At 44.5% G+C, this 142,138-nt stretch overlaps 1 protein-coding gene across 1 annotated transcript; it reads left to right on the forward strand.

Moving 5' to 3' along the window:
* The first annotated feature begins 11,404 nt into the window (after positions 1-11,404).
* On the forward strand, positions 11,405-81,076 carry LOC123764058 (uncharacterized). The gene is given in 7 exon segments (XM_069339069.1): positions 11,405-11,539; positions 27,338-27,412; positions 33,547-33,637; positions 45,820-46,500; positions 71,757-71,897; positions 79,822-80,014; positions 80,203-81,076. Coding segments are annotated over 6 exon segments (1,671 nt in total). The 5' UTR covers positions 11,405-11,539; positions 27,338-27,365; the 3' UTR covers positions 80,721-81,076.
* The last annotated feature ends 61,062 nt before the right edge of the window (positions 81,077-142,138 follow it).

The following is a 142,138-nucleotide window of genomic DNA, read 5'->3' on the forward strand; positions in this document are numbered from 1 at the left end:
AATTCAATTTTTTCTACTACACAACACGGAGGATCGACTTTATTATAAACAAACACTAGCTGGAGAGTTCCATCAAGGAGTCCCTCGTGTTAACTATATATGTGTGTTCTCTGCTTGACACTTGTAGTAAATATGTCTTCTATGATATCTGAATTAGTTTTTTAATAGCAAGATATTATACCAGTTGTTATTAAGGAAATAAATACTGGTGAGCATGAAACATGAGAGAAGGTCATGAGCCTGATGGGAGCATTTACTACCACCAAATGCTTCTGTTCACCTAGCAATAAGTATATTTTGGTAGCAGTCCTTCTTGTAAACATGTGTTGTTGAATATGACCGAAAAAGTAAGATTAATAATTCTAACACGAATTTGGTCAATATTTCTTATGTTTTTTTTCCACTGTCGGTGGTAATAAAAATGTCAATTCTCCAAAATTCATTTTTATTAATGGTCTGTCGCCTAGAAGCGTTTCGCAAGGGCTTCTTACATTGTCAAAGACGTCTTTACACTTAACACTACACTTATGAACTACACTTATGATACACTTCATACACTGTGCATGAAACATTTGACATAACACTTGCTTTTTATTAGTTTGGGTGAGGTGGGTACATGAGAATGGAAGTAACTGCAGACGGCCTATTGCCCCATACGGTACCTTGAAGTGGGTAGAATATAGTTGTACATTAATTGGCTGTTGATTGCTGGTGTTGACTTCTTAATGTGTAGTGCCTCGTTGACGAGGGAATGAGGGTTAACAACACTAAACAAAACCATTACCTTCAACATAGTTTATGACCCGCCTCCCCAACTCAAACATTCACCTGGGCTCTAGGATACTCGAACCGTGTGTCAGGCCGAAGCCTCACATAGTGATAATGAAGAAGTGGAACTGGACGTGGATGTCCGCCTCGGACCGCACACGCCACATCCCAGATGGTTCACCTGTAAGAAGATTAGAGATCTGATGACAGGTGATGTGCTGACCGATGGGGAAAAAGACGCTGTAATAATGCACTATAAACAGTATCGGGATATACTTGCTTTTATAAAACTGCAGACTGATAACGGAAGAACAAAGAACAGTGAGGTCCACTCAATATCATAATAACAAGTACAGTGTCATCAAGATACTCAGTTGGAATATTGCTTCTCTTAGAAAACGATATTCAGACCTCCATCATAAGGTTATGACTGAAGACATAGATATTGTCTGCCTCCAGGAAACCCTAACTCCCGCAGGTAAAACCCCGCAGAATCTGCACAATGTATATATACAGATGAAAGAGTACAGCACTTCCTCCACCCTGGCAGATAGTACCTTTTGACCTCCTGACCCCTGCATACCCCACCAAGAAACTAATCACAAACAACCCTCATGCTCAGCTTGCTGCTAAATTAAGCACCATAGAACACATTCACAATATTCAAACTAAAAGCAATATTACACAGACCATATACACTGACGAATCACTCAGTTCAGCTACGGCAGGAAGTGCTGTTATTGCTCATCAACCCGATGGCAGCACAATTCAAAAGAATATAGGCATTAGTAACTGGGCGTCCACAATGCAGGCCGAGTTGGTAGCGATACTGGTAGCACTCGAAATTATTGACAACACTGAAGTAGACAGCTTAATTATTTCTGACTCCCTTTCCTCACTACGAGCAATAAACAGTTTGCAATCAAGTAATAACGTGCTTGTCTTGGAAGCTAGATGTAGATATATAAGAATACTTAGCAAGAGGGTAAATATAAAAATGTTGTGGATTTCTTCTCACATTGGCCTGCAGGAACATGATAAAGTTGACGCCCTTGCTAAATTTGCCGTAAATAAAGACAGTATTGAACGGAATCTTGAGTTATCAAATAGGTCCCTTAAAAGTGTCATTAGACGAGAACTCCTGGATGAATTTGAAGAAAGTAGAACAGTGCAAACTGGAACTAGCAGGTCCATTGTTCATCACAATGAAATGTGTGAAGTAAAACATGTGTATGGGGCAAGTAACAAAGTCAGTAGACTAACAGATGTTGTCACAGCTCGTATAAGACCTGGCTACAAGTATCTCTGGCAGTTCAGCTTGTATAGGGATCTAGATGAAGTAAAGTGTAGAGTGTGTGGACAAAGACAGGGACACACACACTCGAACACTATATCTTGGATTGTAATAAATTTGAGCAATTTAGAGATAAATCTAAACTCACGCTGTATATGACAACCTAACTTATTATTAAGTATAAAATATCTGAAATCCTTGCACTGTATCCATATTTTGCTTCCAGTAGATAAACGACATATAAGATTCAGAAACAAGTAGTTTATTATAAAGACTAATAATAAATAGCAGCTTCCCCTATGACTCTGTAATATCTCCATTGGTCAAACTATTATGTATTAACGACAAGACCTACCATTAATGTATAATGACTTACTGTAAATATATAGCTCTTGAAATAGCACTTACTCTGTAACTAACTGACATTGTAACTATAAGGTGTGAAGGATAGATGAAATTGTTTATGTAATAATCTAAGATGAGGTCTGATAAAGACCTTTTGTGCCCTCTGTAATGCCTTTGCGCTACCTGCTCGCAGGATGGGTATGGGGTGCACAATAAACTAACTGCCTCCGGCGGCAATAATTCAAAATTCCAAACGACCTAACTCCTCCATCGACCTCCTGGCTCATGTGTACCCAGCCTCCTGCACTCTACTCCCCCCCCCCCCCCCCTCTGGGAGGAAGAGACCTAGTTAACTCCGGTTTATGGTATTTAACATCTTGGGTGATCCAAAGCCACTACTGGTGTGAACTACCATCCAGCTGAGGGCTGCCAATCTCCGTGGGTGCGCTGAGAGACGGGATGTTGTCACTACAAATCCGATACCTTGCCACCATCGCTTAGTCTGGTCATGACGCATAAATGTGGCGCAGCTGGGTCAAGTCCCGCCACTTTATCTCATCCTGAAACTTCTCTCTTCTGTCCCCACCGGTATATTTCTTATATTTGATTTGTTCAGAGTTGTCGAAGCGATAGTACTGTTCCACTGAGGACAGTCAAGGGAGACTACCGTATGTACACGCCATTATAAAGTAGGAGGAATAATTTCTATTTATTTTATCTACTTTTGAAGTAGATTTTAAAAATAATCACAAGGTAACCTTAAGGTAATTGGAGACACTATGCGACAGAAAGAAGTATTATATAAACTTTTTTGCATTCTTTACGTATAGGTAAGTTTTATGTTATATATTTTATTTTTCTGCGTTTTTTAACAATTTATCAAACTGTCCAAACAAAAGTTACATTAAAATTTTCTTTGTAGAGTACTATTTTTGTATTTAATTTAAAAAGTAATTAACTGAAAAAAGTTAAACGATAAATATTTCTTAAAGTATATAAAAAAAATTTAGTCTCAAAGACATTATTATACATATCATATATAGTCGAGCTTCAGCTCCAGGTCCTGACTTTCCACCAGTCTAATATGTAATACAATGACTGTTCCTACATGTAGCTTACCCTATTGTTTTATAAAGCTCAGTATAAACTTTGTGTTTTGCTTTAAATCCATTTTCTTTGACGTCGACTTATGGATAGACTTAACTGTCTTCATTATTAACTTTTCCTACGGTGGCTCGAAGGTATTTTACAATTTATTTTTTATTTATCTATTTATATATACAAGAGTTCTTACATTCTTGTACAGCCACTAGTGTTTCGGGCAAGTCCCTAATCCCATTTTCCCTGGAATACGACCCCCACGAAAAATCGTTTAACAACCAAGTTATACCCATTTTACTGTTGAGTTAAGCAGAGGCTACAGTTAAGGCTTTACGCCCAGTAAATCCTCCCCGGCCAGGATACGAACTCGGGACAAAGTGCTCGCGAAACGTCAGGCGAGCGTCTTAACCAATACACCACGGAAACTGCAATAATACGCTACATAATCTTCCCAGCCTGGCGCCTTCTTCTGATAATTTCTTACTTACGTACAATAACACAAATTTATTAACACAGTTATATTTCAACTAAATAAAGTGTACATCAAGTTATATTTTCAATAAATAAAGTTTACATAATATAAATAATCAATCAAGTTCAAGCAGGGTCCCTATAGTTCAGTTGGCTGCGTTTCGCGGATAATATCTCACTCGTGGGTACTGGACCAAACCTTATGTGTTGTCAGCTTGATGTGTCATGATTGCAAGTCCAGCAAGCAGTCGAACAACGTCCAGACCAAAAGTGAACTCTCAATTTATATACACACCGACAAGTTGGTTAAACTTAATGGTGTGTATATATATATATATATATATATATATATATATATATATATATATATATATATATATATATATATATATATATATATATGTATGTAACTGAAAACTCACATATTGTCCTGGGGACCATTCAGGCTTGTTCGCATATGTATGTATATATATATATATATATATATATATATATATATATATATATATATATATATATATATATATATATATATATATATATATATATATATATATATATATATATATATGTATGTATATATATATATATATATATATATATATATATATATATTATATATATATATATATATATATATATATATATATATATATATATATATATATATATATATATATATATATATATATATATATATATATTTATATATCCCTGGTGACCTTAAGGATTTCGTGAATTCTGTGTTTATCTCTTCCAAAACGTCGCTTGAAATTAATGACTTCTTATTAAATATGTTAATATGTAAATAACATTACATGTTATGTAATGAGATCCTCTGTATCTGTTATAAATCAAGTGTTAATGAACAAATCCACAAGGGCCGTGACGAGGATTCGAACCTACGTCCGAGATCATCCCAGACGCTGCCTTAATCGACTGAGCTACGACATGGTCAAAAGAGTTGGAACCAGAAGTTGTACCTGACTTACTTGGATCCTGCAGCCTCTCCGAGACACAAACCTGTGTGTAATGAAGTAAGGGCGAAGAGGTAGAACGGCCTGTTGACATAGTTGAAGAAGACACAATTGAACACAGGGCAAGAACACAATTGAAGACTCAACTTCAGCACCCACATACAACAAATAACTAAGAAAGTCTCTAAAACAGTTGGTATACTCTCCAAAATCAGATATTATGTACCTAACTCTGCTCTCATCTCTCTATATTATGCACTAATCTATCCCTATCTCAATTATGGTATCTGTGCATGGGGTTCAACCACTGCAAACTACCTCAAGTCCATTATCACCCAGCAAAAATCTGCTATCAGAATAATAACAAATTCTGCTTTCAGATAACACTCAGCCCCCTTGTTTAACTCCCTAAACATGCTAAACATAATCTCACTCCACAAATTCTCTTGTGTCAACTACATTTACAAAACCCTGTTCTTAAATGCAAATCCTGCTCTGAAACTCTCCCTAGACAGATGTAATAGGACCCATTATCACCACACCAGAAATAAATATCTCTTTGATATCCCCAGAGTCAAACTTAATCTGTGTAAACACTCTATGCAAATAAAGGGACCCAGCCTATGGTACTCACTCCCTATTGAATTGAAAAGCTGTCCAACTTTTGCGTCATTCAAAAACAATACTAAAATGTACCTAATTTCATCTTCATAGTTTTTTACCTTTTGCTTTAAAATTGCACTGTATCTATTGCTACCCAATCTCCCAATCTTTATGTACCCAATCTGAACATCTTTATCATTGTGATCATTGCTGTCTTCTTATATGTGCTGTCAATCTGCTGTATGGTGTCTATTAATCTTGTTTAAATTACCAATCAAGTTGTCAATGTAATCATTCAGAGCTTTAATATACCAATGTGCTTTAATATACTAATCTCTCTCATCTCATTTTTTTTCTTGCAATGTATTTGTTATCATTTTATTAATTCTGCTAGAAATTACCTACTTAAAATTATCTGTTAGATTAAGGACCTGCCCAAAACGCTGCGCATACTAGTGGCTTTACAAGAGTGTAATTACTGTACTATGCTATGTTTTCTCACAAACCCAATGTACCTTCTTGTATATAAATAAATAAATAAAATAAATAAATAAAGCTGGAGTGCATGGTGGAGTTGTGTAAAACCCTGGTTTGTGTCTCGGAGAGGCTGCAGGATCCAGTAAGTTAGGTACAACTTCTGGTTCCAACTCTTTTGACCATGTCGTAGCTCAGTCCATTAAGGCAGTGTCTGGGATGATCTCGGACGTAGGTTCGAATCCTCGTCACGGCCCTTGTGGATTTGTTCATTTGATACATCACGCTATTGTGATTTCTGTGTGTAATCAAGTGTTAATGTTAATAATGATATTTTCGAGACAGAAGGAGTCCAGCATGAGGGAAGACAACACGGAAGCTCCCCCGGGACTGTTCCATCAGTGACTGGTACAAAGGTGACCCAAGTGGGGGAGGGAGGAAGTGGCACACACCAAGGTTGTGGAGACGAGCTATTTTATGGATAAGAAATATTGCCAGAGCTTAATCCAGCTGGTGGCAGCTTGGTCACAGTTCCCAGCTTGGTGTCACATGATAAGTGAACTTAACTGGTGATCTCATTATATTCACTGGCAACCCAACTCACTTCCACACCTTAAACATGAGATCTTCCAGACCTTTGTGTTTTGTACAATGTTAAAACCGCAGTGAAGTTAATGTTAAAAATATAAATAGTAAAACGGAGAACATTTTTTGTATTAACAAGCACAGGAATAAACAACAATGTGCTGCTATCCTATTCTACATGAAGACTTACAAACTGTAAATATATAACTAACTATCAGCTCATCTAATACCCCCATCACACAGGATGGTTAGTAATCCATAGAGTCATCAGAGAACATGAGATGCCAGGCTGATCTATTACCCTGAATAATATAATATAGCTGAGACCGTTCATAAGCTGAAATTTAAATTTCTTTCTTTATTATGCACCCCATACCCATCCCGTGGGCGGTGGTGGAAAGGCACATAATGGGTTCAGGAACTGAACTCCAGAGTTCGTTTAGCTAAGCAAGTGACAATCTTTTGAAGCTAGTTACACAATTAATATATATATGTACATATATACAATAATTTACACAAATACATATACACATCGATAATCGTTTTATATCATAAATGACTCAGCAAGAGGCTCACAACAGTTACTATACAAGGCACTTTACATCTATGGTGAGTCGCACAGTTACTAGTCTTGCTCCACACCCACCCAACTGGGCGGCAGCTTTACAGTCATGTGCTCCACACCCACCCAACTGGGCGGCAGCTTTACAGTCATGTGCTCCACACCCACCCAACTGGGCGGCAGCTTTACAGTCATGTGCTCCACACCCACCCAACTGGGCGGCAGCTTTACAGTCATGTGCTCCACACCCACCCAACTGGGCGGCAGCTTTACAGTCATGTGCTCCACACCCACCCAACTGGGCGGCAGCTTTACAGTCATGTGCTCCACACCCACCCAACTGGGCGGCAGCTTTACAGTCATGTGCTCCACACCCACCCAACTGGGCGGCAGCTTTACAGTCATGTGCTCCACACCCACCCAACTGGGCGGCAGCTTTACAATCATGTGCATGCATTACCTACAGTAAGCAAATTTTGGATACTTCGCTAAGATTTCGGGCAGCACATCATTATAAAAAAAAAAAAATTTTATTTTTTTTTTTGAGTCATGCTTCTTACCACAATACCGACATCTGGGATTAAACTGGCATTTCCAAGTCATATGTCCTCCAACGAGAACACTTCATGCATAGTGTGGGGCGCCTCAATATATTTTGTCAATTTCCAGTATCTAAGTTCTTGTACAAAATGTCTTTCCGGAGCCTCAACCTTCAACAAGGCAACAATCTGACTGTTTTTCACCACGTACAAAGTTCCTGTTAGCCCACACAATACTTTCATACACTACACTACTTTCATACCTTCAAACGCATGCACTATCATCCCAGACGTAGGTTCGAACCCTCATCACGGCCCTTGTGCAAGTGTTCATTGGTACACTTTCATTGTTGAGATGAAATTCAGGATCCAAGTATGTCGGATTCTTAAAGACAATAACCTTAGTGTAAATTATTCCCGCTTCAGGAGTTACCAAAACAATATTCTTTAATCCGTCAGTTGTTAGGTGTTACACTGCCTTCCGTCGCCTCGCCTCACAATGTTCCTGCAAACTTGTATCAGTTTTGCTAGAATTTACCTACTTAAAATTATCTAATTAGATTAAAGACCTGCCCGAAACGCTGTGTGTGTTAGTGGCTTTACAAGAATGTAAAAACATCATTGCTGTGTACTCTCATAAACCCCAATGTACCTTCTTGCATATAAATAAATAAATAAATAAATAAATAAATAAATAAATAAATAAATAAATAAATAAATAAATAAATAAATTGTAGACTACAGTTAGGTCAGTCCGTAAGAGCATGAAGCAAAGAAAATGGATTAAAAGGGGAAGCTAAACAAAACTCAACACTCAGTTGCCAAAAACAACAAAACATGGAATACGTTATACCTGGGAAGATTAAATGCATTAACCATGAAACTGTTGTAAAGCTGCGAGCTTGGAGATGAGACTCGATCTAGCAATCACCATCTAGATGAGTTTTTCCACTGCAACAAAAATCGTCCATACGATGACGTGTACAGGAACATTTTCTCGTCCAAGGTCACCAGAGGGTCAATGTTGGGTAAGGACCCCCATGGTTCCATCCTCAGACCTCACTAAGGTCACAACCAAAAGGTCATCTACCTCTTTCATGGCCTTATGTTGCCGCAGTCATTTCAGCCCTAAATATGAAAATTCAAATTTCATTCGGCAAAATAAAAATAATTAATACAAATAATATAATATATATATAAATGTTTATAAAGTTTTAAATTAAATGTATAATATTTATTAACATTGACAACAATTATGTACAATTAGTAAGATTTAATAAAATTTTACATAAAAATTTTCTTAACATATTTACAGAAAATAAAATTTGACTTGAACCTGCTTTCAACATGGTGTAGTAAATATACCTCTGTTTACCTAGCAGTTATTTTTAGACGTCAGCTATATAGATGGCTGATGACAATATCTTTCACATCTTTTAAAACTTTCATCCCCGACGTCAGCGGGAGACCGAGATCATTTATGCTGTATGGTTAAACTGGTTGTCTGTACCCCGACACAATAAATTAAATTATTCAATTCGTTTCTGCCCGAAACGCTGCGCGTACTAGTGGCTTTACAACATTGTAAATACTATGCTATGTATTCTCACAAACCCAATGAACCTTCTTGTATATAAACAAATAAAATTAAAAAAAAAATAGATAAATTTTATGATGGTTGTTTGAGGTCTGGGGCTCGGTACTGGAGTGACGTTGCCATCATTTATAGATTTCTGGAGGAATTTCCCAAGTGGACATAAGCCCTGAGGGGAAGTGTGGAGCCCTGCTGACAGGGCATTACATTTTTTATGTGTCTTGGGAGCCATGAAAGAAATGTCTCAAGTGTTGCGCGTTTTGAGCAAATTGGTTCCTGGTTCCTGGTTTAATAATAATAATATTTTATTTAGGATAAGTACATACATAGATGCAGTTACAAACATTCTAATTGATTTATAGATAGAGCTAGTACATACAATACCTAAAGCCTAGCGTTTCGGGCAAGTGTACGAAAGTGTAAAAGTGACTAGGCACGGTTAATGTCCTACGACTTTTTCCCTTAGTTGCATCTTTGCAGTACTGGCATTCTACTCAGTCATGTTACACGACATCTTTTATTGTGGTACAGCAGTTGCTCTGTAAACATTACTTAATAAATTAAGGTCCCCCACTCCTGGCTTGTTTTTTCTCCACGATCAGAAAAAGGTGATCTTTGTCTACGTCAGATTTATTTTTGTCAGAAGTGCCACTCTGGGGATATTAATTACCCTTGGGATATTAATTACCCACCAACTAATTGATAGTATCGCGTACAAAATACACAGAGGAATAGACAGGACAGTCAAGAACAGACTCTTTAGCAAGGGTGGTACACGAATGAGGTGGATACAGATGGAAACTATTAAGTACTCCAAATGAGTCATTGAGACATTAAATATAATTTGTCAGTGTAGTGGAGAATTGGCCAATGCGCTGTGAAATAGTGGAGGCAGATATCATACACAGAGCCCAAATAGGCTCTGAAACCTATATACACCAGTCGATTGAGAGTTGAGAGATGGGGACCAAGAGCCGTGGATCATCCCTCGTATATATATACAACTAGGTGAGTACTTACTCACTCACTCACCCCAGTATAGGGATGGCGTAGCTGGCGCTGAAACCTATATCTATGGGCAGCACAAAACGTCCACCAGACTGTGCGACACAGTGGTTGCCAGGATCAGGTTGGGTTACCGTTACCTGTGGCAGGTGGCTATAGGTGATGGATCTCCGAATCCTGAGCACTCCAGGTGCAAACTCTGTGAGCAGGAACTGCGGCATGATCTCCCACACTACATCACCGAATGCCCAGTTATTAGACCTTTCAAACCAGTCGGCATGAGGTACCTTGAGCTTTGCAATTACTTCATTCACTCTCCTGTTCTTGAACATATCCTCATATTACACCCAAAATATTGCCAGTGCAGGTTACTGAACGTGTGGCCCTGTATGACTAACCATCCTGCGAGATGGGGACTTTTAATATCACTGCTGCCTTAATCCCTCTTGTGTTGATGATATCCTCATAATGCATCCGGAGTCTGTCAGTGCAGACAACTTAATCACATGCCTCTGTATGACTAACCGTCCTGTGTGATAGGAATTTTTTTAGCATCACATAGTTAGCTTTTTGACACACTATACTCCCCTTCATATAGTCTAGGGTAGCTGCACAATGTAAATGTACCTAATGTGTTAATAAAAAAAGGTGGTGTTAACAAGGTGCTGAGGTCACATACCCTACTCACTCATTGACCTTCAAGCTGGTTCATTATTGTTAATCTCACGTCTGGCGCTGCAGAAACGTATCATTTAGTTACATAAATATGCAATACTATAACCCCTCGCAACTTCCTGTGCTTAAATAGATAAATATTTAACAATTAACTTGTTGTTGTGTTGATTTAGGGGCGATAACAATTATCTTGTGTCACTCTCGTCTGGGCCTTTACCTGAGTCCGTTTCGTTATGTTCTGAAGATTCGGGATCAGGTAACGTTAGTTAGCGTTAGCACATGGCATAACCATAGTCGTTACTACTGTCAACCGGCGTAATATGTCAAGCAATAGTTTGGAGGAAAAGGAATAATTGTTTTTGGCATTGAAAGAAGAAGAGGAAGTCGAGGCCGAACAGAGCATCCGGACAGCGTCGTCTGAGGTAAACATTTGGTGAGGATTTTGACGGCGCTGTTTTATGGACAGTTTTAGACAGGTTTTGGGGACATTTGTCCCGTTGACTGTTGACTGTCATACACCACAACCACCACCCTGCGCACCAGAAGGTTAGTAACTGTCCATGTAGCGTTTAATGAGCAATATTACAACGGTTTTAGTCCGTTCTTATGTTTTCAGCACCAGAGCAGACGACTGTAGGAAATTTTCTTACCGTAGACCTACTTGTCTGCTGGTTGCGCTGTCAGGAATACATTTTACAGGATACATTAGGCACACTGTTTTAGCGGGCACAGGGATTGACGAGATGTCGGCACAGGGATTGACGAGATGTCGGCACAGGGATTGACGAGATGTCGGCACAGGGATTGACGAGATGTCGGCACAGGGATTGACGAGATGTCGGCACAGGGATTGACGAGATGTCGGCACAGGGATTGACGAGATGTCGGCACAGGGATTGACGAGATGTCCACATATTTTTTGACAAGCTGTCAGCTTCCTGTCCTCGTCGAAGCCACTAGGGTTAGTGGCCCTCTAGTAACTCTGATATATATCTCGGGCTCATCACTGCAAATGGAGGGGGAGGGAGGGAGGGGGGGGGGGGGGCTAATGACAAGCTGCCGACTTCCTGTCCTTGTAGAAGCCGCTAAAGAGGTAGTGGCCCTCGGGTAAAATTTTGAAAAAAATTGGGAATTTTGGTAAAAAGTGGGTTTCCCCTGCAAATGAAGACTGGCCAATGTATATTTTTTTAATGAAACCACAAAAGTTAGGTATTATACCCGTACCCAAAGATATGTTGTTTTTACACTCAATTTTTAATTGTAGTGTGATGAATGAATGTGTTGATTTATGTCCTGTGGGCAACAGGGTGTGGTCGAGTCATCCTGCAGGCAGCAGGGTGTGGTCGAGTCATCCTGCAGGCAGCAGGGTGTGGTCGAGTCATCCTGCAGGCAGCAGGGTGTGGTCGAGTCATCCTGCAGGCAGCAGGGTGTGGTCAAGTCATCCTGCAGGCAGCAGGGTGTGGTCAAGTCATCCTGCAGGCAGCAGGGTGTGGTCAAGGCATCCTGCAGGCAGCAGGGTGTGATCAAGTCATCCTGCAGGTAGCAGGGTGTGATCAAGTCATCCTGCAGGCAGCAGTGTGTGGTCAAGTCATCCTGCAGGCAGCAGGGTGTGGTCAAGTCATCCTGCAGGCAGCAGGGTGTGGTCAAGGCATCCTGCAGGCAGCAGGGTGCGATCAAGTCATCCTGCAGGTAGCAGGGTGTGGTCAAGTCATCCTGCAGGCAGCAGTGTGTGGTCAAATCATCCAGTGAACAGCAGGGCGTGGTCAAGTTATCCTGTAGGCAGCAGGGTGTAATCAAGTCACCCTGTAGGCAGCAGGGTGTGGTCAAGGCATCCTGTAGGCAGCAGGGTGTGGTCAAGGCATCCTGTGGGCAGCAGGGTGTGGTCAAGGCATCCTGTAGGCAGCAGGGTGTGGTCAAGGCATCCTGTAGGCAGCAGGGTGTGGTCAAGGCATCCTGTAGGCAGCAGTAATCGCCAGTAATCGCGTACGTCGTGTGGCTCGAGAGGCATTCAAAGCAGCGCCTCTGTATTGTGTGTCTATTGTGTGATATAAATATATCACACAACACACTTTTGAATAATATTACTGTAAAAAAAAAAATTAGAAAAAAATCAGACATTGAAATAATTAGGTAATAATATCTCTATGGCAACTCACGCCTAACAGCTCGAGTGGAGCAGACAGCCCCCGACGATTGCTTTGTCAACGCCAAATGTGTGAATTTACTGACACAAATTACATGATCACACATACACTTATAAGCAATACAGGAAAATGAACATAAGGATAATAAATTTGGAGATCGTCAGCAACTCTTCTTTCACGACCTCCAACCACTCCTTCAACTGGGCAGATTAGACAGGAGTCACACACACACTCACAGATGGGCCTCTTCGCCACGTCTGCACCTCTTATTCCACTGTCCTGCCGTCCACACCTTACCTTGAGGCTACCTTGAGGTGCTTCCGGGGCTTAGCGTCCCCGCGGCCCGGTCGTCGAGCAGGCCTCCTGGTTGCCGGACTGATCAACCAGGCTGTTGGACGCGGCTGCTCGCAGCCTGACGTATGAGTCACAGCCTGGTTGATCAGGTATCCTTTGGAGGTGCTTATCCAGTTCTCTCTTGAACACTGTGAGGGGTCGGCCAGTTATGCCCCTTATGTGTAGTGGAAGCGTGTTGAACAGTCTCGGGCCTCTGATGTTGATAGAGTTCTCTCTCAGAGTACCAGTTGCACCTCTGTTTTTCAACGGGGGTATTCTGCACATCCTGCCATGTCTTCTGGTCTCATGTGATGTTATTTCTGTGTGCAGGTTTGGGACCAGCCCCTCTAATATTTTCCACGTGTAAATTATTATGTACCTCTCCCGCCTGCGCTCAAGGGAGTACAGTTTTAGGCTCTTTAGTCGGTCCCAATAGTTTAGATGTTTTACTGAGTGGATTCTAGCAGTAAAGGATCTCTGCACGCTCTCCAGGTCAGCAATTTCTCCAGCTTTGAAAGGTGCTGTCATTGTGCAGCAGTACTCTACTCTAGAGAGCACAAGCGTTTTGAAAAGTATCATCATCGGTATAGCATCTCTAGTGTGAAAAGTTCTTGTTATCCAACCTGTCATTTTTCTTGCAGTTGTGACGGCTACTTTATTGTGTTCTTTAAAGGTAAGGTCTTCCGACATGAGTACACCCAGATCCTTTACATTGCCTTTTTTCTATGTTATGATTTGCCTGAGTTTTGTACGTGGTTTCCGTTTTTATATTTTAATTTTTTCCATAGCGCATGAGCTGGAACTTATCTTCGTTAAACACCATATTATTTTCTGTAGCCCATAGAAAGACCTGATCTACATCTGACTGGAGGTTCGCCGTGTCCTCTATGTTGCCTACTCTCATGAAGATCCTAGTGTCATCTGCAAAGGATGATACAGTGCTATAGGTTGTGTTCTTGTCTATGTCCGACTGGACACACACTGTCCTCTCCAACAGTCCTGGACGCAAGCTGCCCTGCAGCCTATCCTATTACTAAAGTATTAATGCTATCCTGCAACATACAAATGCAAATATCGTGGCCTAACTAGCCTACTCACACAAGGGGTAATGGGAGGTAAATTTGATCTACCTTACAGTCCTGGCTCACGACGCCTGTCCCTCGATGGTGTGAGGTCCCCACGCTTCCTGAGTCGATCCTTGACGATCCAGGAACGTTCCACAAGTCCTCAGGTGTCGTGCAGCCTTTGCGTCATCTCCAATTCAATCCCAGAGATTCAGCTATCCCAATCCTGGTTCACCAGTGGGCACTGAGCTAATCACTATATGCACACACTCGTCCCTGCCTCAAGGCGTTGCTCCTTGTTCTAGGAACGGTGTCGTCCCTTCAAACCCCTCAGTGAATGTGACCCAGTGACAGCTAAGCCTGCCCGCCACACCTTTCCAGATCCTCAGCGTCGAGCGGTGCACCCAGCGTCGTCGCCGACCAATTTTCCAAGTTTGGCACTCCTCCGCTCAATGAACTTGGCTTCTTTCTTGCTTCCCAGAAGCGCAGGGGTATCCAATAACGATGATGGGCTGCGATGGCTATCTTCCTGGTTATCTTGAGATGATTTCGGGGCTTTTTAGTGTCCCCGCGGCCCGGTCCTCGACCAGGCCTCCACCCCCAGGAAGCAGCCCGTGACAGCTGACTAACACCCAGGTACCTATTTTACTGCTAGGTAACAGGGGCATAGGGTGAAAGAAACTCAGCCCAATGTTTCTCGCTGGCGCCTGGGATCGAAACCAGGACCACAGGATCACAAGTCCAGCGTGCTGTCCGCTCGGCCGACCGGCTCCCTGGCTAGTTTAATCCACTGAATAAGGCTTGTAGAGCCTCAAATCCTTGAGAGCTGACCGAGGCACGTCCTCTCACCTCCACAGTCAGGTTAACTCTGACGTTGGCGCTGCCCGGGGCACTCGGTGACGTCACGGCGGGCTCTGATTGGTCGCCCGTGACCCACGCCACCCAATCCGCACACGGCTAGCGTTTTCTACAAAAAGACGGATCTGCAGGTAGGGGGTACTCTTTCATTTATATCTGGGCGCCACTTTCCCTTTTAACCTACAAACTTATGATGTAAATTTCTCCCTTATCTGGCAGCCGGTCTGGTCGCTACATATACCAACAGACTCCCTGTATCTCGGAGAATCAGTAGAGAGCCGATATGACACTTAAAGCAGGCAAACGAAAGAAATAGGTTAGGGCACCATAACAGGTGTTACTGTTTGGAAGGGGAGTACCCTTCCATTATAACACAGGCAGTGAGGACTTCACTGGTGTGCACACACTGGCACGTTTTGCCTGCATACCACTAAGACTTGCTTGTCTTACTAAGAATCTGTCTAAAGACATTTGTTTTTCCCTACATTTTAACACTTGTCTGTAGTAAGACATCACATTGTCATTTAAAAGGTCAATGCAACGGCCTGCTACAGCTTTATCTGGATGAGTTTTTTCAACAAAACTTTGCAAGTCTTCCCATACTTCACACATTTTCTTATCACTTTAGCGTTATCACGGCGCTCGAGAGCATTACCACTTTTTGTGTTGACGTCGCAAAGCCGACTTGCTCACGAGTCACAAGAAAAAATATTTCTATAAACTCTATTTGTTATGCGATCGACTTATAGCCGCATAGCCTATTTGAGAGAACGGCATAGCATTGCTCCATTGAGGTAAGACCATTGTATTTTTGAGACGACAAGTGTAATCGACGTAGTTTTTTATTTGGTGCCGGTCTAACGCATCTTGAGGTTATCTTGAGATGATTTCGGGGATTTTTAGTGTCCCCGCAGCCCGGTCCTCGACCAGGCCTCCACCCCCAGGAAGCAACCCGTGACAGCTGACTAACACCTAGGTATCTATTTACTGCTAGGTAACAGGGGCATAGGGTGAAAGAAACTCTGCCCATTGTTTCTCGCCGGCGCCTGGGATCGAACCCAGGACCAGAGGATCACAAGTCCAGCGTGCTGTCCGCTCGGCCGACCGGCTCCCCCTTGTGTGTGTGCTCTCGCATCCTTGTGTGATATTTTCTACTTATGTTCTTCTAGAACATTCTATTGCGAATACATTGGTACAAAAATGAATTATGTACATCGAAAATTAATGTCAGGACAGTGAAAAGAGTATACACTTTTCAGTGTTGCTGCTCAGTCGCCCGAAACGCCGCACTATTTTCTTAGGTTGAACCTTACCACTGGCTTTCTTGGGACTCATGGCGAGATATATAATAACAACTTTTATGGTCAAATGACCAAAAATCCAACAAAACACTGAAAATCCGGGTGAAGAATTGACGTGGGATAGTCACTGGGCGGGAGGCACTGGTAAACTGAGGGGTGAGGGGCGACGATCGCCGTACCACTATGCGCTAGGTCGGCCTGTACGCGTATCAACAAACTCGCCTTCCGAGGTAACCCTCGACTTCAGGGACACTCGTATTCCGAGGTACCACTGTATGATAAAAATAACAAATAAAACCGCATTGGAAATACATAGAACAAATAATTGAAAATATATTTGTGGCAACACCCAGTGCTTGAATGGCCTGCACGACCGTGTCTGGGCGTGTCACGCATGGACGACCAGCCCCTGATGACGTCACAGCGCACCTTGTCCACTTCCCCACAACCAAAGTAAGTGGAATTTGGTATTTATTTTTACATAGACATGTTCAGGGAAGGGAATTTATCATTTTATGAAGTTAAAAGATTTTTTTTTGGAACACGTGATTTCATGCGCACAGGGGGAATTTCACAATAAACTCGGCGCATCACAGTGGTTAAACTAAGTAAACACAAAAGCCGAAGAAATATAAGAAAATTCACTTTCGCAAACAGAGTGGTAGACAGTTGGAACAAGTTAGGTGAGATGGTAGTGGAGGCCAAGACCGTCAGTACTGTAGTTTTAAAACATTATATGACAAAGAGTGCTGGGAAGATGGGACACCATGAGCATAGCTCTCATCTTGTAACTACATTTAGGTAATTACTCACACAACACCCATCTGGTGGCGTCGCTCCCGGGCATGCTAGTCTTGCTCCAGGCTATCAGTCATCTGTGGTGGCCTACCACCTGTTATCTCTACATTTACTGAGGCTGTTATCTGGTAAAATCCCACACTTGTTACTGGGTATGCTGTCATCCACATCTGCAGAAGCTGTGCCTGTTGATGCCCACACCTGTTCATGAAACCAAGTTGTTGGCCTACAATTTATGAGCTGTTTGCCCACACCTGTTCTTGAACCAGCAGTTCCCACACCTATTCCTGAACCAGCGGTGCCCACACCTGTTCCTGAACCAGTTCTGTCTACACCTGTTACAGCTGTCTGCCACCACCTGCTTCTGAACCAGTTCTGCCTTACATAATGCACTTCTTTTTCTGCTAGGGGGCTCCTTCAATGGCTTATAATTTGCAAGCTGACCTAATAGCTCCCCACATCATATAACACCATACTCCTGGCAGGCAGTAGAAGCCTACTGAGGATTAAAGACCAAAAACTGGACCCTTTAATGAAGGGGCGATGAGCAGAAGATACCCTGTGATTCGTACCAAGAACCCCTCTTCCCACGACCCAGAAAGGCAGAGTGAAACAAAATAGACAACAGCAAGACAAAGCTCAGTAATCTCAGCACGGTGAGCTAAGGGCTCAGCCATTGCAATTCCTCCAGTCATTTACTTGATACTACAGTCGTGTTAGGGTTGTTTCTGCTACTTGAGTCGCAGTTTGCCCTTTCAGTCACCGGGTATTCCAGATAGGCAGAGACCGTCCATTGGACGCTTGCCTGAAGGGACCAATTTCCTGGTGTATTTGGCCCACATGGAATATTGTCCCTCGTGTAATATTGTCCCTCGTGTAATATTGTCCTTCGTGTCATATTGTCCCCCGTGTCATATTGTCCCCCGTGTCATATTGTCCCTCGTGTCATATTGTCCCTCGTGTCATATTGTCCCTCGTGTCATATTGTCCCTCGTGTCATATTGTCCCTCGTGTCATATTGTCCCTCGTGTCATATTGTCCCTCGTGTCATATTGTCCCTCGTGTAATATTGTCCCTCTCGTGTAATATTGTCCCTCTCGTGTAATATTGTTCCTTACGTGTAATATTGTCCCTCGTGTAATATTGTCCCTCGTGTAATATTGTCCCTCGTGTAATATTGTCCCTCGTGTAATATTGTCCCTCGTGTCATATTGTCCCCCGTGTCATATTGTCCCCCGTGTCATATTGTTCCTCGTGTCATATTGTCCCTCGTGTCATATTGTCCCTCGTGTAATATTGTCCCTCATGTAATATTGTCCCTCTCGTGTAATATTGTCCCTCTCGTGTAATATTGTCCCACTCGTATAATATTGTCCCTCGTGTAATATTGTCCCTCGTGTAATATTGTCCCTCGTGTAATATTGTCCTCTCGTGTAATATTGTCCCTCGTGTAATATTGTCCTTTGTGTAATATTGTCCCTCGTGTAATATTGTCCCTCGTGTAATATTGTCTCTCATGTAATATTGTCCCTCGTGTAATATTGTCCCTCGTGTAATATTGTCCCTCGTGTAATATTGTCCCTCGTGTAATATTGTCCCTCATGTAATATTGTCCCTCGTGTAATATTGTCTCTCGTGTAATATTGTCCCTCGTGTAATATTGTCCCTCGTGTAATATTGTCCCTCGTGTAATATTGTCCCTCGTGTAATATTGTCCCTCGTGTAATATTGTCCCTCGTGTAATATTGTCTCTCGTGTAATATTATCCCTCGTGTAATATTGTCCCTCGTGTAATATTGTCCCACGTGTAATATTGTCCCTCGTGTAATATTGTCTCTCGTGTAATGTTGTCCCTCATTAACCTTTCAATTGCGCATCGCATCATGTGATGCTTTGGAGTACTACGCAAGATTTAAACGGCCCGCGGATACACGGGGTTCACCACACCTTCATCAGGGCTCTTGTAAACAGCCGCTATTTTTTTTTAAAAATCGTGGGCCAAACTCCCGGGTGTTAGGGGCCTCAGCATTGAGTGAGCTACCAAGCCTGACGCACGCAGCATGAACTCACAGCACTGCTGTTCAGCTTGTGACCACAGCATCGCCTAAAAATGCCATAATATTCTTGTTCATGCTGTTATGTAATTACAGAAGACCCCTGACTGATAAAACTGACCAGGGTTCTGATAATAGCAGGATTGTGGTGATATTTAGCACTGTGCTCCATGGAGGGAGGAGTAATGCTGTGGGAGGGAGGGTGGTGGCAATGTCTTCTGACTGTGTGTGGCCACCTTTTATTGACTGCACTTGCCATACCAGCTTAGTGGTTCGCTATGGTGAACACAAATGTAGATACTTATATATAACGTGTGTATAGAGGTATAAACAGCAAGAGGAGAAGGTTGGGAGCCGCCATTTTGGTGAGGGAGGAGCGTCGTCTGCAGGACTTACCATGTTGTTTACTGATGACCACGATGGTCTTTGGGCACCATACCAGTTTACTTGTACAAGTATGGTGAATAAAACAGGTAGATACTTATATATAATGTGTGTATGTAGCGTAATAGCACCACAAACAGTATTGTTGTAGGAGAAATATTAGTGCGTCTGGCCTTGAGGGCGGCAGCCATCAGCTGACTGTGTGAGGTCCTACGTCTTTGTGCCTTTACTCACCATACAAGCTTAGATGTACAGTTATGGTGAACAAAACATGCAAATACTTATATATAACCTGTGTATATAGTGTAATAACCGACAAAGTATTTGTTCACTGTTTGATGAACATAATTGAATCAACAATATGCACACCATATTTTTGAGTACAGCGATGATTCACTCATTTTATTATATAAATATATCACACTACACACTATTGAATAATATTACAGCAAAAAAACTACGAAAAATCAATCGGAGACCATTTCACAGTCTCCGTGGTGTAGTGGTAAGACACTCGCCTGGCGTTCCGCGAGCGCTATGTCATGGGTTCGTATCCTGGCTGGGGAGGATTTACTGGGCGCAATTCCTTAACTGTAGCCTCTGTTTAACGCAACAGTAAAATGTGTACTTGGATGAAAAAACGATTCTTCGCGGCAGGGGATCGTATTCCAGAGACCTGCCCGAAACGCTACGCGTACTAGTGGCTGTACAAGAATGTAACAACTCTTGTATATATCTCAAAAAGAAAAAAAAAAAAAAAAGAGACATTGAAATAATTAGGTAATTACTGTATCTCTTTGTGGCTACTCCGGCCTGACAGCTGGAGATCAACAGACCGCCTGGGACGCATGCTGAGTCAGCACCTATTTTTTTGCCAGACTTCCCTGCCCTATAGCGGGCAATATATGCCACTTACAATTTTTTTATTATTTTTCCCGTGATCAGTGAACACAAATTAACAGGTTAGGAAGAAAAATAATTTTTTTTTTTTTTTGCTATGCGCCTGTGGATGTCAAATGGTATATAGCTATGCACCATTTAAGGGTTAATATTGTCCCTCGTGTAATATTGTCCCTCGTGTAATGTTGTCCCTCGTGTAATGTTGTCCCTCGTGTAATATTGTCCCTCGTGTAATATTGTCCCTCGTGTAATATTGTCCCTCGTGTAATATTGTCCCTCGTGTAATATTGTCCCTCGTGTAATATTGTCCCTCGTGTAATAGTTGTCCCTCGTGTAATATTGTCCCTCGTGTAATATTGTCCCTCGTGTAATATTGTCCCTCGTGTAATGTTGTCCCTCGTGTAATATTGTCCCTCATTAATATTGTCCCTCGTGTAATATTGTCCCTCGTGTAATATTGTCCCTCGTGTAATATTGTCCCTCGTGTAATATTGTCCCTCGTGTAATATTGTCCCTCATGTAATAGTTGTCCCTCGTGTAATATTGTCCCTCGTGTAATATTGTCCCTCGTGTAATATTGTCTCTCGTGTAATATTGTCCCTCATGTAGTATTGTCCCTCCTGTAATATTGTCTCTCGTGTAATATTGTCTCTCGTGTAATATTGTCCCTCATGTAATGTTGTCCCTCATGTAGTATTGTCCCTCATGTAGTATTGTCCCTCATGTAATATTGTGAACAATGGAAATCTATTTTTTCCGTGATCAGGGAAAAAAATGAACACTTCTATAAGACGAAAGAATTTTTTTCAATTTTTTTTTATTGCGCCTGTGGGTGTTAAATCCATATGGGCCCCTAGCAGTTTGAGGGTTAATGCCTCTCAAGGACCTAGTGTGTGTCAAGATTGGGTAGAGCTAATCCAGGGCCAGGATTGAAGAAACATTTATGCATCTACTTGCGAACCTGTACATCTTTTCTCAATCTTCAGGATTCAAGAAGCATTTATGCATCTAATAGCAAACTTGTACAGTGGCCCCTCCGTTTACGAATTTAATCCATTCCCAGAGACGGTTCATAAGCCGAAAATTTGTAACCCAAAATTTTTTTTCCCATAAGAAATAATGTAAATTGAATTTATCCGTTCCACACTCCTTAAAATATTAATTTCAAAATAGATTTCATACCTAATTCACACAAATATTTAGTACTAAAGTATGTACAAGTTATAGCTAATCTTTACTGATGACTCTTGTTGGAGTATGGAAGACTGTGAGGAGGGGGGGGGGGGAAGAAAAGGTGTTAGTGTTTGGAAAGGGAGTCCTCTTTCATTATAACATCAGGCAGTGATGACTTATGGGGTACTCTCTCTCCTACATTTTGCTTGCATACCACTAGGACCTGGTTGTGGCTCACTGCTTATTTTTTCTCCCTAAAAACCTTTCCCTAGAAACGTGTTTTTTCCCTACGTTGTAACGCTTGTCTGTAGTGAGGCATCACAGTGTCATTAAAAGGTTAAGGCAACCGCCTACTACAGCTTGCTCTGGGTGAGTCGTTTCATCAAATGTTTGCATTTCTTCACATAGTCTACACCACTTTTTAATTGTTGAGGAAGGGACATTCTGTACTCCTTCCTTAAAGAAATTTCCTCAGCTGTCTCTTGTTGTTGCTGCTTGTGTGAAGGGCTAAGAGTTCTTCGGTGGTCAGTTCTTCGCTGTGTTCCCTCACCAACTGACAACACACAACACTGTGAATGCCACTTCTTTTACTAGATTTTTCAAACCATCCCCTGCTCGTCATAACCCTTTCGTATCTGCATTACTTGTTCCAGGTTTTCTTTAAAGGGTCTTCATGCAATACCTTGCATTTTCACAAATGATGGCCTCTGAAATGCTATCACCCGCTAACTCTTTGTTGTGTATCCAAATTAATAACAACTTTTTAACATCCTTAATCTTTAAACTGCGGAGCACATCATATGAAGGGTTGAGTAACTTGCAATAAATTGTGCATCACATCATATAACACGACACATGACGCGATGAAGTACCGCGCAAGATTTGAATGGCCGACGGGGTAGAGGGGGCCCCCATACGCTGCCCAGGAACTATAGTAAACAGCCCCCCATTTTGTAAAAAAATCCAGCTCACACCACCAATGCGTGGGAGACCCCAGTTTACCAGCAGTCACCATGTCGAGTGCACGGCCGAATGCCTCCCGGGCACACACCACACAATCACTTACCCAAGAGCAAATAACGAGTGAATTATTTTCTGATGGTGAGGAAAGTGATTTTGATGACTCTGACATTGATAAGGACTACTCACAATTGACCGATGATAGTAGCACAGACAGTGAAAATGAGATACAGCCTCCTCCCATGGCGAGGCCTACACGCTCACCCATGCCTCCTCGCCCAGTGTCTACTCCAATTCACCCACGACCACACAGTTCCTGTGCTTATTTAGCGTATGAGGATATTTTGGGTGACGAGTCAGAGGAAGACGACTCATTTTCTGGTTTTAGTGAAGTGGATTCAGAACATAGTGTTACCGAGCCTGTTGCTAGTACCAATGGTGTTACCGGGCGAGAATTTGTCGCGTCGGCAGGGTCTCGCCCAGCCAAGCGCCACCGCCTGGCACCACAAGAGGAACCAAGACCTTCATGTTCATGTGCTTTCACCTCACGTGCACGTAGCGGCCGTACTTTGCATAGACGGGCTTCAGCTCCTGGTCCACAGTGTGCATCCTGCCTCACCGTCGTGCCCCTGTTGCGTCTCGCAGGACACCAGGTGTACTTGTTTGGAGTGATGGTGACGATTTTATTCCTCTTAATTCATGCCTTTGACAATAAAGACGTTGGGATTACAGACCTTTTCCCTGATACTGGTGAGGACATGTGTGAAATGGAATATTTTACAGCATTCTATGATGAGCCGCTCATGGAATATATATTGTACACCAAACGAACCTTCATGCAGCTCATCTCATTGGAAAAGAGATCACAGAATATTCACGATTGCAGCGTTGGAAAAACACAACTGTAAGTGAAATGTATGGATTTTTAGCAACATGTATGTTGATGAAGCATTGTGTCAAACATGCTATCACTGATTATTGGAGTAAAGACCAGACTATTCCAACACCTTTCTTCGGGAAATATATGTTCCGAGACAGGTTTCAGATACTCCTTAGGTGTCTACATTTTGCATGTAATGAGGACTGGACAGAAGATGATAGACTTCGGCGAGTCAGGCACTATATGAATGAAGTGATTGGAAAGTTCAGAGATTAACACGTACCAGCACAGAAGCTAGTGATTGACAAATCCCTTGTGCTTTTCAAAGGACGTGTTGCATTCAAGCAGTATATTCCCTCCAAATGCAACAGATTTGGATTGAAATTCTTTGTTCTGTGTGACTGTGAAACAGGTTACGTATTACACGTGATTCTGTATTCTGCTAGCGATGTTGACATTCCCGGGAACGACCAACATGGTTTCTCAGGTAGTGTGGTGAAGTCACTGATGGCAACATGGATGAACAAGGGCCACATTTTGTACACGGATAATTACTATACAAGTCCCTTGCTAGCTAGGTTTTTGATTGAAAATAGAACTGGATTGGTTGGCACAGTAAAGCCAAGAAGAAGGGAAATGCCATTGTTTGAAAATAAACTTGAAGTTGGTGACTGCGAGCTAAGAAAATGTGATCAAATACTCTCAGTTAGGTGGAAAGACAAGGGAGAAGTGAACTTGCTGACAACCGTTCATGATGGTACAATGGTGAACAGTGGCAATTAAGGTGAACCAAGTAACACAAGATATAATATATAAGCCAGATTGTGTTCGTGACTATAACATCAACATGCGTTTGGTTGATAAATCTGACATGATGGTGGACACTGTCGAGTGTGTGCAGAAAACATTGAAGTGGACGAAAAAAGTGTTTTTTCATTTTGTTGACATGAGCATGTTGAACTGCTACAGTATGTATCTGGTGAAAACTGGACGTAAACCAAGTTTCCGTTCGTTTGCTTTTACACTTGGGACAGTTATTAGCAAAGTTTGGCAAAGGTGTTCCTGGCATACAAAGACCCATCATGAACCCAGTGTTGCAGCATGCTGCTACACCCAGGCTCGCTCACATTGAGGGCTTTCAAGCACACAGACTAAAACATTTGCCACCATCTGGAAAGTGTGCAATAGGCCAACGTGATTACCACTCTCTCCAAGACTTCTAAATGTGCAATATTAGTGCAAAAACCTGTAAATAGTGTGTGCATGTGTGTAAATATAATAATAAACAATGTGAATACATATTATATTGGCATAATGGAAAACATTTGTGTACGCATGTGTATTCTCAACGTATGCAACATTTATTGCCATTAACCATGATGTAACATTATATGCAACATAATTAGTGAATAATATTAGCGATAAAATATGCCTAGACACTGTAAATAATGCGGCGAAAATAAATTCGTGGCAATCCTGGCTGCTTGAAGACCGTGCACAACATCTTGCATGAGCGATCGTACAGGGTGTGCCGTCATCGCCCATATTGTCGGCTCAGTTATGTCACCGGTAAGTACAATTAATTTTTTTTTATTTTTCTCGTGGTCAGGGAACACAACAGGTTAGGAAGAATTTTTTTTTCGGGTGGGGGGGGTATGCGCCTGTGGGTGACAAAGGATAATTAGCCCTGAGCAACACAAGGGTTAAGTGTTTGTGTTCTTTGTCTCATGATTATTGATATGCCTTTTGCCATTGTACTGCCTGGTTAGTTCAACAACCCGTATACCATTTCATGTTTATGAATGATCTCTTGTTTTTGTTCTATGGTCATCCTCACATGTGTTTTCTTAGGTTGAACCTTACCACTGACTTTCTTGGGACCCATGGCGTGACATATAATAATTACTTTTATGTTCAGAACCCCAAAAAGCAGAAAAACAATGAAATTCTTTACAAAGAATTCAAATGCGATCGTCAATAAGCGGGAGGCACTGGTAAACTGAAGCGAAGGCGACTGTGCCACCAGGAACCACACGCTAGGTCGCCCATACGCGTATCAACAAACTACGTTATTCGAGGCAAAGCTCGTAAGCCAATTCATATTTTACGAAGAAATTGGGCTCGTAACCCGAAAGGTTCCTATATAGGGGCATTCGTAAGCAGTGGTGTCACTGTATATCTTTTCTCAATCTTCAGGATCCAAGAGGCATTTATGCGTCTACTTGCGAACCTGTACATCTATTCTCAACCTTCAGGATAAAAATTTATATGTCTACTTGAGAGAAGATGTACAGGTTCGTAAGTAGGCATGTAAATGCTTTTCTCAATCTTTGGTTCAATCATTGTTTACATTTTTAAACAGAGTACTAGCATCAGAACTTCATAATCACATATTATTGTTGTAAACAGCCACCTATGCTTTGGAGTTATAAACTGTTTGATAAAAATATAAAGAAAGCGGCTGAAGATTTGGACAATATTTACAGGTTCGTAAGTACTTGTGTAACTGCTTGATGCAGCTGGCCCCCCTGGTAGCTGGCAACAGGGAGGTTACCTTGAGATGCTTTTGGGGCTTAGCGTCCCTGCACCCCGGTCCTCGACCAGGCCTCCCTGCAGCCCGGTCCTCGACCAGGCCTCCCTGCACCCCGGTCCTCGACCAGGCCTCCCTGCAGCCCGGTCCTCGACCAGGCCTCCCTGCACCCCGGTCCTCGACCAGGCCTCCCTGTGGTCCGTTCCTTGACCTGGCCACCAAGAAAGGCACATTTCATTACATTCATTTTTTTTTAACATAGCTTCAGGTGAAAATGACTTTTGACTCATATTAGCAGGCTTAGAGCTGTCTTATGTTAGCAGGATATAGAGCTTTTTCTCATGTTAGCAAGTGTTGAGCTGACTCATGTTAGCAGGCTTAGAGCTGTCTTATGTTAACAGGATGTAGAGCTTTCTCATGTTAGCAGGTGTTGAGCTGACTCATGTTAGCAGGTGTTGAGCTGACTCATGTTAGCAGGCTTAGAGCTGTCTTATGTTAACAGGATGTAGAGCTTTCTCATGTTAGCAGGTGTTGAGCTGACTCATGTTAGCAGGCTTAGAGCTGTCTTATGTTAACAGGATATAGAGCTTTCTCATGTTAGCAGGTGTTGAGCTGATTCATGTTAGCAAGCTTAGAGCTGTCCCCTTCCTTTAGCTCATTTTTTAGTCCTTACTTTATAGTTTTCCCTGGGGACACTTCTTGCAATTTGTTTTATAATTGGGTCCCCAATTACTCATTTAGTCAACATTGGCTAACTGGTGAGGGTTGGTGCCCAGTCGACCCTCCCTGTCCAGAGCCAGAACCTAGATGAAATCGCTGGTGAGGCTTGGTGCATGCCTTCTACCACTTCATTATATATGATCTACTATTATTGTTCAGGTCAGTACTGTTTTTGAGCTAAAAAGAGTTGAAAATTTAATCTTTGAAGTCCTTTGAGTGCATCCCAATTTTTGTTTCCCCCATAGGCCTATAAGCTTAACTTCAGCCTGCACAATGACTTCGAGAAGGTCACTCCAGAAGAAACGGGCACAATATCAGAGGTGAGTATGATTTGGAGATGTTCGTATGATATTCGTTTTTGACATACGCACTGTGTCTCTTTGAGCTCAAATTTTTGGCTTGCTTACTTTGGATGGTATTACACCTTTGTTTAGATCGGAATTTTGTTTATTTGTATATATTTTCAGACATGTCAATAAAGCAGCATGCATAATTCTGCATCACTGTGATTTTTTTTGTCCCCTACTTGTATAAAAAATATTTGTTCTACTTGGTAAACATTTTTTGTTCTACTTTGTATATAAATTGTTTATTTCTCTTTCTGGGAGAGCTCTTATAGCGGGTCCCTGGTGATTGCTACTTGGAAAGCTACATCCAATTCAATCCACACTAGGCCCTTGCAAGTCATTGTAAGTCCAACAAGGACCAGAGTCCAAAACCTGGCCACCTCTGTGGGGGTGCAAGGAGCAAGGAATCCTAGATTGCCCTAATCAAGAAAAGCCCACCAGAATGGTGGCCAAACTAAAACGTACAAACAGTAAAGTAAACAATTCATAGAAAATAAGGCAGCGCAGCCCTGAGAAGAATGAATTGCTCTGCCATGCAGCAGTTGTCACGACTTTTTGCTGCGAACCACCAGGGGAATGCACACCTTCCTCCTTAATTCCACTGTCTTGAGCCTTGGTCATTTTACCTAGCATGGAGGTTTATAATGTTCACTGTTATGCTCCTCTTCTTGCATAGGTTCAGGGAATGGGGACAATTTGCCACTTCAGCAGGGAGGGCATCCTGAAAGTCAGTGAGGCAAAACAAATCACTGCCGAGTTCATAAAGAGAGCGAAACCTCACAATCCACCTAATGAACTCCTGCTCTTACCTTAAACTAGTTTGATGATTGCTCATTGTCTGTGCCATGGGACGACAATCACTCGCTCTGCCTCCGCCATGCTGCCTGTTGAGTTGGTGACACCTTTGACCTAGAGTCCTGTGAGGTTTGTTCTCCCTGTGTGGTTCTTCGTTCTGATCCTCCTGATGAGGTTAGGTAGCTTCCACTTTAATGGTTCACTTTAGTTGTTTACAGCAGTCTAGGTTATGTGCCTGGTTGGATGCACTGGAGCTACCCAGACTGGTGTTTAAGGACCTGGAATTGGAGGTGCTGGTGATTTGCACCATGGTTCTGTCTTCACCTCCTCTTCCTTCCCCTTCCGAATCCTGCAAGGAGGCAGTTGAGCCGGCTAGTCCCAGCGAGGTTTCATGGTTTTCCTTCCAGCCAGTCACCCGTCCCCTCTTTTGAAGCCTCTTCCTGGGACTCCACTTTTCTATGCCAGGTGTTGGGCGTGGACACCAGTTCTGCCCTGAGGCCCTTGCATGTGGCTTCCTGAGGCTAGGGGTGGAGGGGAGGGAGTCTGTTATGGGCCTCTGTGTCCTTTTAACTCTAGGTGGTTCCCAGTTCCATTTGAGGAGGGGTCTCCTATTGCAGGGGGAGTTTTTTTTTTTTGCATTTTGCATCCTCCCTTCCTGTATGAATGTGGCCCCTTCCAGGGTTTGGTTTCATGTGCCTTTGGGCCCATTGGGATCATTCTTCTGGAGGTTTCCTTCCGAGAATCTCAGGTCCCTCCTTCATTGGCTCGGGAGGCTCTCTTCACTTCCCCCCCCCCCATGAGACCCAGATTCTGCCTCTGATGGAGCCTTCCTCTTTTAAGTTTTGGTGTTCCTCTCTTTATTACATGCATTATGAAACAAGGAGAGGTAGTCTCCATTCCTCTCCTCTCCACTAGCCAGGAAGAGGCTAGTGGAGAGGAGTCCACTAGCCCATATAATAATAAAAGTCCTTGTTGACCAGACCACACACTAGAAATTGAAGGGACGACGACGTTTCGGTCCGTCCTGGACCATTCTCAAGTCGATTGTGACAATCGACTTGAGAATGGTCCAGGACGGACCGAAACGTCGTCGTCCCTTCAATTTCTAGTGTGTGGTCTGGTCAACATACTTCAGCCACGTTATTGTGACTCATCGCCTGCAATAAAAGTCCTTATTCCAGAGTCTTCCTGGCTAGTGGATAATTGTTTGTTCCTGCTTGGGGCTTAGCACAAGCAAGAACTTTGAGCAAATGGCACCTCATGCGGGCACAACTTTAGTTGTGCCCACATGAGGTGTCGACCATGTTGCATGTGTTTCTGTAGGGCCTTTCTTACGTGCCTCTCAATGACTATTTTCTCCCACTCGAGATGTGGGCCTCGTACTGTTCCATGCCCCAGGTGCCTTTGTTGTTGATGGTGCTTGTGGTACTTGACCTATTTGTATTTGGGTTCCATCAGTGGGTTTTGGGGCTTCCTTGAGCTCCCTACTGATTGGCTCCAGAAGGATGTTGAGGTACTCGGTTTGGGGCCTGATTCGGGTTTTTTTGGCCTCTGTTGTAGCTGCCTTTGCTGTTCTTTCCAGGCTGTATGCTCCTGTGCTCCAGGGGGCAGGGGCCATGTTCCTTGTTGCTTGCCTCGCTTGTTAGTACAGTAGGCTGTGTTGGCCCAGTCCTTGGATTTGGCATGAGGCTCTGGCACTCTTTGTTTTCCTCTCCCTCTTCACTCCTCTCCTCTTTCCTGAGGAGGTTATTTAGCAGTTTCTTTCCTCTGTGGCTGCTGCTTGTAGACCTATCTTGGACCTCATTTGTTCTTGGATTTCGTTCTCTTCCTTGAAAGCAGCTAGGTAGAGTTGGTGCATCACTGGCTGCGGGTTGGGGTTGGCTTTCTGTGGAGCCAGGTTCCGGGTTGCAAGTGCTTTCCCAAGGTTCGCCTCGTATTAGAGGGGGGACTCCTGGTTGATATCCCTGGACCTCTGGGATGCATATTGGCTTTTCCTTATCCACTGTGCTGCACAGGCCGAGAAAACTTGTTTGCCCGAAGATGCGCCACCTGACATATGATGGTGTTAGTATATCATATAAATCGAAACATCCCATGCATACAAGGGGGCACATCAACTTCTTCAGGGCTCTTGTAAACAGACACCATTTTTTGTTAAAATCATGGGCAACATTCCCAGGTGCGAGAGCCTCAGTACTGAGTGAGCCACCAAGGCTGGTGCATGCAGCATGAGCTCACAGCACTGCTGTTCAGCTTGTGACAACAGCATCTCCTAAAAATATAAAAAATATATGTAACTGGTAGTATTTAGAGATATTAGTATTACAGAAGACCCCTGACTGTGATAAAAATAACCAGTAGCCAGATTCACGAAGCAGTTACGCAAGTACTTACGAACGTGTACATCTTTCCTCAATCTTTGATGTCTTTGGGTACATTTATTATACAGTTTAAAAGTATGAACACTTCCCAATCAACTGTTGTTATTGTTATAAACAGCCTCCTGGTGTTTCCGAGCTCATTAACTGTTTAAAAATTGTAAACAAAGCCGCCAAAGGTTGAGAAAAGATGTACAGGTTCATATGTGCTTGCGTAACTGCTTCTTGAATCTGGCCCCAGGAGTCTGACAATAGCAGGATTGTTGTGATAATTTGCGCTGTGCTGTGGGAGGAGTAATGTTGAGGATGGGAGGGCTGTAGCGTCGCCTACCGAATCTGTATGGCCTCCTGTTACTGTCTGCACTCACCATATTAGTGGTGGGTTCGCTATGTGGTTCGCTTAGTTCACTTAGTGGTTCGCCATGGTGAACACAAATGTAGATACCTGTTCTTGCATATAAAGTGTATATATATATATATAGTGTAATAACAGCAAAAGGAGTGTTGGGAGAAGCCATTTTGGTGAGGGAGGTGGCATCATCTGCATGACTTGTCATGCTGTGTAAGGGTGGCCACTATGCTCTTTGTGCACTATACCACCTTAGTTTAACAGTTATGCTGAACAAAACATGTAGATACTTATGTATAATGTGTGTATAAAGTGTAATAACACCACAAACAGTATACTTGAAGGAGGAATGTTAGTGCGTCTGGCCTTGAAGGAAAGAGTGAGGGAACATCACCTGTGTGTGGCCACCTGTTACAGTCTGCACTCACCATACCAGCTTAGTGGTTCACTATGGTGAACACAAATGTAGATACTTACATATAACCTGCGTATATAGTGTAATAACAACAAAACTATTTGTTTATTGTTTCATGAACATAATTGAATCACTTATATGATTACAATACTTTTGAGTATAGCAATGATTCACACATTTTATTATATAAATATATCACACTACACACTACTGAATAATATAACTGCAAAAAACTTTGACAAATTCAATCAGACATATTGAAATAATTAGGTAATAATATCTTTGTGGCAACTCCCGCCTGACAGCTCGGGCAGGGCTGACCGCCTCTGGTCCTTGCTCTGTTAACTCTAATTTTTTGCCAGACTTCCCTGTGACGCCCGTGACGTAGACTCCCGGAGGCAGTTGTGCGAAAGCTTCAACATGCGCGAGTTGTCACAAATATTTTTGTGTTCATTTCCAAATACATTTGATTTTGTTTTTTCTTGCCAGTCCTATGTATAATGAACACGTACACAATATTACGGCAGTAGGACATCCGTACTGTCCCAAGACACTGTTATATGTGTCTCAAATGTGTGTACATATATTGCTCATATATCTAATGTTTCATGTTCATTTATGTGTGTATATCACGAAAATAAACACGTGATTAAAAATGTGACAATGTCAGACCACGGAGGAAAAATGAAACAAGAATTTCCTTAAGTACTTTCGTATATTAATACATCTTCAGAAGGAGTACTTCTGAAGATGTATTAATATACGAAAGTACTTAAGGAAATTCCTGTTTCATTTTTCCTCCGTGGTCTGACATTGTCACATGTTCATTTATGTATATTTGCAACATATTTACACCCTATACACTGTCACACTATATATATACTCCATTAACACAACACACTCAGAACTCCGCGAGTGTGAGCTGCCACACCCAGCTAGTTCTCCCTCACTCCTCCAGCACCTAGCTTACTCCTTACACCTTACTCGCCAACATTGCTCCTACCTCCATACTGTTATTGTTTTTATTACACTACACACAATATGTATATGTATCTACATGTTTTATTCACCATAACTATGCAACTAAGCTGGTATTGTGTCCAAACAGCACAGTGGTCACCATACAGTGAATGAGAAATCACACAGTAGCCAGCAGACGACGCTACGAATACGACGTCACCTCCCTCACCAAAATGGCTCCTCCCAACATACTCCTGTTGCTGTTATTACACTACATACACACATTATATATACCCATGTACATATGTGCTTACCACAGCGAACCACTAAGCTATGGTAAACAAAACGCTATGGTGAGCAAAACAAGAGTGGCTGCCACACACAGTGACGCTCTCTCGATACCCTCCCTCCCTCACTGAACTCCTCCCACAATACTACACACAGCACTAATCATCACCACAATCCTGCTATTATTACAATCCTGGTCACTAAATCCTGTAAATAAATAATTGACCACAAGTTTATTTTGTAAAGGAACATAAGTCGTTTGAAGATTCCTAAATGGACGAAATAATGCTGTGGTGCTGTGGCTAGCGCTGTGAACATCTTGAACAGCATTGATTCACTGATATTTGAACATTGTATACAGTCATTATCACACTCAGGCTCTTCTGTAACACTATCATGGCAAAATAACACCAGTTATTTACATATTTTGACATTATTAGGCAATGCTGTGGTCACAAGCTGAACAGCAGTGCAGTAAGCTCATGCTGCATGCACCAGCCTTGGCTGCTCACTCAGTACTGAGGCTCTCACACCCGGGAATGTTGTTCACTATTTTTTTTTTAAATGGTGTCTGTTTACAAGAGCCCCGAGGAAGCTGATGTGAACCCCACGTAGCCGCGGGAGTTTTGAATCATACGCTATACCCATATGATTCTGGAGGCTCGTTGCGCACCCCCCTTCCTGCAGGTGTGTTGTGCAGTTCAGTGGTTAAACAAAAAAAAATTTTGTTTTTTAGTAAATAATTTCACTAACACAGACCTTGGCTGTGAACCTGCGGGGCCTGTCAAAATGTTCAAAATTAGGTTGCCTGCATCCTAATGCTGGCCCTGCTCCAGGAGTGCATTCTTGTACAAAACTGTATCTTTATTTATATTTAAATCTTTATTTACTTTAGTTTATATAATTTTTTTTATAATTTCAGCAATCTTCGTTCAAAAGGCAACATGTCATCCAGCCACGCTACTCGATCAACAACGACAAGCACAGATGCTGCCCTCAACGCACTGATGATGGTGAGGACAATTATCCAGTTGTATTGATATGATTTATCTTGGAGGAACAAATCGCTGATGACTGAATCTTCTACGTTCCATGTTTGTGCATCGGGATCATAAGCTTATTTCCCGTGATAAAATGCTGTACTTTGGGCGGAGATCTAAGGAGATAAAATATCACAAGGAAATCTTGACTTTCATGGGTTTTCACTTCTTGATCTTGCAATCTGAACCACTGCACTATGCACCTGGTTTTGGCAAAAACTAAATAGTGCAATTGTAAAGGACATATTTTTGTTGTTGTAACACGGGGGGGGGGGGGTATCGACTCTCCCTTTGACTCTACCTTCACCCTTACCCGCCCGTATTCTATTTACTTCACTTAATACCAAGGGACCCCAGAGTTACTCTAGCCGAATCCTGTGCCACGTGGTCTTAGCTGCTCGATCGGCTAAGATTCTACAACCCCCGTGACATGGTACTACACTGCTAGCAAACTCAAGGAGCTCCTTCTGCTGCCACCACCAGATCATTAACCAAAATGAGAATTAATCGGGGTCTGGACCGATTAATCAATCATTAAAGCCTTGGGGCTTGATCCCCAAATTACTTTGTAAGGAGGGATGAATCTACGTTAAGTGTGGGAATTATAGTAAACAAAGGGATAGATGATCTCTTAAACTTTGCTAGGCTTGCGGCCCAACTAAAACACATTTCATGGAAATAATAAAATACAAAGAACAAGCCTATTATTTATTTATGCAAAATCTAAACAATAGCTAAATGAAATCACTCCCTAATTTAACATTTCCTATTGAGGCATGAAAACTAACTATTTACCTATACAAAACCGTAACAACTATACAGTACCTTGAAAATGCGACCAGTTGATGTTATACTGATCTATTTGGAGAAGTGAGGGTGGATGACCTCTCCAGTTGTTGACCGAGACCACACTGACTCTACCTCGCTCTCCTCACCACTGAGGCTAGAGGGGTATTCCTATGCCAGGTTACTAGTTTACTAAGCAGGGTTTAAATTGAACAACTAATCTCTGTTGTACTGAACAACCCAGATGGTTGAACTCTTATAAACTGTTGGTAATCGTACAGACATCTTAGGGAAAGGTTATTTCCAATTACAATATGGCTATTTGAGCTTTGAGAATTACTAAATATGGAAGGCTTTGGTGACCTTTGACCCAGGGTCGTCAAGATCCATCCGCGTCAGAGGCTAGTCCTCTGCTAGTGACGTCACTGACAGTGACTTACTCATTATTCCGACAATTAAGAATACTCTTGATACTTGAGCAGGTATATTATTGAATACAATTTGAATGAAGACTTGAATTTCTCTAAATTATTGAATTTCGTTAAATAATTCATTATACGTTGCTTTAAGACAAAGGTGACGGCCACTTTGTAATCTTAACCGCTAATCCCAGGAGGGCTGACCTTTCTCTGCTTGAGTCAGATCAAGTACCATCTGACTCCTAACTTTCAAAACCCCCCATAGTCTATGAGAATCTATACTGAATAATTCCCTACGACAAACCTAGTTTGTTACATTGTTTTTATAAATGTTCAGGTAAAGTTAATGTCAAAATATTTCCAAACTCAACTATTTCCATTTCAAAACACAAAGAGTGAGGAAAACATTAAAAAACATTAAAATATAGCTGGGGGCCGACAGCTGAGTGGACAGCACTTCGGATTCGTAGTCCTGAGGTTCCGGGTTCGATCCCCGGTGGAGGTGGAGCCAAATGGGCAAAATGTTTCTTTCACCCTTATGCCCCTGTTACCTAGCAGTAAATAGGTAACTGGGAGTTAGACAGCTGTTACGGACTGCTTCCTGGGGGTGTGTAACAAAAAGGAGGCCTGGTCGAGGACCGGGCTGCGGGGACGCTAAGCCTCGAAACCGTCTCAAGATACCCTCAAGATAACCTCAAGATATAGCCTAATTAAAAAAAAATACCACAACTCTCAGAGCGACTAAAGGAACTTTGCGCAGTGCATTGCTGCATCTTTCTTTGGTAAAGAAAGTAGTGTAAAGGGAGTAAACTCCCTTACTCCCTTACTCCATTGTACCCCTGTAAGCCCCTTTTGAGTTTGCTTTGTTCTGTATTGTGTACATCTTTTTTCCCTATTTTATAGCTTATTTCTACCTTGTTATTTGCCTTTCTTCCCTTGTTTTTCCTGCAATCAGCTTTTTTATGCAGACAAGTATAGACCCATGAACTTAACCTCTTATCCACTATCTATGACAATTAATCACTTTAATGATCTAAATTGCAGATATTTTGCAGCACATGATGTAAACAATGTATTAACTCATAATCACAATATCTCTGTAATCAATTTGAACGTTAGATCCCTAGGTAAACACTTCGATGATGTTAGTGCCTTGATTGAAGCTATTGACAACAAATTCTCTTTTATTATACTTACTGAAACATGGTTGAAAGAGGATACTACTCAGCTCTTTAACATGCCTAACTACTCAGCAATTCACAACTGTCGTCAACTTCAGAGAGGTGGTGGCACTGCTCTTTACTACCACCAAGAACTAACATGCTTAAAAGAAATTAGAACCAGAGACTGCTATGGGGAGTATATCTTCGCCAGCTTCAGAGTCAAGGGTGCCGAGTCTGTCCTGACTGTGGGTGCAGTTTATAGAATTCCTAACACTGATGTGTCCGAATTCAACTCAAACCTTAGAAATCTAATACTTGATAACAGACTGAACAAAAACCACCTAATTATCGCAGGGGACTTTAATATTGACCTCTGCGAGCCTGAACACCCCACTGCTGTTAGCTTCCTCAACTGTATGAATTCCTGCTTCCTCATACCCTTAATCACTAGACCTACTAGAATCACTGATAGCACTGCCACGACGCTCGATCACATCTGGACAAACATAACCTCTCCGCTTACTTCAGGTATAATCACCGATAGCACTACAGACCACTACCCCACATTTCTCTTAACTAACATTAGCAAACCACCTCTTGAGTCAAGAGTGATACGTTTTAGACTGCACAATGAAACTACTATAGACAATTTTATAACTGCTGCTGATAATGTCAACTGGGAGTCCGAGTTAGGTAACATAGTGGACATCAACCTTGCAGTACAATCTTTTCTTCAAAAAACTCTTAGCCTTTATAATACCCACTGTCCTATGCTTACAAAACAAGTCACAACCAAAAGGCTTAACAATCCCTGGCTTACAAAGGGAATACTTAAATCTATTAATAAAAAACATGACCTTGAGAAGAAGTATAGGTTAGGAATTGTCTCCAAAGAATTCTCAAAGAATTACTCATTATTGCTGTCTAAGATAATTAGACGAGCCAAAACTAAATACTACGAAGATAAATTTACCCAAATAAAGAGCAACATTAAACAAACTTGGAGAACAATTTCTCAAATATTGGGATCAAAGAAGTCTTTAAATAACAAACCGACTCTCCTGTCTAATAACGATGGTCAGCTTTCAGCCTCTGATTCTGCTACTGAGTTCAATAGGTTCTTCTCTTCCATTGGTTCATCCCTTGCAAATGATATTCCATCTTCCAGTACAGACATTAATGACTATCTTTCAGGTAACTATCCACAGTCTCTGTACCTAAAGCCTATTAATTCCACTGACGTCAATGAGATAATCCTTTCCCTTAAAACCAAGTCTGGTGCCCTTGAGGAGATACCAACTTTAATTTACAAAAAAGCCTCCAGATCTTTAGCCCCTGCTATTGCTTTGCTCTTCAACAAGTCACTTGAACTCCAAACCTTCCCAGATATTCTAAAAAAGCGAGAGTAACGCCTGTCCACAAATGTGGTAATCTCACAGATGTTAACAACTACAGACCTATATCTATCCTGCCAAACTTGTCAAAAATTTTGAAAAACTAATCTATAAGCAGCTTTACTCATATCTAGCCAAACTCAATATACTTAGCCCTTGCCAATATGGCTTCAGACCCAAAAAAAGCACTAACGATGCACTTATTAGTATGCTTAACTCGATTCATACAGCTCTTTATAAAAATGAGTTCTCTGTTGGGTTGTTGTGGACCTGCGTAAAGCTTTTGACACTGTCAACCACCAAAACCTTCTTCTTAAATTACATCATTATGGAGTCAGAGGACACTCCCTACAATACCTCAAATCCTACCTTACTGACAGGCTCCAATATGTTTCTGTGAATAATACAATTTCTCCCACCCTACCCATCAACATTGGTGTTCCCCAGGGCAGCATACTTGGCCCTCTCCTCTTTCTCATCTACATTAATGACCTTCCAAATGCCTCCCAACACCTCAAACCAATTCTATTTGCTGACGACACAACCTTCATTTACTCCAGTCCTGATCCCCTTGCTCTAAATGCCACAGTAAATACTGAGCTAAATAAAGTCCATCTGTGGCTAACTGCCAACAAACTCACCCTTAACATTGACAAAACCTTTTATATTCTGTTTGGCAATAAATCCTCTAATCAAATAAATCTCAAAATAAACAATACCCAAATTTGTAACAAATTAGATGGCAAATTCCTTGGCATTCTCATTGACCACAAGCTTAATTTCCAGGGACACATTCTAAACATATCAAAAAAAGTTTCAAAAACTGTGGGCATTCTTTCTAAGATCAGATATTATGTACCACGCCCTGCCCTGGTGACTCTCTATTACTCCCTTATCTATCCATATCTCAACTATGGTATTTGTGCTTGGGGCTCTACTACCCAAAATCACTTACGTCCTCTAATTACTCAACACAAAGCTGCTATTAGGACAATATCCAATTCTGGCCCCAGACATCACTCGGTACCCCTACTTAAATCTCTGAATATGTTAGACATTAAGTCACTGCACATTCTCTCATGTGTATTATACATATATAAAACGCTAAACTATAATGCCAATCCTGATCCTCAAAAGCTTCATAGAAGGTTGTATCAGAACCCATGAGCATCACACCAGAAATAAATACAGTTTTGATATTCCTAGAGTACGACTTAATCAAACTAGAAATGCTCTACAAATCAAGGGGCCCAGAATGTGGAATGACCTTCCCAACCATGTTAAAGACTGTACCTCTCTCAACCAGTTTAAGTTAAAAGCGAAGCTATACCTAATAAATTCCCTGTAACCTACCTTACCCTTCTATTGTCAACCCATGTCTGTTTTTTTCTTTAAAGAGCGCTGTTTGTCGACATAATTGTATTTGTGCTGCTTTTTCATCTATGTTTTCATTTCTTGTTTTCATTCTACTCATTATGCTCAATTAGTATTAAGCTTGTCATTTAAGTTTATCATGCCCGAAACGCTTTGCGTAATAGTGGCTTTAGGCATTGTATGTACTAGCTCTATCCTATAAGTTCAAACAATCCTTGTAAATATTTATTGTATGTATGTACCTTACCTAAGTAAAATTGTATTGTATTGTATTGTATTGTTGTAGTGCATCTTTTCTTTGGTAAAGTTAAGGAAAATATAAAAAAGTTGGTTAAAAAGTGTTACAAAAAAGTAAAAAGAACATATTTTCTGTCATGCTGTCTGTTGGGTCGGTGACACCTATGACCCTGAGTCTTGCGGGATTATTTCTCTACTTGTCATTCTGCTACCCATTCCTTGTCAGAGACTGTGAGGGGTCAGGCAGCGGCTTCGTTGCATGCTCGGTTTTCTTTGTTGCAACGAGTCAGGTTGGTTGCCTGGTTGGAAGCCCCAGAGCTGCCCCGCTGGGGTTTAGGGACCAGGTTTTAGGAGCATTGATTATTTCAACCATGGTTTAGCCTGCACCTTTGCTCCCTTCCCAGGTGGGTGTGGTTCGCCCTGCTCCTCTTCCCCTACTTCTCACTCCCAAACATCTGAGAGTTTAGGGGTCAGGGCAGGGTTTTTCATTTGGGATGAGGCTTGGGTAGCTTCGTGGATTACCCCTTCCGATTCGGGGACGGAGGTTGAGCCCGATTTCCCCACCGAGGCTTCTGAGTCGACCCCAGCAGGCTTCTTTCCTTGAAGCTTTTCAATGGGACTTTGCCTTTTCTTCAAGTGTGGTTGGTGGGGATGAGGGTTCTACCCCAGGGCCTGTGTCGGGGTTCCGGGGGCTAAGGGGGGGGAGTCCATTAGTTGCCCTAGCTTGGGTGTTTGTGACTTTTGGGTGGGCTGGGGTTGTTGCGATAGGGGTGGGGGGTTTTCGACTCCTACTTCCCCTTCTGCTTTGATTCACCATACAGGGGTACCTCGGTTTAAGAGTTTAATCCGTTCCTGGAGACGGCTTGTATTCCGAAAACTCGTATTCTGAAGCTAATTTCCCCATAAGAAATAATGGGAAATGAATTAATCCGTTCCTGACTACCCCAAAAACCCCACATCAAACTAAATTTTTATACCTAATTCATCTAAATAAACCTACAAAACTATGTTCAAGTTATTATTTACCTTGCTGTTGAATGCTGTAGGCGTATGGAAGATGGTGAGGAGGGGGGAGGAAGAGAGGAGTTACTGTTTGGAAGGGGAGTCCCCTTCTATTATCACATCAGGCAGTGAGGACCTTTCTGGTGTGCTCTCCCTGGCACGTTTTATCTGAGTGCCACTAGGTCCTGGTTGAGGCTCACTGCTCGATTTTCTCACCACAAATTTGTCCATGGAAGCTTGCTTTTCCCTTCTTTGCAAGCTGTCTCTGTAGTAAGGCATCACATTGTCATTGAAAAGATTAAGGCAACGGCCTACTACAGCTTTCTCTGGGTGAGTCTTTTCAACAATTGTTTGAATCTCTTCCCACATCTGACACACCTTCCTAATTTCTGCAGAAGGGACATTCGCTACTGCCTCAGTCCTCCTCCACTGTAGAATCATCCGCTGCGTTGTCTTGCTGTTCCTGTTGAAGGGCTTGGAGTTCTTCGGTGGTCAGTTCTTCGTTGTGTTCTTCCACCAACTCCTCCACATCATCATCATCCAATTCCAAGCCCATTTGTCGGCCCAGAGTAACAATTTTGTCAACAATAGGCACATCATTTCCAGGCTCAAACCCCTCAAAGTCTAGTTCTGTCACACATTCAGGCCACAATTTTCTCCAGCCAGAGATCAGAGTTCTTTGAGTCACTTCTTGCCAGGCTTTGTCAACGAGTTTTAAAGCACTACAAATGTTAAAATGGTGTTTCCAGAACTCTTTTAGGGTGAGGTTTGTGGCTTCAGTCACTTCAAAACATTTCCGGAAAAGTGCCCTTTCATAAAGTTTCTTAAAATTTGCTATGATTTTCTGGTCCATAGGCTGAATTAGAGGAGTGGTGTTAGGAGGAAAGAATTTAACTGTGAGGAATTTATTGTATCTGGACAACAAATCATCTTCCAAGCCTGGAGGATGAGCAGGAGCATTGTCGAGGAGAAGCACGGCTTTGAGTGGCAAATGTTTCTCCTGCAGATATTTTTCTATGGCAGGGCACACCACTTCATTCACCCACTCCGGAAAAATAAGCCTAGTCACTCATGCTTTTTTATTAGCCTTCCACATCACACACAAATGGGTTTTCTGCACTTTATACTGTTTGAAAACCCTTGGATTTTCAGAATGATACACTAGCAAGGGTTTAATTTTCAAATCGCCACTCGCATTTGAACACAGCACAAGCGTAAACCTATCTTTCATAGGCTTGTGTCCGGGCAAGGATTTTTCCTCCTTGGTAATGTATGTCCTCTTAGGCATTCTTTTCCAAAACAGTCCTGTTTCATCACAATTAAACACTTGTTGCAGTAGGTATCCCTCAGCCTCTGCAAACTCTTTAAATTCCTCAATAAATCGTCCAGTGGCTGGTTTGTCTGAGCTGGCTGCCTCCCCGTGCCTCGCAACACTATGGATACCACTTCTCCTTCTCCTAAATTTTTCAAACCAGCCCCTGCTTGCCTTAAACTGTTTCGTATCTGCATCACTCGTTGCAGGGGTTTTCTTTAGAAGGTCTTCGTGCAATACCCTGGCTTTCTCACAAATGATGGCCTCCGAAACACTATCACCCCTTAATTTCTTGTCGTGTATCCAAATTAATAACAACTTTTCCACTTCTTCAAGTATTTGTGGTCTTTGTTTCGTCATTGTTCTTACTCCTTTTACCACTTTAGCACTCATAATCTCATTTTTCTTCTTAAGTATAGTGCATATTGTTGATGTGGCTTTGTTGTACTGTCTACAAAGTTCAACAACACGTGTACCGTTCTCATGCTTCCGAATGATCTCTTGTTTCTCCTCTATTGTCGTCCTCACATGGGCTTTCTTGCCTTGATCCTTACCACTGGCTTTCTTGGGACCCATGGTGAGATATATAATAACAAATTGTATAGTCAAATCACCAAAAGTCCAACAAAACACTGAAAATCCGGGTAAAGAATTGATATGGGATAGTCACTGGGCACGAGACAATGGTAAACTGAGGGGCGGAGGGGCGACGATCACCGAACCACCACGCGCTAGGTCCCCCTGAACGCGTATCAACAAACTCGCGTTCCGAGGTAACCCTCGCCTTCCGAGACATATTTTCCGAGGAAATCCTGCTCATATTCCAAAAAACTCGCATACAGGGACACTCGTGTTCCGAGGTACCACTGTATTTGCCTGCATGAATTACGTTACTTCACGTTGGCCACATCCTTCTTTGGTTTGGATGTTTAGCAGCATTTCGTTTTGCTTAGGTAGCCATTTTGCTCAACTGCCCTTGTTCCGAACTTGGCTGCTGGTTGTGTTTACGTCTGGCAGAACGTTTGCACTCGCTGTACCTGTTTACTGTACCTATTGCACGTTTACACCTCCATTGCTTTTACTCCACCGGACGCCTTGTCCGGTGGAGTGAAAGCAAACAACACTTACCAAGAGGGATAAAAAGAAGGCCAAGAACTAAAACTTCCCAAGGAAGAGAAAAGTCATGTGTGTAACACTTGACATTGCAGGCAAGACAGCCCAAACAAAGATGGACTACTCAAGACAAGTATAACACCTAGAAAAGGACATCGGAGGGAATCGAGTACCCAGTGGAGCCACAGAGACAAGATAAAGAACTGTGGTGCATACTCTGGATTTGCTGTGGAAAAGAACTCTGGACTTGTTGTGGTATGTACTTTCCATTGCCCACACATGGTTACGCTCCAGCTGCTGCATACCATTTTGCCTTGTTTCTCTATATTCCAGGTATCCTCCCCTGAATGTTGCCATGGGGACTTTTGGGTGGTGGTCATCCCTCTGCTAGCCAGGGATCTGGTTCTTTCCCAGCTTTCTGGGTTCGAGTTCCTGTTAAATTGGCGGAAGTCCCAGATGGTTCCTTCTTAGGTTTGGACTTGGCTGGGCCTTGGGTGGGTGGGATTCGCAGATTGCATCCATCTCTCTCCCTTCTGCGGCATTGGTCAAAGTTATTTCCCTCCAGATGCTCTACGAGCCTTTTCCTCACGATCTTCTCCATCATTTTGCAAGGTATACAAGTTAGGGAAACTGGCCTGTAGTTCAGTACATCTTGCCTGTCACCCTTCTTGTATATTGGGACCACGTTAGCTGTCTTCCAATTTTCTGGTAGGTCTCCTGTTTCCAGTGACCTGTTATACACCATAGAGAGTGGCACACTTAGTGCTGCTGCACCTTCCTTTAGTATCAATGGTGAGAGTCTGTCAGGCCCAACAGCCTTTGTCACATCCAGCTCCAGCAGACACCTTTTGACCTCATCACTGGTGAGCTCAAATTCCTCCAAGGTTGCTTGGTTTGCCGCCTCCTCATTTAGTGCAGGGGCTTCTCTTTGTTCTATTGTGAAGACCTCCTGGAATCTCTTGTTGAATTCTTCACACACCTCCTTGTCATTCTCTGTGTATCTGTTCTCCCCTTTTTTCAATTTCATCACTTGTTCCTTCGCTGCTGTTTTCCTCCTGATGTGGCTGTGGAGCTGCTTTGGTTGGGTCTTGGCTTTACTCGCTGTGTCATTTTCATACTGTCTCTGCTTCCCTCCTCACTCTGAGGTACTCATTTCTGGCCCACTGGTATCTCTCCCTGCTCTTCAGTGTTCAGATATTTCTGTAGTTTCTCCATGTTCTTTTACTCAGTTGCTTCGCTACCTTGCATTCCTGGTTGAACCATGGGTTTTCTGTTGTTTATAGTTTTTCTCCATTTGGACCGGGATAGACCTGTCTGCAGCTTCCTGGCACTTCTGGGTGACAAAATCCATCATGTCCTGCACATTCTTGTCTCCAAGTTCTGTTTCCCATGGTATTCCCCTTAGGAAGTTCCTCATCTCGTCATATTTTCCTCTTCGGTAATTTAGTCTTTTCCCCTCCGATCCCATCCTTGGATAGGTTATCCCTACCTCCACCAAGTACTCTTTTTTTTTTTTTGGAGAGGAGAGAAGTTTTGGAGAGGAGTTTTGTTGTGTGTGGATACGTGTGTATTGCCACATGCATGGTGATTAGGTGGCTTCTCTGATGGTGTCCTCACCTGCGGTCTTCATCTCAGCGACAGTATGAAGTCTCCTGGCGGTCTGTCCGCCATTTCCTTTATCTTTGTAGGTGTTGTCAGTGTCTGTGGAGGTGGTTTTGTCCTTTTGACTCTTTTTGGATCTGCATCTCATGCCGAATACTGTCACTTCTTACTGTGCGGAGCTGGCAGAGCCGCTCCAATTTGCGTTCGGCGTGGATGTCCCTTCTGCCCTGTTCCACACGATCTTCCGTGCAATTCTTCACCTCCAGCCTGCTCATGTGCCACTTGAGCTGTCTTGGTCTTTGGCCCGGGTGCTCTCCTCTCAGTTTGTTGTGGCCCCTTTGGGTTAGGGATTGTTTTCTGAATGCCTTGTTTTTGTTGGCTTTGGCCTCTGGAGGTTGGGTTGGGGAGCTTTGTGCTCTTCTCCTGCACAGGGGGTTCCTGCTCCTTGGTCCTGGGGGTTGTTTTGTTCATTTGTAGCCCCCCCCTCCTTCTTTTCTGGTGAAGAATGAGTCGGCTGGCTTCCAGATGGGGTTCGTGGGTTTTTGGGTTGTTAATGCTTGGTTGGTTTGGCCGGGGGTGCATCTTGTTTTGTGTCTTGTGACAGCTTTCCATCGTTACCTGCAGGTCACTGCTTTGGTACCATGGGATGCACTCTGGGTTGTTTCGATTTCCCTGGTTCCCTGTTCCAGGGCTTGTGTCTCTCAGGTTGTCTGCAGGGTTATCAAGTCTAGCCAGGTTGCGGTCAACCCTCGTGCCGATGTTGTAAGTATGCTGCTCTGGCTGCTGTTTTTGGTACTATGTCTTGGGTCAACATTTGGGAACAAGGGTTTTGGAGGTCAAACAGCATCTTGGCCGCCGGGTTTCTTGTGACCATTCTGGGGCCCTTCTCCAGCCTAGGGTTGCTTTGGGACATCTGTTGTGGCCTGTTGTCTCTTAATGTAATGAAACTATTTTCTGGCCAAGCCCCGGATTCTCCCTGACACCCTTCCTCCCTCCAATTGGCGGTTTTTCATCCTACGAACTGGGTGGAACAGCTGGCTTGCCTCGTTGGGAGGATAGGGGGTTGGTAGCAGTGTATAATCTGTGTATAATCTCTCTGTATTTGGGGCGACCTGTTAAGAGATTACGACACTAAGTATAGCGGGCACGCTAGTTGGATGACGATTTGCTTGTTCTGTTGTTTTCTTTTAGAGAGATTCTTTGGCTCTGTTCGGACGTAGGCTGCAATTTTACCCAATGGGGGTAAACGGTTAACTGGTAAACTCCCCCCTGCTCCTTCTTCCCCCTAGCTTCCGGCTCCTAAACGTCTGAGGGTTTCAGAGTTGAGGAGGGGTTTAGCTCGGGATGAGGCTCAGGTGGCTTCGGGGGCTGCTCCTTCCAATTCGAGTGCAGAGGTGGTCGAGCCCGATTTTCCTGCCGAGGGTTCTGGGTCAACCTCAATGACTCCCCTCTCGGAAGCTTTTTCACTGGACTGTGTCTTTTCTTCAGGAGGAGGGGGGGGGGAGCTGAATGAATATTTTCTTGTCTATGTATTCAAAGGTATGTTTGAGTATTTTTTAAGTAAGTTTATCTTATTTACCAACTGCTCTAATTTCTGGAGTTTATTGGCTTAGGCTTTTTATTTGAAGTAAAGTTAAGGATGGTGTTAATTTGAATACTGCTCTATGATAGGTAATTAAATTATAGGTATAAATTTACCAACAAATCATAATGCAATGTCTTAATATATAATCTGATGCGACGTTCTGCTCAGCAGGATTACGACAAGCCAGAGGAGTGTACAGTCTGTTGTGACAATTATGACGAAGCCCTCAGACGCCCGCGCACTTTGCCTTGTGGTCATACATTCTGCTCTCAATGTATAGAGACTACGTTCAAGAATAATGAGCTTGTCTGTCCCAGCTGCCGCACCGAGCACATTGTTGCATCTATTTCACGGTTCCCAGTCAACTATGGTATGGAAGCATTTATTCGGAAACTGGGATGTAATGCCACGTCGGAAAGCAGCTCTTCAGCAAAACGTAAACAAGACGGCGCAAGAGGCATCAGCAAGAAGTTACGATCCTTGGCACAGGAGCAGAAGAGCAGCATCAGCAGCCTCATTAGTAACTGTGAAGAGGTACTCAGCCAGATGGGGGAGTATCGCGGTCAGCTGAGAGACTGGAAGACTCAACACCATCAGCTCCAGGACAAGCTTGATGATTTGGCAGAGCAGAACAAGGCGGCAATAGAACTCCTGGAGAGGGAGGATACCAGTGTGGTGGATATGGCCACACAAGTAGAAGAAGGAAAGAAACAGCTAGAAACCATGTTGGGGAACTTTGACACAGTCAACACTAAACACGTTGTCGTCACCACGGAAGAGGTGGAAGACTGGCTCCAGAAGTGCCAGGATGTCTTCCCAGATGTCAACACTGTCCACACCTCAGTCAAGGTATGTCTCTAAATGTTGTATTATGGTTGACCTGCTTTGTGTAGTGGTTCCATTATGTAACTAGTTACTCCCATCTCATGGCTGCATTTTATGCTCTAAGGGGCCAGAAATTGAAAAATATTCAAATTATGTAAAAATTAATAATACAGTACAACCTCGATTCAGTGCACTATATGGGACCCCAGTGCATTGGAGCATTGGATTTGTTGCAAGAGGTGACCTTCAGGAGGCGTTTGCATCAGTGTCTTTTTTTTTCTTGTACACAATAAAAATACATTATATTATATACTCTACCTATAATCATATTATATACTGTACCTATATATTACTACTCTACTAAAAATACTGTGTTACATTGGTTATTTACATTATTGTTGGAGTTATGTCCATCTTGAAGTCTCGTGGAGTTGTGAATGCTGTACAGTAAATACGTACTGTAGTGTATTATGCCGTTAGCACTGTGTTGATTAAGTAGTTCTTCTGTATGTCGAGTACTACAATACAGATTATGAAAACTATTGTACACTAAAATTACTGCAACTTTAATTTTAACACTGTGTACTCACTTAAATTTAACACTTGTTTAAACTGTTCACGCCACACACACTGTTTTTAGATGTTTGCATCAGCTTTGCTGGTGCTCGCTGCTGCTGTGTTGGCTTCAGCTGCTTCTGAGCTGGTGCAGGCTGCTGTTATATTGGTGCTGGGTACGGCTGTACTGGTGCTGGGTATGGCTGTGCTGGTGCTGGGTATGGCTGTGCTGGTGCTGGGTACGGCTGTGCTGGTGCTGGGTACGGCTGTGCTGGTGCTGGGTACGGCTGTGCTGGTGCTGGGTACGGCTGTGCTGGTGCTGGGTACGGCTGTGCTGGTGCTGGGTACGGCTGTGCTGGTGCTGGGTATGGCTGTGCTCGTGCTGGGTACGGCTGTGCTGGTGCTGGGTACGGCTGTGCTGGTGCTGGGTACGGCTGTGCTGGTGCTGGGTACTGGCTGTGCTCGGTGCTGGGTACAGGCTGTGCTGGTGCTGGGTACGGCTGTGCTGGTGCTGGGTACGGCTGTGCTGGGTACGGCTGTGCTGGTGCTGGGTACGGCTGTGCTGGTGCTGGGTACGGCTGTGCTGGTGCTGGGTACGGCTGTGCTGGTGCTGGGTACGGCTGTGCTGGTGCTGGGTACGGCTGTGCTGGTGCTGGGTATGGCTGTGCTGGTGCTGGGTACGGCTGTGCTGGTGCTGGGTACGGCTGTGCTGGTGCTGGGTACGGCTGTGCTGGTGCTGGGTACGGCTGTGCTGGTGCTGGGTACGGCTGTGCTGGTGCTGGGTACGGCTGTGCTGGTGCTGGGTATGGCTGTGCTGGTGCTGGGTACGGCTGTGCTGGTGCTGGGTATGGCTGTACTGGTGCTGGGTATGGCTGTGCTGGTGCTGGGTACGGCTGTGCTGGTGCTGGGTACGGCTGTGCTGGTGCTGGGTATGGCTGTGCTGGTGCTGGGTACGGCTGTGCTGGTGCTGGGTACGGCTGTGCTGGTGCTGGGTACGGCTGTGCTGGTGCTGGGTACGGCTGTGCTGGTGCTGGGTACGGCTGTGCTGGTGCTGGGTACGGCTGTGCTGGTGCTGGGTACGGCTGTGCTGGTGCTGGGTACGGCTGTGCTGGTGCTGGGTACGGCTGTGCTGGTGCTGGGTACGGCTGTGCTGGTGCTGGGTATGGCTGTGCTGGTGCTGGGTACGGCTGTGCTGGTGCTGGGTACGGCTGTGCTGGTGCTGGGTACGGCTGTGCTGGTGCTGGGTACGGCTGTGCTGGTGCTGGGTACGGCTGTGCTGGTGCTGGGTATGGCTGTGCTGGTGCTGGGTACGGCTGTGCTGGTGCTGGGTACGGCTGTGCTGGTGCTGGGTACGGCTGTGCTGGTGCTGGGTATGGCTGTGCTGGTGCTGGGTACGGCTGTGCTGGTGCTGGGTACGGCTGTGCTGGTGCTGGGTACGGCTGTGCTCGTGCTGGGTACGGCTGTGCTGGTGCTGGGTACGGCTGTGCTGGTGCTGGGTACGGCTGTGCTCGTGCTGGGTACGGCTGTGCTGGTGCTGGGTATGGCTGTGCTGGTGCTGGGTATGGCTGTGCTGGTGCTGGGTACGGCTGTGCTGGTGCTGGGTACGGCTGTGCTGGTGCTGGGTACGGCTGTGCTGGTGCTGGGTACGGCTGTGCTCGTGCTGGGTACGGCTGTGCTGGTGCTGGGTACGGCTGTGCTGGTGCTGGGTATGGCTGTGCTGGGTACGGCTGTGCTGGGTACGGCTGTGCTGGTGCTGGGTATGGCTGTGCTGGTGCTGGGTACAGCTGTGCTGGTGCTGGGTACAGCTGTGCTGGTGCTGGGTACGGCTGTGCTGGTGCTGGGTACGGCTGTGCTGGTGCTGGGTACGGCTGTGCTGGTGCTGGGTACGGCTGTGCTGGTGCTGGGTATAGCTGTGCTGGTGCTGGGTATGGCTGTGCTGGGTACGGCTGTGCTGGGTACGGCTGTGCTGGTGCTGGGTATGGCTGTGCTGGGTACGGCTGCTGGGTACAGCTGTGCTGGTGCTGGGTACAGCTGTGCTGGTGCTGGGTACAGCTGTGCTGGTGCTGGGTACAGCTGTGCTGGTGCTGGGTACAGCTGTGCTGGTGCTGGGTACGGCTGTGCTGGTGCTGGGTACAGCTGTGCTGGTGCTGGGTACAGCTGTGCTGGTGCTGGGTACAGCTGTGCTGGTGCTGGGTACGGCTGTGCTGGTGCTGGGTACGGCTGTGCTGGTGCTGGGTACGGCTGTGCTGGTGCTGGGTACGGCTGTGCTGGTGCTGGGTACGGCTGTGCTGGTGCTGGGTACGGCTGTGCTGGTGCTGGGTACAGCTGTGCTGGTGCTGGGTACAGCTGTGCTGGTGCTGGGTACGGCTGTGCTGGTGCTGGGTACAGCTGTGCTGGTGCTGGGTACAGCTGTGCTGGTGCTGGGTACGGCTGTGCTGGTGCTGGGTACGGCTGTGCTGGTGCTGGGTACAGGCTGTGCTGGTGCTGGGTACGGCTGTGCTGGTGCTGGGTACGGCTGTGCTGGTGCTGGGTACAGCTGTGCTGGTGCTGGGTACGGCTGTGCTGGTGCTGGGTACGGCTGTGCTGGTGCTGGGTACGGCTGTGCTGGTGCTGGGTACAGGCTGTGCTGGTGCTGGGTACGGCTGTGCTGGTGCTGGGTACGGCTGTGCTGGTGCTGGGTACGGCTGTGCTGGTGCTGGGTACGGCTGTGCTGGTGCTGGGTACGGCTGTGCTGGTGCTGGGTACGGCTGTGCTGGTGCTGGGTACGGCTGTGCTGGTGCTGGGTACAGCTGTGCTGGTGCTGGGTACGGCTGTGCTGGTGCTGGGTACAGCTGTGCTGGTGCTGGGTACAGCTGTGCTGGTGCTGGGTACGGCTGTGCTGGTGCTGGGTACGGCTGTGCTGGTGCTGGGTACAGCTGTGCTGGTGCTGGGTACGGCTGTGCTGGTGCTGGGTACGGCTGTGCTGGTGCTGGGTACGGCTGTGCTGGTGCTGGGTACGGCTGTGCTGGTGCTGGGTACGGCTGTGCTGGTGCTGGGTATGGCTGTGCTGGTGCTGGGTACGGCTGTGCTGGTGCTGGGTACAGCTGTGCTGGTGCTGGGTACGGCTGTGCTGGGTACGGCTGTGCTGGTGCTGGGTATGGCTGTGCTGGTGCTGGGTACGGCTGTGCTGGTGCTGGGTATGGCTGTGCTGGTGCTGGGTATGGCTGTGCTGGTGCTGGGTATGGCTGTGCTGGTGCTGGGTACGGCTGTGCTGGGTACGGCTGTGCTGGTGCTGGGTATGGCTGTGCTGGTGCTGGGTACGGCTGTGCTGGGTACGGCTGTGCTGGTGCTGGGTATGGCTGTGCTGGTGCTGGGTATGGCTGTGCTGGGTACGGCTGTGCTGGTGCTGGGTACGGCTGTGCTGGTGCTGGGTATGGCTGTGCTGGGTACGGCTGTGCTGGTGCTGGGTACGGCTGTGCTGGTGCTGGGTACGGCTGTGCTGGTGCTGGGTACGGCTGTGCTGGTGCTGGGTACGGCTGTGCTCGTGCTGGGTACGGCTGTGCTGGTGCTGGCTACGGCTGTGCTGTTGATTTTCTGCTACTAGTTCGTGGAAAAATATTGACTCATTTTCATTTGTTTCCTTCTTTTTGTCATGTCCTCGAGACAAATATCTTTCCTCATCCTTAGGTGTTGATATAAGCTGGTGGGTTATTACAATTATTCTTCCGCTGGTGGACAAGCACATCACTTGCAGACAAAGCTAACGGCACTGGGTGCCTACTGTATGAACGTAAACTAGGTCTATAAACCCTGCAGTAGGTTGGAGTTTAAGCCAGATCCAGTAACATAAATTTCTCTCAAATATTTGATTTACATCAAATTATATATTTTTGGGTTATATATTTAGTTTAGCAACATTGTTAGGATAATAAGAGATATACAAAATTTATTTTAGAACTGATTTATTAATTTTATTATTTCGAGGCCATAGGTCACTGAACTGTGGCGACAAAATCGAACAAAACACACATGGTGCTGTGTGTACAAGGATTAGACCTGTCCCCCGCGCAGGAGTTGTTCTTCCAATAACATAAATAATTTCTCAAATAGCAGATGTCTATCATATTACAGTATATTTTCGGTTTTATTTAGTTATGTTTAGTTTAATCCCTTAACTGCGTTGCCTCCAAATATGACACCCCCCAAGTGCGCAGGAAATAAATTCTCTGAATTTTTTTTTCTTCTAAAGTGTCAAAAACCCTTCCCTGAGTATGGGTATGTAAAAAAAAAATCAAAATTGTACTTACTTTGGCTGCTTTGGGGTCCGTAAGTTGGGGCGTGACGTCATCATTCCCCGTTCGCCTGTGACGTACGCCCCCGGGGCCAGTAGGGCGCCTGGAGCGGGGCGCGCGATTTGCCGCAAATATATTTTTGTTCATTTTTTGCGCACAGTTCCAAATACATTTTATTTGTTTTTACGTGCTAGTCCTATGTATAATGAACACGTGCACTATATTATGGCAGTAAAACATCCGTACTGTCCGAAGACACTGTGTTACGTGCATGACACTTGTGTACACATATGTTGCACATATTTACCATGTATCATGCTAATTTATGTATATATATACAATCTATTTACACACTATACACTGTCACACAGTATATACATTCACCATCAACACACACACAACTCCTCGAGTGTGAGCAGCCACACCCAGCCAGCCAGTCCTCCCTTATTCCTCCAACATTGTACTCACCATCACCCCTCCTCCCACCATATTGTTATTTACACCAATGTTTCAGGTTCATTTATGTATATTAACAACACATTTACACACCCTACACTGTCACACACCATAAACACCTTCAGAACTCCGCGAGTGTGAGCTGCCACACCCAGCCAGCCAGTCTTCCCTCTCTCCTCCAACATCGTACTCGTCATCACTCCTCCCACCATACTGTTACTGTTTTTATTACACTATTTACATATGTTATGTATACCTATCTACATGTTTTATTTACCAGAACTATGCATGTAAGCCGGTATTGTGTCCAAACAGTACAGTTGCCACCATACACTGCATGAGAAATCACACAGCAGACAGCAGACGATGCTACGATTATGACGTCACTGTGGGATATCTGGGGCTTGACTCAATTATTTAATTATTTAATTAATCAAATTAATAACGAAGGACCACCCACTTTTGAGAAAAGAGGGAAACTAATAAAAAGTGATCATTAGAAACACAAGGAAGAACCAGTGTCCATGGATAAATATTAGAAAGAATAATCACTTAAATAAATAATGAACTGTATGGTTAATTAACTAAAGTCAGAGCCTCAAACACCTACATTGGGGGGGGGGGGGGGGGGGGTATTGCTAGAACTTCATATACGTCTAGGAACTAGTGTGGTTCGTGCACCAGTTCATTGCTGAATAAAGAATATTGTGACCAAATTATTATAGAATCAATAGGTAAATACAAATAGAAAATTTTAATGATTGTTAAAATTAGAGAGCAATCATCTAAGTAAACACATGCATCTCCACACATGACAAGCATTCAATGTGATAATATCATGGATATGTAGAATAAATTGGAGCAATTAAATGTGTACAAAAAGTCTTAGCTTTAAGACGATTTCTATGACATCGTTCGTGCCTCGTCCTCGTGATCTCAGGATCTCCACATAGAAGTCCTTAGAGGTGAATAACACGAATGTAGTTAACGGCCCGTTGACTCCTCACATACGAGCTGTAATTTAAAGGATATTACGTAGCATTGAACTAGGCTACTTAAGTCTCAATATTTATGAAATAGAAAATAAAGATTAGTGCGGTACTAACATTGGATTTTTAGTCGTCTTACGATGTAACGACAGACTGCCCACGAAATATACAATCTCTAATGATGCATCAAGAAAGAATTATATACTTATCGGTGAGTGCAGTATATGCTGAAGTCTGCCGGTATCGCGTCTCAATCTCAAACTTCCACAGTGTTGTACACTTGGTTGAGAGTTTGGCTTGAATATCGACGCGTTATTATTTGACCGAGCACTGTAGATCATGTGGAAGAATAATTATTCGTTCTAAGCTGAGTATCAGTGTAATTCTTGCTGATAATCCCAACGTCACGTGTCTCAGACTCTGACGCCACGACCTTCCCGTCCAAGTACGTATGCTCTTGTTGCTCACTCCGCAACACGAGCTCGCCACACACACACACACAATGGCGTCTCCTTCTCCCTCAACCCGCGTCCCCGCATTCACCACAGAAATTATTTATCACGAATAATACTATTTCGCGCAATTGTGGTTGAAATACTTTAATAAAGACTGGGTTGTGATTCTAGGGATTTAAATATTATTGCTTTCTCGTCTTATGGTGGTAAACGAGAAATGGAGAAGATTTTAGTTTTCTCCATGGCATTCACGCGTGACAGAAAAACTATTACTTGATAACAATTGTAACTAAAAACTCTCGATTTAGAATTATTTGGGAGTTATGTTATCCATAAATAATTATCACACGGAATACTGATGATTTTAGAGAACCACATTCAATTCTCTAACACACTGGCAATAAATGTGTTTAACTAGATATAAGCTGACGCAATACTGGTGCTTGGTTTCGTAAGAATTCCAGCATCCATATGTAGATATAATGGTTAGTTTATGTGAACATTACTGTTAGTAAGTTTTAGTGACTACTGTAGTTAGTATACAATAATACTGATTTATTATAATACAATAGTATTGTATTAGTGTTGGAAATTTCCACAAGTCACCTCCCTCACCAAAATAGCTCCTCTCAACATTCTCCTGTTGCTGTTATTACACTATATACACACACTGTATATACACATGTACATGTGTGTTGCCCATAGCGAACCACTAAGCTAGTATGGTGAGCAAAACAAGAGTGGTTGCCCCACACACAGTGAGGCTACCTCAATTCTCGCCCTCCCTCCCTCACCAAAATTCCTCATTCCACAATACTACGCACAATGCTAATTATATCCACAATCCTGCTATTATCACAATCCTGGTCACTAATTCCTGTAAATGAATAATTGTCCACACATTTATTTTGAAAAGGAACCTAAGAAGTCATTTGAAGATTCCTAGATGGACGAAATAATGCTGGGGTGCTGTGGCTAGCGCTGTGAACATCGTGAACAGCATTGAATCACTGATATTTGAACATTGTTCCCAGTCATTATCACACTCAGGCTCTTCTATAATACTATCATGGCTAAATAATACAGATTATATATATATTTTGACATTATTAGGCGATGCTGTGGTCACACGTTGAACAGCAGTGCTGTGCGCTCATACTGCGAGCGCCAGCCTTGGTTGCTCACTCACTACTGAGGCTCTTACACCCGGGAATGTGGACCACGATTTTTTTTAAAGATGGCGTTTGTTTACAAGAGCCCTGAGGAAGCTGATGTGAACCCTATGTAGCCGCATGAGTTTTGAATGGAACGTGAAAAATAAAAATACCCGGAGGCGCGTTGCGCAAACCAGACGTGGGCCTGCAGGCGCGTTGCGCAGTTTAAGTGTTAATTAGAATAATAAAAAACGATTAAAACACTGATTTTAGAAACGATTTATTAATCTGAAACTTTCAAAGTCATGGGTCACTAAACTATGACAACACAGACGAAGGAAAACCAAGTGAGGTTTACAGTACAGTATTCCCTTATCTGTCCACCCTCACTCACCTTGTTTCATCACAGAAAATGTCTATAAGGAGATTTTACCACATGTAGCTAGCTAATCACACTTCAGCCTTTAAATTAATTTACAAACATACGTGTGCCACAAATCAGTGAAAGAAAATCATGGAAAAACAATCATTCACTTGTGTGGACCACTCTGGCTGGTGTTTGGTTCATATGGTTCACTTATTGTGTGGTCCACTTGTTGATGCAACTTGTCATATAAAGGAATTGTAATTGTAACCTGTGATGGAATGGGAAAGTTTTCCACCACTCTGTGAACTCTGTCCCAACATCGTAAGCTTGTGGACCACTTGTGGACCACTTGTGCAGTCCACTTGTGTGATCAAACTTGTCAAATGAGCGAATTATTAATTGTAATTTGTGATAGAATGGGAAAGTTTTCCACCAGTCTGTGAACTCTGTCTCGACATCGTAAGCAAATCTGAACATCCCCCGCTTCGGTGAACCATTGTTCGTCGAACCAGGTGAGTAAATCCGGCTTGAAAAGTGTGCAAAGTAGCCGGAGATTCGTTGAATCGAAGTTGTACTGTATATGTACATGCTATTATTTAGCCATGATAGTATTACAGAAGACCCTTGACTGTGATAAAACTGACCAGGATACTGATAATAGCAGGATTGCAGTGATTTTTAGTGCTGTGCTCTATGGAGGGAGGAGTAATGCTAAGGGAGGGAGGGAGGTGGCATCGCCTTCTGACTGTGTGTGGCCACCTTTTATTGACTGGACTTACCATACCAGCTTAGTGGTTCGCTATGGTGAACACAAATGTAGATACTTATATATAACGTGTGTATAGAGTGTAATAACAGCAATAGGAGTACAATGGGGGCCTCGACTTACGATGCTAATCCGTTCCCAGAGACAGATCGTAAGTCGAAATATCATAAGTCGAAGCGATTTTTCCCATAAGAAATAAAGAGATTTGAATTAATCCGTTCCCCACCCTCCATAATATTAACATACAAATACATTTTATACTGAATACAATATTTTTTCTAACTACAATACAGTACCTAAGTTTCTCTTACCTTTAAGGAGGGCTCTTGATGGCGTATGGAAGATAGTAATGAGGGGGAAGGAGGAGAGTTGTTACTGTTTGGAAGGGTAGTCCCCTTCCATTATCACATCAGGCATTGATGTGTTCTCTAGGGTACTTTCCTACGTTTTGCCTGAATACCACTAGGACCTGGTTGTGGTTCAGTGCTTGTTTGTCTCACTACAAATTTGTCAAGAGACATTTGTTTTTCCCTTCATTTTAACATTTGTCTGTAATGATGCATCACAGTGTCATTGAATAGGTTAAGGCAACGACCTACTGCAGCTTGATTTGGGTGAGTCGTTTCAGCAAAGGTTTGCAATTCTTCCTATGCTGCACACATTTTCTTAATTGTTGAGGAAGAGACATTCTGTACTCTTGTTTCTGCTCTATGGTCATCCTTACATGGGTTTTCATATGTTGAGCCTTACCACTAACTTTCCTGGGACTCATGGCGTGATCTATAATAATTACTTTAATGTTCAAAATGCAAAAAATCACCACAAAAGCGGAATTTCTTATAGGCGCGATCGTCACTAAGCGGGCAGATGTAGTATACTGAGGCAGGTCGGCCGCGTGACTGGGAACCACGCGCTTGGTCGACCCGGACATGTACCAACAAATATCATAAGTCGACGACACCATCGGATGTCGAGTCGCATTTTTCGATGAAATTTACATCGTAACTCGAAATTATCGTAAGTAGGGGCAATCGTATGTCGAGGTGCCACTTTATGTTGGGAGCTGCCATTTTGGTGAGGGAGGTACGTCGTCTGCATGGCATGTCATGTTTACTGGTGGCCACTATGGTCTTTGGGCACCATACCAGCTTATTTGTATAGGTATTGTGAATAAAACATGTAGATATTTATATATAATGTGTGTATATAGTGTAATAACACCACAAACAGTATTGTTGGAGGTGAAATATTAGTGCGTCTGGCCTTAAACCAGTGACGGCATCAGCCACCAGCTGACTGTGTGTGTAGCTACGTCTCTTGTTGCTTGAACTCACCATACAAGCTTAGATGTACAGTTATGGTGAACAAAACATGTACATATATTTAATGTCTGTGTATAGTGAATAAAAGCAAAAAACAGTATGGTGAGAGAATATGTTGGCAAGTGAGGAGGTGAGGGAGGAAGGGCAGCTGCTGGCTGGTGTGTGGTGGCCACTCTTCGTTGCTTTTTGACTCACAATACCAACTTAGTGGTTCGTTATGGTGAACAAAACATGCAGATACTTATATATAACCTGTTTGTATATAGTGTAATAACAGCAAAACTATTTGTGTATTGGTTTATGAACATAATTGAATCATTAATATGCACATAATAATTTTGAGTACAGCGATGGTTCACACATTTTATTATATATCACAATACACAATATTGAATAATATTACTGCAAAAAAGAAAGAAAAAATCAGAGACCTTGAAATAATTAGGTAATAATATCTTTGTGGTAACCCCTGCCTGACAGTTGGGGTGGAGCAGACCTAATCTGGCGCCTGCTCTGTCAACGCCTCTTTTTTAGGGGGGAGCCCCTTGGTCTCCCAGAAGCTTATCCAGGCTGATATGCTAATGTCAGACATTGGCATCAGTCATGTGTATGGAGTTCCGTGGGCCTACTGGGGACCACAAGCCAGAACCTGGCCCCCCTCGGAGAGGCATGGGGAGCAATGGCCTATCGAAACCCCCGTGTGGTTAGAAGCATTTTATGTCTGCCATCGACCGGGTCAGGCACCCAGAACGGTAAGCATCCCAAAATAAACCCCTATTCTGGTAAAATGTTGCTACCAAAAGCCGAACAAGTGGATAGAACTCCCCCAAAAAGAAACGAGCAAACAAGTATGGCATTACACGTCGCCGCACCGCTGTCTGTGCAGCTCCCCCCTCCCGGGGAGGGGGAAGGGCGAGCCCCAGACCCCTCATGCCGGCTATCCACCCGTCAGTTCTAAGGCTGATGCTAGAGGTGGAGGTCGTGTGCTCTGGCTCCAGTGGTCTTTCAGCACTGTGTGCTTCGAGTGTGGTGGCTGTCTTCCAGAAGTGTGAGAGCCAGGAGTTATTCTACAGTACTCGAGCTACATGTGCCTAGGGTTACCTTCCCTAGGTGCCCTGTAAGTCCTGCCCTTGGGGCTTGAGGGTTATCTTCCACATGTTCCTTTGGTTCTGCCTCTGTTGGGCTGTTTAACTGCTTGGTTTTTCGGCTGCCCTTTGGGTGTTTTGTCTCCCTTGTTTACCGTAGGGTAAGAGGCAGTTTACACTGGTACGGGGCGCAGGGTGCTGTGCAACTTGTTTTCACCATTCAAAGCGGCCAGCTCTGTTCCTTGGGCTACGTTGTCCTCTTTCGGGGTTTTGTTTTCGTTTTCATTTTGCCTTGTAGGGGGGTCTGCTTTGCTTGCCCCTTGATGTATGACCTGATACAGTTCTTCTGGTGGTGCCCCCTGCTAGATCCCTGTGAGTGTACACATCCCTAGGGTTCAGCTTTAGACAGTTGATTTGTTGTTTTGGGAGCCGGTTAGCAGTACCCTGCCTGGGGTTACTTGAGTGTGAGTACCATCTCAGGGCCCGGGAAACCCCACAGGGGTGCGTGGGTCCGATGGATGTAACCCCAGAGTCCCCACTCACTTCGTGCGAGTTTGAGGGTTGTTCTGTCCCCCTTGTCTCAGGGTGACTCACTGTTTTTGCCTCCGTCACGCTGCCTGTTGGGTCGGTGACACTTTCAACCCGGAGTTCTGTGAGTTCTGTTGCTTGCTTGTGACTCAGTTTACCAAGTCTAATGATGATCTTTTACGGGTACATGCAGTGCAGGCGTTGCATGTGCGCTTTAGGTTGTTGCAACGCGCTTGGTTGGTTGCTCACCCAGATGCCCCGAGGCTGCCCCGTTTTGCTTATAGGGACCCAGACTTGGGATGAGGGTTGCTTCGACCTTGGTTCAGGTTGCACCCCTCTCGTCTTTTTCCCTGCTGTGGTGCGTCCTGCCCCCCCCCCCCTGCTTCCAGCCCCGAAGTGTCTGAGGGTTTTGTAGTCGGGGCAGGGTTCAGATGGTTCTGAGACTCAGGCAGTTTCAGGGGATGCCCCTTCCGGTGTGGTGATGGAGGCATTCGAGTCTGATCCCCCAGCCGGCACCTCCGGGTCTGACCAGTGGGCTCCCTTCTGTTCAGCTTACGTGGCTGCACCGGCTTTTTATTTTGAGGTCGGTGCGTTGGGGGATGACTTGTTGGTTCTCCAGGGGTCCTGGGGGGGGGGGGCCTTCCCGGGGGGGTCGTGCCAAGGCTTGGGGTTCCGCCCATCGTGGTAGGCCACTGATGCCAGGTTCGGGTCCGGCCCCACCTTCGGTCCCACCTTTGTCTGGTCGGCGCTGTGTTCGCTCTGCAAGGTTATGGGTCTCGTAAGGGGCGCCGGCCCTTTCGCGGTTCGCCCCATTGACAGGGCGATGAGGGGAGGCTGGCGCTGTTCGCTCACGCCTGGTCCCATGATTTGGGGACCAGGCGTCCCCAAAAGTTGGAGAAAGGGTTGTTTCTTTCGGCCTGCAGTGGTGTTGGGTGGCCCCTCCTCCTTCGGGGGGTTCGGGGCTGGTGGGGCAGGCCTCCTTCCCTGTGCTCAGTCAGGTCGTCTTGGAAGTGGGTGCGCTTGGGCGTGGTCGAAATGTTGACGTCCCTCAGATGGGTTTCCTGTCTGTTCCTAGTACCGAAACAGGACTGTGCGGACATGAGGTTCATTCTGGACTTGTCCCATCTGAACTGCTGGGTTCATTGCCCCTCCTTTCGGATTACTACGCTGTCCCAGGTTCGGCTCCTGTTGGCTCCGGGCTCTTCGATGGTGTCCCTGGACCTTCGGGACGCTTATTGCCACTTCCCGATACACCCAGGGTTCATGGACTGGCTCGGTTTTGTTGTGGGGTGTCAGGGTTACCCTTTCGTTGTCTCCCGTTCAGGTTGAAGCTGGCACCTCACGTGTTCACGCGCCTCACCCAGGTCGTGGTGGCCCGTCTACATCTCATAGGTGTTCGGGTGTTGACCTACCTCGTTGACTGACTGGTTTGAGCTCCCAGCTCATCCAGTTTGCCAGGTATTTGGTTCTTTCCCAGCTCGCTGGGTTCGGGTTCTTGGTGAATTGGAGGAAGTCCCATTTGGTTCCTTCCCAGGTTTGGACCTGGCTGGGTTTTGTGTGGGACTCTTGAACTGCTTCCTTGTCTCTTCCTCTGGAGTCTCCTGCGGCTGCGGTCCCACGTGTGCCTGTTCTTCTGGGGGCTCCCGGGTCACCCGGCGGTTGCTCGAGGGTCTGTGGGGGAGCCTGACTTTCGCGATGATGGGCTACCCGCCAAGTCGGGTTTGGCTTCGTCAGCTGTTCTGGTTCCTCCGGGGACATCCTTTCTGCTCTCTCGCGATCGCTGGGTTCGGACCACGGGGGCCTTGCGTCGGCTGCTGAGTCGCCGTCTTCCTCTTCAGGTTTTTCAGGGTTCAATGTCTTGGCACCTGCCCGAGCCCTCGCTCGATGTGTTCACGGATGCGTCCTATCTCGGCTGGAGCTTTGTGACCAGTGCTCACCAAGCCGGCTAGGGACAGTGGGTTTCGTCCTTCCGTTGGGCCCACAGCATGGTGCAGGAGTTCGCGGCAGTGTGGTTTGCGCTGCAGAGGGTACGGGTCGCCCACGGATCGATGATCCGGCTCCATTCAGGACTGCTCCCCAGTGGTTCATTGCCTGAATGGGGGGAAAGGGTCGATGCAGTCCTTGGCTCTTTGGTGTTGCTGTTCAGCTGTTCACACACTACTGTTCAGCGTGTGACCACAACATCGCCTAATAATGTCAAAATATATATATAACTTGTATTATTTAGCCATGATAGTATTATAGAAGAGCCCGAGTGTGATAATGACTGGGTACAATGTTCAAATATCAGTGATTCAATGCTGTTCACGATGTTCACAGCGCTAGCCACAGCACCACAGCATTATTTCGTCCATCTAGGAATCTTCAAATGACTTCTTGGGTTCCTTTTCAAAATAAACGTGTGGTCAATTATTCATTTACAGGAATTAGTGACCAGGATAATAGCAGGATTGTGAATATAATTAGCATTGTGCGTAGCATTGTGGAATGAGGAATTTTGGTGAGGGAGGGAGGGAGGGAGAGAATTGAGGTAGCCTCACTGTGTGTGGCAGCCACTCTTGCTTTGCTCACCATACCAGCTTAGTGGTTCCCTATGGGGAACACATATGTACATGCGTATATACAGTGTGTGTATATATTGTAATAACAGCAACAGGAGAATGTTGAGAGGAGCTATTTTGGTGAGGGAGGTGACGTCATAATCGTAGCATCGTCTGCTGTCTGCTGTGATTTCTCTTGCAGTGTATGGTGGCAACTGTACTGTTTGGACAGGGATATCCACCGAGGACATGAATACTCAAGTGCACAATGCCTTAAAATCGCACTTAGACCAAGATGTCGATGGCTGCCCTCAGCCCCTTTGATGCCGGACCGAGTTCTCCCCCGAAGCACTCCCAGAACACACTACTGAAATTTTGTTTCACCAGCTTACCGGTGGAAGGGATTGCTCCTCCTACCATCTAATACAGCCCCAGGGCTCCACCCATTATTTTTGGCTACGGCCAACCATTTAAAGCTAGGCCTGAGGTCTGGCTGTCCAGGGCCAATAAGGACTTGGCACTTATCTACCGCCAATCACCTTCCATGATCTGCGGTGGAATGAAGCATGAAATTCTTGAAGATTGAGTCAGCTCTCACCAGCTATTCGAAGGGTACAAGGCACCTCTATAGTGGGCCACCTGAGCCTAGTGCACCTCCGAGCAATGTTTACAAAACTGATAAATTATGTTCAACCCTGTCTTCTCCAAGATTAAAGGTAGGGACATTTGACTCGCCTGGTATGGAGGAGGAACCGGTGAGATGGGGAGAGACTGGAATCTGAGTGGGGAGAATTGAGTGGGGCAGCATAGGCACCAAGAGGACTAAGCTAGCAAGACCACTCTCAGGTCAACCTCTTGGCCCTTGACAAATGGGCAAAAGGGGGGGGAGGGGGTAGGAAGGAGAGAATCTGCTGTTACACCCCTATCCCCTCATCTCCACCATCCCAAACTCCCTCGTCCCCTCGTCCTTCCCCACCATTGTCCCTTCGTCATCCTCACCAACCCCCACTCCCTCGTCCAATGCCTTCCAAATGGTCTGATGTTCCCATCACTGAAATATAAGAAAACAGTTCAAAAATAAAATGAAAATTTGAAAAAATAATAATATATACTATACTCACAAAATGAACGGTATGGTAAACATCACAACTCAATTCCAACGCAATTCACACAAAATAATTAAATCAAAACAAAAATAAATCAAAATCTGTGACAATTCAATTTATCAATGCAATCAGAAACATTGAAATGGAATTGTAACATATTTACTATAGCAAGTGTGTTGCTCTACATGCAACAGATGGTGCTGTTTTTCAAGAAAAGCATAGTTTTACCTGTCACAGGTGTGGCATCTATACTTATACTTACGAAATGAATGGTATGGTAAACAGCTCGGCTCAATTCCAACACAATGTCACACAAAATAATTCAATAAAAAATAAAATAAATCGAAGTCTATGAAAATAAAATTTATCAATACAATCGGAAACATTGAAATGGAATTCGTGACATATTTAGTATAGAGTGCATGTTTTTACCTGTCCGAGGGGTGGCATCTATATAGTATGTATGTAAAAACCCGCGCTTATTTGAATGCAACGTCGTGTCAAAATTTCAAAGCAATCGGTGAAGAACTTTCAGAGATTAGCGATTTTGAACAAACGACCATTTCCATTTTTATTTATATAGATGTATATGTATGTACATGTATGTACGAGTATGTGTACATTATACAGTATAACATTAATAATTGTGTAACTAGTGTCAAAAGATTATTTGCTTAGCTAAACGAACTACAGGGTTCAGTCCCTGCATTATGTGCCTCTGTAATCCTTTACACCACCACCCACGGGATGGGTATGGGGTTGGATAATAACGAAAAGAAATGAATCATGCGCCGCCTGAGCCATCCTGGTCTCCCGACAGGGTGCTCTCTTTTCTTTCCTCTTCCCGTTTTTTTGTGGCCTCTTCAGTTCAGGATTGCTTCTGAAAGGCTCTTTTTCTGTTGGCATTGGCCTCAGGGGGTTGGGTCAGTGAGGTTAATGCTCTCCTCCAGTTCAGGGGTTTCTGCTCTTTCAGTCGTGGCGATCGGTTTGTCCGTCTGCAGCCGTCGCCTTCTTTTCTGGCGAAAAATGAGACTGCTGCTTTCCGGAGGGGTCCTTGGGTTGTTGATGCATGGTTGGTCAGGCCGGGGGTGCATCATGTTGTCCAGTTGCGGCCCTCCACCGTTATTTGCGCACCACAGCTTCGATATCCTAAGACGCACTTTGGGTTGATCCGGTTTTCCTTCTTCCCTGTTCGCGGGTACAGGTCTCCCAGGTGGTTTGCAGGATTGTTATGGCTAGCCAGCCTACGGTCTATCCCCGGGCTCATGACGTTCACAAGTTCACTGCTCTAGCTGCTGTATTTGGCAATATGGCAATATGGATTTTGGCGGTCGAACAGTGTCCTGACTGCTCGGTATCTCGTAAATGTTCCTGGGCCTAGGCGGGCCTGTCGCTTTAGGTCAGCAGTTGCAGCCAGTTGTCTCAACTTAGAGTTGAGGAGTGAGCAGCGACCACCTCCTGGGTAAGTCCCTCTCTTTTTCCTTTGTGGGTAGTTAGCTCCAGGGAGCTGAAGGGGCTCCCTCCAGAAAATCAGCATTGAATGTAATGAAACACCATTTTCTGGGTGAGACCCAGAGGCTCCCCTGCATCCCTCCCTCTCCGCTCGGCGGGTTTTTGCGTATTTTGACATCCAGCCTCAGAACTGGCAGATGGATAGCCGGCATGAGGGGTCTGGGGCTCCCCCTTCCCTCTCCCGGGGAGGGGGGAGCTGCGCAGACAGCGGCGTGGTGACGTGTGACGTCATGCTCGTTTGCTCTTCTTTTTGGGGAGTTCTATCCCCTTGTTCGGCTTTTGGTAGCAACATTTTCCCAGAATAGGAGATTGTTTTGGGATGCTTACCTTTCTGGGTGCCTGACCCGGTCGATGGCAGACATAGAATGCTTCCAACCACACGGGGAAGCATGTGGTTGGAAGCCCCTTCCCACCCGAGAAGCCCGCGTGGTTTCTATAGGCCATTGCTCCCTATGCCTCTCAGGGGGGCCAGGTTATGGCTCGTGGTCCCTGGTAGGCCCACAGAACTCCATACACATGACTGATGCCAATGTCTGACATTAGCATATCAGCCTGGATAAGCTCCTGGGAGCCTCCGGGTCTCAAACAGAAATTGCCGTTTCATTACATTCAATGCTGGTATTTTGAGTCTTCCCCACCCTATTGCAGCCAAAATATGCCACCTATGATTTTTTTGTTATTTTTCCTGTGATCAGGGAACACAAATGAGCACTTTTATAAGACAAAATAATTTTTTGGATTTTTTGTTGTTGCGCCTGTGGGTGTTGAAGGCAAAAAGGCCCTTAGCAGTTTAAGGGTTAACTTGCTGGAGCATGCAACAAGATGTTGCATGAATTGTTGATCAAAATATGTAATAAAATATTTACTTCCCGTCATGTCCTCACTTGTGTACGGGAATGTGGGTGAAAACCCCAACATCACTAGCATCAAATTGAGGTTTGTGTGGTACAAAAATATTACAGCCTCCCACACAAATTCAGCCGTGCTCCTTGTACTGGGAGCTACCACGAGCGACTTCACGGGCGCGATTTTTTGCAATAAATCCCCTTTGGGCATTAGTTGCAGGTCTTTCACATATTATACTAGCAGGGCGAGCAGGTAAAGTGGATGAAGAGGCATTTAACACTGTCGTTAGTGTCGTCGCGAGAGGAGACATGGCGGCGCTTGGCAGGGCAACCTGCCGAGACAGCAGATCTTATTAGCCTAGTAACACCACGACGGCAGCCGCTAGCACTTGGCATATCTATGCTACTTATATCAGAACGAGCATCACTGAACCCAGAAAATGATTCATCAACACTATCACTTTCATCAAAAATAGAAGATGGAGAAGGTGGTTGAGATAATACTGTACTGGCAACGGCGATGACGTATGATGTCTCTCTCACCCTGGCCGAGACGTGCTCAGTGTATCGTCATTATCCGTGCCTATATCAGTGCCATCGGAGTCTTGTGTTAGGTCTCTAGCCTCCTCTGGGTCATCAATATCACATTCCTCTTCTTCTTCTTCTTCAAACAATAAACTAGTAATTTGCCCTTGAGAAAGTGATCTTTCATCAGAGCGTCCCACAAGCGTTTGGGAGCTGGAGGGACATGAGTCAGCCATGGCTGCTCAATCAGAACTGAGGCTCCCCTTCTGCCTGGGGCATTCTGGGATTTTTTCCAAGATGGCTGCCCCTCGCTGAAGGTCTTATGTATCCATTTCATACCCAACCTACCGCGAGTGCGTTTTGACCGTGAACGAAAAAATAAAAAATACTTTCGCTGGTTGGCGCAGTAATAAGTAAACAGCAATTGTCAGTTGGAGCAGTCAAGTGGTTAAAACAAACCTGATTGTGTCACTCAAGTTTGTGGATAAAAAACAAAAACATTCCTGGTTGCACCACTCAGTTGCAGGGTTAACTGGGCAATGTTGTGTCTTCTCAAGTTTGTTTTTCATTAGAAAAGAATGTAAAACTATTGTCTGATTCATTAATAACCCTGCAATGATTATTGATAAATGTATCGTGAGCTTTGATGTCTCACAAAGTTGATTGTCAGCAAGTTATCCGGCACATGCGAAGTTTTCACGCTTTTCTTCAGAGCAAAAAATGGGGCATTAAATACAAAAAATGGGGCATTAATGCCCCATATAAATGGGGCATTAATATATTAAAGAATGCAATACTGTATTTAATATTAAATACAGTATTGCATTCCGTATCCCAAGCTGGAAAAGAATTTGCATTAATGTTTGTTCTCCATCTCACATCAGATGAAGCATGGTACTACTGTAGTTCTATTTTGTGAAATAAAATAAACTAGATTGAGTAGCCGGCGGTGCCTGCTTATCTCCCTTCCACGTCTCCGCCTTCTAACCCATCTCTCTTCTCTCTATTTTTCTCATCAATATTTCCTTCTCACCCGTCTCTCCCTCGCAACATATCTGCCTCCTCTCCCCATCATCCCCCACTCCTCCATCATCCCCCACTCCCACCTTCTCCATTTTTTAATGCCCTTTCATCCCCTCTCTCCTCCCCCCAACCCTCAACCTCCCCCCAACCCCTCAACCTCCCCCCCAACCCCTCAACCTCCCCCCCAACCCCTCAACCTCCCCCCCCTACCCCTCAACCTCCCCCCCTACCCCTCAACCTCCCCCCCTACCCCTCAACCTCCCCCCTACCCCTCAACCTCCCCCCAACCCCTCAACCTCCCCCCAACCCCTCAACCTCCCCCCAACCCCTCAACCTCCCCCCAACCCCTCAACCTCCCCCCAACCCCTCAACCTCCCCCCAACCCCTCAACCTCCCCCCTACCCCTCAACCTCCCCCTACCCCTCAACCTCCCCCCTACCCTCAACCTCCCCCCTACCCCTCAACCTCCCCCCTACCCCTCAACCTCCCCCCTACCCCTCAACCTCCCCCCTACCCCTCAACCTCCCCCCTACCCCTCAACCTCCCCCCTACCACTCAACCTCCCCCTACCACTCAACCTCCCCCCTACCCTCAACCTCCCCCCTACCCCTCAACCTCCCCCCTACCCCTCAACCTCCCCCCTACCCCTCAACCTCCCCCTACCCCTCAACCTCCCCCTACCCCTCAACCTCCCCCCTACCCTCAACCTCCCCCCTACCCCTCAACCTCCCCCCTACCCCTCAACCTCCCCCCTACCCCTCAACCTCCCCCCTACCCCTCAACCTCCCCCCTACCCCTCAACCTCCCCCCTACCCCTCAACCTCCCCCCTACCCCTCAACCTCCCCCCTACCCCTCAACCTCCCCCCTACCCCTCAACCTCCCCCCTACCCCTCAACCTCCCCCCTACCCCTCAACCTCCCCCCTACCCCTCAACCTCCCCCCTACCCCTCAACTTCTCCCTACCCCTCAACCTCCCCCCTACCCCTCAACCTCCCCCCTACCCCTCAACCTCCCCCCTACCCCTCAACCTCCCCCCTACCCCTCAACTTCCCCCCTACACCTCAACTTCCCCCCTACACCTCAACTTCCCCCTACACCTCAACTTCCCCCCTACCCCTCAACCTCCCCCTACCCCTCAACCTTCCACTACCCCTCATCCTCCCCCTACACCTCAACCTCCCCTTCCCCTCAACCTCCCCCCTACCCCTCAACCTCCCCCCTACTCCTCAACCTTCCACTACCCCTCATCCTCCCCCTACACCTCAACCTCCCCCTACACCTCAACCTCCCCTTCCCCTCAACCTCCCCCCTACCCCTCAACCTCCCCCCTACCCCTCAACCTCCCCCCTACCCCTCAACCTCCCCCCTACCCCTCAACCTCCCCCCTACCCCTCAACCTTCCACTACCCCTCATCCTCCCCCTACACCTCAACCTTCCCTTCCCCTCAACCTCCCCCCTACCCCTCAACCTCCCCCCTACCCCTCAACCTCCCCCCTACCCCTCAACCTCCCCCTACCCCTCAACCTTCCACTACCCCTCATCCTCCCCCTACACCTCAACCTCCCCTTCCCCTCAACCTCCCCCCTACCCCTCAACCTCCCCCCTGCCCCTCAACCTCCCCCCTACCACTCAACCTTCCCCTACCCCCCTCAACCTTCCCCTACCCCCCTCAACCTTCCCCTACCCCCCTCAACCTTCCCCTACCCCCCTCAACCTTCCCCTACCCCTCAACCTCCCCCTACACCTCAACCTCCCTTTCCCCTCAACCTCCCCCCTGCCCCTCAACCTCCCCCTACCACTCAACGTTTCCCTACCCCCTCAACCTTCCCCTACCCCCCTCAACCTTCCCCTACCCCTCATCCTCCCCCTACCTTCCCTAAAGGGAAACAAACAAAACAAGGACCCAAAATCTGTTGGTATTACAAATGGACTACCTGGGGGAAAGGTTGAAACCTTTACCAGCCTTTACAACCCTACCAAATGGGGGGAGGTTGAAGGGTAGGGGGAGGTTGAAGGGTAGGGGGAGGTTGAGGGGTAGGGGAAGGTTGAGTGGTAGGGGAAGGTTGAGTGGTAGGGGAAGGTTGAGTGGTAGGGGAAGGTTGAGTGGTAGGGGAAGGTTGAGTGGTAGGGAGGTTGAGGGGTAGGGGGGAGCATGGGGAATCGGGAAGAACAAGTGGAACATGTACATACGATCACCCTAGAAGATGCAGAAACCTCCTCAATACAGGTAAATGTACCAAAAGCTGTGAATTCTTTCACCCAGAAATATGAAAGAACTCTTTGGACAGGAAAGAGTGCTTCAATGCTGAATGTCCAGCTTTTCATATAAGAGGTACCAGGCGAATAAAACCGACAGACCGCCACTATGAAAACAGTCACTACTCCATCGACCGGGGTAATATTTTAGCAAGAGGAGGAGGAGGAGAAGAATGGCTAAAAATGACCAGACTCTACCACCAACTCGGTCAAATGCTAGAGAGGACGCTAACACAGTGGCCTCCTTACCAGAGCCTCAGATATTAACACCAAGTAAGGCATCCAGCACTTCCACTAACACGATAACATCATTTATATTTGCCAACATCCAGGGTATAAAAACACGCAAATCCAACAAAGTTCACTTTATAGATGGTCTCCTTCATGAGGCAAATGCAGTGTTTGCAGCCCTAACGGAAACTCTCACAAAGGACTACCTTGATGGTGAAATATGGATCTCGGAGTACAATCTTTTCAGATGTGATAGGAAACACCGGCTTCAGGGTGGGGTCAGCCTCTACATCAAAGACACACTCATCTGTACTGAGCTGCTAAACACCTCAAATGATATGGTGGAAGTGCTGATAGTCAAAATAGAGATCCTAAATGTAGTTGTCCTTGTATATAAGTCACCGGAGGCAAACCCTCAGCAGTTTAAAGACCAACTAATGAAAATAGAACACTGCTTGGAAAACCTCACAAATCCAGCTCCGAACATCATCCTGCTTTAGGACTTCAACCTACGGCACCTGAAATGGAAGCCCCTGGCTAATACAGTAATATCAGAAGGAATACCAGGAAGTAGCCTAAATGAACAGGCACATGCAAATGACCTGCTACGGATGTGCGACAGGTTTGCCTTAAACCAGCAAATAATAGAACCAACTAGGAAGGAGAACACGCTGGACCTCATTTTCACTAATAATGATGAATTGATCAGGAACATAATGATTACAAATACCTGTTACTCAGATCACAACTTAATGGAAATTATGACAACCATGGGGAATAGACCTTCAAAACCAGTCCTGATTCCCGGTGGAGGAGATTTTAGCAAATTCAACTTCAATAATAAACAGATAAACTGGGAGCAAATAAACCAGGACTTCACAGAAATAAACTGGGAAGAACAGCTAGAAAATGCAAACCTGAATTAGTGCCTGGAAAAAATAAGCTCAGTAGCACTAGAAATATGTTCATACCACATACCCCTAAGAAAAAAAGAGGATGAGATGCAGATTGGAACAGGAACGTCGTTCCCTATATAGGCGAAGAAACCGAAGCGCGGCACAACTTGAAAGTTGCACCCTATCTCAAGAACGGCAAAGAAAGTTAGGTAGAGAAATAGAAACAATTGAACTCAAGCTACAAGAATCGTACAAAGAGAGCAAAAGGCCATCAGTGAAATAGAGAGAAATCCTAAATATTTTTTCTCCTATGCAAAATCAAGATCCAAAACCACATCTAGTATCGGGCCCCTGCAAAAGGGAGATGGAACTTTCACCGATGACAACAAAGAAATGAGCAAGCTACTGAGGAAGCAGTACGACTCTGTTTTCAGCGAGCCATTAAACGCACTAAAGATTGATAACCCAAATGAATTTTTCATGGATATGATACCAACATCAAATCATATATCAGACGTCACCCTATCCCCACTGGATTTTGAAGAAGCCATAAACAGTATGCCTATGCATTCTGCACCAGGCCCTGATTCTTGGAACTCCATATTCATCAAGAACTGTAAAAAACCACTATCGCAGGCCCTCCACATTCTGTGGAGACAAAGCCTAGATACTGGCGTTATCCCTGATATTCTAAAAACAGCAGAGATAGCACCACTCCATTAAGGAGGAAATAAGGCAGAGGCAAAAAATTACAGACCGATAGCACTAACATCGCACATCATAAAAAATTATGAGAGAGTGCTAAGATGTAAGATCACAAAATACATGGAATCACAGTATCTCCATAACCCCGGACAACATGGTTTCAGAACAGGGCGCTCTTGCCTGTCGCAGTTGCTGGACCACTATGATATGGCATTAGATGCTATGGAAGACAAACAAAACGCTGATGTAATTTACACAGATTTCGCAAAAGCTTTTGATAAATCTGACTATGGTGTTATTGCACATAAAATGCATTCAAAAGGAATTACCGGTAAAATAGGCAGATGGATCTACAATTTCCTGACTAACAGAACCCAATGTATAATAGTCAACAAAATAAAATCCAGCCCATCAACCGTGATGAGCTCAGTCCCCCAGGGTACTGTGCTTGCTCCAGTACTTTTTCTCATCCTCATATCAGACATAGACAAGAACACAACCTATAGCACTGTATCATCCTTTGCAGATGACACTAGGATCTTCATGAGAGTAGGCAACATAGAGGACACGGCAAACCTCCAATCAGATGTAGATCAGGTCTTTCTATGGGCTACAGAAAATAATATGGTGTTTAACAAAGATAAGTTCCAGCTCATGCGCTATGGAAAAATTGAAAATATAAAAGCGGAAACCACGTACAAAACTCAGGCAAATCATAACATAGAACGTAAAGGCAATGTAAAGGATCTGGGTGTACTCATGTCGGAAGACCTTACCTTTAAAGAACACAATAAAGTAGCCGTCACAACTGCAAGAAAAATTGGTTGGATAACAAGAACTTTTCACACTAGAGATGCTATACCGATGATACTTTTCAAAACGCTTGTGCTCTAGAGTGGAGTACTTCTGCACAATGACAGCCCCTTTCAAATCTTTAGAAATTGCTGACCTGGAGAGCATGCAGAGATCCTTTACTGCTAGAATCCACTCGGTAAAACATCTAAACTATTGGGACCAACTAAAGAGCCAAAATCTGTACCCCCTTGAGCGCGGGCGGGAGAGTTACATAATAATTTACACGTGGAAAATATTAGAGGGGCTGGTCCCATACCTGCACACTAAAATAACTTCACATGAGACCAGAAGACATGGCAGGATGTGCAAAATACCCTCGTTGAAAAGCAGAGGTGCAACAGGTACTCTGAGAGAGAACTCTACCAACATCAGAGGCCCGAGACTGTTCAACACGCTTCCGCTACACATAAGGGGCATAACTGGCAAACCCCTCACAGTGTTCAAGAGCCGCCGGGACGCTAAGCCCCGGAAGCACCTCAAGGTAACCTCAAGGTAAGGTATCTCCCCTCAACCTGCTCCTACCCCCCTTCAACCTTCCTCCGGTAAGTTGGAGGAGGCTAGCCCAAACATCTAGCCTCCAAAGCAGTTTGGGGGAGGCTAGCCCCAAGTATCTAGCCCCTGACAAAGTTGTTGAGGCTAGCCCCCAAGTGTGCAGCCCCCTGACAAATTTGAGGGAGGCTAGTCCGCAAGCCTCTATTCTCCGACTTCGGTCAGACAGATATTCTGTCTTATCACTATAGATTATATTGCATGTGATTGGTTGATTGTTGGATAATGTTGCTGCTGTTTTGTGACTGCACATGTTCTTGAATGTTGTTTTTATTTGGCATTAACAGGTGCAGGAGACCATCAGAGAAGCCATGTTGACCACAGAAGCAGCCATCATACTTGACCCCATCTCCCTGGAAGAATTAGGCTCCAGCATTATGGAAAAAGTTGGGAAAATTGCAGGAGAAATATCTCCAGAGATGTTAACTGTAAGTTACAACGGCTTAAAAAGTTTTCTGGTAATATGTGGTTACTGTAGAGAGAGAAGGAAGGAGGGAGTGGTGGTGGAAGGACCTCTTTTCACAAGCCATTAACTTTGTCCCTGTCGAGGCCCCTAGATGTGGTGGACCTCAGGGCTTCCTGTCCCCATCATGGCCACTAAAGGTAGTGACTTCGTACATTCAGAAAAATTCATAGCTGCAATAAGCGTACTGTAATTGGTGGCTTTCTGGAGGGGTAAATGGTGATTTCATGTAGCCAGCCACAATGACACAGCCCCCCCCCTCCTGTTCTTCCTTCCCTTTCACAGAGACACAGGAAGCAGGGAATTCTTATGGTCACCCTCACCAAAGAAACACACAGAAAAAAATGGAACATAACAAACAACTGCAAGGTTCACAGAGAAAAAGAGAAAGAAAGCAGCAAAAAAGACTTTGCAAATGAACCCCTAAGTAGGTAGATCGAACACCTCCACTAGTTACAGCTAGCAACTGCCAGGTAGCAGCACCACCGGGAGCTGCTGGCTCCCCCAAGTCAACAATCCTCAGTCCTTCGTCTGATGTCCAACAGATCGGACTACTTGAATCGCCAGCCTTATGGTTACCTTGAGGTTACCTTGAGGTGCTTCCGGGGCTTAGCGTCCCCGCGGCCCGGTCGTCGACCAGGCCTCCTGGTTGCTGGACTGATCAACCAGGCTGTTGGACGCGGCTGCTCGCAGCCTGACGTAAGAGTCACAGCCTGGTTGATCAGGTATCCTTTGGAGGTGCTTATCCAGTTCTCTCTTGAACACTGTGAGGGGTCGGCCAGTTATGTGTAGCGGAAGCGTGTTGAACAGTCTCGGGCCTCTGATGTTGATAGAGTTCTCTCTGAGTACCTGTTATGGCTCCCAATTATTTTTTAGATAAGCGTTGGCCATCTTTTAGACTCTTTCCTTTGCGGGTTCCATTTGCTTATGTATCTTTTCAAGATTTACTGTTAGTTTCATGTGGGTTTGTTTGCAAGCTTCACTTATTGTATGGACTTGTGAAACTGTTCAAGTTGAGCAGCATGTGCATAGGGCAGCCTTTCCCCAAGTGCTTGTCTAGTGATTCCCTGACTGGGGACCTTAGGTGAAGGATTTGGAAATTCATCCCCATAGAGGCCGGCCTTCAGCGTAGGGTCGCGCACAGAGTAGTGCAAAAGTCATGGACTTTCCTGCAAGGCTCTGAGATTAGAGGGCATTCAGAGGTTTATTGTTTTGGGTGCACTAGCATTCACATGCTAGTCCCCGTGGCGCAGTGGTAAGACACTCGCCTGGCGTTTACCGAGTACTTTGGCCTGGGTTCGTATTCTGGCCGGAGGGGGGAATTGACCGGCACCAATCCTTAACTGTAGCTTCTTGTTCACCCAGCAGTGAATGGGTACCTGGCGGGGTCGTATTCCGGGGAAAATTTAGGATTAAGGACCTGCCCAAAATGCTATGCGTGCTAGTTGCTTTGCAAGAAATGTAAAAACTCTCATATATGTCAATAAACATGCTTGTATGATGTCATGCCACTGATGCCCTTCAGAGTCATGCTTGTCATGAGGGCAGCATTTGGTATCAGGTGTATCAGTGAGCATTCCTAGTACCTGGGTGCCCTGTTTGGTCCTTATCTTCAGGCCCTGTCAAGCCCTGTGGGTCTTGGGTGCGACTCGTTATGGATCAATCTGCCAAGCCCACACTCTACTTGTGAGTCTGAGAGATGTCTGTTGCTATTGTTACATGTCATTAGTCATGTATTGTCTCCGCCATGCTGCCCATTGGGTGGGTGATGCCTTCCATCACGAGACCTGCAATGTTGGGTCTCTATTCTAGCAGAATAAAGCCAAGAGGCTTATCAGGCCTTACGGGCTCATTTCTCCTTTATTCATTGGTTATGGCTTGGCTTCATTTGTTATGGCTTCAGGTTTTTGGCTTTAATCTGGCTCCTCAGATCTTTACCAGGTTAGCGTGGGGTAGTTGTGACTTGATTACATCTTGTGAGGATTATTGTCTTGGCCAATCTCAGACTAGCTAGTTTATGCCTCCAGCCAATCAACATTTCTGCAAGCCAGGGAATGAACTGGAGGAAGTCCCAGTTTGTTCGATCCCAGGTTTGGACTTGGTTGGGGCCAGTTTGGGATTCCCTGTCTGATTTCCTAGTTGAGCTGCAGATGGTAGAGAAAGGTCCATTATGATAATCTTTCTTTGTTTCAGATGTGTTCCATTTGTTTTGTATTTTTCATTTACGTTTCAATAATGGAGTAGCCTACCCGACAAACACTGAACGAACCTTTATGGCATTTGTCCGTTTTTCAAATTGTTTCAACTGTTTTTTATATTTTTATATTTTTTTTTTATTTAAGAAACATGGAGCAGCCTACCTGCCGAACACTGAACGAACCTTTTTGACATTTGTTATATTTCAAAAAATTTGAAATCTTTTTTCTACAAAATAGTCATTGCTTTGCAAGATCTCAGCAGTCACCCCTTTATATCCCAGCATTATTAGCATCTTTAAACAAAAACAACACACAGTAATTTATTTGCATCGTCGGAGGCGTCCGAGAATGTGCAAGAAGCAGCGTGACCCTACACCATGTGCTCTTGTCGTCATTCAAACGAGTGGTCGCCATATGAGACGAATTGTTGGCGATCTGGACGATTGTTACCCAAAATGCTCGCCATTTGAGGCAATCATCACTCAAGGTTCTACTGTACTATACTTCACACACTTCACTACACTAATATATTTTTTTTTAATTTATACGAGACCGAACAACCTATGGCCATTCTATGTAGTGATCCTTCCCAAGAGTTCAATGTCCACATTTAACCAATCTGTCACACGTGCTCCCACTTCTCCAATATAGGCAGGAGATGGAAGGGCAATTTCTCCTGCACTAGAAATCATTGGTCACACAGATTCCAGTAGAAGCCGCCCTTGAGGGACTTCTTTTAATATATCTACCTGTTGGGTTTGGGGCCTATCCCCCAACACCATGTGGAAATAAGTGCTCAGGGAAAAAAGATCCAATTCCGGACCATAGAGCTGCTCCCAGTGAATGCTCGGATATGCATCGGCTGCGATGAGCCGCAATGTTCTTGAAGGTCCTTTAACGCTGCAAAATATATTAAATCTGATTCCTCTCCTACAGCTGAACGTAGGGAAATAATTAAAGGGCGACGTAAAGATGCATGCAGGAGTATTTTCCTAAAAATGGCCTATTGTTTGTCTTTATCCATTGGACTGGCTGTTCCCCAGTCCAGGCCAATTGTTCCCAATGTAATGAAGGTTTTTTGTCGAGATATTTGCCCAGAAATGCGAGGTTTTCTGTACATGAGTGTCCATCACTAGGATGGATTCCCAGGGATATTGCCCACGCCAACTGAGTATTGAAACCGAGGGTATTTGTTGGGATCAACATATGCTATAACTCCCCCCAGAAGATAGTGGCAAGGCAAGGGGGGGGGGGTGAAGATCTTTGATCTGTAGAAGGATTTTCTTAACAGCATAATGTGGCAGAAGAATGTCCTCCCTGGACATTAATCCACTTTGTTGTAGGGTATCGTTCACCCTGAAGTGGCTATCAAAAAATGCAACCTCTCCTGGTAAAAGTTCCCTAAAGGGAACTTGTGGAGGCCCTCAGGTCCTCCCCAATACACAGATTCGCTGGGTAACCTATTTCCCAACTCCAATCCGAATCTGTTGGGACTCCCGTCCATAACCCCTGTGGATACTCCTGCAGCCTCCCCTGCAGGTCCCATCTTATTGTGTTTGGATTCAAAGTCCAAGAAGTCCTCCGATGACCCTTCAGTAGTCATCGTGCGGCTAAAGTAGGGGTCTGTAAGGATCAGTGCCATTACAGCAAGGACGATATGTATCTACCTACTCCTGGCGTGTTTCCCTACACTGTGGACATATATAATCTGTTATGAAACGCACATTCGCAATGCTTGCTCCCACACAGGTCCCTTGGAACCACTCTGCATACTCATCACACTGTATCATAAATTTCCCATTATATGGCTGCCTACACACACAGTAAAGATCTTAGTATGGTACTGACACTTGTTCCTGAACCTGTGCCATTCGCTGTTTAAATTTACTAATCCAGTCTGGGTATTACCGGTCCTTGCATTTCTTCAATCGATCGTGATTAACGATAGTAATATCACGCTAGAGTTTGACCCTGAATAAACAAGATGTGAACTTGTGGCCTTCCATTGTGGTGATAGCCTCTTACATTGCCCCTTCACCTGCACGAGTATCGAACAGGTAAACCAGGTCCCCTTTTTCATAGACATGTAGCTTCGCCTGCAGGTCATAATCTTTTTTCATTCGCTTCTGGTTGGTAGCGAGGGATTTTCTGCCCAGACCATGTGCCTTCTCGATTTCCTTCTGCAAATTTGCTAAGTATGGTATGGCGTCTTGTTGAAACCGCATCTCACAAGGATACATTAAATCCACGGGTTGGTTGGTTTCTCAGCTGAGCATTAATATGTTGGGTGTGAATCCGATCTGGCGATTCACACTTGATTGGATGACGCCTGCTATCTGTTGAATATAAGCATTTCATTGGTCGTGTTGTGAACTAGTATAACATTGCAGCGCATCCATGAGTGTTCTATTGTATCTAGGTTTGCCACCAGGCTAGTACCGGAGCCTGAGAGGTATGAGCTACGAGGAGAGACTACGGGAATTAAACCTCACTTCGCTGGAAGACAGAAGAGTTAGGGGGGACATGATCACCACACTCAAGATTCTGAAGATAATTGATAGGGTAGATAAAGACAGTCTATTTAACACAAGGGGCACACACACAAGCGGAGACAGGTAGAAACCAAGCGCCCAAATGAGCCACAGAGATATTAGAAAGAACTTTTTTAGTGTCAGAGTGGTTGACAAATGGAATGCATTATGAAGTGATGTGGTGGAGGCTGACTCCATACACAGTTTCAAGTGTGGATATGACAGAGCCCAATAGGCTCAGGAATCTGTGCACCTGTTGATTGACGGTTGAGAGGCGGTACCAAAGAGCCAGAGCTCAACCCCCGCAAACACAACTAGGTGAGTACAACTAGGTGAGTACACACACACACACACACACACACACACACACACACACACACACACACACACACACACACGATATAAATAGGAGCTACCTCATAGAAGTCAATAGGCTTTATGCAGTTTCATTAGCCCTTATGTTCCTATTGACACATGCATATCAGTGTAAAAATGATCAAGACATCCAAGGTCAATATTGAAAGTTGCTTGGCTCAGCCACTGTGGATTACTGAAGTAAAGTCTGGTATTGACAGATGGGACTAGGCTGCCACATTACTTGTTTAGTGCACCAAACTAGCTACAATGTATATATTCAGTTTATTTTCACTTTCTGTACATTTCGATTGAGATTGAGAAGGCCGCTTTCCAGAGGGGTCTTTGGGTCATTGATGCCTGATTGGTCAGGCCGGGGGTGCATCATGTGTTGTGTCCAGTTGCGGCTCTTCTTAGGCGTGATCTGCACGCCTATGGATTCTGTGGCCGAGGATGCATTTTGGGTTGATCCGGTTTCCATCGTTCCCTGTTCCAGGGTTCGGGTCTCCCAGGTCGTCCGCAGGGATATCAAGTGTAGCCAGCCTGCGGTCTATCTTCATGCCCATGACGTTCGTAAGTTTGCTGCTTTGGCTGCCGTTTTCAGCAACATGTCTTGAGCTGACATTCGGACGCGGGGATTTTGGAGATTGAACAGGGTCCTAGCCGCCCGTTATTTGGTAAACATTCCTGGTCTTAGGCATTCGTGTGTGGCTTTAGGTCGCAGGTTGCAGCCAGTTGTCTCGACGTCGAGTTGAGGAGCGTGTGGCGGGCACCTTCCTCTTTACTTATCTTTGGTTATGTAGCTCGTGGGAGCCAAAACCAGAAACCAACCAAACTACACAGAAAACATTGAAGGTAATGAAACGTTATTTTCTGGGTGAGCCCCAAAGGCTCCCCTGGCACCCTCCCTCCCTCTTAGTGGTTTCGTTTTGTTTTTGATGCTTATCCTCCGAACTGAGGTTGGGTAGCCGGCACAGGGAGGTCCGGAGCTCCCCCCCTCCCAGGGAGGGAAGGGTTGCTCAAACAGGCGGCACAGCAGCGGAGTGTGACGTTTGCTTGTTTGCTAGTTTCATTGGGATGTGGGCGGGGGGGGGGGGGTTCTACCAGGTCGATGATACATAAGGAATTTCCCCAACCACAAGCGGCTCTTCACATTCCAGGGTGAAGCTCTCTGCCTCTATGAGGGGGCTAGGTTCTGGCTTGTAGTACCTGGTAGGCTGAACTCCTTTGACTAATGCCCTAGTATAATACATTGCATATTAGCCCGATAGCTCCAGGGAGCTTCTGGGGTTCTCCCAGAAAATGGTGTTTCATTACATTCTATGCTTTTTTTTTTTTAACTTCGTTTGCACATAGGCAGGATGCATACAAATCCAGAGCCACGTGTTAGGAGCTAACAGCAATAAATTCCATGTACAGTACTTAGGTATGATAAAAATGAACTACAATGAAGTACAGGGTATAAGACACTGTCAGATCTACTCATAGAAGTCAAACGACATGTAAAGGATCGGAGAATAATGATTTCTGATGACCTAATGTTTAGTGAGCATAATCAAACAAATATTTCATTGTGCAGGAAAAAGCTAGGATTGATTATGAAGATCTTCAATTCTAGGGATTCCACCACAATGCTCATAATATTCTATTCACTTGTGCTGTTTCGTCTTGAGGACTGTTCATTACTCGCTTTCCTTTTCAGCGAAGGAAAGTTTCCTGAAAAAAGAGGGAATCCAGAGAACACACATGGCACACACAGACACGATAAAGCATCTAAATTATTGGGACCCCCCTCAAAGCTCTCTAAATATACGGTCTAGAAAGGAGACGAAAGGTATCGCGTAATATGTACATGGAAGACACTGAAAGGCCAGGTCCCAAACTTACACAGTAAAACAACAACAGGATATGGTAGAGAATGCAGAATTGATCAAGTGAAGAGTAGAGGTGCCATAGCCACAGAGAACACTGTTTGAACATCTGAGGTCCATGGCTATTCAATGTCCTCCCAGTAAGCATAAGAAATATTGCCTGAATCAAAAGCAAACTTCTTCACATAAAAATTAGACGCATTTCTGTAAGAAGTGCCAGACCAACCAGGTTGTAGTGGATATGTGGGCCTTTGGACTGCTCCAAGCAATAGCCTGTTGGACCATGTTATTACAAGTCATGCCTGGCTGTAGGCCATGTTTGGGGTGTGGAAGATCTCTCAGAACCCACGGCAGGTTTGATCCCAATATGTGGCTACCTGGTTTAAACTGTTAAACTGTGGTTAGGCCCAGTGGGTTAATGCTATACTTCAGGGCATTCTGCTCTGATTGGCTAATACATGAGACCGTTAACCAATATAGCAGTAGCATTCTCGTCAACTCTCTAACTCAAATCAAATTATTGGTATTATACTGAGCAGGCTTAATGCACAGCATATTACTCCGATTAGGCGTGTAATCCCTGCAAAGAAACTCATTGTTACTGCAAGGTCCTGTATGATGATTGACTTTTGTATGACATACCTGGAGCATACCTGGAGAAGGTTTTGGAAGTTTTCAATGCCCTGAGCCCAGCCTGAGGCCAGGCACACCTTGTGATAACTTGGTCCAACAGGCTGTTGTTTGGAGCGGCCCGCAGGCCCACATATCCACTACAGCCTGGTTAGTCTGGCACTTCTTGTAAGAACCTGCCAAGTGCATCTACATAATAAGAGGTTCATAAATATCTTCTTGTATAATGGGGGCTGACACTGTCCACAGGATATAATGTGCCTGAATCTGCCTTCATGAGATGACGAGGGTGACACCATCCACAGGTTGAGCACCTACGCAGGATGACTGAGCCCGCCAAGAGACTGTTGGAGGCTGGTCGGGTGTTGGCTGTCCAACAAGATGAAGATGATCTCCGCTCGGCCAGGATAACTTTACAAGATGGGCAGCTGTATCTTCACCCACTCCTGCGCCAGCCCCTGCCTGCCCATTCCCGCACACTCCAGGTTACTTGATTGTGTTTTCCAGATTAAGTGAAATTACAGAGTTATTGCATCCATAGATGTTTGAGATAATTGATTGATTGATAAAGATTAAGCCACCCTAGAGGTGACACAGACACATGTTTGAGGAATTATGTCCTTTCTAATTTTAGGTATAAAAATTCTACATAGTGATGACTATTTATTTTCTCCTATACAGCACAGTGATATTCTTGGCATGCTGGATCCCCACCTTCACCCTGGTGTTCCTAGACCTCGGGTGGGGGTCAACCAGGGGTCGGGTCACCATCCGGCTTGCTCCAGACACGGGACTGGCTAGACAGTTTGTGTTGTTGTGCACCGGTCAGCACACTCACACCTACGCTGGAACCAAACTACTTAGGGTGGGGGGCAAGGGTCAACAGGGGGAGTGCGTCGTGGGCGGGGACTATGAACGTGACGATGGTCGTGGGGGAGCTTCACTCCTGCCGGACCTTCAAGGGGACTACCGCAGGGGAGGCTTTGCTGGGACCGTGTGGTCACCTTGCTGGTGGCCCGAGGGCCCAGAGGATCACCGGAGTGCCCAGTTTGGCATCAGCACCAGGGACCGTACGGATGGTCAGCGGTGGCCAGGGGTCTTCGGTAATGTAGAAAATGGCCTGGATGTGGTGAGGGCAGCGGCCAACCACAGTGACATCAAGGAGGTCACTATTGTGGATTGTGGTATTGTTCTTCCGGTCTAGTTTACCATGACTTGTCACTCATTCCTGTGGCAGTTGTGGATGTTGTGGACAGTGGCAGTTGTGGATGTCTTGGACAGTGGCAGTTGTGGATGTCTTGGACAGTGGCAGTTGTGGATGTCTTGGACAGTGGCAGTTGTGGATGTTGTGGACAGTGGCAGTTGTGGATGTCTTGGACAGTGGCAGTTGTGGATGTCTTGGACAGTGGCAGTTGTGGATGTTGTGGACAGTGGCAGTTGTGGATGTTGTGGACAGTGGCAGTTGTGGATGTCTTGGACAGTGGCAGTTGTGGATGTTGTGGACAGTGGCAGTTGTGGATGTTGTGGACAGTGGCAGTTGTGGATGTCTTGGACAGTGGCAGTTGTGGATGTCTTGGACAGTGGCAGTTGTGGATGTCTTGGACAGTGGCAGTTGTGGATGTCTTGGACAGTGGCAGTTGTGGATGTCTTGGACAGTGGCAGTTGTGGATGTCTTGGACAGTGGCAGTTGTGGATGTCTTGGACAGTGGCAGTTGTGGATGTCTTGGACAGTGGCAGTTGTGGATGTCTTGGACAGTGGCAGTTGTGGATGTCTTGGACAGTGGCAGTTGTGGATGTCTTGGACAGTGGCAGTTGTGGATGTCTTGGACAGTGGCAGTTGTGGATGTCTTGGACAGTGGCAGTTGTGGATGTCTTGGACAGTGGCAGTTGTGGATGTCTTGGACAGTGGCAGTTGTGGATGTCTTGGACAGTGGCAGTTGTGGATGTCTTGGACAGTGGCAGTTGTGGATGTCTTGGACAGTGGCAGTTGTGGATGTCTTGGACAGTGGCAGTTGTGGATGTCTTGGACAGTGGCAGTTGTGGATGTTGTGGACAGTGGCAGTTGTGGATGTCTTGGACAGTGGCAGTTGTGGATGTCTTGGACAGTGGCAGTTGTGGATGTTGTGGACAGTGGCAGTTGTGGATGTCTTGGACAGTAGCAGTTGTTGATGTTGTGGACAGTGGCAGTTGTGGATGTCTTGGACAGTGGCAGTTGTGGATGTCTTGGACAGTGGCAGTTGTGGATGTCTTGGACAGTGGCAGTTGTGGATGTCTTGGACAGTGGCAGTTGTGGATGTCTTGGACAGTGGCAGTTGTGGATGTCCTGGACAGTAGCAGTTGTGGATGTTGTGGACAGTGGCAGTTGTGGATGTCTTGGACAGTGGCAGTTGTGGATGTCTTGGACAGTGGCAGTTGTGGATGTCTTGGACAGTGGCAGTTGTGGATGTCTTGGACAGTGGCAGTTGTGGATGTCTTGGACAGTGGCAGTTGTGGATGTCTTGGACAGTGGCAGTTGTGGATGTCTTGGACAGTGGCAGTTGTGGATGTCTTGGACAGTGGCAGTTGTTGATGTTGTGGACAGTGGCAGTTGTGGATGTCTTGGACAGTGGCAGTTGTGGATGTCTTGGACAGTGGCAGTTGTGGATGTTGTGGACAGTGGCAGTTGTGGATGTCTTGGACAGTAGCAGTTGTGGATGTTGTGGACAGTGGAAGTTGTGGATGTTGTGGACAGTGGCAGTTGTGGATGTCTTGGACAGTGGCAGTTGTGGATGTCTTGGACAGTAGCAGTTGTGGATGTTGTGGACAGTGGCAGTTGTGGATGTTGTGGACAGTGGCAGTTGTGGACAGTGGCAGTTGTGGATGTCTTGGACAGTGGCAGTTGTGGATGTCTTGGACAGTGGCAGTTTGCTGCCTCTGGCTTTTATTATTCCTCTATTATTCACCATCATTCCTTCCGTGTAAATCATGATCAATTCGTCTGTCGGATGTCATCACTCTTATTTAGGTTCCTCTTAGTACAGATGCCCGAGACTTTTCATGTTTCGTTTGGTCTCGACACATTTACATTGTCTTGAATGCTCATATTACTGACTAGAAGGTTACAGTACTTAAGTGTCAGCAAAAAATGATTGCAATTGAACACACTATTCCTCATAAAAAGTTACTCTTTTATTTGTGGATTTATGTTACTTATTTGTTGATTTTTGGGAGGTTTCCTTGCAATATATTGAGAAAACATTGAATACTAACAGTGCAGCGCAACTCTGTTCATGTAGCCTAATGTATGCTGGAGGATGCTAGCCTAGGCGAAAATTCAGTACAGCGAAAAGGGAAAGTTAGGAAAAGCTGGCAGTGTGGGAATTGTATGCATTCTACCACACCAATGCTTTCAGCCTTTCAATTTGTCCAAGTCTAGTTATCAATTCTCATGTCATTAAATTTTCTTCACCTCTCATCCTTTACATTATTTACGATAGAATAGTTTCCGTTCATTTATTTTGGTCTACAGAATGATACGAAATGCTGTACGGCCATCAGAAGTTGAATGCTCATAACTTGTTTCATTATGCAAATTATTTCCCCCTCCCCGCTCAGCTCGTTGTCGCCGTGTGGGGGCTTCGTGGGCGGCTGCTGGAGTGTGATGCTCCTTGGGACAGTCCTCTGTCCTTTTCTAGCCTTGTGCTCCTGCTGCCGTCCTCTCCAATTCTGCTGGGCACCTTTTCCTTTTCCTTCTGTTTCGTTTTTCTCCCCCCTCTTCTCCTATCTGCTTGCCGTTTCCTGCCGACCTTTTGCTCGTTCTGGTTCTTCCATGGACTTCTTCTATTTTGACGCCCGGGTGCTTGGGGAGGCATACTCATGCACCCGTAGAACTGCAGTACCCGACGTCGAGAGCGAGGGGAACCTTTTATTGTCAATCCCCACTTCGTCACTGAACCCGATCTCGACGGACTGTCGGTTTCTTAAGGTGGCGTTTGTGGGGCGTATACTCACGACGCACCCCTAGGAGGCCCCGACAAGATCGGCGATAGCTTCTTGTTGGGTGTCCTGCCTCTAATTGTGGCTCCATGGTGGGTGTGGGGGCACATTCGTGAGTGAATTCTTAATTTCGTCAAGATGATAACCCCTGTTTCGGCTGCTTCTGGCTTACCTTTTCAGGCTCGTGGGGTGTGCGACCAAGCCCCCGAGTCGGTCCGTATTGGAAGACCGGGCTCTGTAGCCTCCGCTGCATTGGGCCCCGACCTTGCTCCTCCTTTGGCCTCTCTGACTCCTTCCCCTGGCTCCCCTCCCTCCTCTGTGGTTGGGTCGAGCCCCAAGCCCCCAGTGGTGACTACCTCGTCCCCTGGCGCGGCTCCTTCTCTAGTTGTAACTACTGCGCCTTTTAACCCCTCTCTCTCTGGGGGTTCTCACCGCCGTCCTCGTCACGGCCGCCCTCGCTCGATTCCTTCCAGTTCTGCTACCTATCAAGCCTTGTTTGGTCCCGCTTCGTGGGCCAAATATTTTGATCTCCTCCCTCTTGATTCTGCGCCTCCTGACGATTTCTCCCTTCATCGACATCTCATTGATTCCGTGGATGCCTCCATTACTTTTAACCCCACTCGTCTCGGTACACGTGTCGTTGCTGCTCCTTCTCAGGATGCTGCTTCCCGTTTGGCTGCCTTATCCTGCCTTGGCGAGACCCCCGTTCGGGTCTCGAAGAACGCTCAATTGAATGCCAGTGTTGGCACTATTTTGCTCCCGCCCCATGTTGCAACCGGTGTTCGGGACCTGCGCGACTGCCACGACGATATTCGCCATATCCTCGCTGCCCAGGGCCATTCTATTCTCCAGGTGGACACGTTTACTCGTCCCCCTCGTGGTAGTCGCCGTCAACCCCTCCGGGTTGTGAAGATTACCTTTGATGGTAGGACCCTTCCACCCTCTGTCATTCTTGCTGGTGCCAGGTGCTCTGTCCAGGGGTACATTCCTTCTCCTCGGCTCTGCAACAAGTGCTGGAGGTTTGGGCATGGTGCCCTCCGCTGCTCCGGGAATGTCTCTCTCTGTCCTTTGTGTGGTGGCGAAGGTCACTAAGTCGGAGTGCACTTCTCCCCAGGCTCGTTGCCTCAACTGCGGTGAGGCCCATCCTACCTTCTCCCGTGCGTGTGTCCATTACAAGCTTGAGGCAGCCGTCCTCAACCTGAAGCACCGGGAGCGTTTATCTTTTCCTGAGGCGAGGCGCCAGGTTCGCCGGCTCCCGCCTTATGATAATATCTCTTATGCTCGCGTGTTGCGCTCTTCCTCTCCTCGTCCTTCCCGCCTTCCTCAGACTCACAACCGTTTCCGGGCCTTGGACCCTGATGCGCCCACTGCCCCCTCCTCTGTTCCTTTGGGTTCTCTCCCGACGGATCCTCCTCCTGGTCCTCTGTCTGGGGTTCCCCTTCCTTCTACCCGGTCTGTTGTGTCTTCTGTGTCTTCTTCCTCGTCCCCCTCCGATCCTCCTTCCCATCCTCTTCCTCCATCTATTGGCTCTCCCCACCGCCTGTCGGTGCGGGCGGATGTCCATCGCTCTCCTAACGGTCGTCGTGTGTGCTCTCGTTCGGCTTCTCCTGTTGAGACACTGGAATCCGTTGCCCGGTACGTAGTTGCTGGGACACCGGTCTCTTTAAGTCAGAAGCGTAAGCCTGGCTCCTCTCCTTCCTCTTCCCCGGCGGGTAAGAAGGCTTCGCTTTCTTCCTCAGCTCCTCCTTCTGGCTCTGTTGCTCCTTCCCCTCCCGTTTCAGTGCTTGCGCCCCCCTGTTCCTGCTATGGAGGTTTCTTTGGCCCCTGCTTCCCTTTCGGTTGCTGCTCTTGCTGGGGTGCGCTCCCCTCTTTCTACTCCCCCTCCTCCTGCTGCTGTCCTTGACGGCTCCTCTCCGTTGTCTCCTCCTCTTCCTCCTCCTCCTCCAGACCCTGCCCGCCCACCTCTGCTCTGTTCTCCCGTTTCCTTCCCTCCGTCTTTGCTCAGTTTACCCATGCCCCCTAACCCTGACTTTGCTGACCCTGATCCCGACCCTGATATTCTTTAACGTGCTCTGTTGCTCTTTCGCCTTTGTTTCTTCCTTGTTCTCTGTTTTTGTCCTTTCTCTTCTCGTCGTTGTCCATTCTTCAATGGAACGTTCGAGGTTATTACGCCAATTTCCTCGAACTCCAACTTCTGATTTCGCGGTTTTCGCCCCTTTGTGTCTGTCTCCAGGAGCCAATGCTTGGTGCTCGTCCTGGTCGTTTTCGTGGCTATTCCTTTCTCTCCCCCCCCCCCCCCCAGCCATTGCTGGGGCTTCTAATTCTTCTGCTCTTTTGATTCGGGCTGATGTTCCCTTTGTTCCTTTACTTTTTCCTTCGCCTCTCCATTGTTCTGCTGCTCGTATCTTTGTGGGGAAATGGTACACAGTTTGTTCCATTTATCTCCCCCCGAGTGTCCCGCTCTCTCTTCCTGATTTGAAACACCTCCTGGACTCCTTGCCGGAGCCTGTGCTCCTGCTGGGTGACTTCAATTGTCGTCATTCTCTTTGGGGTGACGTTCTGACGAATACCCGGGGTCACCTCCTTGAGCCGTTTCTCCTCTCTTCTTCCCTGTCTCTTCTGAATTCTGGTGAGCCCACTCATTTGGACTCTCGAACTCGCACCCTTTCTTGTCTTGATCTTTCTCTCTGCTCTTCTTCTCTTTACTTAGATTTCACGTGGCAGGTTCTTGATGACCTCCATGGAAGTGATCATTTCCCCATCCTTGTTTCCTTTTTCTCTTTTCGCCCTTCCCTCTCTTTCCCTAGGTGGCAGTTTGCTAAGGCAGACTGGACCCTATTTACCCTCAGTGCTGCTCTCCCTGACCTCTCCCTTCTGCCTCTCTCTCGCGCTCTCCTCCTTTTTCATGACACTGTCTTCAACGCTGCCCTCCGCTCTATTCCTCGCTCTTCCTCTCGGGGTCCACGGAAGTGCGTTCCCTGGTGGAATGCGGACTGTGCTCGGGCTGTCCGCTGTAAGCGTGCAGCCTGGAAGAGGCACCGCCGTAGGCAGACGACCGATTCTTTTCTTTTCTTTCGGAAAGCGAGTGCGGTGGCCCGTAGGGCCATCCGTACGGCTAAACGTGAATGTTGGGCATCTTATGTCTCAACAATTACGTCCGAGACCCCTCTGGCCCAGATCTGGAAGCGTATCCGCAAGATAGCGGGTAAGTTCGTTCCCGATGTTTCACCGGTCCTTCACCTCCATGATACTCTTGTGGCGGACCCGTTGCAGGTCGCTTCCGAACTGGGTTCCCATTTTTCTTCTGTTAGCTCTGGTCTTCATCTTCCCCAATCTTTCCTTCTTCGTAAACCTGTCCTTGAGTCTCGTCCTTTAGATTTCTGCACTCATCTTCAGCTTCCCTATAATGATCCCTTCTCTCTCTCTGAACTTCGTTCTGCCCTGGCCCTCTGCGGTTCTACGGCGGCGGGCTCCGATGGTATTCATTATGAGATGCTTCGCCATCTCCCTCCGAGCACGTCTCAGTATTTACTGAGTCTGTATAATCGGATCTGGGAGTCGTCGTCAGTCCCTGAGGACTGGCTCGATGCCGTTGTCCTCCCTGTTCGCAAACCGGGGTCTCTGGGTACTTCCCCTAAGGACTTTCGCCCTATTGCTCTCACAAGTTGTGTCTGCAAACTCTTTGAACGTATGGTTAACGTTCGTCTGATGTGGTTCCTGGAACACCATCACCTCCTCTCCCCTTCTCAATTTGGTTTCCGCAAGTGCCGCAGCACGACAGATGTCCTGGTGAACTTGGAGGTCTATATTCGTACTGCTTTTGCTGCGAAGGCCTCCGTTGTTGCCGTCCTTTTTGACCTAGAAAAGGCTTACGACACCACTTGGCGTTATCATATCCTATCTCAACTTCATTCTTTTGGCCTTCGTGGTCATCTCCCTCTCTTTCTCCGCAGCTTCCTCTCTCGTCGTTCCTTTCGGGTGCGCCTTGGTACCGCTCTCTCTCCCTCTTTTCAGCAATACGAAGGTGTGCCCCAGGGTAGTGTTCTGAGCACTACTCTTTTTCTTGTTGCCCTCAATGGTCTTCTTTCCTCTCTTCCTTCTGGTGTCTTCTCCGCTCTCTATGTCGATGATCTTACCCTTTGTTGTCAGGGTGATGATTCGCCTCTCCTTCAACGCCGGCTTCAACTTGCAATTGATGCCGTGTCGTCTTGGGCCACAGGTCATGGCTTCAAGTTCTCTACTTCTAAGACTTGTGCCATGACTTTTACGCGGAAACGGGTTGTTCTTCGTCCCTCTTTGTCGCTTTATGGTCATCCCCTTGAATACAAAGATTCCGCGAAGCTTTTGGGGTTATTCCTTGACACTCGTTTGTCTTGGTCTCCCCATATCTCTTACCTCCGTGTTGAGTGCTCTAAGGCCCTTACCCTCCTTCGGGTCTTGTCCCATACTTCTTGGGGGGCAGATAGGCGCACTCTCCTTGCTTTACATTCCTCTCTCGTCCTGTCTAAGCTCGATTATGGTTGCCCTGCTTACTCGTATGCTTCTCCTTCTACTCTTCGCCGTCTTGATGCTTTGCACCATACTGGGTTGCGCCTCAGTTCTGGTGCCTTTCGTTCGACTCCCACTCCCATCCTTAGCTTGTATGTTGACACTGGCTTCCTGTCTCTCCAGGACCGCCGTGATCGCTACTGTCTTCGCTATCTTGCGCGGTCCTTGCAACATCCTTCCTCTCGCCTCTGTCGTGCTTTAACTTTTACCCCTCCTGCGGTTCCTGTTCCTCTTCACCACCTCCCTCTTTCTGTCCGGTTATCTCGCCTACAGGATTCTCTCTCCGTTCGTATTTCTGATGTTTCTCCTCGTGTTGTTCCTTCTTTGCCCCCGTGGAGGGTCCCTCTTCCGCGGTTTTGTACTTCCTTGACCCGTATCACTAAAGCTTTTACCCCTCCTACGGTTCTAAAACGCCTTTTCCTCGAGCACTTTTCTTCTCACTCCCGCTCCGTTTCTGTCTTCACCGATGGGTCTAAGTCAGCGGACGGTGTTGGCTACTCTGTTGTTTTTCCTGATCGCACTTATATGTGTCGCTTGCCTCCGGAGACTAGCATCTTTACAGCAGAACTTTATGCTATTCTCTATGCTCTTCGTCCCCTGCTTTCTCGTTGTCAGTCTTCCTTTGTGGTTGTTGTTGACTCTCGTAGTGCCCTCATGGCTCTCGGGTCCTTTAATCCGGTTCATCCAGTAGTTGTCAAGATCCAGCATTGGCTGTTTCTCGTTCACAGTAAATTTAAGTCGGTTGAGTTTTGTTGGGTTCCCAGCCATATTGGTGTGTCTTTAAATGAGCGTGCGGATGCTGCCGCTAAGGAAGCTGTCCGCTCTTGTCCCATCTCTCGTAAAGGCATTCCGTATTCCGACTTTTACCCAGTTATCCATTCCTCAGTTCTTACCCGTTGGCAGGCTTCTTGGTTGTCTGTTACTGGTAACAAGCTACGTACTCTTAAATGTTGTGTTTCCTCGTGGCCGTCCTCCTTCCACCGTAACCGGCGGTGGGAAACAGCTCTGGCGAGATTGCGTATTGGCCATACTCGCTTAACCCATGGTCACTTGATGGAGCGCCGCCCTGCTCCTTATTGTCCTAGTTGCATTGTCCCTCTTACGGTCGTGCATGTCCTTCTTGAATGTCCTGACTTCCAGGACGAGCGTGTGTCTTGCTTTCCGACCGCCCCTCGCGGTCACCTGTCCCTCGATAGAATTCTTGGTGACTCGGATACTTTTGATATCGTTCGCCTTATGCGTTTTTGTTCTCGTATTGGCATCCTTGGTGATATTTAGCGCCCTCTGATTATTTTGCGTATTTGATGGTGCTACATAGCCTTCCCGGTTTGGTGCCTTCTTTTGATAATTACTTACTTACTTATGCAAATTATTTATTGCTCCTTGCATTATGAAAAATATAACTGTACTTTATTTATAATATAATACTGTGGTTGGGTTTTGTGTAAGTAACGAAGGGTGAGAGGTGAGGGAAGAGGCGCCTGGCACAAGTTGCTCCCGGGTATTGCATTATTTGTGTTTGGGATTATGGAGATATGTTTAGTTGGACCAGTGAATGATGTAAATATTATATAACCACCATATTGTGGATGGGTTGATTATGTCTGAAAAACAAGGAAGAGTTGTCAGTGAACAGTTAGAGGAAACTTAGTCTGTCGCTGCCATTCTTACCAGCACAAAACAAAAATGGAATTTACATTATGCAACCTTTTCTGTTAACCCTTGAATTAAGTGTGGTTATCACGTGTTAATCCCTGGGGTAATGCAGCTATTATCACGTGAGGATTTAACTTCATATTAGCATAGTGTTTCACCAAACTATGCAACTGTGGTTAAAATGAATTTTTTTATGGATGTAATGGAGCTAACCAAGACCCATGACAAATTTTGCTATTGTCTTTCTTACTATACAATGAGATCATTGTGTACCAGTTGCAGGGTGATTATTGTCAAATCACAATTTGATCTTTTCTGCCTGTGTATGAATCTCATTCTGGACAACGTTGCTAGACAGAACAGCAGTGAAGGAGCGAACTGCAAGACTACTTCCTTTTACCCCTTAACATTACCCCATCACATTCCAGGAATGTTTGACAGGTGGTACACATCACTTCCGAGATGTTTTCAGGTACTGCAAAACATTCGAAACACCCCCGTCGGTATTGTACATGTCGCTCACATCTACGTACTTTGGCCTCCAGTAAACAAATGCCATCTTTAAAAAAGAATTGTTGGCACCCTTCCCCCCCCCCCCTGGTGTCAGTCTGGTAGCCTGGTATACAGCCTGGTAGACAGTCCAGCACCCAGGAGGCCATGAGGACATTGAGCCCCAAAATCATTGCAAGGTAACTGCAAGGTACCCCCACCATGGTGTGAGGGGCCTCGGTACTAACGCAGCAAACATGGGCAGTGCACACAGCAGCACCAACTCTCGGCACCACCATGTGAACCATGCCAACAGCAGCACTTAACCACTACACTGCGCACCTGGTTTCTGCAAAAACTTTGTAGTGCAATTGTCAGGAACATATTTTTGTTTCTATAAATGTCAAGGTAAAGTTAATGTCAAAATGTTTCCAAACTCAACTATTTTCATTTCAAAACTCAGAGTGATGAAAACATTAAAAAACATTAAAATATAGCCTAATTAAAAAAAAAAAGCACAACTCTTTAGGGCATTGTGCAGTACAGTTGTTAATGAGGTCGAAATAAAAAAGGAACTGTGATTCTTTAATGAGAGTGACATAGAAGATCCTGACAGTGATAAAAAGTATGTATAATGTTGAGAGATAAGTGAACCCAATGCAGGTGGTGATGTTACCAGCACACGGCCACAACACACACCTGCAGTGTGGTGCGTCTTTACGCATCATGCAACGGGACCTCACGTTTCTGTTGAATATGAACGTGTGGAAAATTATTCATATTTGGAGGTTATTGATCAGCATGCTGATTGTAACAACATTGTTTCAGCTGGTGTTTGTGGTGTAGTGTATCAGGCAGCATTTGGCCTCGTCAGGTGTCGAGTGTGGGGTGGTATGCTGTGCTTGGTTCACTGGTTACGAGACTATCACCCCCACTGGAACTGATTAGTGGTTCTTAATGATGCATAAATGTTGATAGATATTTATACCGTGTATACAGTATGATAACAACAAAACTTGTATTATTTATTCTCTTTGTCTGGGAGAAACATCTGCGGCCCCCCCCCCCAAGACCCACTTCAGCTTACTGAAAGCCAGGACCAGACTTTGGGTTTCTCTTAGGTGAGACACGCTTGAGGATCAGAGATCAACCCAAAACTGTCAAAAATCTCCCTAGAAAACATTAACACAACAAAACAAGCCATTGCTGAGAAAAAAATAGGTACTGTACTCATCAGTGGGAACTTTATTCATTTAGTATGTCGTTGGGTTTCTCCCGGTCTTGGTGCTGGGGGCTGCTTGGTGTGGTGGTCAGACTGTTTCCCTTGGAGTTTGAATGGTAGTCTTGGATACCTACATTTGTTGTAGCAGCCCTTGGCTTTGGTGGTGTCTTCCAGGGAGGGGGGGGGTAACCTTCATGCCTGGGGCCCCCCCCCTTTCCCTTCTTCCTGGCTATGGGCCCAGGTGGATGGGTTTGCAGGCTTCACTCATGACCTTCTCTTTCCATTGGAGTAGCGGGTTTCATGGCTATTTGGGGTTTGTCTGGGAGGTACAAGAAGTTCCTTATTTCCCACTTGCTGACCTTATTTTAGCTTGGCCTGAGAGCTTGTTCTCTCGGGAGGCTTGCTTGCTCCCCTACTTGCCTGTTGCTAGGCAAGTAGCTTTGGGTTCCACATTCATGGGTAGGTTCTTCCCAACGACAGGCTTCCGTGGTCTTGTTTCCGCAGCATTTTGGTCGGTGAGGCCTTGTTCAGATACTTCTCTGAAGCCATGACCACATTTCTGTTTGGGGTTTCCTATCCGGGGTGCCGCAAGCTGTAACTATTGTTTCGGTGGTGCCAGCATGGCTTTGCTTGTAGACCCTGTAGACTGGCATTACTTTGTCATCCTTGGATCTAATGTCTAATTCCTGGGTCTATGGGCCTGAGGGAGTCCCTGCACCTGGGTCTATGGGCCTGAGGGAGTCCCTGCACCTGGGTCTATGGGCCTGAGGGAGTCCCTGCACCTGGGTCTATGGGCCTGAGGGAGTCCCTGCACCTGGGTCTATGGGCCTGAGGGAGTCCCTGCACCTGGGTCTATGGGCCTGAGGGAGTCCCTGCACCTGGGTCTATGGGCCTGAGGGAGTCCCTGCACCTGGGTCTATGGGCCTGAGGGAGTCCCTGCACCTGGGTCTATGGGCCTGAGGGAGTCCCTGCACCTGGGTCTATGGGCCTGAGGGAGTCCCTGCACCTGGGTCTATGGGCCTGAGGGAGTCCCTGCACCTGGGTCTGAGGGATTCCCTGCACCTGGGTCTATGGGTCTGAGGGAGTCCCTGCACCTGGGTCTATGGGTCTGAGAGAGTCCATGCACCTGGGTCTATGGGTCTGAGGGAGTCCCTGCACCTGGGTCTGAGGGAGTCCCTGCACCTGGGTCTGAGGGAGTCCATGCACCTGGATCTATGGATCCTCAGGGAGTCCCTGCACCGGGGTCTATATGGATCCTCAGGGAGTCCCTGCACCTGGGTCTGAGGGAGTCCCTGCACCTGGGTCTATGGATCCTCAGGGAGTCCCTGCACCTGGGTCTATGGATCCTCAGGGAGTCCCTGCACCTGGGTTTATGGATCCTCAGGGAGTCCCTGCACCTGGGTCTATGGATCCTCAGGGAGTCCCTGCACCTGGGTCTATGGATCCTCAGGGAGTCCCTGCACCTGGGTCTATGGATCCTCAGGGAGTCCCTGCACCTGGGTTTATGGATCCTCAGGGAGTCCCTGCACCTGGGTTTATGGATCCTCAGGGAGTCCCTGCACCTGGGTCTATGGATCCTCAGGGAGTCCCTGCACCTGGGTCTATGGATCCTCAGGGAGTCCCTGCACCTGGGTCTATGGATCCTCAGGGAGTCCCTGCACCTGGGTCTATGGATCCTCAGGGAGTCCCTGCACCTGGGTCTATGGATCCTCAGGGAGTCCCTGCACCTGGGTCTGTGGATCCTCAGGGAGTCCCTGCACCTGGGTCTATGGATCCTCAGGGAGTCCCTGCACCTGGGTCTATGGATCCTCAGGGAGTCCCTGCACCTGGGTCTATGGATCCTCAGGAAGTCCCTGCACCTGGGTCTATGGATCCTCAGGGAGTCCCTGCACCTGGGTCTATGGATCCTCATGGAGTCCCTGCACCTGGGTCTATGGATCCTCAGGGAGTCCCTGCACCTTGGTCTGTGGATCCTCAGGGAGTCCCTGCACCTTGGTCTGTGGATCCTCGGAGTCCCTGCACCTGGGTCTATGGCAACCCGTTCTCACACAAGACAGCACATATATGACTTAATGCTTAAAGTCAATATGTTGAATATGAATTAGTAAGTATGTGATATATTCCCAGTTACTTTTTTTCCAAGGCCCAAACTCTTCCTCACGTACCAATTTACGTCTCACAGTACCCGTCCGTCAACCTAGATAGCAGAATAGTCGTGATTGGTTCAATTATAAGGAAAATTGTAGTTTTCATGTCCCACATGGGTTGTGAAATTTACCTACTATTGTCCATGCTCTTAGAATATTATAGATCAGCTACTTTCTATTGAAGGCTCGTAGTTTTGTTTTGAGAAATATTAATTAGTTGTTCTTAGTAAATTATAATAAGCACTAAAAATTATTACATAGAATAACAGTCCTTCACTAATCAATATTATTTACCATAGTTAGTGCTTTACAAATCTTTAAAGGATGTTTTGTAGGAACGCTAACAGAAAACGATGGTACATTGGAATGTCTATGGGGTAAACTACTGTAAACAGGATGGTATTGTGTCTACTCTAACAACTACAGGATCGGTATATTGTCCACTACCACCTGTTAGGTGAGTAAGGGGTGCAATGCCACCCACAGGATGGGTATGAGGGTCACATCCACCCAGAGGATGAGTATGGGGATCACATCCACCCACAGGAAGGGTATGGGGTCCAATACCACCCACAGGATGAGCATGGCGTCCACTACAACCCACAGGATGGGTATGGGGCTCCAACCACCCATAGAATGGGTATGGGGTCCAATACCACCCACTGGATGTGTATGGCGTCCATTGCCGCGCGTCGAGCTCGAAAACCGCAGCATTCATCTCAGAACCATGCCTATTTCACGCAGATTCCTTAATAAACGTAAGAGTTTTATATGTCACAAGAAAGATAGAAATATAAGCTTCATTCTAAATACCTTACCATGTGCATATTTAAATTTAAAGCGAAGATACGTGTACTTTTATAATAGCCGAGCTCCGACCCTGGACAGATCGATCAACCGAGCAACTCTCTCAGAACAATGTTTATTTCACGTGAATTCGTTAGTAAACATATATGTTTTATATGTCTCAAGAAAGGCAGACATATAAACTTCACTTTAAACACTTTACTATAGACATATTTAAAGTTCTAATGAAGATTCATGTATTTTAAAAATTACGGAGCTCCCACCCCGTACAGACTGAACGACAGAGCAACTCTCTCTCAGATCAATGTTCATTTCACGTAAATTCGTTAATAAACACAAATGTTTTATATGTCTTAAGCAAGATAGAAATAAGAGCTTCATTTTAAATACATTACAATAGTCATATTTATAGCTCAAGTGAAGATACATATGTTTTTATAGTAGCGCTCAGGAGCTTGTCGGGCATGGAGTGCAGACGCCTACGCACTTGCCGATATATTGTATAATTAACAAAGATTCGCTAATAAAGCCTAAAATCTTATATGCCTCCAGAAAGACCGAGATATGAACATTATTATAATTGCACCAAATGAAATATATCATGTTCGAGAACAAAGATATATCAATTTTAATTTAAGTTTCGACTCTCTCTCCGGTGAGAGAGATGGGGCGACTCTCGCCCCATCTATTGGAGATTCTGTGCACTAAAGACCCAAAGCTACTAAAACCCTCCTAGCATTATTTAAGTAATGAAGTAATATGGTATATTTACTCACTATAATGTGGGTGCTGAATGCAGAACATGAGAAAACATATATTTACTCCAAACTAATGTAATTTCATTATGAAATAAGTAGCATCAAACGAAGTCGAAGATCCAAGCGGTAATGTTGTGGAGCGACTTATCCAAGATATATCGTTGTATGGTAAGTGTTTGTTGGCATATCCAGTAGTCGCACTTCTCTGCACAAATTATCACAAATTTAAATTATAATGTTAACAAGTAGAATACGTATTTTTAATAAAATGTAACATAACTAGCCAGAAACATTTAACATTTATTAAAAAAATATATGTTTGGAAGTTAAATCGACTTCATAGGACAATGGTTTTGTTATATATACTCGTTATTCGTTGACATGCGTTCGCTACTTAAACTACCTTGTACTGTACTTATGTAAAATCTCCCATGTCTCTTCGCTCATCTCACCGAACCCTACAGGCTCTGTGATATATTGTTTAATTAATTGAGATTCACAAATAAAGCTAATAATTGTATATGTTATCAAAAAGGCAGAGTTTACTTTAGTTCATTTATTATGCACCCCATACCCATCCTATGGGCGATAGTGGAGTGTTACAGAGGCACATAATGGGCTCAGGGACTGAGCCCCACAATTCATATAGCCAAGCAAGTTATAATCTTGATAAGCTAGTTACAAAAGTCAATACACATTGTCACATCAACAATGGGCTCGAGACCGACCACAAGTACAGTTTATAATTTAAGCAGCTGACATATATGGAGGGCTAGTGTCACAATTGATATGTTTATCCTACACATAACCCCCTCTCCCCCATCTAATAGGCAGCGGTGGATAGGTTACAATCAAGTCGTTTTTTGCGTTTTATTCAGAGATTAGATCTTATTGGGTGAGGAAAGATATTCATATTTTAAAGAAGGCTTCTTGGCTGATGCTTTCCATTGATGGAAAATATACAACCTTTTGAAAATCAATGTTAGTTTGATCTAGATATTGTAATTAACGAAAGTATTTATGTCATCAGAAAGGTAGAAATATAGGCTACATTTAAAATCCTTTGTCATAAATATAACTGAAGTGAAAACGAAGATATATGCGTTTTCATAGTTACTTGATGGCTTGCTCTGAGAGTGTGAAGCCCTGCACACCAGCCAATAAATTGTATAATTAGTTTCCATATATTTTAATTGACGCAAAGTATGCGAATAGTTCTGCTGACAGAGTTTACATTTAGTCAAATCTACATCAGCAGATGTTACAAACTCCCAGAGGTACTTGTAGCCGAGCCTAAGCCTAGCAGTGGTAACATCTAGAAGTCTGAGTATCTAGTGGGCCATTTTTGGTAAGCAGAACTGGCGCTGTGGGATGAACCAAACGTCGAGTTAAGGGGCCTAAATGAATGCTCATTCATATATGGCCCAATAGATGCATTCGGAGACCAATATGGAAAGGAATCCACAGGAGACAAACTCTGACTCCATCATTGATTATTTCACTATATCGATGTCTAGCTTCAGAGATAAGCACGTCACAGTTATGCCTTGGGAAGCTGAGGGCAGTCAAGGATGACAAGGAGTCACTTACAATTAGCGTGTCAACTTTGGATTCATATACGCGCTCTAGTGCAAGGATTATGGCAACCAATTCTGTTTGATGAGTGGAGGCCCAGTTACTTAGACGCGCTCCACACTCATGGGAGATGGAACCATCTCTCCCTGTCACAACAACTGCACTTCCAGCTGCACCATAGGACTGATGCAAGTATCCATCAGTGTAAATAATCTGGGAAAGGGAGCGCTCTCTGACTAAAGCATTAATTTGGCTTAAGGCATAGTACTTTGCTTCTTGTCGAAGCAAGGACTGTTCTTTAATCAGCTTCCTGGGTGGGAAAGGGGGGACAGTAATTTGGAAAGGAGTGATCTCCCATGAGGCAGGAAAGTGTTGTTGTTGTCTCTCTTGGTAGGGGTGATGAAAGTTATACATTCTGAGCACATTGGCAGTTACCGTAACCCATTTGGAGGGATGCTGATCGTCAAGGAAGAAGGCTTGGAGGGCTTCAGTGCAGGGGTTAGGGTGGGTTAGCCTAAGCATCTTGATACCAATTAAAGCATTAATTTCAGTGATACGATCACTTACACATGAAATATTCAGTTCCTTCCTAATGTTTAGTAATTTAGTTGTACGGGGGCATCCGAGGATAATCCTCATGCCTTCGTTTTGCATCTTTTCCAACCTTCCAAGCATTCTCTCAGGCACTAGAGCAAGCATGGGTGCAGCATAATCAATCAGAGACCTAATATATGAGAGATACATCATTTTGACAATTCTCACATTTGCACCATAGCTTTGATGGTAGCCTGCCACAGCCTTGAGAGCACGGAGCCTCTCTATACATTGGCGACCCAGTCTGGCTACAACATTGCGGTTCAGTAAGGAACTTCAAGACCAAGGAATTTGTATCTGGTTACATAGTCGAGCAGAGAACCATCATGCAACTGCATTTTGCGAACGGCCCCACCCCGTCTGGGTGGGCGTCGGTTCAGGATCTTTGTTTTCTCTACTGAGGTGACCAAGCCTAGTTCATAGGACAATAGTTTTGTTATATATACTCGTTATTCGTTGACATGCGTTCGCTACTTAAACTACCATGTACTGTACTTACGTAAAATCTCCCATGTCTCTTCGCTCATCTCACCGAACCCTACAGGCTCTGTGATATATTGTTTAATTAATTGAGATTCACAAATAAAGCTTATAATTGTATATGTTATCAAAAAGGCAGAGCTTAGTTTAGTTCATTTATTATGCACCCCATACCCATCCTATGGGCGATAGTGGAGTGTTACAGAGGCACATAATGGGCTCAGGGACTTAGCCCCACAATTCATATAGCCAAGCAAGTTATAATCTTGATAAGCTAGTTACAAAAATCAATGCACATTGTCACATGAACAATGGCCTCGAGACCGACCACAAATACAGTTTATAATTTAAGCAACTGACATATATGGAGGGCTAGAGTCACAATTGATATGTTTATCCTACACATAACCCCCTCTCCCCCATCCAATAGGCAGCGGTGGATAGGTTACAATCAAGTCGTTTTTTGCGTTTTATTCAGAGATTAGATCTTATTGGGTGAGGAAAGATATTCGTATTTTAAAGAAGGCTTCTTGGCTGATGCTCTCCATTGATGGAAAATATACAACCTTTTGAAAATCAATGTTAGTTTGATCTAGATATTGTAATTAACGAAAGTATTTATGTCATCAGAAAGGTAGAAATATAGGCTACATTTAAAATCCTTTGTCATAAATATAACTGAAGTGAAAACGAAGATATATGCGTTTTGATAGTTACTTGATGGCTTGCTCTGAGAGTGTGAAGCCCTACACACCAGCCAATAAATTGTATAATTAGTTTCCATATATTTTAATTAATTTTAAAAATCTATATGTCAGAAGAAAGGAAGATGTAGCCGTTAATGTGACAACATTTAAAAATATATATGTCTTAAGTTAAATAAATAATACCACCTTATCGCCGGTATCCGGACACGTGAAAACTACCTAGGTATCAGTATCCAGCCAGGCGGTGATCACAGGCTGCACAATACTAATAAATTATATAATGCACTACTTGTGGTCGATCTCGAACCCATTTATGATGTGACGACTTATTGTGAATTTTGTAACTAGCTCATCAAGATTGTAACTTGCTTAGCTAAATGAATTGTGGGGTTCGGTCCATTAATTTTTTCTTTATTATGCACCCCATAATACCCATCCTGTGGGCGGTGGTGTAAAGGATTACAGAGGCACATAATCGGTTCAGGAACTGAACCCTCTAGTTCGTTTAGCTAAGCAAATAACAATCTTTTGACGCTAGTTACAAAATTATTAATGTACACATACTTATGCATACATGTACATATACATACGTATACATACATACATACACATACATATTTAATCACCCACACAAATACACACATCAGTAATCCTTTGTGTCACAAGTAATTCAACAAGAGGCTCACAACAGTCACTATAAAAGGCACTTTACATCTATGAGGAGTCGCACAGATACTAGTTTAATTGCTCCACACCCACCCAACTGGGCGGCAGCTTTACAGTCATGTGCTCCACACCCACCCAACTGGGCGGCAGCTTTACAGTCATGTGCTCCACACCCACCCAACTGGGCGGCAGCTTTACAGTCATGTGCTCCACACCCACCCAACTGGGCGGCAGCTTTACAGTCATGTGCTGCATACATACCCAACTGGGCGGCAGCTTTACAGTCATGTGCTCCACACCCACCAAACTGGGCGGCAGCTTTACAGTCATGTGCTGCATACATACCCAACTGGGCGGCAGCTTTACAGTCATGTGCTCCACACCCACCCAACTGGGCGGCAGCTTTACAGTCATGTGCTGCATACATACCCAACTGGGCGGCAGCTTTACAGTCATGTGCTCCACACCCACCCAACTGGGCGGCAGCTTTATAGTCATGTGCTCCACACCCACCCAACTGGGCGGCAGCTTTACAGTCATGTGCTGCATACATACCCAACTGGGCGGCAGCTTTACAGTCATGTGCTCCACACCCACCCAACTGGGCGGCAGCTTTACAGTCATGTGCTCCACACCCACCCAACTGGGCGGCAGCTTTGCAGTCATGTGCTGCATACATACTCAACTGGGCGGCAGCTTTACAGTCATGTGCTCCACACCCACCCAACTGGGCGGCAGCTTTACAGTCATGTGCATGCATTACCTACAGTAAGCAAATTTTGGATACTTCGCTAAGATTTCGGGCAGCACATCATTATGAATGAAGTACTTATACACGTTTCATGGACACTATTGATGTTGTTATCTTTAAATTCCGCGATTTTTTCACATTCCATTATATAATGACGCAAAGTATGCAAATAGTTCTGCTGACAGAGTTTATACATTTAGTCAAATCTACATCATCAGATGTTACAAATTCCCAGAGGTACTTGTAGCTGAGCCTAAACCTAGCAGTGGTAACATCTAGAAGTCTGCTAACATTATTGGATGACCCATAGACGTGCGATTCATCAAAGTTTACACAATATTGTGAAATTGAGTGTCAGTGTAGTAACACAAATTGGTAAATCATAAATATTGTAAGTTAAGAATCTGATGCATGTGTGTGTGTTTTGGTTATACCCTTGGTAAGGGAGAGTGGCGGGTAACCTATGACGCTCTGCGGTCAACGTGTGGGGGCGAGGGAGGGTGGGAGAGTCAAATCTACCCTCCAACATCTGGACATAGTACCAGCAACCTCCACAACACTCCATCAACCTCCAACTGATGCTTGTAGATGCCTCATCTAACCTCACCTATGTCGCACATTAACCTACAGTTCCTGTGATATTTAAATTCCTCATCACAGTGGCGTCTCACCAATATAAACTGTATTGGATTTTGTCCCGAAATAGCTATATGCTGACTGGACGTGTATGTATGTATGTATGTATGTATGTATGTATGTATGTATGTATGTATGTATGTATGTATGTATGTATGTATGTATGTATGTATGTATGTATGTATGTACGTATTCCCAATCACGTTAAAGACTCCTCTCTATCATCCAATTAAAGAGTTAGTTTAGTTCATTTATTATGCACCCCATACCCATCTTGTGGGCGGTAGTGGAAAGGGTTACAGAGGCACATAATGGGCTCAGGGACTGAACCCCACAATTCATTTAGCTAAGCAAGTTACAATCTTGATGAGCTAGTTACAAAATTCAATATAAGTCGTCACATTAACAATGGGTTCGAGATCGACCTCAAGTACAGGTTCTAAATTAAGCAACTGACATATTTGGAGAGCTAGTATCAAAATTTATTTGTTTGTCCTGCACACCGCCCCCCATCCAGTGGGCAGCGGTGGATATGTTACAATCACTTAGTTACTACCTACAGTTAGGAAACTGGGGATATTTTGCTAAAATTTCTGGTAGCAGATCATTTTGAATGACATATTGACACATCGCTGGAACATTGGTTATAGAATTGTCTCTAAATTCACGTATCTTTTCGCACTCCATCACATAGTGACGGAGGGTGTGCGAATAATTTTGTTGACACAGTTTACATTTGGTCAGGTCTACATCAGCAGATAATGAGAATTCCCAGAGATACTTGTAACCGAGTCTAAGCCGAGCAGTAGTAACATCTAGAAGTCTGCTGATTTTATTGGATGATCCATAGATGTGTGGCTCCTCCTGCATGATAGTATGATGATAGATGGAATTACTGGTGTAAGAGAAAAACAACTATGTACTAAATAATCAACTCCTTGTAACTTTAATTATGCTGACCTTCCTATCTGTATTCAGACTGTGCCTACCATCATTATAGGTGATTATAACGCTGGCATAGGAATATTGGTAATTTGCAGTTCAGTAATCGTAACGGCAACCAACTGTTGTCACTATTAGGTAGTCACGATGATGCACAGATTGTGGGTGACCTTGAACCGACGAATATCTACGGGGGTATTCTTGATCTATGTCTCGGTTTCAACGTCGCCCACACCGTCTGTGCCTCTTCAATAGTGCCGGATATGGCGTCTGATCATCTGGCTATATTAGCCACTGTAAGTATTGGAAGCTCTATCCTCCCTGGCGGAATGTTCAAGCTGTGCCCATCGATCAACGAGACAATCTTGTTGCTCATGTGTCAGATTGGTGCAGTTCATCTGAGCCTTCATCAGTTGAAGATTTTAACAATGAGCTCACAGGTACTATCAACCAGTTTATAGAATCACTTGATCCATCGTCCGGGCCACGTAACCCAAATTACACTGGTCATAGCACTTATGCTTATTCTAATGATTCTAAATTGCATACACTAAAACACACTGCCAGAATAATTGGACTAGCGTATAGAAGGACCCGCACTGCTGAAATGCGTCGGCTCTTTCAAGCGGCTCTGGCTAAGGCCAGGGAACGTATGGTGGAGCTGAGGCAGACAGACTGGGAAACTTTTGTCCGTGGTCTCAATTCTCACACGCCACTAAGTCGGGCATGGAAGGATATCAATAAGATCGAAGGGAAAATGCTGCAGAGATCTCGTACCCTAATCCTCTGCACAGAGCAAATGAGCTTGTTGATGCTTGGGCCACGACTTTCAGCTTTGACAGTCTTCCTCTACCCTCACAGATTGAATTAAATAATAGATATACTGATAGGGCAAGGCTCCTTGACTTCATGCGTCATCAAGAGGATGACTGTGACATGCTTTTTACTGAATATGAACAAGACTCTGCTCTACATAAAGGCAAAGCTACATCACCCGGGAAGGATGGAGTTACTTACGGCATACAGCAAATTGTTCAAACTGAAATAAATATATAACACTGTACGGTACAGTTGTGTTTAATTATGTTTTGCGATTCCTTTGGAAAAGGTATTTGTGCACCAAGTACTACTAGGTCATTATGAGATATGCTGAATGTTGTCAATATACCATCTGAATACGCCTCACTTTGCTTTAATCATTGGACGTCCTAATGATTAAGGTCCCCAAAAGGACTTAATCAGACCTCAGTGGATATTTTTACTCTCCCTCTCTCTCTCTCTCTCTCTCTCTCAGAGCATCCCTTTATGTGTTGTATGTGGGTGCTGAAGTTCAGTCTCTTGTCTATGTATAGGTGAAGGAACTTTCCATAATTGTTATTGCTAATGTTTACTTGTAATACTGGGTATACATCCGGTGTTCTTATCCTCGACCGCGGCGAGGGTAAGCCGCGGTCGTATGGTCTGAAACCCACAAATATTTACAAAGGGGGGTGGGGGGGGATAAAATTTCCTCTTCAAGCACGCGCACACAAATGAACTATGTTACTTAACTGGAAACACTCGTAAAACATAATTTACACGATTTTTCAGGATTATTATACTTCTTACCAGTATATATACAGTATAGTACCTAGGAGGTTCTCTTCAATGATATCTAAGATAATTAAAAGAACCCAAGCAAACTACTGTGGAAATGTGCAGGACAAACATATCAATTGTGACACTAGCTCTCCACATATGGCATTTGCTTAATTTAGAAACTGTACTTGTGGTCGATCTCGAACACATGTTGTTGCTGTGACGCTGTGTTATGAATTTTGTGCCTAGCTCCTCAAGATTGTAACTTGCTTAGATAAATAAATTGTGTGTTCAGTCCCTGAACCCATTATGTGATAAATTAACTAAACTAAAAACTATAGTATGGCGACGAAACCTGAACTGCATAATGTAAATAGGGATTAACCAGAAAAAGATATAGGTGAAGAATAACACCAGGTAACTGTAAAGCTGCTACCCAGTTGGGTGGGTGTGGAGCAAGACTAGTAACTGTGCGACTCCTCATAGATGTAAAGTGCCTTGTATAGTGACTGTTGTGAGTCTCTTGTTGAATCACTTGTGACACAAAGGATTACTGATGTGTGTATTTGTGTGGGTGATTAAATGTGTATGTGTATTTATATATGTATACGTATGTATATGTACATGTATGCATAAGTATGTGTACATTAATAATTTTGTAACTAGCGTCAAAAGATTGTTATTTGCTTAGCTAAACGAACTAGAGGGTTCAGTTCCTGAACCGATTATGTGCCTCTGTAATCCTTTACACCACCGCCAACAGGATGGGTATTATAGGGTGCATAATAAAGAAAGAAAATGAATGGACCGAACCCCACAATTCATTTAGCTAAGCAAGTTACAATCTTGATGAGCTAGTTACAAAATTCACTATAAGTCGTCACATCATAAATGGGTTCGAGATCGACCACAAGTAGTGCATTATATAATTTATCAATATTGTGCAGCCTGTGATCACCGCCTGGCTGGATACTGATACCTAGGTAGTTTCCATGAGTCCGGACACCGGCGATAAGGTGGTATTATTTATTTAACTTAAGACATATATATTTTTAAATGTTGTCACATTAACGGCTACATCTTCCTTTCTTCTGACATATAGATTTTTAAGATTAATTAAAATATATGGAAACTAATTATACAATTTATTGGCTGGTGTGCAGGGCTTCACACTCTCAGAGCAAGCTATCAAGTAACTATCAAAACGCATATATCTTCGTTTTCACTTCAGTTATATTTATGACAAAGGATTTTAAATGTAGCCTATATTTCTACCTTTCTGATGACATAAATACTTTCGTTAATTACAATATCTAGATCAAACTAACATTGATTTTCAAAAGGTTGTATATTTTCCATCAATGGAGAGCATCAGCCAAGAAGCCTTCTTTAAAATATGAATGTTTTTCCTCACCCAATAAGATCTAATCTCTGAATAAAACGCAAAAAACGACTTGATTGTAACCTATCCACCGCTGTCTATTGGATGGGGGAGAGGGGGTTATGTGTAGGATAAACATATCAATTGTGACACTAGACCTCCATATATGTCAGCTGCTTAAATTATAAACTGTACTTGTGGTCGGTCTCGAGCCCTTTGTTGATGTGACAATGTGTATTGACTTTTGTAACTAGCTTATCAAGATTATAACTTGCTTGGCTATATGAATTGTGGGGCTCAATCCCTGAGCCCATTATGTGCCTCTGTAACACTCCACTATCGCCCATAGGATGGGTATGGGGTGCATAATAAATGAACTAAAGTAAGTTCTGCCTTTTTGATAACATATACAATTATTAGCTTTATTTGTGAATCTCAATTAATTAAACAATATATCACAGAGCCTGTAGGGTTCGGTGAGATGAACGAAGAGACATGGGAGATTTTACATAAGTACAGTACAAGGTAGTTTAAGTAGCGAACGCATGTCAACGAATAACGAGTATATATAACAAAACCATTGTCCTATGAAGTCGATTTAACTTCCAAACATATATTTTTTAATAAATGTTAAATGTTTCTGGCTAGTTATGTTACATTTTATTAAAAATACGTATTCTACTTGTTAACATTATAATTTAAATTTGTGATAATTTGTGCAGAGAAGTGCGACTACTGGATATGCCAACAAACACTTACCAAACAACGATATATCTTGGATAAGTCGCTCCACAACATTGCCGCTTGGACCATCGACTTCGTTTGATGCTACTTATTTCGTAATGAAATTACATTAGTTTGGAGTAAATATATGTTTTCTCATGTTCTGCATTCAGCACCCACATTATAGTGAGTAAATATACCATATTACTTCATTACTTAAATAATGCTAGGAGGGTTTTAGTAGCTTTGGGTCTTTAGTGCACAGAATCTCCAATAGATGGGGCGAGAGTCGCCCCATCTCTCTCACCGGAGAGAGAGTCGAAACTTAAATTAAAATTGATATATCTTTGTTCTCGAACATGATATATTTCATTTGGTGCAATTATAATAATGTTCATATCTCGGTCTTTCTGGAGGCATATAAGATTTTAGGCTTTATTAGCGAATCTTTGTTAATTATACAATATATCGGCAAGTGCGTAGGCGTCTGCACTCCATGCCCGACAAGCTACTGAGCGCTACTATAAAAACATATGTATCTTCAATTGAGCTATAAATATGTCTATTGTAATGTATTTAAAATGAAGCTCTTATTTCTATCTTGCTTAAGACATATAAAACATTTGTGTTTATTAACGAATTTACGTGAAATGAACATTGATCTGAGAGAGAGTTGCTCTGTCGTTCAGTCTGTACGGGGTGGGAGCTCCATAATTTTTAAAATTCATGAATCTTCATTAGAACTTTAAATATGTCTATAGTAAAGTGTTTAAAGTGAAGCTTATATGTCTGCCTTTCTTGAGACATATAAAACATATATGTTTACTAACGAATTCACGTGAAATAAACATTGTTCTGAGAGAGAGTTGCTCGGTTGATCGGTCTGTCCAGGGTCGGAGCTCGGCTATTATAAAAGTACACGTATCTTCGCTTTAAATTTAAATATGCACATGGTAAGGTATTTAGAATGAAGCTTATATTTCTATCTTTCTTGTGACATATAAAACTCTTACGTTTATTAAGGAATCTGCGTGAAATAGGCATGGTTCTGAGATGAATGCTGCGGTTTTCGAGCTCGACGCGCGGCAATGGACGCCATACACATCCAGTGGGTGGTAATGGACCCCATACCCATTCTATGGGTGGTTGGAGCCCCATACCCATCCTGTGGGTTGTAGTGGATGCCATGCTCATCCTGTGGGTGGTATTGGACCCCATACCCTTCCTGTGGGTGGATGTGATCCCCATACTCATCCTCTGGGTGGATGTGACCCTCATACCCATCCTGTGGGTGGCATTGCACCCCTTACTCACCTAACAGGTGGTAGTGGACAATATACGGATCCTGTAGTTGGTAGAGTAGACACAATACCATCCTGTTTACAGTAGTTTACCCCATAGACATTCCAATGTACCATCGTTTTCTGTTAGCGTTCCTACAAAACATCCTTTAAAGATTTGTAAAGCACTAACTATGGTAAATAATATTGATTAGTGAAGGACTGTTATTTTATGTAATAATTTTTAGTGCTTATTATAATTTACTAAGAACAACTAATATTTCTCAAAACAAAACTACGAGCCTTCAATAGAAAGTAGCTGATCTATAATATTCTAAGAGCATGGACAATAGTAGGTAAATTTCACAACCCATGTGGGACCTAAAAAGTACAATTTTCCTTATAATTGAACCAATCACGACTATTCTGCTATCTAGGTTGACGGACGGGTACTGTGAGACGTAAATTGGTACGTGAGGAAGAGTTTGGGCCTTGGAAAAAAAGTAACTGGGAATATATCACATATTTACTAATTCATATTCAACATATTGACTTTAAGCATTAAGTCATATATGTGCTGTCTTGTGTGAGAACGGGTTGGTCTATGGATCCTCAGGGAGTCCCTGCACCTTGGTCTGTGGATCCTCAGGGAGTCCCTGCACCTGGGTCTATGGATCCTCAGGGAGTCCCTGCACCTTGGTCTGTGGATCCTCAGGGAGTCCCTGCACCTGGGTCTATGGATCCTCAGGGAGTCCCTGCACCTTGCTCTGTGGATCCTCAGGGAGTCCCTGCACCTGGGTCTATGGGTCTGAGGGAGTCCCTGCACCTGGGTCTTCCCGACATCCTTGACCTTTAGATGTCTGGCAGCTGTTGGTGTCTGTCTGTTTCCTTGTTATTTAGGTTTGAGACTCGTTAAGGGCGGTTCACTTGGTGTTGAATTTGGCACGGCCTGGAGTGTGTCTCGGCCTCTGTGCATTTGCGTTGTGCTTTGGTGTTTGGCGCTGAAGATGCCTCTCTGTCCAGCAGTTGTCATCTTCCTCCACTAATAATCCCTGGCCTAATCCTTCTGTTTAATGATTTGTTCTTTTCCATAGATGCGAGTCATCATGGCTCCACTATGAGTTTGCTCGAGGAGCTACTAAGGGGGCCTGTCCCAGAAATAAAGTTTTGCACAATTATGGAATGCCCTTTTTTCTGGTGGGTCCCGGTCGTGCATGTCCTTCTTGAATGTCCTGACTTCCAGGACGAGCGTGTGTCTTGCTTTCCGACCGCCCCTCGCGGTCACCTGTCCCTTCGATAGAATTCTTGGTGACTCTGATACGTTTGATATCGTTCGCCTTATGCGTTTTTGTTCTCGTATTGGCATCCTTGGTGATATTTAGCGCCCTCTGATTATTTTGCGTATTTGATGGTGCTACATAGCCTTCCCGGTTTGGTGCCTTCTTTTGATAATTACTTACTTACTTCTATATTTTATAAAGCCATTACTTGGGCATAATTTAAGAGTTTGGGTAATATACTGTAATTCATGTTTATTCAGTAAATCATGAAAATTGGGCTGAGTCAGAACCATTTAGAGTAGTGGGTGTAGCTTTAGTTCCTTGAGAGAGAGTGATCACTTATCAATATGGTCTAATTAACTTTGAATTGGGGTAAAATTTGTGATTCCTTAATGCTATGGTCTAGATGTGAAGGTGAAGGATAATTGATGTAATATTTATCGGGCCTCAGATTAACAAGTTGGGTAATATGAAATTTTCCATCGTTCTGTTCGGTGATGTTGCCGGGCTTCACACCTGAAGATTCTTTACACATTATTGTGTTTTCTTTCTTGATGATTAGTTTGGCATCATATATACCTGGACCTACTGTAGATGGGTCTGAATGTTATGCTTCCATTGGAGACATTTTATATCACGTTAAATAACCAATTCAAGAGCAAGTTATATACTCCGGGTCCCTTTTCTGGCTATCCATTTAATTTACCATATGATAACTGCAGTACAACGTTATCATGTACAGTATATATATCAGGACCAATATAATACTGTATGTCGTTATAAGTATTTCATTTTCGCATATGTTTGCTGCACACAGTTTCAAAGTTCTGGGTGTTATATTATCTTGTAAATATTACTGGCCAATAAAAACTAGTACCATGTGATAATACTTGTTAATGTCCTATATAATACTGGTAGGTTCTATAAGTATGTATGTATCAAAAGAAAGCCCCAAGCCAGGAAGTCTAATTAGCAATGTCTGTGTGTTGAAATATTCAAAAGGTCCTTAATATCACTTGAGACGTTAACAACCTAAAGGCACAGGATTCACAAGAGATTTTATGAAGGGACAAGTGACTCTATGGATCCCCAACCCCAAATTAGCTTTTAAGCTTAACAAATTACAGCACTGTTAAGCTAGTTCTACGGGGACTTGAGCTAGCTAGCTGAGCGGGGAGCTGGTCGGCTGAGCGGACAGCACACTGGACTTGTGATCCTGTGGTCCTGGGTTCGATCCCAGGCGCCGGCGAGAAACAATGGGCAGCGTTTCTTTCACCCTATGCCCCCTGTTACCTAGCAGTAAAATAGGTACCTGGGTGTTTATAGTCAGCTATCACGGGCTGCTTCCTGGGGGTGGAGGCCTGGTCGAGGACCGGGCCGCGGGGACACTAAAGCCCCCAAAATCATCTCAAGATAACTCAAGATAGTTGCAGATACGATAATTAGCAGGAGAAAGCACTAAGACAGTATGACTTTGTAGCATATTAAAAGAACAGGAACTGAGAGAAATATATAACATAAGCATCTGCCATCTAAACAGTTTATCATAGTGACCCCAAGAGGCCCCACACATACACACATACAACTCAGTGTTTCTTATTGCGGATATCCTGCCTTTTCTCTGGGATAGCAGTAGAAAGGTCAGCATCACGTGATGGGTTCATGAACTGGACCACAATTATCTTTAAGCTAAACAATTTACATTTATAGTGAACCAATTATGTATTGACCTATTGTGGACCCCTTGCCCATCTATTGGGCAACGAAGGAAAGGTTGCAGTCGCCTGCATGGATGTCTTACCATGCACCCCACACCCATCCTGAAGGTAGCAAAGGAAAGATTAGTTAACCAGCATGCATTACATATAGAAGGCAGCAAAGGAAAAGTGGTGGGTGTGGGCAGACTGTCCATAGATTATCTTGAGGTCATCTTGAGATGATTTCAGGGTTTAGCGTCCTCGCGGCCCGGTCCTCGACCAGGCCTCCTTTTTGTTACACATCCCCAGGAAGTATCCCATAGCAGCTGTCTAGCTCCCAGGTACCTATTTACTGCTAGGTGAACAGGCACATCAGGGTGAAAGAAACTGCCCATTTGTTTCCTCTACCGCCAGGGATCAAACCCAGAACCTTGGGACAATGAATCCCCTAGTGCTGTCCACTCAGCCATCAGACCCCATAAAAGAAGGAAAAGAAGCATAAGAATGCTTTCTGTATGTGTAATGTATTCTATGAGTTCATGGTAACTATACACTTATATATAATATATATCACATTATGCAGATACCGTATTAGTTATTATTTTTGCAAGTTTTCCACAAATAGAGAAATCTTGCCAATTCGTACATATAATTAATCACAAGCCCATGTGTATTAAAGAAATACGTATTGACCTGCCAACAAGACAAAAATATTCAAATAAAGCACATAGTTAGGGTATAACCCTAATAACATTACTATTATACAATGACCCATAAATGACATACTAGCAAGAGACCCATTCAATGGTATCTGTTAATTGGAACAAATCCATCTATTCTAACTCTGGTAATGTCATCATATAATTTGCAACGTACAATAATAATGTGATAAGAATATTGTCATCCATTTCAATACTATATATGTACAGATAACTAACTCTGCAAAAACAACGAATTTAATCATTTTAACTCTACTGGTATATCACCATTTAAATTGTTTTTAAATTTAAGCTAGTAATGTTAAGAACACTGTTTTTCCCAAAAACGGTGGGTTTTCTGAGTGGAAGAGAAAACGTATGTCTGGAAGCTGACTTTAACCGCCCCAAGCTGCGCGCGCAACGAGCTGAGGTTATATAAACCCGGACGCAGACTGCGTGGCCCCTCTTCCCGACAAGCCAGCAGCTGCTCTCTTACAAAACGCACTGAATCATTCACTGAATCATTATAGGAATCATATAGTTGAGAATGCCACCATGATGGAAGTCAGCCAGCTCCACTTCAGTGGCAAATTGCAAGATACCTTCAAGTGAATTATCATTGTTGACCTGTACAGGAATGATCATCCCTGTCTTCAATTCTAATGGATGTGTAATGTATTCTATAAGTGAAATAGTGAAACTATTTCTAACTATAGTTAGAAATAGAAACTAAAAAAATTAAGTAGTGAAACTTTCTTTCCCAGTGATTCAGCAGTTTGACTCTCCAAGAACTGCATAAGGATAATGTCCATTCCAACAAGGTGATTGGTGGGTGTGGTCAGACTGTCCATAGGTGATTGGTGGGTGTGGGCAGACTGTTCATAGGTGATTGGTGGGTGTGGGCAGACTGTTCATAGGTGATTGGTGGTTGTGGGCAGACTGTCCATAGGTGATTGGTGGGTGTTGGCAGACTGTCCACAGGTGATTGGTGGGTGTGGTCAGACTGTCCATAGGTGATTGGTGGGTGTTGGCAGACTGTCCATAGGTGATTGGTGGGTGTGGGCAGACTGTTCATAGGTGATTGGTGGGTGTGGGCAGACTGTTCATAGGTGATTGGTTGGTGTGGTCAGACTGTCCATAGGTGATTGGAGGGTGTGGGCAGACTGTCCATAGGTGATTGGAGGGTGTGGGCAGACTGTCCATAGGTGATTGGTGGGTGTGGGCAGACTGTCCATAGGTGATTGGTGGGTGTGGGCAGACTGTCCATAGGTGATTGGTGGGTGTGGTCAGACTGTCCATAGGTGATTGGTGGGTGTGGTCAGACTGTTCATAGGTGATTGGAGGGTGTGGGCAGACTGTCCATAGGTGATTGGTGGGTGTGGTCAGACTGTCCATAGGTGATTGGTGGGTGTGGTCAGACTGTCCATAGGTGATTGGAGGGTGTGGGCAGACTGTCCATAGGTGATTGGTGGGTGTGGGCAGACTGTCCATAGGTGATTGGTGGGTGTGGGCAGACTGTCCATAGGTGATTGGTGGGTGTGGGCAGACTGTCCATAGGTGATTGGTGGGTGTGGTCAGACTGTCCATAGGTGATTGGTGGGTGTGGTCAGACTGTTCATAGGTGATTGGTGGGTGTTGGCAGACTGTCCATAGGTGATTGGTGGGTGTGGGCAGACTGTTCATAGGTGATTGGTGGGTGTGGGCAGACTGTTCATAGGTGATTGGTTGGTGTGGTCAGACTGTCCATAGGTGATTGGAGGGTGTGGGCAGACTGTCCATAGGTGATTGGAGGGTGTGGGCAGACTGTCCATAGGTGATTGGTGGGTGTGGGCAGACTGTCCATAGGTGATTGGTGGGTGTGGGCAGACTGTCCATAGGTGATTGGTGGGTGTGGTCAGACTGTCCATAGGTGATTGGTGGGTGTGGTCAGACTGTTCATAGGTGATTGGTGGGTGTGGGCAGACTGTCCATAGGTGATTGGTGGGTGTGGTCAGACTGTCCATAGGTGATTGGTGGGTGTGGTCAGACTGTCCATAGGTGATTGGTGGGTGTGGGCAGACTGTCCATAGGTGATTGGTGGGTGTGGGCAGACTGTCCATAGGTGATTGGTGGGTGTGGGCAGACTGTCCATAGGTGATTGGTGGGTGTGGGCAGACTGTCCATAGGTGATTGGTGGGTGTGGGCAGACTGTCCATAGGTGATTGGAGGGTGTGGGCAGACTGTCCATAGGTGATTGGTGGGTGTTGGCAGACTGTCCATAGGTGATTGGTGGGTGTGGTCAGGCTGTCCATAGGTGATTGGAGGGTGTGGGCAGACTGTCCATAGGTGATTGGTGGGTGTGGTCAGACTGTTCATAGGTGATTGAGTGGGTGTGGGCAGACTGTACATAGGCGGGTTGTGGGAGGCCCAATTGTACCCATTATCGATCGATCGGATCATACAAGGCCTATTAGTATTAATTTACGTATATTTTACAAATTTTATTGGAAACTTTTCAAGTATTGAGGAAATACGTAATAGATTATATATATATATTATAATTTGTTGCCCACAATAACTAAAGCAGAAGTTACTATGGTAAAATTTACAGATACAATAAAACCTATCAAGATTTTAATGTTATAATTTTTTCTTATATTTTACAAAATTACTTATTATAGGTATTTTATTTCAATAGATAAGTAATCAAATAAAATGCTTCTTTAATTATAATTAATGTCTTAATAGTATCTGGTTTCTTTAAGAAAAGCGACGCTTGATATATCATGTATCGTTACGAAGTCATATATATTAGTCCTAAAGTAATTATATTTATTATATTTATTGAGCACCTGGAAGGTAGATGTAAACAGAGAGGTTTACACCCTGCTTGTCGGTGAGTATACACTGTGAGTATACTATAGTCTTGCACTATGTTCAGGACTGTAGTAGAGTTGCAGGTTGGTTAGTAAACTGTTGTGGTGGCCTTAATAACCCTCCAGAGGCTGACAGGCCTTAATAACCCTCCAGAGGCTGACAGGCCTTAATAACCCTCCAGAGGCTGACAGGCCTTAATAACCCTCCAGAGGCTGACAGTCCTTAATAACCCTCCAGAGGTTGACAGGCCTTAATAACCCTCCAGAGGCTGACAGGCCTTAATAACCCTCCAGAGGCTGACAGGCCTTAATAACCCTCCAGAGGTTGACAGGCCTTAATAACCCTCCAGAGGCTGACAGGCCTTAATAACCCTCCAGAGGCTGACAGGCCTTGAACAAATCCACAAGGGCCGTGACGAGGATTTGAACCTGCGCCCGAGAGCATCCCAGACGCTGCCTTATTCGACTGAGCTACGACATGGTCAAAAGGAGTTGAAACCGAAGTTCTACTGAACTTACTGTATCCTGCAGCCTCTCCGAAGCACGGATGACCATGTTCCCACCTGTGGACCCACACAACCACGTTCTCACCTGTGGACCCCACAACAATGTTCCCAATTGTGGACCCCAACAATCATGGTCTCACCTGTGGACCCCAACAATCATGGTCTCACCTGTGGACCCCAACAACCATGTTCCCACCTGTGGACCCCCAACAATCATGGTCTCACCTGTGGACCCCAACAATCATGGTCTCACCTGTGGACCCCAACAACCATGTTCCCACCTGTGGACCCCCAACAATCATGTTCCCACCTGTGGACCCCAACAACCATGTTCCCACCTGTGGACCCCAACAACCATGTTCCCACCTGTGGACCCCAACAACCATGTTCCCACCTGTGGACCCCAACAACCATGTTCCCACCTGTGGACCCCAACAACCATGTTCCCACCTGTGGACCCCAACAACCATGTTCCCACCTGTGGACCCCAACTACCATGTTCCCACCTGTGGACCCCAACAACCATGTTCCCACCTGTGGACCCCAACAACCATGTTCCCACCTGTGGACCCCAACAACCACCTTCCCTCTCCTGTACCACCCTTCCTTACCCTTCAACAGCGTCATCTAGGAACTATCCTAACTAATATTCTCGGATGTCAGATATATTGTTAAGCTCTACCAGTTTGCTGTTGAGTTGTTGCCCTCGACCTCAGCGCTAGACCCGCGGCCGAGTACTCAGCGATGGGCAACAATCACAAGCAACGCAGAGAAGGAGTTGAAGGAGAAGGAGAAGAAAGAGAAAAAGGAGCTGAAGAAGAGAATGGAAAAGGAGAAGAGGAATAGAAAGAAACACCAGAAGGCGAGGAAGGCGGTGATGGAGACGTGGACAAGGGAACACAGGCAACAGCCCCCTCAAGTGTTGCATTATATCATACTCTGGGAAATGATGAAATGTTTTGCAGATTGTTGTCTAGAGAGAATTTTATTGTGTGTAACGTCTTGCGAGGAAGTCCTCTGAGGCAACACGTAGTGGCGCAATGGCGGCGTATCATGCAGGTGAACCGCATGAATCGTTCGATACCCCGACCCTCCAAGTTTTTGTTTTATATAGTTATTTTCTACCACAGACGTGGCCACACATCTACAATGCTAACCAAAATATATATTTTCTTCTGTCCTCCAGGGACAGGGTTAGAGATCTGTTAAACACATAATTCAGTGATTTATTGAACAATCAACAAAAAAGGTGAGTGTAGTGATTTAAAAATGCTAAGCTAACCTACATACATAAATACAGAGCTTTAGTCTGTCCTACTGAGGTCCTACTGTCCTACTGAGGTCCTACTGTCCTACTGAGGTCCTACTGTCCTACTATCCTTCAGTAGGTCCTACTGTCCTACTGAGGTCCTACTGTCCTACTGAGGTCCTACTGTCCTACTATCCTTCAGTAGGTCCTACTGTCCTACTGAGGTCCTACTGTCCTACTGAGGTCCTACTGTCCTACTGAGGTCCTACTGTCCTACTGAGGTCCTACTGTCCTACTGAGGTCCTACTGTCCTACTGAGGTTCTACTGTCCTATCGAAGCTGCCAGATACGTCAATATCCCAGGCGTATTCTGGCAACTATACCATCACTGCTAATGAAACACCCATATCAATATTCTACCCCTTGTTTTCTACGTGCTTCTTATGTGTAGTGAAGATAGTCACGGTGATACATGCTATGTGTAGTGAAGATGGTTACGGTGATACATGCTATGTGTAGTGAAGATGGTTACGGTGATACATGCTATGTGTAGTGAAGATGGTTACGGTGATACATGCTATGTGTAGTGAAGATGGTTACGGTGATACATGCTATGTGTAGTTGAGATGGTTACGGTGATACATGCTATGTGTAGTGGAGATGGTTATGGTGATACATGCTATGTGTAGTGAAGATGGTTATGGTGATACATGCTATGTGTAGTTGAGATGGTTACGGTGATACATGCTATGTGTAGTGAAGATGGTTAGTGATAACCGGACCTCTGGTCCGGGTATCACTGTAACCAAACCCAACCATAACCCAACCATAACCCAACCATAACCCAACCGTAACCAAACCAGAGGTTTGGTTACTAGAGGTCATGTCAGTTTTGGAGAGGAGTCCGGTTCTCCGTAGAGTCGACCCAATTTATTATTATTTCCAGATTTTTGTAATATATACATGGAACACACGTAAGGATAAAAGCAAACGACCTGAAGAACCATATATACAAGTGATTAGATAATAAAAAAAGGAAAACTGCATAGGATTGTTGTGAATGACAGAATCATCACTTTGAGTTAACATGTCACTGGAAGAGTTTCCCAAAAATATTCAACAACATCTACTTCTGTTATGTGGAAGAAGAAGTGAATAAGGTTTCTCATAGAAAGGATGGACTGAGGAAACATAAATGGTTGAATTAAGAGTATATGTATGTTTTTGTTCACTGAAGCTGAGAGTTGAAAATTAACTCTTCATAGTTTATTTACTTTTTATTTGGTCTGACGCTTAGTAATGCGTTTCGTAAAGTCACACCTCTCATTCCCAAAGGTATAAGAGAGAGTTCGAGACAGAGAGAACGGGGTTGAAAAAAAATATTATACACTAGGACAAAAAAAAATAAAGTCGAAGATTGTGAAAAGTTATTGCCTGAGAGCGACATTGCCAGAAAACAATGCGGCGGTGAAAAAAAGAATCTGTTATGGTATGCTATGTTCGGCCTTGCTAAATAGTCTAATGCTGAATTTGACTTTACACCGAATAAACACACCAAAAAAAATCTACACTCGCATGAAAAGATTACCACATTCAGTAAACACTGATCTGTTAACTGGCTGCCTGAGACAACATATACAGGCTTGACGATCGTATTATTTACGTTTAAGATGGAAAAACGTCTGTGCTGTAAAAACCTATCAACATCTATATGGAACAGCCTACCCGACAACCTTCACTCGCCAAAACAGACGTCTCCTCCAGCTAATGTGAGCGTGTGGTTTTAAACTCTCCTTGACTGTGTGAGGGAATGTGGTTAGCCTCTGCGTTTCTCATGACATCTGAACAAATCATTTTGTCATTCCATAGCAGAGTGAAAAAGTGTTTAGGAAGTACCTTCACAACCCCCAGAGAGAAAGACAAGGGAACAAGACGTGCTGTAGATCGATGTGTACTACAATTTCCTCACCTCAGTACATTATTCCTTCTATTTATATTTCCTACTGAAAATGAGACGGAGAGGGAGAAGGGGATGGGTGGGGGGGGGGGGAGAGGGAGGAAGGGGAGGGGCAGATATTGTGGTGATAGCGAGGGTCATAAAGAGAGGCTTTGTCACATACAACTCAGTACTCTCGCGTCACCTGCTCAGTGCAGATGTCAGGTCCAGGGTCTGCGAATGACTTAAACTAATGATCCTAGCAACCGCATCCTGCCTGCTGGAGTGTTTCTTCTTCTCTGACGTGGAATGGGATATTACAACAAATATAGCGGATGTACCCCGAGACATATTGTTTACGTTCTGTGTCATTGTGTGAGAAGCCTCTTCCGTGTGAAGTGCTGAAGGTATGGAGGGCAGAAACATGGGTAACACTCCATTAAGGAGGTGAGGCAGCCACCTTCAGGGAGACCCAGAAAATCCACAAGTACAGAGACCTAGAACGTTGTTACAGGTTCGTGCCGGTAGGCTCTGAGACTCTGGGCGCCTGGGGTAAATGAGCACTCAAGTTTTTAAAGGAGGTTAGTGAGGAACTTACTGGGAAAACTAGAGACCCACGAGCAGCCAGTTTCCTGTTCCAGCGCCTCAGTGTCGCAGTTCAGAGGGGAAATGCGTGCTGTATCCTGGGTACGCACCCAACCTCCGAGGAGCTGGACGAGGTCTTCGAACGCTGATTGTTTAATTGTTATATATTTGTGTGTGTGTGTGTGTTCTCTGTAAACTGTAGCATTGCAATAAAATAAAACAAAACATACAACAAAATAATGGGGGTGGTAGGAGAGGAAAAGAATAAAGTATTCAGTGAGAATCCACAAGATCTTCTCTGAATGCTCTTAGTTTTCTTCTTCGAGGATGTGGGTCCCTGCAATTGCACCAGAGGTGGTACCCCTAATATATATATATATAATGTATCTATGTCGTACCTATTAGCCAGAACGCACTTCTCGGCCTATTATGCATGGCCCGATTTGCCTAATAGACCGAGTGATTTTCTTTATTTTCAATAAAATGTTTCCAATTAGTTGATATGAATTATTATTATTATATTATATTAAGAACATAAATTATTGACTTAATTGTGTTAGTTTAGGTTTGGCTAAGATAGGTTAGGTAGGGTTGGTTAGGTTCGGTCATATATCTATTTTAGTTCTAACTCATGTTTAAAAAAAATAACTCATACATAATTAAAAGTATAGCTTTATCATTTCATAAGAAAAAAATATTGAAAAATATATAAATTCAGGAAAACTTGGCTTATTAGCCCCCACCCCATCCGGCCCGTTGGCGTCGTGTGGGGGCTTGGTGGACGGCTGCCGGAGTGTGATGCTCCGTGGGGCAGTCCTCTGTCCTTTTCTGGCCTTGCACTCCTGCTGCTGTCTTCTCTAATTGTGCTGGATCGCTTTTCCTTTTCCTTATGTTTCGTTTTTCTCCCCCCTCTTCTCCTATCTGCTTGTCGTTTCCTGCCGACCTTTTGCTTGTTTTGGATTATTTCTTTGAACTTCTATTTTGACGCCCGGGTGCTTGAGGAGGTGGGGCAGCCACCTTCAGGGACTACTTAGCACCCATAGAACTGTAGTACCCAACGTCTCGAGCGAGGGGAACCTTTTATTGTCAATCCCCCTTTCATCACTGAACCCGATCTCGACGGACTGACGGTTCTTAAGGTGGCGTTTGTGGGGCGTATACTCACGATACACCCCTAGGGGGCCCCGGCATGATCGGCGATAGCTTCCTGTTGGGTGTCCTGCCTCTAATTGTGGCTCCATGGTGGTTATGGGGGCACATTCGTGGATGAATTTCTTTCTCTTCGTCTATATGTCGATGAATGTTTCCGTTGTACGCTCTCAGGCTCGTGGGGTGGGCGACCAAGCCCCCGAGTCGGCCTGTATTGGAAGACCAGGCTCTGTAGCTCCCGCTGCGTTGGGCCCCGACCTTGCTCCTCCTTTGACCGTCCTGACTTCTTCCCCCAGCTCCCCTCCCTCCTCTGTGGTTGGGTCGAGCCTCCAGCCCCCGGTGGTGACCACTTCGTCCCCTGGTGCGGCTAAGTCTCTCGTTGTGACTACTGTGCCTTTTGACCCCTCTCTCTCTAGGGGTTCTCAACGCCGTTCGCGCCCCAGCCGCACTCGCTCGATTCCTTCCCGTGCTGATGCGTATCAGGCCTTGTTTGGTCCTGCTTCATGGGCCAAATACTTTGATCTCCTCCCTCTTGATTCTGCGCCTCCTGACGATTTCTCCCTCCATCGGCATCTTGTAGATTCCGTGGATGCGTCTGTTACTTTCAACCCCACTCGTCTCGGTACACGTGTCGTTGCTGCTCCTTCTCAGGATGCAGCTTCCCGCTTGGCTGCCTTATCTTGCCTTGGCGAGATCCCTGTTCGGGTCTCCAAGAACGTTCAGATGAATGCCAGTGTTGGCACTATTCTCCTCCCACCCCATGTTGCAACCGGTGTTCGGAATCTGCAGGATTGCCACGATGATATTCGGCATATCCTTGATGCCCAAGGCCATTCTGTCCTCCAGGTATGACTCGTTTACTCGTCCCCCTCGTGGTCGTCGCCGTCAACCCCTTCGCGTTGTGAAGATCACCTTTGATGGTAGGACCCTTCCATCCTCTGTCATTCTTGCTGGTGCCAGGTGCTCTGTCCAGGAGTACATTCCTTCTCCTCGACTTTGTAACAAGTGCTGGAGGTTTGGGCATGGTGCCCTCCGCTGCTCTGGGACTGTCTCTCTCTGTCCTTTGTGTGGTGGCGAAGGTCACTCTAAGTCGGAGTGCACTTCTCCCCAGGCTCGCTGCCTCAACTGCGGTGAGGCCCATCCTACCTTCTCCCGTGCGTGTGTCCATTACAAGCTTGAGGCAGCCGTCCTCAACTTGAAGCACCGGGAGCGTTTATCTTTTCCTGAGGCGAGACGCCAGGTTCGCTGGCTCCCGCCTTATGCTAACATCTCTTATGCTCGCGTGTTGCGCTCTTCTTCTCCTCGTCCTTCCCACCTTCCTCAGACTCACAACCGTTTCCGGGCCTTGGACCCTGATGCGCCCACTGCCCCCTCCTCTGTTCCTTTGTGTTCTGTCCCGAGGGGTCCTCTGTCTGGGGTTCCCCTTCTTTCTACCCGGTCTGTCATGTCTCCTGTGTCTTCTTCCTCGTCCCCCTCGGTTCCTCCTTCCCATCCTCTTCCTCCATCTATCGGCTCTCCCCGCCGCCTATCGGTGCAGGCAGATGTCCATCGCTCTCCTAACGGCCGTCGTGTGTGCTCTCGTTCAGCTTCTCCTGTTGAGACACTAGAATCCATTGCCCGGTACGTAGTTGCTGGGACACCAGTCTCTTTAAGTCAGAAGCGTAAGCCTGGCTCCTCTCCTTCCTCCTCCCCGGCAGGTAAGAAGGCTTCGCTTTCTTCCTCAGCTCCTCCTTCTGGCTCTGTGCTCCTTCCCCTCCCGTTTCAGTGATTGCGCCCCCTGTTCCTGCTATGGAGGTTTCTTTGGCCCCTGCTTCCCTTTCGGTTGCTGCTCTTGCTGGGGTGTGCTCCCCTCTTTCTACTCCCCCTCTTCCTGCTGCTGTCCTTGACTGCTCCTCTCCGTTGTCTCCTCCTCTTCCTCCTCCTCCTCCTCCTCCTCCTCCTCCTCCGGACCCCGCCCGCCCACCTCTGATCTGTTCTCCCGTTTCCTTCCCTCCGTCTTTGCTCAGTTTACCCATGCCCCCTAACCCTGACTTTGCTGACCCTGATCCCGACCCTGATATTCTTTAACGTGCTCTGTTGCTCTTTCGCCTTTGTTTCTTCCTTGTTCTCTGTTTTTGTCCTTTCTCTTCTCGTCGTTGTCCATTCTTCAATGGAACGTTCGAGGTTATTACGCCAATTTCCTCGAACTCCAACTTCTGATTTCGCGGTTATCGCCCCTTTGTGTCTGTCTCCAGGAGCTGATGCTTGGTGCTCGTCCTGGTCGTTTTCGTAGCTATTCCTTTCCCTCCCCCTCCCCCCGCCCCAGCCGTTGCTGGGGCTTCTAATTCTTCTGCTCTCTTGATTCGTGCTGATGTTCCCTTTGTTCCTTTACTTTTTCCTTCGTCTCTCCATTGTTCTGCTGCTCGTATCTTTGTGGGGAAATAGTACACAGTTTGTTCCATTTATCTCCCCCCGAGTGTCCCGCTTTCTCTTCCTGATTTGAAACACCTCCTAGACTCCTTGCCGGAGCCTGTGCTCCTGTTGGGTGACTTCAATTGTCGTCATTCTCTTTGGGGTGACGTTCTGACGAATACCCGGGGTCGCCTTCTTCAGCCGTTTCTCCTCTCTTCTGAATTCTGGTGAGCCCACTCATTTGGACTCTCGGACTCGCACCCTTTCTTGTCTTGATCTTTCTCTCTGCTCTTCTTCTCTTTACTTAGATTTCACGTGGCAGGTTCTTGATGACCACCATGGAAGTGATCATTTCCCCATCCTTGTTTCCTTTTTCTCTTTTCGCCCTTCCCTCTCTTTCCCTCGGTGGCAGATTGCTAAGGCGGACTGGGCCCTATTTACCCTCAGTGCTGCTCTCTCTGACCTCTCCCTTCTGCCTCTCTCTCGCACTCTCCTCCTTTTTCATGACACTGTCTTCAATGCTGCCCTCCGCTCTATTCCTCGCTCTTCCTCTCGGGGTCCACGGAAGTGCGTTCCCTGGTGGAATGCGGACTGTGCTCGGGCTGTCCGCTGTAAACGTGCAGCCTGGAAGAGGCACCGCCGTAGGCAGACGACCGATTCTTTTCTTTTCTCTCAGAAAGCGAGTGCGGTGGCCCGTAGGGCCATCCGTACGGCTAAACGTGAATGTTGGGCTTCTTATGTCTCAACAATTACGTCCGAAACCCCTCTGACCCAGATCTGGAAGTGTATCCGCAAGATAGCGGGTAAGTTCGTTCCCGATGTTTCACCGGTCCTTCACCTCCATGATACTCTTGTGGCGTACCCGTTGCAGGTCGCTTCTGTACTGGGTTCCCACTTTTCTTCTGTTAGCTCTGGTCTTCATCTTCCCCAATCTTTCCTTCTTCGTAAACCTGTCCTTGAGTCTCGTCCTTTAGATTTCTGCACTCGTCTTCAGCTTCCCTATAATGATCCCTTCTCTCTCTCTCTGAACTTCCTTCTGTCCTGGCCCTCTGCGGTTCTACGGCGGCGTGCTCCGATGGTATTCATTATGAGATGCTTCGCCATCTCCCTCCGTGCACGTCTCAGTATTTACTGAGTCTGTATAATCGGATCTGGGAGTCGTCGTCAGTCCCTGAGGACTGGCTCGATGCCGTTGTCCTCCCTGTTCGCAAACCGGGGTCTCTGGCAACTTCCCCTAAGGACTTTCGCCCTATTGCCCTCACAAGTTGTGTCTGCAAACTCTTTGAACGTATGGTTAACGTTCGTCTGATGTGGATCCTGGAACACCATCACCGCCTCTCCCCTTCTCAATTTGGTTTCCGCAAGTGCCGCAGCACGACAGATGTCCTGGTGAACTTGGAGGTCTATATTCGTACTGCTTTTGCTGCGAAGACCTCCGTTGTTGCCGTCCTTTTTGACCTGGAAAAGGCTTACGACACCACTTGGCGGTATCATATTCTATCTCAACTTCATTCTTTTGGCCTTCGTGGTCGTCTCCCTCTCTTTCTCCGCAGCTTCCTCTCTCGTCGTTCCTTTCGGGTGCGCCTTGGTACCGCTCTCTCTGCCTCTTTTCAGCAATACGAAGGTGTGCCCCAGGGTAGTGTTCTGAGCACTACTCTTTTTCTGGTTGCCCTCAATGGTCTTCTTTCCTCTCTTCCTTCAGGTGTCTTTTCTGCTCTCTATGTCGATGACCTTACCCTTTGCTGTCAGGGTGATGATTCGCCTCTCCTTCAGCGCCGGCTTCAACTTGCAATTGATGCCGTGTCGTCTTGGGCCACCGATCATGGCTTCAAGTTCTCTACTTCTAAGACTTGTGCCATGACTTTTACGCAGAAACGGGTCGTTCTTCGTCCCTCTTTGTCACTTTATGGTCATCCCCTTGAATACAAAGATTCCGCGAAGCTTTTGGGGTTATTCCTTGACACTCGTTTGTCTTGGTCTCCCCATATCTCTTACCTCCGTGTTGAGTGCTCTAAGGCCCTTACCCTCCTTTGGGTCTTGTTCCATACTTCTTGGGGGGCAGATAGGCGCACTCTCCTTGATTTACATTCCTCTCTCGTCCTGTCTAAGCTCGATTATGGTTGCCCTGCTTACTCATCTGCTTCTCCTTCTACTCTTCGCCGTCTTGATGCTTTGCACCATACTGGGTTGCGCCTCAGTTCTGATGCCTTTCGTTCGACTCCCGTCCTTAGCTTGTATGTTGACACTGGCTTCCTGTCTCTCCAAGACCGCCGTGATCGCTACTGTCTTCGCTATCTTGCGCGGTCCTTACAACATCCTTCCTCTCGCCTCTGTCGTGCTTTAACTTTTACCTCTCCTGCAGTTCCTGTTCCTCTTCACCACCTCCCTCTTTCTGTCCGGTTATCTCGCCTACAGGACTCTCTTTCCGTTCGTATTTCTAATGTTTCTCCTCGTGTTGTTCCTTCTTTGCCCCCGTGGAGAGTCCCTCTTCCGCGGTTTTGTACATCCTTGACCCGTATCACTAAAGCTTTTACCCCTCCTACGGTTCTAAAACGCCTTTTCCTTGAGCACTTTTCTTCTCATTCCCGCTCCGTTTCTGTCTTCACCGATGGGTCTAAGTCTGCGGACGGTGTTGTCTACTCTGTTGTTTTTCCTGATCGCACTTATATGTGTCGCTTACCTCCGGAGACTAGCATCTTTACAGCGGAGCTTTATGCTATTCTCTATGCTCTTCGTCTCCTGCTTTCTCGTTGTCAGTCTTCCTTTGTAGTTGTTGTTGACTCTCGTAGTGCCCTCATGGCTCTCGGGTCCTTTAATCCGGTTCATCCGGTTCAGACATCACTCGGTACCCCTACTCAAATCTCTGAATATGTTAGACATTAAGTCACTGCACATTCTCTCATGTGTATTATACATATATAAAACGCTAAACTACAATGCCAATCCTGATCTCAAAAGCTTCATAGAAGGTTGTAACAGAACCCATGAGCACTACACCAGAACTAAATACCGTTTTGATATTCCTAGAGTACGACTTAATCAAACTAGAAATTCTCTACAAATCAAGGGGCCCAGAATGTGGAATGACCTTCCCAACCATGTTAAAGACTACCTCTCTCAACCAGTTTAAGATAAAAACTAAACACTACCTAATAAATTCCCTGTAACCTACCTTACCCCTCTATTGTCAACCCATGTCTGTTATTTTTTTTAATGAACACTGTCAACCTATTGTATTTGTGCTGCTTTTCAGTCATGTTCCCCTTTTTTTTTATCTTTATTTGTATTTGTTCTCAACACATTTTATTCTTTATGCTCAATTAGTATTAAGTTCTAGATATTAATGTTTTTCCTGCCCGAAACGCATTGCGTAATAGTGGCTTTAGGCATTGTATGTACTAGCTCTATCTATATATTGATCCATTAATGTAACATCACTTGTATGTATGTACCTTACCTGAATAAACATATTTATTTATATTTATTTATTTATCCAGTAGTTGTCGAGATCCAGCATTGGCTGTTTCTTGTTCACAGTAAATTTAAGTCGGTTGAGTTTTGTTGGGTTCCCAGCCATATTGGTGTGTCTTTAAATGAGCGTGCGGATGCTGCCACCACGGAAGCTGTCCGCTCTTGTCCCATCTCTCATAAAGGTACTAGGTATTCCGACTTTTACCCGGTTATCCATTCCTCCGTCCTTACCCGTTGGCAGGCTTCTTGGTTGTCTGTTACTGGTAACAAACTACGTACTCTTAAATGTTGTGATTTCCTCGTGGCCGTCCTCCTTCCACCGTAACCGGCGGTGGGAAACAGCTCTGGCGAGGTTGCGTATTGGCCATACTCGCTTAACCCATGGTCACTTGATGGAGCGCCGCCCTGCTCCTTATTGTCCTAGTTGCATTGGCCCTCTTACGGTCGAGCGCATGTCCTTCTTGAATGTCCTGACTTCCAGGACGAGCGTGTGTCTTGCTTTCCGACTGCCCCTCGCGGTCACCTGTCCCTCAATAGAATTCTTGGTGACTCGGATACTTTTGATATCGTTCGCCTTATGCGTTTTTGTTCTCGTATTGGCATCCTTAGTGATATTTAGCGCCCTCTGATTATTTTGCGCATTTGATGGTGCTACATAGCCTTCTTTTCATAATTACTTACTTACTTACTTACTTGGCTTATTAGGCAAATCGGGCCTTGCATAGTGGGCTGAGAAGTGCGTTCTGGCTAATAGGTACGAACACACACACACACACACACATATATATATATATATATGTATGTCGTACCTAGTAGCCAGAACGCACTTCTCAGCCTACTATGCAAGGCCCGATTTGCCTAATAAGCCAAGTTTTCATGAATTAATATATTTTCTCTAATTTTTTTCTTATGAAATGATAAAGCTACCAATTTCATTATGTATGACGTCAATTTTTTTTTATTGGAGTTAAAATTAATGTAGATATATGACCGAACCTAACCTAACCTATTTTTATAGGTTAGGTTAGGTTAGGTAGCCGAAAAAGTTAGGTTAGGTTAGGTTAGGTAGGTTACATAGTCGAAAAACAAATAATTCATCAAAAATTGGCTTATTAGGGAAATCTGGCCTTGCATAGTAGGCAGAGAAGTGCGTTCTGGCTACTAGGTACGACATATATATATATATATATATATATATATATATATATATATATATATATATATATATATATATATATATATATATATATATATATATATATATATATATATATATATATATATATATACATATACATATATATATATATATATATATATATATATATACATATATATATATATATATATATATATATATATATATATATATATATATATATATATATATATATATATATATATATATATATATATATATATGAATGAAAACTCACACCCCAGAAGTGACTCGAACCCATACTCCCAGAAGCAACGCAACTGGTAACTACAGGGCGCCTTAATCCGCTTGACCATCACGGCCGTCAAAAGGAAGTGATAGCCGAGGCTATTTGAGCCACTTCCCCGACGGCAACTCGGATGGTAATCTTGGGCATAGCATTTCACCAAATCACCTCATTCTTTGGGGCACACGTGAGGAACACAAATGCGAACAAGCCTGAATGGTCCCCAGGACTATATGCGAATGAAAACTCACACCCCAGAAGTGACTCGAACCCATACTCCCAGAAGCAACGCAACTGGTAACTACAGGGCGCCTTAATCCGCTTGACCATCACGGCCGTCAAAAGGAAGTGATAGCCGAGGCTATTTGAGCCACTTCCCCGACGGCAACTCGGATGGTAATCTTGGGCATAGCATTTCACCAAATCACCTCATTCTTTGGGGCACACGTGAGGAACACAAATGCGAACAAGCCTGAATGGTCCCCAGGACTATATGCGAATGAAAACTCACACCCCAGAAGTGACTCGAACCCATACTCCCAGAAGCAACGCAACTGGTAACTACAGGGCGCCTTAATCCGCTTGACCATCACGGCCGTCAAAAGGAAGTGATAGCCGAGGCTATTTGAGCCACTTCCCCGACGGCAACTCGGATGGTAATCTTGGGCATAGCATTTCACCAAATCACCTCATTCTTTGGGGCACACGTGAGGAACACAAATGCGAACAAGCCTGAATGGTCCCCAGGACTATATGCGAATGAAAACTCACACCCCAGAAGTGACTCGAACCCATACTCCCAGAAGCAACGCAACTGGTAACTACAGGGCGCCTTAATCCGCTTGACCATCACGGCCGTCAAAAGGAAGTGATAGCCGAGGCTATTTGAGCCACTTCCCCGACGGCAACTCGGATGGTAATCTTGGGCATAGCATTTCACCAAATCACCTCATTCTTCCTTTTGACGGCCGTGATGGTCAAGCGGATTAAGGCGCCCTGTAGTTACCAGTTGCGTTGCTTCTGGGAGTATGGGTTCGAGTCACTTCTGGGGTGTGAGTTTTCATTCATATATATATATATATATATATATATATATATATATATATATATGTATATATATATATATATATATATATATATATATATATATATATATATATATACATATATATATATATATATATATATATATATATATATATATATATGTTTCATTGAATATGACCGCATATTCTGTATTTATTATTTTCTGGTTTAGGGCTTCTATCCCTCTAACTATTTTCTTAGCATCAGGGCTTAATTGAAATAGGAGTTCTCCAAAACTCATTTTCGTACTTTTAAGGTGAAGAAAAGAAGTGATTTACTATAGAGTGTATTACACTTATTTGTATAATTTGCACGACGTTTCGAACCTCCATGGTTCATTCTCAAGTGAACAGATCTTACAATACTAGTTGATTTTATTCCCGCATTAGGTCAGGTGATAATACAATGAAGGTGAAAACATGGGGGGATACATAAGGGATAAACATAGGGGCTGCAGAAGGCTTATTGGCCCATACGAGGCATCTCCTATCTAAACACAAAGATTAATCCAGTGTAATTGGCCTGTTATGTTGGACATTGTCTTCTGTGTTGGCATCGATATGTTCTTGTCTTGTCCTTACTAGTAAGGACAAGACAAGAACATATCGATGCCAACACAGAAGACAATGTCCAACATAACAGGCCAATTACACTGGATTAATCTTTGTGTTTAGATAGGAGATGCCTCGTATGGGCCAATAAGCCTTCTGCAGCCCCTATGTTTATCCCTTATGTATCCCCCCATGTTTTCACCTTCATTGTATTATCACCTGACCTAATGCGGGTATAAAATCAACTAGTATTGTAAGATCTGTTCACTTGAGAATTAACCTTGGAGGTTCGAAACGTCGTGCAAATTATACAAATAAGTGTAATACACTCTATAGTAAATCACTTCTTTTCTTCACCTTAAAAGTACGAAAATGAGTTTTGGAGAACTCCTATTTCAATTAAGCCCTGATGCTAAGAAAATAGTTAGAGGGATAGAAGCCCTAAACCAGAAAATAATAAATACAGAATATGCGGTCATATTCAATGAAACATGTTTGAAAGAAAACCTGCTGCCAGTATACACCAATATATATATATATATATATATATATATATATATATATATATATATATATATATATATATATATATATATATATATGTCGTACCTAGTAGCCAGAACTCACTTTTTGGCCTACTATGTAAGGCCCGATTTGCCTAATAAGCCAATTTTTCCTGAATTAATATATTTTTTCTAATTTTTTTCTTATGAAATGATAAAGCTAACCCCATTTCATTATGTATGAGGTCAATTTTTTTTATTGGAGTTAAAATTAACGTAGATATATGACCGAACCTAACCAACCCTATCTAACCTAACCTAACCTATCTTTATAGGTTAGGTTTGGTTAGGTAGCCGAAAAAGCTAGGTTAGGTGAGGTTAGGTAGGTTAGGTAGTCGAAAAACAATTAATTCATGAAAACTTGGCTTATTAGGCAAATCGGGCCTTGCATAGTAGGCTGAGAAGTGCATTCTGGCTACTAGGTACGACATATATATATATATATATATATATATATATATATATATATATATATATATATATATATATATATATATATATATATATATTTATATATATATATATATATATATATATATATATATATAAATATATATATATAAAAGTATATATATATATATATATATATATATATATTTTGGTAGCAGTCTTTCCTGTAGACATATATTATTAAATATGACCGAAAAAGTAAGATTAATAATTCTAACACGAATTTTCTCTATCTTTCTTATGTTTCTTTTCACTGTTGATGGTAATTCAAAGATCAATTCTCCAAAATTCATTTTTATTTCTAGTCTGATGCGACACTTGAGCGCGTTTCGTAAAACTTATTACATTTACAAAGACTTTAGTTTACAAACACACAACTGAAACTGAATAGAGCTTTACACATCTTCGAGGTCTATATCTACATTTGGGTGAGGTGGATGAGGTGAAAAACGAACTTTCAACAATGGGTATTCAATGGGTATTAAATTCCAACACAAGACAGAACACGAAACAATGGGTATTGAATGGGTATTAAATTCAAACACAAGACAGAACACGAAACAATGGGTATTGAATGGAAGTAATTGTAGAAAGCCTATTGGTCCATATTTCTTGATGCTTCTATATTGGAGCGGAGTCTTGAAGTGGGTAGAATATAGTTGTGCATTAATTGGCTGTTGATTGCTGGGGTTGACTTCTTGATGTGTAGTGCCTCACAGACGTCAAGCCGCCTGCTATCGCTGTATCTATCGATGATTTCTGTGTTGTTTACTAAGATTTCTCTGGTGATGGTTTGGTTGTGGGAAGAGACTATATGTTCCTTAATGGAGCCCTGTTGCTTGTGCATCGTTAAACGCCTGGAAAGAGATGTTGTTGTCTTGCAAATATACTGTTTTTCTTGAGGCTTACAGTCCCCAAGAGGGCATTTGAAGGCATAGACGACGTTGGTTTCTTTTTAAAGCGTTCTGCTTCGTGTCTGGAGAGTTTCTCATAAGTAGGCTGGCCGTTTTTCTGGTTTTATAGTAAATCGTCAGTTGTATCTTCTGATTTTTGTCTGTAGGGATAACGTTTCTACTGACAATATCTTTCAGGACCCTTTCCTCCGTTTTATGGGCTGTGGAAAAGAAGTTCCTGTAAAATAGTCTAATAGGGGGTATAGGTGTTGTGTTAGTTGTCTCTTCAGAGGTTGCATGAGCCACAGAGATATTAGAAAGACCTTTTTCAGTGTCAGAGTAGTTAACAGATGGAATGCATTAGGCAGTGATGTGGTGGAGGCTGACTCCATACACAGTTTCAAATGTAGATATGATAGAGCCCAGTAGGCTCAGGAACCTGTACACCAATTGATTGACAGTTGAGAGGCGGGACCAAAGAGCCAGAGCTCAACCCCCGCAAGCACAACTAGGTGAGTACCGGAGCAGTATAAGGGTGAACAAGACAGGAGCAGTATAAGGATGAGGAGCTGACAGTCGAACAGTTAATATATGATTGTTGTATGTAACATATATATACAAAATGCATATAGGCATAGGATCTAAACAGATATAATTTTAGACAACAGAAATCAAGCCAAAACATTTACTGGGGAACCCCAATATATTAATTGAAAAGCTTCCAATTTTAAAGCTGCGAGCTGTGGGGGCAACTTGTTATTGTGCCATTTCTCCAAATTTTGAGATGACTTTGTGATGTTAAATTAGGTTTTGTTTCTGTACAAATCTTCACTTTCATTGAATTTAGAAGTATTACAATTATTTTATTATTTACAATTATTATTATTATATTTTAGTTACAAATAAAATTATTATTATTATATTTAATTATTATTATTATATTTATTTATTTACATTATTTATTATTCATAATTTTAATAATAATAATAATAATAATAATAATATTATTATTATTATTATTATTATTATTATTATTATTATTATTATTATTATTATTATTATTATTATTATTATTATTATTATTATATATTCCCGCCATCTTTCCCCACCCTGCTACCTGCGCCTGACCCATCAGCTACCTGCCTGCCCACCCACGGTGCCCAGGCCATGCCCAACACCCAGGAGGGTAGTGTTTGCCTTGATACACTCTACTCGGGAAGGAGAGGGCGCAGTCAGTGGGCAGCCAGGCGTCAGGACATCAAGGCATGGCGCATGTCGCACCTGACACACAGCCTCCTTCCAGCCAAGAAGATGAACACCCAAGAGGAAACTGTCACTTATGTTAAAGACGGTTTCGTCTCAATCAAGATGGAACTGTCCGCCAACATTCTGTCAATTCAGGTGGTTGTCTAGGGTCTAGGCGCCTGCCCCGGGGCAGTGACAATGGACAACCTGCTGCAGAAGCGAGGAACAATACCTCCCACAACTTTATTTCAGCAGATAATCTGCTTGGAGCGGTCAAAGCGACGTCCACCAGGACCTTGCCCCACATTCCCAAGGCTGCCCGTCACCAAGCAGCAGCCAAACTCACCAGTCTGCTGACTATAAGGTCAACAATGCTCCCAGAACCACTGGATCATGGCACAATCTCCTACTTTTTGGGAATGCATGCCTGGCATTACCGCCGAGGAGAGACAAGACATTAGCAACCTCTGTAATTAGTGCTCGTAATGAATTCCCTAGAGCAGACAACCTGGTCCGCCTCCCGCCTCGTGCCAAGAACACCAGCCGAAGGTCGAGCAACAATAACTCACCTGAGAACCGCAAAATGAGAGCACAGATCACCAGGAAAATATAAGAGGGCAATACCACAGGTGCCATCAGAATCATGACCAGCGATGACACTATTGCCCCGAGGAACGCCTTGACAGCACGGGCTCTACAAGACAAACACCCACACAGAGCTTCAGACAGCAGCAGGGAACCCCGGGAAAACAATGCTGGCATAGAACCCTTGACTGTTCGAGAATCTGAGGTGTACAAAGCAGCCATGTATTTCCCATCAGGTTCAGCAGGAGCTATACAGGCCTAAGACCCCAGCACATCAAACAAATGCTGAACCCGGTGCTTGGAGATACCACAAAGGACTTTCAAGTGGAACTTATCAGATTCTCCAACATGTGTTTGGCTGGCGGCATCCCTGAGGACATCAGGCCCTCTGTTTCATGGAGGAGCACTCTGTGCTCTAAAGAAGAAGGATAGGGGTATCAGGCCCATTGCCGTTGGCAACGCTCTTCGACGCCTCGTAGGTAAGGGCTGCAGTGAGATCTATCAGCCAGGAAGCAGCCACCTTGCTGAAACCTCATCAGCTCGGGTTTGGGATCCCCCCCTAGGCTGTGAAGCTGCAGCACATGCAGCATGGTCTTACGTTGCTGATCTCCCGGACCAGAAGGCACTAGTAAAGCTTGACTTTAAAAATGCCTTCAATCAAATCAGAAGAGACACACTGTCCTCAGGGCTGTGTACAACCATTTCCGTCCCCTTTACCTATTCATCAAATCGTGCCACAGTGGGGACTCTAAGCTTCTTTTCAGGGAGCATGAAATAGTCCCATAGCCCCTCTCCTTTTCTGCTTAGCTATCAAAGAGGTCACTGATAGTCTGACAAGCGAGCTAAACATCTGGTACCTGGATGATGGCACTCTCGCCGGAATCCCAGATACCATTTTGGAGGATATAAAGAAAATCCAGGAGCAAGGAGCAGCCTTGGGCCTCATTTTCAATGCATCCAAATGCGAAATAATCTCCCGCAACCCAGACATCACTGGCCAAATAAAAAATATTCTTCCAAACATTCTCGTTGTCGAGCCTCCTGACTGCACCCTCCGGGGTGCCCCAATTGGCCGGCAAGCAATCGAGGAGGTCCTGGATGCAAAAATCACTGATATGAAGAGAATGCTGGACAGGATTGACAAGATTGATGCCCATGATGCTCTCTTCCTCCTCACAAGATGCCTATCTTGTGAGGAGGAAGAGATTAAATGTGACGGGAAAGTGTAGGAGTATAGATGTTCGGCAGTCCTCCTAATTGGCTGGTTTCACTGCCTGGTCACACTTAAAAAAAAAAAGATAGACTGCTTGGCTGTTTATCTGTGGTAAAGTAAGGGAAGACACGTAAAACACATAGTATGAACAATGAAACTTTAATTAAGATAGAAAACAAATTATAAACAAAGACAATCTCTTGGCTATGTACAGTGCAAACAAACAAGTCAAAAAAAAAATAACATAAATGAATAATAGGGATGAAGTTACTCTACAATAATATAAATACACAGTGAAAAAGTATCAGGTGCTGAGAATATGGCGCTAGCTGAGAAACATCCACCTGATACACAGCGTATATCAGTTAGTTGTTCACTGCTTGAGAGCACAAGGATATCCTAAGTTGACCTACTTTCTGAGGTTTTCTCCGTCCTACTACAGCCCTAAATTAAATGTGTATGACACCCTTCTGAGGTCCATGCTGGTGAAAGTCTGTGAGTTATTACAACCTGCCATTGGATGACTCTCAGTGGGAGCACGCAACCCTCCCTCTAAGACTTGGTGGCCTTGGTGTCCGCACAGCCTCCCAGATCGGTCCGTCAAATAACCCAAAGCTACCCCAAGCTACACAAATTTCACAAAGCTTCCTGGCATTACGTTAGTAATGAATAGATATGATATATTTACTCATTATAATGTTGGTGCTGAATGTACAACACGAAAAAAACAATTTTAATCGGAAAAATTATCTTTTTATAAAGAAATTAGACGAAAATAAAGAGCTGGTGACGCCAAATCAAGTCGACGATCCAAGCGTCGATTAGGTTAGGTTTGGTTTGGTTAAGTTAGGTTAGGTTAGGTCAGCCTAACCTAACATATAAAATTTATTCATTACTAACGTATTGCCAGGAAGCTTTGTGAAGCTTGTGTAGCTTGTGGTAGCTTGCGGTAATTAGACGGACCCCTCCATAGGACAATAGTTGTGTTATATGGATGCTGATGGCTATTCGCTGGTATGCATTCGCTACTTGAACTACTATGTACTTATTTACGTATCCAGAGATTAGTTCAGAGTAAAACTATGTGTTTCCGAATTCTACATTACATACCATCTTTATAGTAGATAAATATGTCATATTTATTCATCATTTATATAACGCAAGGAGATTTTTGGGATATGATTAAATAGCTATGGTGGCTTTGGGAAAATACATGGACTCGCTCTGGGTGTGTGTGAAGAGCTGTACACATTAGCCAATCAATTATGTAATTAACATGCATTCATATTAAAAATACATTCAATAACATCATTATAGGGGGTAAATATTTCATATTTCTTCATTACTTGTGTAATGCTAGAAGGCCGGGGTAGTACTGGGTAACTATGGATAGCTTCGGGTAACTACATGGACCCGCTCTGGGTGTGTGGAGTTATCTTGAGGTTATCTTGAGATGATTTCGGGGCTTTAGTGTCCCCGCGGCCCGGTCCTCGACCAGGCCTCCACCCCCAGGAAGCAGCCCGTGACAGCTGACTAACTCCCAGGTACCTATTTACTGCTAGGTAACAGGGGCATTCCGGGTGAAAGAAACTTTGCCCATTTGTTTCTGCCTCGTGCGGGAATCGAACCCGCGCCACAGAATTACGAATCCTGCGCGCTATCCACCAGGCTACGAGGCCCCTGACTATGCTATGAGGAGTGCTATACACCAATCACTCAATTGTCTAATTAACATGCATTCATATTAAATTACATTCAGTACCATCTTAATAGGGGTAAATATGTCATATTTCTCCATTACTTGTGTAATGCTAGAAGGTTTTGGGGTAGCATTGGGTAGGTTAAATATGAACCTTAATGTGTTCTATACCATCAGAAATTCCGAAACATACAATATATTTTCAAATATTTGTCATTAAAGTATATATATTCTGAAAATAATCATGTATTTCATTTACCTCAAAATAGAGCACGAATATCATAGTTTCATCCTGTGAGTGGTAGTGTATTGTGCACCCCATACTCTTCCTGTGAGTGGTAGTGTATTGTGCACCCCATACTCTTCCTGTGAGTGGTAGTGTATTGTGCACCCCATACTCTTCCTGTGAGTGGTAGTGTATTGTGCACCCCATACTCTTCCTGTGAGTGGCAGCGTATTGTGTACCCCATACTCTTCCTGTGAGTGGCAGTGTATTGTGCACCCCATACTCTTCCTGTGAGTGGTAGTGTATTGTGCACCCCATACTCTTCCTGTGAGTGGCAGTGTATTGTGCACCCCATACTCTTCCTGTGAGTGGTAGTGTATTGTGCACCCCATACTCTTCCTGTGAGTGGTAGTGTATTGTGCACCCCATACTCTTCCTGTGAGTGGTAGTGTATTGTGCACCCCATACTCTTCCTGTGAGTGGCAGTGTATTGTGCACCCCATACTCTTCCTGTGAGTGGTAGTGTATTGTGCACCCCATACTCTTCCTGTGAGTGGTAGTGTATTGTGCACCCCATACTCTTCCTGTGAGTGGCAGTGTATTGTGCACCCCATACTCGTCCTTTGAAGATTATCTACATTCACTCCTCGCTTAATAAGTTCAAGATCTTTTGAGTGCATGAAAAGATGTTTTAGAATTATAATGTTCAAAATGAATTTGTTGCGTATAGCTAGTTCTTAGCGGAACTACTACTATACCAGTAACCAGTAAAACATTTTAATTAACATTTCAGATCAGGTAAGAATTGAGACCACAAAAATCTAATAGCATTTCTATCACATTCTTCTATAGTTGAACCATTAAGAATGCCTCTTAAATGTTACTCAAGCACACACATGTTTGTGGAGACTAAAGTTCTTATCAATAGAAAGCAACAAGGCCAGATGGGTTTATTGCACCATATATGAGAGGATATTCAAAAGGTTCTACATGTCATTCACAATGTCTACGTGAGCAGAAAGACATAAGATTGAGTGACGTCAAAGGAATCAGATTCTCAGAATCTGTATCCTGGGAATGTGTATGTGTATTAGTCGATAAGAGAGAAAATTAGGTCTGGAGTCAGTACATTAGACAGCAGACGGTAAGAGAGGCGGGATCCAAGAGCTAACAGCTCGATCCTATGGGTACAAATAGCAAATACACAAGCAGTTCATTTCATGAGGATTCCATCTCACTGTGGCCTAATGAAAGATGCAACTCATATGAGTTAGGCAATGCACTATTCGCAGTTTACAAACTAAAGTGAGACATCGCTGATTATCCTACAACTGCACTCCCGAAATATTTGTATATAAAATAAACAAATAAATAAAATATACACTGGGATGAACAAATCCACAAGGGCCGTGACGAGAATTCGTCTGGGATTCGCTCGGACACAGGTTCGAATCCTCGTCACGGCCCTTGTGGATTTGTTCATTTGATGCATCATGCAATTGTGATTTCTGTGTGAAATACACTGGGATCTCAACCACCTGTCCCATGAGGTCACCCATCCCATGACGGGCCGCGGGCCTTAATATGCAGATATATGTCCAATTTAATTTAGGCATTTCTTTTTCTGGACTTCATAGAGAAAAATGTAACACAATGTGTTGTTGCTAAGCGTGCAAATATCATTAAATATCTTTCTAGTACAGACAGACATACGACTAACATACACATTAAAGCTAAGTGATTTAGGCATTACTTAACATCATTTTTAATATTAGGCATTACAGGGTTATACAAGTGTTGTGAATGATGATAAGTACACTTACAGCTTAATATACATGATGCATATTAAGCTATAATATACATGTATGTATATCATGTACAATATACACGTGTACACTGAATGTGTGTTCAACCTTATAGGTAAAAAGAGAGCTTTGTACAAAAGGATTAAGAATGGGGAGGTCACTTTAGAACAGGAGTTCGTACAACTGGTTAGAAATGTTAAAAAAGAGATAAAGAAAGCAAAAATAAACTATGAAGTTCGCATAGCAGGGCAAGCGAAAACAAATCCTAAAGGATTTTTTTCAGTTATATCGAACTAAGACTAGGGAAAGGATAGGTCCATTAAAAAACTAAGACAGGTCAAATAACGAATAATGATGAGGAGATGAGTAGTATTTTTAATAAATATTTACATCCGTATTTACTAAAGAGGAACTTAACAATATGCCTTCAGCCGAACAAGTCTATGTGGGTGGGGATGAGGACAGGTTGACTAGTTTAGCAGTTACCAGGGAGGATGTAATTAAACAAATAGTAAAACTCAAACCAAACAAATCCCCAGGGCCGGATGAAGTGTTTGCCAGGGTGCTTAAAGAATGCAAAGAGGCGCTTTCCGAGCCACTGTCTACTATAATTAATAAATCAATAGAGTTAGGCAGAATGTCAGAGTCATGGAAGGTAGCTAATGTGGTACCAATTTTTAAGAATGGAGATAGATCACTTGCGTCAAACTATCGGCCAATTAGCCTAACGTCTATTGTGGGAAAGTTACTCGAATCGATAATTAAAACATAAGAACAAAGGTAACTGCAGAAGGCCTATTGGCCCATACAGGACAGCTTCTATTTAGAACCACCCAATTCCACTCATATACATGTCCAAAAAACGCTTGAAACAATCGAGGGACCCCACCTCCACCACGTTACGCGGTAATTGGTTCCACGAATCAACAACCCTGTTACCGAACCAGTATTTACCCAAGTCTTTCCTAAATCTAAACTTATCCAATTTATACCCATTGTTTTGTGTTCTGTCTTGAGTTGATACTTTTAATACCCTATTAATATCCCCTTTGTTATGTCCATTCATCCACTTGTAAACTTCTATCATGTCACCCCTAACTCTTCGTCTTACCAGTGAATGCAATTTAAGCTTTATTAATCTTTCTTAATATTAAAGACTTCTAATTTGGGGAATTAACTTTGTCATCCTACACTGGACACGTTCCAGTGAATTTATATCCATTCTATAGTACGGCGACCAAAACTGAACTGCATAATCTAAATGGGGCCTAACCAGAGCAATATATAGCTTAAGAACCACACCAGGTGTCTTGTTACTAACGCTTCGATTAATAAATCCCAGTGTCCTATTCGCCTTACTACGAACATTCATGCATTGATCCTTTTGTTTTAAATTCTTACTAATCATAACTCCCAGATCCCTTTCGCAATCCGACTTCGCAATCTCAACACCATCTAGCTCGTATCTTGTAACTCTATCATCATTACTCAGCCTCAAAACTCTACATTTATCAACATTAAACTGCATCTGCCAATCTTTTGACCATTCTAAAACCCTATTTAGATCAACTTGAAGTGATAGCGAGTCTTCTTTCGTGTTGATTTTCCTACCGATTTTTGTATCATCTGCAAATTTGCAGATGTTGCTACTCAAACCTGAATCTAAATCATTTATATATATATTATAAACAACAGAGGTCCCAGGACAGAGCCTTGAGGTACTCCACTAACAACATTATCCCACTCTGACTTAACCCCATTTATACTAACTTTCTGTTTCCTTTGGAATAGCCATGCCCTAATCCAAGTTAATATAGCACCCCCAATACCATGAGCTTCTATTTTTTTAATTAGTCTTTCATGTGGTACTGTATCAAAAGCTTTGCTAAAGTCAAGGTACACAACATCACAATCCTTACCACTATCAACTGCTTCAACTATGCTAGAATAAAAAGTTAGCAAATTTGTTAAACATGAACGGCCATTTGTAAAACCATGTTGCGACTCATTTATTATTTATGTTTTTAAAGATGGAGACGAATTGTATTTGCAATTATTGATTCAGGTAACTTTTCCACAATAGGCGTTAGGCTAATTGATCGATAGTTTGACGCAAGTGATCTATCTCCTTTCTTTAAAATTGGTACCACATTAGCTACCTTCCATGACTCTGGCACTCTGCCTAACTCTATTGATTTATTAAATATGGTAGACAGTGGCTCGGAAAGCTCCTCTTTGCATTCTTTAAGCACCCTGGCAAACACTTCATCCGGCCCTGGGGATTTGTTTGGTTTTAGCTTTACTAATTGTTTAATTACATCCTCCCTGGTAACTGCTAAACTAGTCAACCTGTCCTCATCCCCACCCACATAGACTTGTTCGCCTGAAGGCATATTGTTAAGTTCTTCTTTAGTAAATACGGATATAAAATATTTGTTAAAAATACTACTCATCTCCTTGTCATTATCCGTTATTTGACCTGTCTCAGATTTTAATGGACCTATCCTTTCCCTAGTCTTAGTTCGATATAACTGAAAAAACCCTTTAGGATTTAACTTTGCTTGCTCTGCTATGCGAACTTCATAGTTTCTTTTTGCTTTCCTAATCTCTTTTTTAACATTTCTAACCAGTTGTACGAATTCCTGTTCTAAACTGACTTTCCCATTTTTAATCCTTTTGTACCAAGCTCTCTTTTTACCTATAAGGTTCTTTAAATTATTTGTTATCCACTTTGGGTCATTAGTATTCGATCTATTCAATTTGTATGGAATACTACGTTCCTGTGCTTTGTTTAGAATATTCCTAAATAAGATATATATATTAAATCCACATCGAAATCCACTTTTACGTCACCTGTCGCTGGGTTCATGTCTCGCTCCAAGACCGGCCCACACCCCATACCCAAGACTTTCCAATCTATTTGACCCAAAAAATTTCTTAAGCTATTCAAATCAGCTTTTCGAAAATCTGGCACTTTAACAGAATTTTCTCCTACAGGTCTATTCCATTCTATGCTAAATCTGATTTCTTTGTGATCACTGTTCCCTAGCTCACTCCCTATTTCGATGTCATTAATTTGTGTTTCCCTGTTAGTTAACACTAAATCTAAAATATTATTTTCCCGCGTTGGTTCCTTAATGTGTTGCGTAAGAAAGCAATCGTCAATTAATTCTAGAAAATCTTCTGCTTCACTATTCCCTGTTTTGTTCAACCAGTTTATTCCACTAAAGTTAAAGTCACCAATGACATATATTCTGTTAGATCTAGATGCTCTAGATATTTCATTCCATAGATGCTTTGCTTCCATTCTGTCTAAATTTGGTGGCCTATATATAACTCCTATTATAATATTATTTGCTTTTTCGTTTAATTCTATGCAAATAGTTTCTGTGTGTGGCTCAGTTTTGATTCCCTCTTTGAGACTACATTTCAAATTGTCCCTGACATATATGGCTACTCCCCCTCCTCGTCTAATACATTTATCTGTGTGAAATAGTTTAAATCCATTTATTTGATATTCAGCTAATAGTTCTCTATTTTCTACATTCATCCACGTTTCGGTATGTGCAATAATATCTATTTTTTCTGTGCAGACAAGAGCATTTAATTCATTAATTTTATTTCTTAGACTTCTACTGTTAGTGTAATATACCCTAAGTGAGTTGTTATTTTGAGGCCCTTTTCTTTCCCTGATCATTTTGCCAATTTTTTTCTCCCACGAATACATACTTTTATTACCTCCTTCCTCCCTATCAATTCCCATACCACTATCTACTAACAGTTTAAACCCAAACAAACACCTCTAACCACTGGTTCCAACGAGTTTGCAACAGCAACAACCCCAGCCCTCGATAGATGCACCCCATCACGAGCATACATTTCATTTCTTCCATAGAAGTGTTCCCAGTTGTCTATGAAAGATATTGCATTTGATTTGCAATATCTTTCCAGCCGGCAATTGACACCAAGTACCCTCGACAACCATTCATTTCCCACTCCCTTTCTTGGAAGAATGCCACATATGATCGGGATTCCTCCCTTGCTCCTAGCTAATTCTATGGCTTTGTTAAATTTCTGTATCAGTTCCTCACTCCAAACTCGTCCAACATCATCACCCCCTGCACTAATACAAATGGGTTTGTTCCCATTTCCCGTCATAATATCTTTCATGTTGTCAACAGTATCTCCAATTCCAGCTCCCGGATAGCAAACCCTTAATCTGCTCCCCCTATCTCTGGCACAAAACGTCCTGTCTAAATACCTCACCTGGGAATCTCCCACAACCAAAATTCCCTTAGGTACCTCCTTAACTTTCTGAGCACTTTGGGGGGCCTGTGATTCGTTGGATAGGTTATAATCACTTAGTTACTGCCCACAGGTAGCAAACTGGGGATATTTAGCTAAAAATTCTGGTAGCAGATCATTTTGAATGAAACATTTACACATCGTTGGAACATTGGTTATAGAATTGTCTCTGAATTCAAGTATCTTTTCGCACTCCATCACATAGCGAGTCCATGAACTTTCCCAAAGCCACCCATATCTTCCCAATCGTACCCCAAAACCTCATTGCATTATACAAATAATGAATAAATTTGACAAATGTATCTACTATAATGATGGTATGTAATGTAGAATTCGGAAGAAAACATAGTTTTACTCTGAACTAATCTCTGGATACGTAAATAAGTACATAGTAGTTCAAGTAGTGAGCGCATACCAGCGAACAGCCATCAGCATCTATATAACACAACTATTGTCCTATGGAGTTAATTTCACTTCCAGATACCTATTTTTCAGTACAACGTAAATGTTTACTGGCAATTTATGCTAAATATTATTGTAACTATGCATTTTTGTAGTTTATAACATTATTTCAATTTGTGACAATTTGAGCTGAGAATTGCGACGTGTGTACAAGAGGCTGATATGCCAGCAAACACTCTCCAGGCAACACAACAATCTGTCTTGGATAAGTCGCTCCACAACATTGCCGCTTGGACCGTAGACTTGCTTTGGCGTCACCAGCTCTTTATTTTCGTGTAATTTCTTTATAAAAACATACTTTTTCAGATTAAAATTAATTTTTTTTTCGTGTTGTACAAACAGCACAAACTTTATAATGAGTAAATATATCATATCTATTTATTACTAACGTAATGCCAAAAGCTTTGTGAAGCTTGTGTAGTTTGGGGTAGCTTTGGGTAATTAGACGGACCCTCCCAGATTGCTTACCAGCCTTCCTATCCTCCTCCCATGCATTGCACCTCGTAAGAGATATCCTACCAGAACCCCTGAGTGATTCAGCAGGAATACACGATTCTGCTTTCACTGAATGTTCAAATCAGGGGGATGCTCTTGTTGCCCCTGCACCCATTATAGAGCCAACAAAAAAACATAAACAGTCCAGCTGGGACCACCCACTAGTAGTGGAAAAAGTAGCTGATGCCATGCTCAGCGTCGCAACATCAGACAAGGAGAAAGCCCGCCTCAGAGCAGTGCGTGCCCCCCATGCAGGAGACTTCCTCCTGGCAGTACCCATGTCGGCAATGGGCACGGGCCTAGATCCAGAATCCCTTCGTCTAGCAGTGACCCTCCGCCTTGGTGCCCCAATTCACATTGAATACAAGTGTATTTACAACAGGATGGAAGCAGACCAATATGTACTGCATGGGGTTGCATTGCGGAAGCACAAAGGGCTGGCATGCACGACACAACGAGGTCAATGACGTCATCATGAGGAGCCTCGTCTCAGCTCAATGCCCAGCAGATAGAGAGAACCTCGCATCTTAGGGGAAAAAAACCGGATGACCCCGCACTTCGCTTTGATAGCATCACTATATACCCTTGGAAAAGGGGCAAACAGTTGGTGTGGGACTACACATGTGTATCCACCCTGGCTGATACCTACGTACACTTCGGTGCTGATCAAGCAGGTGGGGCGGCAAACCACAGGGAAATAGCAAAATCAGTCAAATACAGGCGATTGGAAGGTCAATACACCTTTGTTCCCATAGCATCTGAGAGGTATGGCCCCTGGGGTAGGAGTGCCTTGGGATTTCTCAGGGAATTGGACTCCAAGCTCATTGACGTCACCAGAGACCCATGGGCTGCCAGTTTTTTCTTTCA

The sequence above is a fragment of the Procambarus clarkii genome, chromosome 5 (genome assembly GCF_040958095.1).
Source record: "Procambarus clarkii isolate CNS0578487 chromosome 5, FALCON_Pclarkii_2.0, whole genome shotgun sequence".
Taxonomy (NCBI): Eukaryota; Metazoa; Arthropoda; class Malacostraca; order Decapoda; family Cambaridae; genus Procambarus; species Procambarus clarkii.